General features: G+C 45.8%; 2 protein-coding genes across 4 annotated transcripts; both read left to right on the forward strand.

Annotated features, from left to right (window-relative positions):
* Positions 1 to 16,742: 16,742 nt before the first annotated feature.
* On the forward strand, positions 16,743 to 81,917 carry MAPRE3 (microtubule associated protein RP/EB family member 3). 2 transcript variants are annotated; one of them, XM_037813240.1, is made up of 7 exons: positions 16,743 to 16,761; positions 77,194 to 77,321; positions 78,017 to 78,162; positions 78,722 to 78,878; positions 80,279 to 80,433; positions 80,569 to 80,721; positions 80,980 to 81,917. In XM_037813240.1, the coding sequence occupies exons 1-7, from the start codon at positions 16,748 to 16,750 to the stop codon at positions 81,046 to 81,048; spliced, it is 822 nt and encodes a 273-aa protein (XP_037669168.1). In that variant the 5' UTR covers positions 16,743 to 16,747; the 3' UTR covers positions 81,049 to 81,917. The 2 variants fall into 2 exon arrangements, with proteins under 2 accessions (XP_037669168.1, XP_037669169.1); XM_037813241.1 differs by lacking the exon at positions 16,743 to 16,761 and adding an exon at positions 17,397 to 17,544 and having other exon boundaries at positions 78,722 to 78,923.
* A 2,900-nt stretch (positions 81,918 to 84,817) lies between these two features.
* On the forward strand, positions 84,818 to 93,842 carry TMEM214 (transmembrane protein 214). Of its 2 annotated transcripts, none has more exons than XM_037813192.1 (17): positions 84,818 to 84,977; positions 85,962 to 86,161; positions 86,706 to 86,856; positions 87,136 to 87,270; positions 87,531 to 87,613; positions 88,048 to 88,153; positions 88,248 to 88,329; positions 88,571 to 88,672; positions 89,062 to 89,203; positions 89,730 to 89,821; positions 90,105 to 90,153; positions 90,349 to 90,462; positions 90,667 to 90,784; positions 91,410 to 91,506; positions 91,695 to 91,863; positions 92,010 to 92,161; positions 92,368 to 93,842. In XM_037813192.1, the coding sequence occupies exons 1-17, from the start codon at positions 84,833 to 84,835 to the stop codon at positions 92,492 to 92,494; spliced, it is 2,064 nt and encodes a 687-aa protein (XP_037669120.1). In that variant the 5' UTR covers positions 84,818 to 84,832; the 3' UTR covers positions 92,495 to 93,842. The 2 variants fall into 2 exon arrangements, with proteins under 2 accessions (XP_037669120.1, XP_037669121.1); XM_037813193.1 differs by having other exon boundaries at positions 84,866 to 85,819.
* The last annotated feature ends 10,350 nt before the right edge of the window (positions 93,843 to 104,192 follow it).

Consider the following 104,192-nt stretch of genomic DNA (forward strand, 5'->3'; position numbering starts at 1 on the left):
GACCTCTCAACTCCATTTGAAATCTCTCAGCTACTGAAACTATTTCATCTCACTTTGCATCCCCCTTTTGGTCAAGAAGATATTCTCAGTCCCACGATGCCTGGTCCAGATTCATCCCCGGGAGTCATATCCTGCGTTGCCAGGGAGATTTACACCCCTGGGAGTCAAGTCCCACGTAGTGGGGAGGGCAGTCTGGGGCAAGGGGGAGGCTGTAAATATATTTTTTATTTTCTGCCCAAATTACCTTGGGATGTGTCACTATTTCACTCTAACCTATACTAACCTACCATATCTCTCTTTCTAGTCAAAGTTCCATGTAATTGTGGTGTTTGAACAAACCAACTGTAGAGTTACACTGTTTAGAAAATATAGGTCCTGCACCAAATAGACATCTCTTCCCTTGGTCTCACAAGGAAGGCGAAGTTTTAAAACACAGTTTTACCTTTACCCTTTGGCCCAGTTTGCCCTAGTCTTAACCAGATCTACTTCATTCATATCACTAATTGAAGTCTGGGCTCTTTTTCAGCTTTTTTTTAACAGTTGCTGTATGCACTAATACTGACATTCATATCTGCCGAGCTTTAGCTTGGAGCCTCAGGTGTCTCAGAGATACACATTGTTCCAGAGACCAATCAGGTTATACACTAAGGGATCAGCATCTCAAAGTTTAGAGACAGGCATTACAATTCAGGAATAGAGTTGACTGCTGTAAGAGCTTACAGTCTGGGGACCATTACAATAATCATTTCCACGTTAGGCTATGTTCTAAGATTCAATTCTGAGTTTACACATTGTAGTTAGTCCGTACTGGTGAGGCGTTATAGTGTTTGCCTTTTTTTCTGGCATACTTCACTCACATACTGTGGACAGGATCCATTCACCTCGTTGTGTGTCTCACAGCTTCACTCCTTCTCGTAGTTGCTCAGTATTCCATTGTATGCATACGCCACGGTTCACCATTCTGTTCCTCAGTCTATGGACCCTTAGGTCACCTCCACCCATTGCAAATCATGATCACTGTCCCCATGAACAACAGTTTGCAAATATCCATTCATGTCTCTGCCCTCAGATCTTCAAATGACATACCCCATAATGAGGCTGCAGGACCTTATGGTCCCCACATACTTAACTTTTTGTGGAACCACCACACTGAGCTTCAGAAAGACTACACCATTCTACCTGCTCATCAACAGTAGATAGGTGCATCCCTCTCACCATGTTTTCTCCAACACTTTTACTCCTATATATATTTTTTCCTACAATTTTATAGAGTTATATTCACATGCCATACATCTATCCACAGTGTACAATCAGTTGTTCATGGTGTCATCATAAGGTTGTACATTTATCACCACAATCAGCACTTGAACATATTGATTACTACAAGAAAAATTGTTTTCTTTTAGCAATAATAAAAAAGATGATAAAAAGAAAAATAACATGTCATACAATACAATATAATAGTAAGGACAGAAAATAACACCAATACCAAGAATCCCATATTCCTCCCCTATATCCCCCTCTCATATACACTTAGCATTGGCATATTGCCTTTGTTACATTTAATGGAGGTATATTACAATGTTACTGTGACCATAGACTCCAGTTTGCTTTAATTATGTTTTTTCCCGAATACCATCCCTCTTTCAACGCTCTACATGGTTGACATTCATTTGCTCTCCCACATGCAAAAACATTTTTATATTTGTATATTTAGTAACAGTCATTGGCCACTCCAGTTTTTGCCAAGTTATACAGTCCCAGTCTTTATCATCTATCTTCACCTCTGGTGTCATACATTCTCCTATCCCATCTCTTTCAGCTTTACTCACAGACATCTTTGTTTAGTGTACTTACAATACTGTGCTACCATCACACAGTATTATGCTATCTATTTCTGGATCTATACAATCAATCCTAAACATTCTGTAGTCCTTCAGCATCAAATGCCTGGTCTCTGCCCTCTTTCTATCTCCTGGTCGCCTGTGTTGTCAGCTTTTAACTCCTGAAGTTTGTTCATTAATGTCTGTTCATATTAGTGAGAGCATACAGAATCTGTCCTTTTGTTTCTGGCTAACTTCACTCAACATAATGTCCTCAAGGTTCATCCACATTAGTATACAATCCATGACTTTGTTCTGTCTTATAGCTGCATAGTATTCCATCGTGTGTATATACCACAGTTTGTTTATCCACTCATCCATTGATGGACATTTGGGCTGTTTCCATCTCTTGGCAATTGTGAATAATGCTGCAATAAACATCGGTTTACAAATGTCTGTTTGTGTCTTAAGTTTCAGTTCCTCTGAGTATATACCCAGCAATGGAATAGCTGGGTCATATGGCAAATCTATATTTAGCTTCCTGAGGAACCTCCTTACTGTCTTCCAGAGTGGTTGTACCATTCTTCATTCCCACCAACAATGAATAAGTGTGCCTCTTTCTCCACATCTTCTCCAGCACTTGTCATTTTCTGTTTTTTGGATAATGGCCATTCTGGTAGGTGTGAGATGATATCTCATTGTGGTTTTGATTTGCGTTTCCTTAATAGCCAGTGAAGTTGAGCATTTTTTCATATATTTTTGAGCCATTTGTATTTCCTCTTCAGAAGAATGTCTGTCCATGTCTTTTGCCCATTTTTTAATTGGATTGTTTGTCTTTCTGTTATTAAGATGTAGGATTCCTTTATATATTCCTATATGTATTTTATATTGTTGTTTCCCTGAATCTCTAAATAAAATTTAAACTTGAGGAAGATGGAACTATTCTATAGGTCTCCCCTCTCTGTTTCCTACTGGATTCCCCCATTCCCAGAGATTGCTTCAGCCAGTTTAAGAAGCACAGCCATGGGGATTAACACTTTGCATTAGTGTGGTATCTTTGTTATAATTAATGAAAGAATTATAATTGTAGTAGTAACTACAGTCCATACTTTATATCAGGGTGTAATTTTTTTCTCAACATACCACACTATTATTAACGCCTTGCATTAGTGTGGTACATTTGTTATAATTCATGAAAGAACATTTTTATAATTGCACTATTAATTATAGGCTATCATTTACAGTAGGGTTCACTGTGTTGTACAGTCCTATGCTTTATCCTTTAATTTTTATTCTAGTAACATATTCATGTCCTGAAATTTTCCCTTTTAGCCATAGTCACATACATAATTCAGTGCTGTTTGTTACACTAACAATGCTGTGCTACCATCACTACCATCCTTTTTCAAAACTTTAAAATCAAGCCAAATAGAAATGCTGTACAAATTAAGCATTAACTCCCCATTCCCTAACCCTAACCCAGCCCCTGGTAACCCATAGTCTAGATTTTAACTAGTTTGCTTACTCTAATTATTTCATTTCAATGAGATCACACGATATTTGTCCTTTTAGTCTGGCTTATTTCACTCAATATGTCTTCAAGTTTCATCCATGTTTTTGCATAGCCATAGGGATTTAAGCAGGGAGTTAGGTGATAAGATTCGCCTTCTAGAAAGAACATTCTAGCAGTGATGTTGAGGATGGATTGGAGGTGGGAGAGCCTGGAGGCAGGGAGATCAGGTGGGAGACCCAGACCAAAGACAGTGAAGGCAATGGAGATAAAGAAGGGGAGCAGATTTGAGAGATTTTTAAGAAATAGAATTGATAGTATTGGGAGACTGTCTTGGTTTAGGGCATTGGGGAGAAGAGGTGGGTTCGTATCACCCTGAGGTTTTTCTTGGGTAGTGATGTCATTAACAATAATAGGGAATATAGGAAGTGTTGGGTTTTCTTTGTGGGAGAAAGGATAAATATATTTAGTTGAAGCATACTGCATGAGAGGTGCCTATAGGACAAGAGAGTAGAAATGTCTAGAGGGCAGGTACATATAAAGGTCTGGCACTCGGGAGAAGTGACTGGGATGGAGACTGTCGGAAATAAAGTGGTACCTGTAAGGGAATAAACGCTTTCTCGGTTTTGGAGGAGAAAAGAATTTATTTACGATCTTGCAAGATGGGGCGTCCAGCCAAACACGCGGAAGGCTGGCGCCCAAGAAGAAGAGAATAGCGATGTTTAAATCTCCTACTCCTAATTCGCAAGTCCCTCCCCTGTTTCCCCATTGACTGGGTACTACAGAGGTTACAGCCTATCCGAGAACACTAACTAATTCATCTTTTGAGATTTTAATTTGTACAGCCAATCCCAGAGAGCCAACTAGCTCATTATTGAGATTTTGAACTGATTAGCCAATGCCCCCCCAAATTTTTATTTTTTTGCTGTGAGTTCCCGCCTCTGATACTACCTCATGTCTCTTTACATCAGGCAGATTCTCTCTTCTCTTTGTCTGGGGCTTGTTTAAACTGGTTTTGCCTCCATTTCCCTTATTCCATGCTGTCTCTATGTGAAAACGAAACTTATTCCTTTCTTACAGATTCCCTCCTCTTTTTTTTTAAACACTTTTAGTTTTCACATTTTAGATTCTCAAATTTGCTAAGAGCTTTTTTACATTCTTCATCATAGGGATCTTTCTTATTTTTGATTCTAGTGGTTTTGATGGCTTTTTGAACTAGCCTTTGAGCACACGGGATTATGTAGTACCTAGTTGTTATAAACATTTTGGCTGGAATGATAAGGAAAATTAAAATAGATGTTGCAATTCTTTTCCATTTCTCGAACCAATTTTCCAATCATTCTATGACTGGGTTGTTAATGTTAGAATTCTTTTCTAGTTTTTGAAATAAGGCTGTTAAGCCTTGTAGGGCTTTGATGATAGTTCCATTAGGTGCGGTATTATTGGGGATGAATGTGCGACAATTTCCCCCAACTATAGCACAGACGCCTCCTTTTTCAGCTAGCATTATGTCTAGGGCCATTCTGTTTTCCCATGCCATTTGGCTAGTGGCATCTAACTGTTCTGCTATTTCTTTAATGACATTCTTGGTATAGTTGATAAATTTTAGCTGATGATTGACATTTTTATTGATGGTGACCCACTAGAATAAGGATGATTTAAATTTTGCAGCTAATTGATTTTTAGCTTTAAACTCATTAGGAACTTTCTGGGGAACTTTTATACTATCTACAAACATTTTTTATTGAAGGAACTAGGTACACTTTGTACATTTTTCTTTTCTCCTTTGCCTTGGGTTGGTACTTTATTACTTTTAAATGCCAGGGTAAATGAGATAGCCAATTGAACCAGAGCACAGGTTCCTCCCCACCTTTCAGGTAGTGTTGGCCAGAGGATGCCCTTCCCACAGCACCACCAGAGGTCTGCTCGGGGTATAGTTAGGCTGGAGAAGTTGCCAGTACTATCCTTGCTCACATTCCACACCTGTGTACACAAAGCCATGGTACCAAGATCCTGGAGCCCTTCTTCCCATTTGGAGAGACAGGCAGAGTGGTTTCTAGGACCAAGGTGAGACGCTGGTATGGCTTTGACACTTCCCTCCTGGACTGGAGGGAAAAGGGAGGACAACGTACTACAACTTTCACCAGGAGTAGCATTTTGAAAGAGGAGTGTTATACATTTAAACTCCCTTTCATGCTTTTTCATCTTCAAGGGGAAGGGCATAATCTGAACAGTGGGTTGTTTGGTTGTACAAGCATAACAGTCACTTCTGTTTAGACTCTGGATGGTATGTTTGCCCCATTCTACCCAGGCATTTGTATTTCCATAACCTGTCTCTATTTCTGTGGTTTGCTTTAAGTCTTTGGTCTTAAGTATTTTAATGACCTTGGGGTCAATTTGTACTGGAGAGTTAAATTCCAGCCAAGTTTCCCTTAATGGTTTTTCCTCCAACCTGGGTAAGACCCATCCCTCATACTGTGTGGTCCACCAAGCAGTGTTTGAAGAATAACAAGGGTTAGGTGTCTCATAAATTATACTCTCAAATGTTCGCCCCCCAACAATCTTGCTTTCTATTTGAACAGTCTGCTTACATAAATGCTTATATTCCTCCCTTAGTTGTTGCTGATGTTTTAGATTTTTACAGCTCATTACTTGACAAACATCAAATTGTACAGTTTGAGACTTTAAGCCTTTGACTACACTTATAACCAGCTTAGCAGAACCTGTTACTCCTTGAATATAGAACATTATGATCAGCATAAGCAATTTCATCATTAAGCTATACACAGAGCACAATGCAAACATAGGGTTTAATCCAGCCCTTTCTCCCTTCTAATATGTTCCTTTAACTGTTGCCTATTTAAAGTGATCCTTAGGGGATCTGAGGTAGGAGTTACTTTCCAGGATTCAGGTTGAGTTGCTGGATACTTATCGTCTGGTTCAGGCACCGGTCCCTTCACTTGTGTGTAATGAGTCCAGCCTTTTTCTGCCATTCGGACTGCCGTCTCAGTTGTTAGCAAGACTTGATAGGGTCCTTTCCAGATCGGTTGAAGTTTGGATTCTTTTCACGACTGGATCAGAACCCAGCTGCCAGGCTGATGTCGATGGGCAGCAAATTCAAGAGGCGGGGTCTGAGCCAGCAGTCCACGGTGCCTGAGAGATGATAAAGTAGAAGACAAGGCCAGTATATAATTCTTAAGAAAAAGATCCTTTGTGTCTAGGGAGGGGAGCTCTCCAGTCCTCCTGGGGAAAGGCAAACCAAAAACCAAAGGCCTACACCTTGTAATTGCCTAAGTACTAAATTACACATGGCTTGCACCCCTCTAATGACTCTCCTAGTGTAAAACTGCTAATACCTGCTTTAGGTACAGACACAACTTACCAACATTTTAGGCTAGAACAATTAGACTAAAGGACAACAATAATTTACAATAACCTAAGATTAATGAACATAAAAAGGTTTACCACTTTTAAATGCTAACTTAAAATTCAGTTTTTAGTACACCTAGTTTAGTGATGCTTGAATATACGTGATTCACATATATGCATACCCTGAACATACACACAAGTTTTGCTGTTAGATGAGTAAAAACCCACTCTCCAGGGAGAGGAGGACAAGCCTTGGTGTGTAGTATTTGACAATATATGTGGTGTCTTTATTCCTTTTAGACTTAATGTTAAGATAGCAACCTGGCATTACCAAATGGAGACCTGGGAAGAGATATGAACCATTCACTGTTCTAAGTTTGTTTAATTCAGCTTTAGTGAACCTTTTACTTGCACTTTGAGTATGGACCTTTTGCTTTTGCCCAAAATATATCAGAAAAATTATTCTGCTTTTTACAAGAATACACAGTCTCATATATCTGGAATACAGACACATATAACTTATATACACACTCATAACCATATGAAACAGACATACATTCCCATTTACAAGTATGTATAGCCAATACACTACTGTTACACATACATAGAAAACTTTTACACAGTTTTTCTTACTTTTTTTCATTTTTCACACTATTGTGAAACTGCACACAATTGCCCAGCTTTAGAGTACACACAAACTAGTATACGCTATAAAGACACAAAGAAATAGCTTCAGTTTACTATAGATGAGTAAAAAAAAAAAAAAAAAAAAAAAAATTTTTGCCAAGTTTTAAATTACACACTGACAAACTTTAACAGTTTGAAAGACTCCTACGTAATTATATTACATGCTTTTATTACATACAAATACAACTATCCCACATTCCTGTGTAAACATACAACTTAAACTCTCATTAGATTCATGAAGTTTTAACTCTTAGAATGCATCCAAATACAGTCCTAAAAAATGTGCATTTAACTTTTTATATACCCTGATACACACATTAAGGGACTTTAAATGTAGCTTCCACATGCCTTAGACTTAATTACACAGCACACTAAAATATGTAAATGTATTTATTAATACCTGTTTAGCCCCACATAAGTATATGAATAGAGAATCACACAAACCCCATGCTACAAATTTCCTTCCTCCTTTTTTTTTTTTTTTAAACTGCTCCAATTACTTCTCTATCTCACTTTTGTCTGTTTCCTCCCTGGCTTGTTGACTCTCTGAATATTTCCTCTAATGGCTTATTCAGCCATTCATCGATTTTTGGATCTTCTCTGAATATTAGGCTAAAATTCCTTTATATAGCTGACTTTTTAAAGTCTGAGTTATTAACAGAATGACATTGTATTCTTGGGGCTTGAGGGAGTGGGAGTTCAACCCTTTTCAGAGGCTTTTGTGGCAGCCCTTTTCTTTTCAAAGTCTGGGGTGATGTTGGGGAGATTACTTTTTTGGCCCCACCCTTCTTAAACATCGGGGTGCCACCCAGACTCTGCCTCTTCGGGGTAAAGGCTCTACCTAACAGTGGGGTGGCAGCCAGGCTTTTCCCATTCCCCTGGGAATGTGCTCCACCTTCTGGGTCCTGAGGCGGCAAAACTTTTCTAGAGCATTGAGGCGGAAGGCCCACCCTCAACCCCCAGGGCAAACTCACCCTTTTCATGCATGTGGGCCACTCCACTCTCCCAGCCTGAGACCACTTGACTTTAAACCTCAACTTTCATCGTTTTTTGGGGATATGGGTACAGCCAATTTTATTTTAGGTGGATGCAGTCTCTCTCTTTCTCTCATAGCCGCCCTCTTTCCCATTTCCCTTTCTTCTCCCAAGAAAGGGATATTTACATAAACCAGATTTTAAGAATCAAGTTAATTGTTATTCAGCTAGCCTTGCTAGGCTTTTTATTAATGATTTTTACCTTCCTTTCTTTAAGAGCCTTTAGAAACAGAAACTTTTGGAAATCTCTCCATTTTTTTTTTTTTTTTTAATTTTTGGTGGGTTGTAATTACTGGAGCAGTCAGCATTAACTGGCTCTCCAATTGCCTGGGGGCATAGACTGCTTCCACCAAAACCTCAGGCTTTAATGGTTCCCGCCCCAGTGGGGGAGGGAAACCATAAGGTGGGGGAATGCTTATCCTAGGTTTTAGTTTCTTTTTTTTCTGCAGCCACCACATGGCACAGTTCAATTCTGCCTTGGAAAAAGGTTTATTTTTATTAACATGACACACGAGGTCAGCACAAAGCTAACTCTTATCTGTCTTATATTTTGGCCAGAATATATTTGGCAGCAAAATGCTTTTTTTTTTTTTTTTTTTTGTCTAAACATAACAATAATATTTGATCATTTTCTTTTACCCTTTCCCTTGGTCCAATTACTTTTAGCCCAATGTTTTAACATGTTTCCCAATGGATTATTTAGAGGAATGTTCCTCGGGGACCCTAAAGGTACCCCCTTCCCTTTATTCCCGGCCGGCTGACTGCCTCTATTCCCCATTTTGAGTCTTGCCTGAGCATCTTTCCCTTAGGATCAGCTCTAGGCTCATCAGAATGTCCCCATTCTGAGTCTTGTTTGGGCATCTTTCCCTCAGGATCAGCCCCAGACTTTCAGAATGCTTTAACCACCAAGGTAATATAATATTTCTTTCCTTACCTTGGTCCGTGCACGGAGTTGCCTGGTTAACCAGAGGCAGGCCTTTTCTTTTCCCCCTTTTCTCATCCACAACCGGCAGATCCAAGCATCTGGTCTCGGGCCCTTTAGCTGCCGGAGATGGGCCCCCAATGGCGGAGTCCGAGACCGCTCAATCAGCGGGGCGCGCCTTCCCTTTGTCCACCTCGGGGGTCCCCCTCCGAAGCTTTGGATCCCGGACGAGCCCCCAAGTTGTCGGAAATAAAGTGGTACCTGTAAGGGAATAAACGCTTTCTCGGTTTTGGAGGAGAAAAGAATTTATTTACGATCTTGCAAGATGGGGCGTCCAGCCAAACACGCGGAAGGCTGGCGCCCAAGAAGAAGAGAATAGCGATGTTTAAATCTCCTACTCCTAATTCGCAAGTCCCTCCCCTGTTTCCCCATTGACTGGGTACTACAGAGGTTACAGCCTATCCGAGAACACTAACTAATTCATCTTTTGAGATTTTAATTTGTACAGCCAATCCCAGAGAGCCAACTAGCTCATTATTGAGATTTTGAACTGATTAGCCAATGCCCCCCCAAATTTTTATTTTTTTGCTGTGAGTTCCCGCCTCTGATACTACCTCATGTCTCTTTACATCAGGCAGATTCTCTCTTCTCTTTGTCTGGGGCTTGTTTAAACTGGTTTTGCCTCCATTTCCCTTATTCCATGCTGTCTCTATGTGAAAACGAAACTTATTCCTTTCTTACAGAGACACACATCCAGGAGTCATGGAAGTAGATGAGACCACTCAGGGAGCTTGTATAGAAGGAGGAGAGAGGAAAGCGAGATGGGAACCCTGGGGACCAGCAGAGTTTAATGGCCAATTTAAGGAGAGGATCCAGCAAGGGAAATTGGAAAAGGGAATGGTTAAAAAGTTAGGAAGGGTTATGAAATATGGAGGATCTAAGATGGCAGCATAGAGAGGAGTGGAAGCTAAGTAGTCCCCCTGGAACAACTAAAAAAAAAACAGAAACAACTGGTAAATAATCTGGAATAACTGCAGGGGGACAAACATGACCGTCTACTCATCATACACTAACCTGAATCGGGAGGAATGCCCGAGATCACAGTATAAAATCTGTAAGAAAAAATTGCGGATCCAAATTGGGAGTCCCCTCCCCCACAGCCCGAGCTAATATAGCTCAGCTGAGCTCCAACTGGGGTTTTAATTAGTGAGTGTGAACTGCTCACTACAACGTACAAATCCCCAACAAGTAGACAGAGGCTTTGGGTGACGACTGACCTTGGGGAGCCGGAGGGTCGCCTCGGACTAGCTCTGTTCCTTTTTTGACTCAGTGGAGAAAGCCTCGGCCATTTTCAGTTCCCAGTTCTGTGACCCAGACGGGTGTGGCACAGGCAGAGAGAGACCATTGAAATGCTAATGACCTCCCCCTAGGGGGTCTATCTTCTCTAAGAGGAAAGGGGTGGTGCCCAGCTCTACTACCTGCCTTTCATTCAGAACTTACACCAGTCAAGAATTACAGGCCAACAGGTGCCACCTGCTGGGCAGTAAAGCACAGTGACCGGAGGCATCAGAGGGTGTACCAAGAAAAGACACACCCTCAGGGGAACTGGATGCTGAATATTTCTTCCTTCTGGGACCTTAGCCCATTTTAGTCTGGGGAAGCCTGATTGGGGTAACCAAGGAAACCATGCCTAGACAACAAAAAACTACAACCTACACCAAGAAAAATGAGGTTATGGCCCGGTCAGGGGAACAAACTTGCACTTCAACTGTGATGCAGGAATTGAAACAACTAATAATAAGTGAATTCAAAAAGTTTAGGGAAGATATGGCAAAAGAGATGAACTGTATAATGAAAACACAGGACGTACATAAGGTAGAAACTGAAAGTTCAAAAAACCAACTGGCGGAATCTATGGAAATGAAAGACACAACACAAGAGATGAAAGACACACTGGAAACATACAACAACAGATCTCAAGAGGCAGAAGAAAACACTCAGGAACTGGAGAACAAGGCACCTGAAAGCCTACACACAAAAGAACAGATAAAGAAACGAATGGAAAAATACGAGCAACATCTCTGGGAACTTAAAGACAAAAAGAACAGCAAGAATTTACGTGTCGTTGGTGTCCCAGAAAGAGAAGAGAAGGGAAAAGGGGCAGAAGCAATAATAGAGGAAATAATCAATGAAAATTTCCCATCTCTTATGAAAAACATAAAATTATGGATCCAAGAAGCGCAGTGTACCCCACACAGAATAGATCTGAATAGGCCTATGCCAAGACACTTAATAATCAGATTATCAAACATCAAAGATAAAGAGAGAATCCTGAAAGCAGTAAGAGAGAAATGATCTATCACATTCAAAGGAAGCTTGATAAGACTATGTGTGGATTTCCCAATAGAAACCATGGAGGCAAGAAGGAAGTGGGGTGATATATTTAAGATACTGAAAGAGAAAAACCACCAACCATGAATCCTATATCTGGCAAAACTATCCTTCAGATATGAGGGAAAGCTTAAAACATTCTCTGACAAACAGACAATGACCAAGTTTGTGAACAAGAAACCTGCTCTACAGGAAGCACTAAAGGAAGCCCTGTAGACAGAAAGGAAAAGACAGGAGTGAGAGGTTTGGAAAACAATTTTGGGAGATAGTAGCACAGCAATGTAAGTACACTGAACAAAGATGACTGTGAATATGGTTGAAAAAGGAAGGCTGGCCTCATGTGGGACACCAGAACAAAAGATGAACAATAAAGACGGACTGTGTAACTCAGGGAAACCTAGGATGCTCAATGATTGTAATAAAAGGTACAAATATGTTTTTACATGAGGTAGAACAAATGAATGTCAACATTGCAAGGTGTTAAAAATAGGGTAGGATTGGGGGGAAAATACAATCAATGCAAACTAGAGACTAGAATTAAGAGAAACATTGTATTATGCTTCCTTTAATGTAACAAAAGCAATATACCAAAGCTAAATGCATACGGGAGGTTTGGGAATAGGGGAAGGGTATGGGACTCCAGGCATTGGTGATGTTGTCTCTTTATTCTACTTCAGGTTAATCCTATCTTTCCTTTTGTAACCTTCTAGCTATCAAGTTTTTTGTTTGTTTGTTTGTTTGTTTCTCTTTCTCTTGCCTTTTTCTTTTGCCTCTCTGCCTTCTTTGACTCTTCCTCTGTCTTTGTGGAAGAAATGTCCTTATATAGAGAGTGGCGATGGTGCTCAATACATAAATACGTGACTATACGGGGAACCAACGATTGTTTACTTAGGATGGAATGTATAGTGTTTGAACAAAACCATCTTAAAAGAAATGGGTTGATGAAGAAACCTTGAGGGCACTATATTGAGTGAAATAAGACAGACACATAAAGGCAAATATTGCAGGGTCTCACCGATATGAACTAATTGTGATATGTAAACTCATAGACATGAAATATAAGTTACCAGGATAGAGAATGAGGCTAAAGAATGGGGAGCAGTTGCTTATTATGAGCAGTATGTTCAACTAGGGTGAACTTAAATATTTGAAAATGGACAGGGGTGATGGTAGCATGTAATGAGAATAACTAACAGTGCTAAAAGGTGTGTGAAGGTGGTGGAAAGGGTAAGCTCAGAGTCACGCATGTCACCAGAAGGAAAGTTGGAGGTTGAAAGATGGGACTGTATAAAACAGTGAATCTTGTGGTGGACGATGTCCGTGATTAACTATACAAATATTAGAAATCTCTCTCATGAACTAGAACAAATGTATGTCACTATAACTAGAAGTTAATAATAGAGAGGCATATAGGGAAAAAATATACACCTATTGCAAACTATATACTACAGTTAGTAGTATTTTAACATTCTTTCATCAACAGTAACAAATGTACTATACCAAAACTATGAATCAATAATGGGGGGGGCGTGGTTAGGGGTATGGGAGGATGTGAGTTTCCTTTTTTTTGTCTTTGTTTCTTTTCTGAAGTAGTGAAAATGTTCTAAAAATTGAAAAAAAATAATTGTGTTGATGGATGCACAGCTGTATGGAGGTGCCGTGGGCAATTGATTGTACACCTTGGATCTTTGGATAGTTGTATGGTATCTGAACAATCTCAATAAAAATAAATTAATTAATTAAAAAAAAAAGTTAGGAAGGATCCAGGACTTCTTGGAGAAATTGCTGATTCTAGGACTGGGACAGGGAAGGTACAAGATGAGCTGCAACATCTTGTGCCAGAAAGCAAGGCAATGCTCCAGGAATGATGGGGATATGTCAGAAGGACATAGGAGCCAGCTTGAAGTTTCTTCCACTGGCTGAGTCTGTGACAAATTGAGCATCAAGACAAATAATCATAGGAAAGGATTATAACCTATTGAATAAAATAAAAATCCATGTCCACACTGACATAAATAATTGGGTGTAGAACAAAGTCCTAATCAAGAAATTGGCAACATGTGCCCAGTGGATTTCAGAATCACTAGGAACCAGTGCTGCTGTGTGCCTTCTGCTTTCACCTTTTTGAAATGACAATATGCATAGGAATGCCTGTCCTACCAAGGCATGTGGGGTGCGTGGGAGGCAGAGGATTTGTCTGTCTACCACTCAGGTCTTCAGATCAAGAGGATGAATACTCAAGGAGCTATGCCCAAGCACCTGAGCCTGACGTACCTGATTTAGATGACAAGCTCCTGGACTTAGAGCTGATGCTGTAATGGAATGAGAAGGGCTTCTTGAGGGGAGAGAGAGAGTGTATTTTGCACTGAGTGAGATGTGAATTGTGATCAGAGGGCAGAGCATGGCAGATTAATTTTTGAAAGATAGTTTCAGTAATATCTCCCATCCACTTTGACATTCCTCACACTGAGAGGCAGGGTCTCTGTTCCCTCCCCCTTGAAATTGGGTAGACTTTTGTGATTTTTTTTTCAACCCACAGGGTGTCGCAGAAGTGATGTTATGTGACATCTGAGGCTTAGGTTATAAAAAGTAATGAAGCTTCTTTCTTGTCTACTATAATAGGCTCCCTCAAAAACTTCGACTACCACGTAAGCAGTCCAACTGCCCGAGGCCGCCATGTTGTGTGAGAGCTCTGAAACCACATGAAGAGAGAGGGCTTCTGGTCAACTCCCTGCTTGTTAAGTTCCAGCCTCCATGAGAAACCCTGAGCCAGAACCACCCAGCCAAGCCCTTCTTGAATTCCCATCCCACAGAAAGTGAGATAATGAAATGGTGGTTGTTTTAAGCCACGGAGTTGGAGTGCTTTGTTTTGTAGTAATAGATAACTAGAACATGGTAACACAGTAACATTTGAGAGAATCTGGGTGAAGGCTACACAGCAACTCCTTGTAGAATGATCCTCCACCCCATGTGTGATGGAGGGATGGGAGTATGGGGATTATAGCTCTCTTCTCAGGATTACTCAGGGCAGTCAGCAACACCCACGTCTACACCTGCAACCTTGGAGCTGAGCTGGAACTGGGTGGGCCTTCAGAACAGAGAGGCAAATAAACTGAGCCTCAAATCTCTCCTTTTGTCTTTGTAGCACCCAGATACCTGTAGATACAGCTAGAAACAGCTTCAGTTCTTCCAGTTCATGGCTAGGAAAAAGCATAACCTACATTTTCACTCTACTAACCACTGGTTTGTCCTGGGAATGATCTTTCCTGAGAGTTGCCCTGAATGGGAGGAGAGCATGTTGTCAGCATGTGTTGTGTCCTCTCTTCTCTTATTCATTCTGTTTGCCATATACTTCTATCTACTTTTCCCCTGAGGAAATAGGCTCAGTCAGGGTGGAATCTCTAGAAGTAGACAGAGAGACCTGGAGGAGACTGACAGGGCTATGAATTCTTACCTCTGAGTCACTCGAAGATACTGCAGCATCTCTGGCATGTCAACAAGCCCAGCAGAATCCAGAACAGGCCTTCAGGGATGTTCCCCAAGAGGGCTTGATGGGAGCTGGGTGTTAGGGATAATGGGATGGTGTTCCCGTTCGCTAATGCTGCCATTAAGCAAAATGCCAGAAATGGATTGGCTTTTATAAAGGGAGTTTATTTGGTTACAAATTTACAGTCTGAAGGCCATGAAAATGTCCAAATTAAGGTATCAACATGAGCATACCTTTATCAAAAGAAGGCCAATGGCGTCCAGAAAACCTCTGTTAGCTGGGAAGGCACATGGCTGGAATCTGCTGATTCCAGGTTGTGTTCCAGCTCCTCTCTGAGCTTCTGTGTGTTCTTCAAAATGTTGCTCTTGGGGCATTTTGTCCACTCTCAGCCTCTCTGGATCAAACACCAAGCTAGCATCTCCAAAGTGTCAACAAAAATCTGCTTACAGCAGCCATCTCCAAAATAACTCTCTCAGCTGCTCTGAGGTCCTTCTGTTTGTGAGTGATTAAATCAAGACCCACCCTGAATAGGAGGGGTCCATATTTCCATGGAAATAATTTAACCAAATGTTTCATCCACAGTTGATTGAGTCACATCTCCATGGAAACAATCAAAGGATTCCAACCTAATCAACAGTAATATGTCTGCCCCCACAAGATTGCATCAAAGAATATGGCATTTGGGGGGACATAATACATCCAAATCGGCACAGATGTTAAGGAACCCAGAGCTGACACTGAATATGGAGGGTGACAGGAGCCACAGAGGAGGTCAGTGCCAAGAGAGGAAATTTAATTTTGTGGAAACATGATAGTGTAGAAGGGAGACTGTCTAGAGATGAAGATTTAGGAAATAGAAAATGCCAGGGTCTCAATTAATAAGAGGATGGAGTTTGGGCATTAGGATGGGGAACCCAAGGGGTGGGAGAGTTATAATAGCAGTAGTACTTAAAGACCAAAGATGTGAAAAGATAAGAAGGAAAAATATCAACTGATACTCTGAGGAGGACAGGCCAGAGAAAGCAAGGAAGGATGAAACTTAGGACTCTACTATGTGTCACATCCATGCTAGATGTGAGAGAGCTGATGGGTAAGACGGAATTCCTGCCCTCAAAGAGCCTATAGTCTGAGTGGGGAGACAGACACATAAACAAAGGACAGTGCAGGTAGGGGTTTTAATAAAGGAGGTATGTACAAGGTAGGTACAGAAGTCACCCCAAGATATCTATGGGAGCCAGGGCCGAGGGAGGAGAGAACAAAGAGAACCAAGATTTGAAAGCGGATGAAATCACAGTGTGGGAGTGAGCACAGTGGAACCCTGGGCAGGGCATTGGAGGAGGAGGGCAGCAGGCATGGAGAGGAAGAAAACTGAAGAGGTCCATGAAAGCAGACTGGGAATAGGGAATGGAGAACAGTGGAAATGGGAGCACGAACGGCCATGTCAGAGAGGGAGCTGGTTCTGCGGAGGTGGAATCTCCACCAGTTAGCAGGCAAGATGAAGAAAGAAGAGGAGTTTACGCCCGCATGGGAGGGAGACGGTAAGGTAGCTAAAAACCCAGGTGATTGATTGTAGACGATTCTGTTGGCTCGATTTCGAAGTAAAGATGTAGACCATCTGGTGGGAGACGAAAGGGAATGTTGAACACAGGTAGAGGAAATTGTCCAGTAACAGACTGGGATGGGAAGCCATAAACCGAGAGGGAACAAAGCACATAGCCTAGCTTTCTCATCGTCGCTGAGAGAGAATGAATAATTCTCTACTTCTTCCTTCGCTGGAGTCATGAGAGAGAAGAATTCGTCGTCTGGCTGCTATAGAATTAGGTGTAAGCGATTGTTCCTTCTGTGATTAGAAAGGGTGGAGGAATTGTTATCCCGTTGCTAAGGAGGAAGGAAGGGGCTGTTCCCAGTTGCCATAGTGACAAGGTAAGAGCGTTCCCTGGGTACCGCGGTCCTTCTGCGAGGCGGCTCCCTCCCCTTGTTGCTGTGGCAACACAGAGGGACTGTTCTCGCCGCCCCCCACCTCCCGCCGCAGTTGCCAAGACGAGGTGGAGGTAGGGGCCGCCCTCCCCTCGCCGCCCGGTTGCCCGGGAGACGGCGGGTGCCCTGGCCCCGCCCCGCAAGGACTGACAGCGACGGCCGCAGCGCGCCTGCGCAGTGCTCTCTTCCCCCGCAGTCTCTGTGCGTTGAAGCCGGAGACCGCGGCGGCCTCTGCCAGGACCCTCCGCCCCGGAGCCGCCGGCCGGAGCCGCAGCCGCAGCCGCAGCGCCCCCGCCGCCTCCCCTCCCCGCCCCGCCGCCCCCGCCGGAGCAGCCTCGCGCACTGTGAGTCCGGGCCGAGGCCGCGGGCGCCCTGGGGCTGAGTCAGCGGGAGGCCCGGGCCCGGGCTGGGGGAGGGGAACCGGACTCCCCGCGCCCCTTCCGCCCCCCACCCCACCCGCGCGTCTCCCCGCCGCCGGCCCCCTCCCTCGGTCCCTCTTTCCCGGGCTCCCTGCGGCCCCCGCCGGCCGGGCCTCCCCGAGCCACTCCCCCTCCACTTCCCTCCTTCCCCCCCGACCCACCTCGGGGGTCTCTCCCCACCAGCTGCGGCGCTGCCGCCCCTCTGCCCTGGACTGATTTTCACCCCCAAACTACCTCTCGTCAGCCCGCGCCCCTTCTCCTTACCCCTCCTGGGCCTGACGCCTCCCGGCCTCTCTGGTTTTCCCCAGTGATAAGCCAATACGAGTGACAAGGGGAAGATCAGGGGAGACTGGGGTGGGGTGGGGAGGCGGGGAGGAGTGATGGGGGAGGAATTCTGCCTGCCCAAACTGGGGGCCCCAGGTTTCTTACACGCTCCTGCCCTGGCAGGTCGTGAGGAGCATGTCTGGACAGTTCTGACTGGCTGCCCAGAGCTCGTGGGGCTTTCAGAATAGATTTTGCTGAAAAGGGTTCAGCCCCATCGTGATCGGCTACTGTTTAATGAACACCCGCTGCTGGTGTCTGGCGGCTTCCTAGTAGGCTGGGGAGTGGAGGTGGTGGCAAGAGGGGAGAGAAGGTTGTGCCGGGTCAAGTTCCTGTGCTTCCGCCGTGTTGTTGTGAAAAAGCATCTTGCAGTATTCTTTAAAATCTTTTTAAAATTTTTTAATAGTACTACCGTGGTAGAACGTGAGGTTTGGAAACAGGCCTGATAGCAAGTACCTGCTGTTCGTATGTTGAGGAGAGGGGGTTGTGGCAAGAGTGATCTCTGATACCTGTAAATCCCGGTGGTCACCAAATGGGTAATGGGAAATTTTAACCTATGTGCAGAGTGGAGAGGAAGAATTGAGGTTTCTCGGCGGTGGGTCTGAGGTCTGACCCGCTGCCTCCTGCAGCTCTAAGTCTTATAGGGGTTATAGCATATTTGGACAATTCCTTGGATTATGTTTGCTACCCATGCACCTGCCTATCTTGTGTCCCTTGAACTTGAACTTGGGGAGGGACCCAAATTGTTTTACTTTTCCAAACAGAGCAGACACCGAACTGAAGTCAGAGCTGGCGCCCACAGCCAGAAGTTCTCTCTTAATAAACGTGCCTCAACTTGAAGGCTCCTAACTGCTGTGTGTGTACCTCATTGCCAATTTCTTTCTTTCTTTTTTTTTTTCTCTTTTTGGCTTTCAGATTTCAGTGTACTGTTAGAAAATAAGTGTAAATAGGAGCCAGTTCTATTGTGTAACAGGCTTTGGTTTTTTAATTCCAGGCAGCAAAAGGAGTAGGTGGTCTTCTAAAAATCATAGTGACAGAGCCAGTCGTTTGGAGCATCTGGGGTTGCAAACAATGAGAAATAACTATTTAGGTGCTTGACTTTGCTCAATCATGGCCTATTGGCAGCCTCTGCCGAGCCACTCCCCACTCCAATGCCCATCAGATTAGTTTACAGTAGCAAAGACGGCTGTCGCCCTAGTTTTAAACGTAGAGATGAAGTTCGGGAAGACTACAGCCCCCATCCAGCAGTGCAGTTTCTTCTGTTTCAAATGCCAGCCTGGGGTTTGGCGGGATGCACCTGCCTCGGGTGCGATGGGAACTGTGGGGCCTGAGAGTGACATTCCTTTTGAGTGGTCCTCTCTCTCTGTCACATAGCTCGCTGAAATACCCGAGCAGGGCAGGAGCAGACAGCTGTACTGGAGAGCTTCTCCTCCTGGGTTGAGTGTATTTTGGGAATTGGCGATATCACTGGGGTGTGGAGGGTTGTGAAGGAAGAAGCAAGAAAATGTGGCAGGGCTATGATGGCTCAGCAGGGTGTGAGCAAAATGTTCCCTTTCCAGTTTGCTGTGGGTTAGTACATTTTCAGAGCATCCTCTGACTTTTAAAAGGGTTGACTTGCGCTTTGAAATCCATGCCAGTGTTTTATGAGATAATGATGGAATGCCTTTAAACCACTCCTCTTGGCAAACAGGACTAATACCTGTCTTATGCATTGGCCGTCCAGCTGTGATTGAATGTAGTTGTTAAGATCAGGAAGAAGGACACGGCTTATACCTAAATCTGTATAAACAATGCCATGCTTTTCTAGGACTGTATCTCCTTGATTCTAAGACACACCAGCAACCCACCAACAGCTCTTAGGTAAAATAATTTCACACTACCAGATCAAACTATATATGTATGATTGTAAGGTGCCTCCCGATTTCAGAAGTGTTGAGACAGCCAGGAAGTGGAAAATCTGGACTTGAAGAAGGGATTTATGTGTCTTAGAACTGAGAAAGAATGGTATTTGTAATATTCCCACATGACGGTGACTTTACCAACCTATCCCGTGACGGAATCCATTGTGAGGACAGGTCTTGCCAGGTCCTTCTCTGAGCCAGCCTTCTTCAAGGGGTTATGTTTGCAACATGATTGCTTAGAGTTATGAGCTGTAGGTGGCCACTGAACAGAGGAAAGTTCCCATACGAGAATCCAACCCAAGACCTTAATATGGTAGTCTCCAGAATCTGAGTCAACCCACTGGTGGCAAACCTTTTATATGAGTTGTACCTCAATTTAGCCAAGTAACATCTTTCAGAAGCAGAACAGAAAACAGAATTTTCCTGAACCAGAATGCATCTGCCAGGTGTGCTTACAGACGACAGATTTGTAAAGATCCTGCAGCACGTGTGCTGTTCTGATCTGAGAAGGGAGGATTCACAGATTATATGGTTCAGTGTACTGATTTCCACATTTTGACACAAGACACCAAGAGTTAAGCAACCTGCCCGCAGTCATCCGACTAATGCAGAAAGTATGCGAAAACACTTTGTAAACTGTGACACCATGCAAATGATTGTTGGTGCTTATTAGTGGCTGAGTCAGGATTAGAACCCAGATTTCCAGGCTAGAGCAATTTCTACTACACCACATATTCCAGAGGGTTTTATTAGAAATAATTTAGTAGTCTTTAATTAACCCTGAAGACAAGGGCTCATTTTATCATCTGAGATGTTGCAGAGCCAGGTGAAATTTAGTCACACTGTCTAATTAAATATTTATTCTTGCTACCTTAAAAATAATAATTTTTCCTCACACATTCTGACTTCAAGTAGTCTTCTCTTTCTTTCTTTCTTTCCTTTTTTTTAATTTGCATGAACTAACAGAAAGCAAATGTGAATTTGGGTGTTTTAAGTCTTTTCAACTTCTTACCTGTGAGGCTGTTGCATTCTGGAAAGCAAGATGGAAAGGGCCAGAAGGGGGCCGAGAAGAGCAAGCACGTAGGACTGCTGCTGCATTCTTTCAGCTCTCAGAATGGAACCTCTAGAGACCTTGGGAGCCATAGGGGCTTCTAAACCCCTTCCTAGGGTAAGTGAGGAGGTCTGGCCTCCGGAAGCACAACAGACCTGAGTCCAAGTCCCAGGCTTGTCATTTCCTGAGGGTGTAGCCCTGGCAAGTGATGTCACCTGCGAGCGCCTGTTTCTTCATCTGTAAGCCTGGAATGGTAGCCATCTGCTTTACAGGGTTGCTGTGAGGCTGAAATGAAAGAAAGGATGTAGAGATAGCAATCATTATTTTATATTTACTAAAGTAGGAACTAAAAAGCAATGCTTTCAAAATGTTAGAGAGACTTAAGTCCTTCTTGGACTCTCTCTGCAGCAGCCCCCATCTGTCAGCAGCCCTCTCAGTGTGTTTGAGATGCCCGGAGAGGTTTTTCCTGTGAAGACCTGGCACTTGCAGTATTATTTCAACTCCCCAAATTGGAGTATCTGAAATGCCCTTTTGTCTCCCTGTGTTCAGCTGACCTGGCTATCTGAAAGACTGGTGGGGCGGCAACCCCCACCTCAAGGAGAGCACAGACTTGGTGTGATTGTGTGTGTTGTGGGGGCAGTTGGTCCTGCAGTTGCAGGGAGGCCAGTCTGGGGAGTGATATTATTTTTATGGAAAAGCGGCTGAACTCTTGCTTATGAGTGAAGCTCTCACAGCCTTCATTCACTTCCTCCACTCTTGGAGGCTTGGCTTTAATAAGTGATGCTGCTCAGATCAGTTTCTGCTTGTGTGAAATCCAGAGGGTGAGGGAAAGGAGCTCTGCATCTTAGGAGGGAAACCTCACTACGGAAAAGGTAAAGGGAGGTCATTTTGGATGGCAGTGAGTACAGACGGACTGTGGCGGAGATTCCCCAGCAGTTAAGGAGCCAGGGCAAGCCGTTCTGATGGGACGAAGGTCGAGTCACCCTCACTCCACAAATGAAACTAAATTCTTAGATAAACTTCATCAGGGGAAAAAATACCCATGTGGAGGCATCTAAAGTTTGAAAAGATAAACACAACAGTGTTTACCTCTGGGAAGTGGGATTTGGTGTGGGGGAAGGAGGAGGATACTCAAAGGGGAGCTTTTACTTTTTACTTTACCTGATTTGTATTTGTATCGTTATAAGAAGTGTGTATGCTTTGGTAATTTAATGAAGGCCAGTAGAGTTGGTGGTGGTGTTTTTTCAGTAACTCCGTTGGTATAGACAAAGCAGGTGCCTTTACTTCCAGCCTTCAACTCATGGGGCAGATAGGGTTAGACTGCTTCCATCAGGCCAATCAAGCCAGTTTCCACCAAACCAGGACCCTCCAAAGTGGCTTTCTACCTTCACTGACACTCTACCTCATTACCTCCTCCTGGTCTTTTCCTTCCCTTCTTGAGAATGGTCCCCTCCTTCATTTGGCCAGCTGAAGTCATTATTAATATTCTAATAAGCTAATTTAATTTTCAACTGTTGGCTAAAATGGCATCTGACTATACGACCTTTATGAAAAATCCACGTCTCTTACTCAGCATCAAGAGAGCTTGACGTTTAAAGGTTCTGCAGCTGAAATGCTGGTGCACTCTTTTATTTAGTTCAGGCCTAGCTGATAGAGCGTGCCTTTCATATAGTGATTTATTAACTGCTTCTATTAGGAGTTCGGATAAAATCATGAAGTATTGCTGAGCTTTTAATTTTGTCATGGGTTGGCCAGTTGTGTTTCCTAGCCAAATGTTTATGTTTATTATAGAATGATGACACACCTATCGCTTGGGCATGTGCTTTGGGTTGCTTGCCCTTTAGTTAAGATGGTTTATGCTGAGTAATTCACATTCCACAATCCAGTCTTCCATTTGGCAAAGAGAACAAATTTGTGAGATAGTTGGTCAAGGTTGGTGGTACATCCTGTGGCCAAAGATGGATTTTCCTCTCCGTAGAGTTCACCAGACAATGCTGACTGTCTTGGTTTCCCAGCTGCTAAAATAAATACCATACAAGTTGGCTTAAAGAACAGGAATTTATTGGCTCAAAGTTTTGAGTTTAGTAGAAGTCCAAAACTGAAGCATCAGCAAAGCAATTCTCTCTCCCTGAAGACTGGCGTTCTGGGGCTGGCTGCCAGCAATCCTTCATGCTTGGCTTTTCATCACACGGTAATGCACGTGGCAATGTCTTCTCCTTTCTCCTCCAGGTTCCACTGACATCCAGCTCCTTCCTGAGCATTATAAGTAGACCAGAAATTTCAGTTCTAGGAATATTCAGAAAGTCAGAGGTGTCTGTTTATTTGCATGATGATTTTTATTAATGCAATAGTATTAATAATATCAAATATTTAAAACAACCAGAAAAGACATGAGTTGGGGATTGAATAGGTTAATCTACCAGATAAAATATTGCATAAGCATTAACAATCTTATAGAAGAGTATATATTCATGTCAGAAACTTTTGATACATTCATTGAAAAAAATAGAATGCAAAATAGCGTGTAGAGGAGTGTACTATTCTTATAAAGAAAAATATCTGTAAGGAGATACTGGAAGAGCAAATGCCAAATCATAAATGATTATCTCTGTGTAATGGGCTTGTAAATGAAGGGCATTTTTTTAGTGCTTTCCAGTGTTTTCCAAGCTTTTCTGCATTAAGCAATTATAACTATTATAAATTTTTTTAACCAGTGACATAGCTAGATTCCATGTAGTAGAATACTCTCTAAGAAAATCACAAGGTATTGAATGTTGTATGATTATTTTGTTTCACTCTTGTCATGATTAATGATTAACATTTCTGACGGCTACTTCTTCTCTTCTTTGGGAGATAGACTGCCAGAAGTGTTTGTTTGTGGATATGTGACTTAAAAACAGCCTAGAAATTCTGAAGTTCATCCATCCAAATGAAGCAATCTCTCTTGACCCAAATAAGATGTTAAAAAATGTATGAAAAGAAAATGGGTCTTAAGTTAGTCTTCTTTACCTCTTAACTTTCACTTTTTAAATTTTCCAATGACTTTCCAGGTTTTACTAAAACCCATATTCCACTGGGCTCTGTTTTGAGGGGACTGTCTTTCTCCCATGTCTTTTCAAATTCTCTGGATTCCCAGTTCTCTGTGTTCCAGGGGCCTCGTGTGAGGCTTGCTCTCCTGCTTGGGTAGTTGTGTACCTCTCTGTCCTACCCATTTGAAGGGCTGTGCCCAGGCCTGCAGCAACCTCCTTCTTCCCCTCACCCCTGGGCGTATTCTGTTCACCAGCTCAGAGGTCTCTTTTTCTTCTGGGCTGGAGAAGGCTGGGTGCCCCCCAGTGGCTACCTGATGGGCAGAAGCCCTCTGCAGGGCCAGGCTGGGCAGCCTCTTCCTTGCCATGCCAGGTCCCAGGAGCGACCGGCCTGCAGCTGCCTCTTACTGCATCTTTCCCATCCACACACACATTACACGTTGCCTTGATGGACCAGTCCAGCGGACTGATAGCTGCCTTCTCGTGATGGAGTCTGCCCAATGCCAAGCACTGGGGAAGTGGTTCTTCTGGCCTCCTGCTGGGATCTGGGGCTTGGAGTTGAGGGACATACGGCCTGTTGCACAGCTCAGCCTGTGCTGCGGTAAATGTTTGCTCAACAGGATCTGCCTCTTCTTCCAGCTGATTGTAGACTACTCACACACTTGTCCCAGATGGGGTGGAAGCCTTCCCTGCCACTTGACCGCTAGTGAACAAGTCCTTGGGCCTGGCTGGCTGGAAGAATGCACTGCCGCTGGGAGAGCCTGTGGGGGAAGCATTCACCTTATCCTGAGGGCGTTGTTGTCCTGGCCACCTTCTCATTTAAATGGTGTTTCCTGACTGGTAAGAAATGAAATCTTAGCTGCTGCTGAGTCAGCAGACCATAGTTGGACTGAAGTGTATGTATTGCCATGTAAAAGGGGCAGGCCCTGGACCACTGGATGAAATTAAATATGCCTTCCTGTGTGAGGCGGGTTTCATTGAAGGCTTATCGCTGGAACTGTAATATAAACTATGTAGCCAGACTTCTCTGCAGCACCAGACTTTTGGCAGCCAGCCGCCAACCGCCCTCCATCCCATTCCCTGCAGATTATTGCCACTTATCAGGAACTCCGATTTATTCTCTGATTTGTTCTGATTTTAGATGAGTAGAGCTCACAGCTGAAAGTTCCCAGTTTTGGCATCCTATCAACACCTTTAAGTGACAGGACCTCTGCTAAGTACAAAGATGTGTAATGCTGGCCCCAAAATAGCAAGGTGCAGTGCTTTGAAATAGCTTCCAGATTTATAGGTTGTTCTTATAAATATGCATATTTGTCTTCACAGGCCTTGTTCTAAGTATACTCTGACAGTATTCTCCAAGCACTTTCTCTGTGTTTTATATTCGAAGCCCCTGTGGAACACGAAAGGAATGAGATTCAGTCCCTGTTTGAGGACACTGTAGTGTGGTTTGGAAGACAGACGTACACATGGAATGTTAGTGTCTAGGACACTACTGGACATCAGTAACACAGTTTTTGGTGCTTTACTGTGTAAGACCAAGTCTCTGCCCTGTAGGAACTCAGCTAACATTCTGACTAGGGAGTTGAACACAAAATTACCTAAGTCATTACCACATAAAGGGATAGGAACTCCAGCGGCGATTGGGAGAGGGTGCTTTGTAACCCAGAAGGAAGAGTCACCCAAGCCTGTGAGAGCCAGGGAAGGCTCCAGAGAGGGAGATACCTGGGAGCCAGGGCAGAGGGTGATAGGAACTCTCCAGGGGACTGGTGAGTCCGAGAGGAAATGGGAAGAAGAACAGTTTATTGCAGGTCTTTCAGGCTACAGAGTCTACGTTCAAAAGGATTCTGAGAGGAAACTAATCGTTGTGAGTTAGGGTAATCAGAAAAGACTTCACGAAAGAAGCAGAACTGGACCTTTCCCCGAGGTGAGCACCTAAGAGTGGACAGGACTCCAGAGGGGCCTCTTTGGGAGCCAAGGCACAACATCCACCGAAGGAGGGCAGTGGGGGCGAGTGTGATGGGGGCGGTAAGCAGGTCAGTCTTACCCAACCTGGGTGGGGGCTCTTTTTGAGTTTGGGAACATATTGGTGACCTTAACGAGAAATGAGGATCTTGAAGAGACTGGTTGGAGACAGGTTTGGTTTTAGACATGTACAAGCAGAGGTGACAACGGGAATATCCAAGGGGAGTGATCACACAGAACCAGAGCTGAGCATGAGGCTGGGAGTGGCACTATGGATGTAGGAGTTACCAACACAGAGCAGAGTGGCCTCCCCAAAAGGCATCTGTCTAGAGGTCTTGAATACCGAGTGCACAGACCAGAGCCCCAAGGAATAAGCCTTGACAACTGGGCATCGGTAGGAAAAGGGAAAGAGAGGTGTGGGAAAGGTTGAATGGTTCAGCGGCCAGGGAAAACAGGGCCTCCAGAAGAGAGCTGCAGTCCTGCTGATTTAACTAGAAGAAGGTCATGATGATTGCTAAGTGTCAGCTCAGTAAAAGACTGGAGAGAGAAGCCAGAGTGCATAGAGTTAAGGGGGGATCGGTTTTATATATGTGGAGAGAGAGAGAGCTAGAGTATAACTGTAGTCAGTATGCATTTTATGCATGTGTGTTTTTGGTGTGTTAAAATGTGTTCCATCTGCAGATCTCTCCATACCAACATATTCCATATTTGTCCCATTGCTTCTGTGGCATCCCATTATATTGATATGAAAATATGCTTGATCATCCATCTATTATTGGGTAATTGGGTTGCTGCCAACATTTTTCAAGTATAAATATCTCTCCTTGAACACTACTGTACAAGTTACTGTTTTTCTTTTGTGGGTTATTTCTTTGGGATATAGCCCATAAAGGGAATTACAGAGGCAGAGGGACAAACAGTTTTGTTTGTTTTGTTTAAATAGGCTTGTTGCACATTGTTCCCCACGGTGACCCAGCCAACTTACAGTTAAAACACGAGTTCTGAATTGACTTACAATGTTTTGTGATAACAAGGTCTGAGCATGTCTGATGGCAGAAGGGAAAAGGAGTTCTTTGAGGAAAATATTCCAAGTGCAAGGGAGAAGGGGAGCAGGGAGAAATGATCTTGAGGTCACCAAGGAAAGGTTAGTTTTGCCGAGTCTGGTAGGAGGAGAGGGTTTGGCTCTTTCTACCCCTTACTTGGAGGGTGAAGTCCTTGGAGATGACTGGGGTTCCTGCTCAGAAAAGACATTCCTGTCCTCACTAAAGCGGAGCCCAGGTCAGTGGCTGAGGTGCGGGGTGGGCGTGGGAGACGCCAGGGGAGGGCGGTGAGGGATTAACATCTCAAAGGTCTGAATGAACCACTGTGAGAAGTGAGCCTGGGCATATGTGAGAGATGAATAAAAGTCTTGTTGAGCAAGGGCGAGGGCCGGGCTGGCCACGACTTCATAGTGGGCAAAGCCTCTCAGACTCTCTGGCCTGGAGGAGCAGCAGGGAGTGGGGAGGTGCCCGGCTTGGGGCTTGCTTGGCACATTCAGGGCAGGGTTTCTGAGGCCGAATCTCAGATGGCAGAGAGGCGGCCGGCCTGGGGGCAGAGGTGGCAGCGCTGCAGGCCCGAGATGGGCACTGGTTGTCACGGAATGAGGGGCAGAGGAGTGACAGGGTCCAGTGAGTACAGAAGGCAGGTGTGGAATCAGGGAGAAGCTGTGAGAAGGTTATTGAAAGAGGAAGATTTTAACTTGAATTAAAAAATTGGAAGGGGTTGTTTACTTTTTGTTTTTAGCTTCATGTAATGTTTGGATTTTTTTATTACGTGGGCATGTATTACCAGTAATATTTGTTAAATTAAAAATTGTAATCTCAGGAGTAGAGCTGTGCTTTCAGGGTGTGGCTGGATTGCTTAGATGGGGGAGAAGTGAAGATGGGGGAGGACCGTGGGTTCTGGCTTAATAGTGTCAGAACGGTGAGGAGTCCCCACTTGTCAACCTCCTATACTCCCCGCTTGTCACTGGAGAGTGGCACTGAACCACCAGTCCTTATCCTTCCGCAAACCAGGAGTGTTTAAAAGCTGAGGAAGGAAAAAAAAACAACCCTGAGATGGCAGACATTGCCTAGGCTTGGTGGTCATATCTTAGCTGTGCTGTTACATGGGTCTGGCTCTTTCCAACTCTGACCAGATACCCTGCTGGGCCTTTCCTTTGGGGCCTCTGTGAGTAAAGGTTCTTCCTCCAGGAATTTGCAGCCCCTTGCCAGGAGCATAGTTGTGTGAGTGGAGCATGGGCTTTGCTTCAGTCCTCACTCATCCGCTCCTCTGGCTGTCTTGGTGCAGTGTAGAAACTGAACAACTGTATGTGTCAGCCCTGCATCTTCTCTTGACTGTTTTAATTGGCCTAAGGACCTTGCCACCTCTGGTCCCTCTCCTTCATACACCCTCCTAGATCACGTTGACCCTGTCCCTGACAGCCTTGGTTCTGTCCTTTATTTCACTTGCTGGATTCACATTACCTTCATGCGACACAACTGAAGCCAGTTGGGAGACATTCCTTGTGCATTTACACAGCCAACCACGCAAAGCAGTCTCAGGAGCTGATAGCAGGGAACCGAGCAAGATGGAAACGTGTAGAAAGCCAGATTCAGGAATCAACATGGGGAGATGGAAAAGCCGGAGCCACTGACCTTCGTTCTTCCCAGGGCCTTAAACTGAATCTAAACCTTGCCTGGACGTTTTGTAAATGCCGTTTCATTAAGGCCAGGCCCTAAGGAGTGTGGCTCCTGGCCAGTCCCTACCAGGAAGGAACAAGCAGCTTGCAGTGCAGGCTGGGGGCCGGGTGGGGTCGGAGCTAAGGTGTATTGTTTTGCATGTAGAATTAAATGGACTCGGTAAACACAGCCTCCTGCCTTTGTTCTTTCCTCTTTTCTCCTAGTCAGCCTAGGTGAGGATAATTAGCCCTGGGTACATAATTAGGTAAAGTGAAGAGGAAAACTACAACTGATAGACTGCTGGGTGTTAAAGAACCTTGAATTTGGAGTCAGGAGGTCTGGGCTTGGTGTTGTGTGACCTTGGATGAATCACATCTCCTCCTTGACCCCAGTTTCCTTTTCTGTAAATTGAGAGGTCTCTCCGAATGCTGTCCCCTCCGCCTGGAACATTCTTTCCTGGCTGCTTCTGCGTAACTCTCCTTAACTTGACCCGTCTTGGCCGAAATCTCACTCCCTGACCTCCACCCCAGCTCAAGCCCCCTGTTACGGGTTCTCAAGACGTGAAGCCCACCCCACTGGTGGGCTGGGAAATCAGTTTATCAGGTTGAAACCAGCATTATAAAATGTATAGACCGGAAGACATCAAAGTGCATTGCTCATAGGAAGAGTCAGAATTGTTTAATGGAACATTTGCTTTATTATGTATGTCTGTGTGTGTATGTGTTTGCATACATGCTGGGTTATAATATAAGACATATTTTTTGTTCAGAAAGTTTGAAAGCCATTGCTTTCAAAATATTCTAGTCCTTTTCCTCTGTATCATGTAATGTGATTATAATCCTATAGTTATTGGTATGATCATTTTATTACTGTTTATCCCTCTCACTGGATGATGAGCTGCGCAAGGCAGAGAGCAGAACTGGCTCATTCCCCCATATAAGACCTCGCCCATCGTTGGGGCTCAGGAAATAATTGCCAAATGAATGGATTTCTGAGGGAACTGCAGGTGATGTCATTCCCAAGTTATATGAAATTGGTCATGGGAGTGAGTAGACAGTGACTGCCAATGAGAAACTAAAAGACCCTAACATTTGTCTCTAATGGACAAGGGCCCGGAAAGAGCAGTTCTTTGACTTCTCCTCTCCAGGTCGGGAGAGGCACTGTCAGGTGGAGAAGAGGGGCTGCCAGCCTACTCGAAGGGCTTCCCTGGGGCAGAGTTAACTTCCCATGAAGCCAGAGACCGAGACAAGACCTTGCAAGGCCGAACCCCACACAGGCCAAACCTAACACAGGCCGTGTGCTTACAGAAGGAAAAGCCAGCCTGCTTCATGCAGCCTCCCCAGGGCTCAATCTCCTGTACCCTGGGCTGCAGGCATCGGCTCCGGAACATCATTTCCCCACAGTCCCCTTCACCCTGTGCCTGGCACGTTCAGAGGACGTGTCTGCAGGCCGAGGTGTTGCTCTGAACGCAGCAGTCTGAGGACAGGTAGAGACAGTGCCCCACACTTTCCGGATGCAACCAGCCTCCTAGCCCGGAGCCGCCCCAGGTCTCCTCTTGGAGGGCTTCGGAAACCAGTGGAAACACAGGCCTGTCCTTTGTCTTTACAGCTCAGCATTGGAACCCAGATGGTCCCCTCAGTGTCTAGCTCTTCTGTGGAAATTATGTAGCCTGCCTGGAGCAGACGACTCTTAGAGAGTGACTGGGACTAACTCGTTTCAGAGCTCCCACAACCGTGAGCTGAAGCCTCCTAATTTATCTATTTCAGCTTGTTTTCCTGGAATTGACAGCTCCTCTATCAGTCTCTCCAAAGACGCTGCCTGTCGCTTCCCTAAGAAGCTTTCCAAGGAGGCGAGCTGAGCAGCACGCCCTAGAGACTACCTGTCCCCTGGGTCCCCTCCCCTTTAGGGCAGGTGCCCTCAGCCAGTCACCAAGCCCTGAGTCACTCTTCCACACACTTGAGAATTTTCTCACCACTTCTCTCACCCTCACCCCAATAATGTTTGAATTTTTTTAAAGTTTATTCTCAAAATCACTATTACCATCCCCGTATTTTCAGAGAAACTTCTAAAAGCAATGTGTGTGTTTCACTAATGCCTTTAATGTAGAGTAGTCATCAAAAAAAACAATCTTTTTTTCTGATAACAAATATAATGGAAAATTGCCTTTTAAATTACGTGTTTTTAAATTAAAACATAGTAATTGAAAATTGCCTTTTAAATTAAATATTTTTAAATTAAAACATATAGAAATACATAAAGCAGAAAATGGAAGTCTGACATAATCCTATCCCCCAAAGAAAATCTGTCAAATATTCCTCTTTTTTTCCTATGTACATACTAATGTTATTGAAAAGAAAAAAAAAAAACAAAAAACATGGGATTTTAGTAGTTTTCATTTATAGAAAAAATGGAAAGGGGATAGAAAAGAGTAAATGAGAAAATTAAAACCACATGTGCTTCTACTAGTCAGACATTAGTGGCCCTAAGGGGTGGTTTGGGTAAGTGTTAGTACTGCTGCCCCCAAAACCCACTCCAAGGAAATATGCAATCCCAATAAAAGTGTGTGTTTGCTCTGCAAACGCAGCCTCAAGACCCTTCTCTAGCTCCCACTTCCCACCAAATTACCAACCCTAAGCCCCTCCATATAGAAAACCTGTCACCACCATTGCTTTTATCACTGTTAACCTATTACTATACATTTTCTTCCAGTCATACCTGTATCTAAATTAGAATCGTTTCCACTTACAGTTTCTCCCAGTAGTCATGTTCAAGTCCCAATGCAAGATAAGTGTGGAAAGCACTTCCTGTTGCCCCAGATAACATTACACTTAGTTTTGTTTTGTCCCAGTAGCACTATTTCCAAGACACTGGAATATCATGTCAGGGAAGTTTGTTTTGCATTCACCCTGCAAGATGTTTCCACTGTGCTAGTGAAGAAGCTGAAATGTAAGGGCAATGACTTGTTCAAGATCAAAATAAAACTGCCTTGGCTAGGCTTACCGCCAAGTCTCCAAATGTCTAAGGTCATTGGCCGAACTGCCCAAGTTTACGGAAACATCTGAAAAGGAGTAGAAAGGACATTCCTAGGTCTTGAATTCGTCCTTCTCCTTTAGCCTGGGTATCAGCTGCCTAGTACCCTTCAGACATGTGTTCTTGAAACCCTTTTCTTCGCTTTTGGGGTGGAAGACAAGGCAGGATGTCGGTCCTTCCCTCAAGTCAGACAGAATCCCACCTGGGCCATCCCTCACAGCTCCTGAGACATTTCACAATATTCTTGTTCTGGATTCTCTTTGGCGCATCTCACTTCTCCACGTGTAACTACGTAGCCAGAGCAAGTTCTCACAGCGCAGTGCAGCTCTGAGTGGTGTGGCAGAAGTGGGCGCTGGAGGCCCAGGCCGCCCCCCAGGTCTGATCCAGACAAGCATCACCCCCCACAGCCCAGGCCACAGGACACCGAGCGTTACTCAGGGCAGTCTCTGCAGGGTGAGGGAACAAAGAAGGACTCCAGCTTAAAGAGCCCACCTGAGGGCGAGATGACCAGCCTGTGCCCCAGTTTCCTGTGGCTGCTGTGACAAATTACCACTTAGTGGCTGAAAACAGCCCAGAACTGGAGGTGAGATGTCAAAGTCAGTTTCAGTGTTTCACGGGCTAAATGGTGGCTGCTACGTGTCCTTTCCCAATCCCCAGAACCTGACTACCTTATGTGGCAAAGGAGTGAATATTAACGTACATGACAACAGACGTGATTGAGCTAAGGGTCTTGCCAGGAGGAGCTTCTCCAGGATTATCCAGATAGACAGGCCCTAAATGGAGTCACATGTGTCCTTGCAAGAGTGAGACAGAGTTTAGAAACTGGAGTTTCAAGAACCAAGAGGAAGAGACAACGTGGCCACGGAGGCAGAAGCTTGGGTGATGTGGCTGCAAGTTGCCTCTGCAGCCACGAGAAGCTTCAAGAGGCAGGAACAGCTTCTCTCCTGCACCCTCCAGAGGGAGTGTGGCCGCCAGCGCCTGGAGTGTGGGCTCTGCCTGCAGAACCATGAGAGTAAATTTCTATCATTTTATGCCACCTAGTTTGTGATAGTTTATTACAGCAGCCACAGGAAGCTCACAGAGGGCTGAAATCACGGAGGCTGCAGAGCTGCGCCCCTTCCGGAGGCTCTAGAGGAGAACCCCTTTCCTCGCCTCGTGCAGCTTCTTGAGGAGGCCCACCCTCCTTGGCTCACATCCCTTTGTCGCTGGACCTCTCTGCTCTGACTCAGCCCTGCGGCCCCTCTCCAAAGAGCCCTCAGGTCATGTCGGGTCCATCTGGATAATCTGGGATGCCCTTCCTGTCACAAGCACTTCAGCTTACCCGCATCTGCTAAGTCCCTCTTGCCGGGTAGGGAAACGCATTTGCGGTTCTGGAAGTTCGGACATGGGCATCTTTGGAGGGTGGTGGTTGGCCTCCCACAGGTGTGTAAACCCAGAGGGTGTGGCTGGGTGGAAGAGGACCACATCCCAGAGTGTTCAGCTACCTGCTCTTCCTGGGACCTGGGGGGAGGCAGTTTCAGCATCAAAGGCAATGCTGCTTTGGGCGCAGGAGGAAACAAGCATGCATCACCCCCATGTGTTCTTTCAGGCCGAGAGTGGAGTAGGGCCCAGGCTGGCCCAGTGGAGAGATGGGGGCATGAGTGGGAGCCGGGCAAGGCAAGGTTCTCCCTGTAACCTTCCGAGGCGACGATGTGTTGGGAGACAAGTTTCTTCTACAGCGCTCACCCTTGTGCTTCTCGACAAAGGCAGCTGAGCCGAGGGGGCTCTGATTTGGCCTGGTGAGGGTGTTTCATGCAGCCATCAATAGCAGGCGGGGCCTGTGGACACACAGCCTACTGGAGATGGGCCAAAGGACGGGTCACAAGAAGGAGCATATGTGGGACTGGGATGAGAGGTAATGGGCACATTTGTTACAAGTTACGTGGGAGATGTTTTGGCTTCCATTTTGGAAGGTGAAAGTGTTTCATAGGAGATGCTGGTCAGAAATGAGAGTGAGAATCTGAAAAGCCACTGTTTGTAGCACATCATCTAGAGGTACAAACTCAGGAGGAAGCTGCCCAGTAAAGGGTGCTCTGGAAGCCTGATGGGATGAACTGTGGCGGTTTGACTCTATTTCAAGACCATCAAAAGCTGAGCTCCCAATTCTGCTCCTGCCTGTCTCTCTAGTTCTGGAAAGTAATGATTTCTTCTTCCAAGTAAATAAAACTTCCTACTTGGAAAGGATGAGAAAGCATTAATTATTAATGTTTATTTTCATATTTACAGATGAAAGGCAAGCTCACTTCAAAGAGGTAAAATTGGGACTGGGGAAGAGAATTGATTCTCAACATGAAAATTATCTTCTAGAAAACACTCATGCCTATTTGGAAAAAGTTTTTCAAGGTTGAATATAATGTTGGAGAATTTTTAAAGGAGATTTGGCAACGGGTGAATGGATCAGAGAAGAATCGGTTAGGACAGAAATATGTCTTTGTGTTCCTGAGCATCCAAACTCATTTCTAGGACAGGGCATTAGACAAAGGTGTCAGCCTGCAGCCACCTTCTGCGTGCTTGCGAAACGCTGTGAGAAGTTACGGTGAATGCCTTGGAACCTCGCCAAATAATTAATGGCTCAATTCTGCTTCATCTCTTCCTTTCATAACACAAGGGTCTGAAACTCCAGTTAATGAAGTTCGCTTGAAAAAAAAGCAGCTCTTTGGATACTTGCTCTAGTTTACTGCATAAAGTTCAAGGTAGGGGCACAGAGAGAACCCCTCGTCCTCTCTCTACATGACACGGCCACCACCTCCCCAGCGGGCAGCCCTGCAGATGGCCAGGTTCTCACCACCAGGCCCGTGTTCCACGGGGTCCGGGCAGCCGCAGCGATGTGGCATCAGTGTCTTTAGTGGGACCAAGTGGAGGGGGAGACGGACTCCTTGAAGATTTTTAGATACAAGATCCTTCCAAATCGTAGCATTGTGTAATGGCGGAAGCAGTATCTGTCCAAGTCTCTGGCATTCCTTCCAGCTGGCGTTCTCTCTCTCTCTTTTTTTTTTTTAATTCACTGTATATAATAGTCAAGAAAGAACCCTGTTTATGTTTAGCTGCTTTTTAAATTTTGGCAGAAAAAACCAATTAGCTAAGTGGTCATTAATAGTTGTGACCCTTCCTTGAAATTTTGTTTCATCATCAGTTACAGGAAGTCAGTGCATTTCTTTATTTTTGTTCCCTGAGTTGTTTTACCCCATCACAACAAGAAAGAAGAATGAAGTTTCTGGAGATGAGGGAAAACTGCAAGGTAAAAACTGCTTTTTCACAACTTGGCTTAATATTGATTAGTAGTGACTGGAGGTGCCCCAGAGCTGAAAAATAGGAAAAAGTTTTCCCTGTGTTCTCAGAAGGGCTTCCACATGTGGTCCTATGACCGACTCTCCAGGAAAGCCTGTGACAAACGCAAACTCCTGACCTCATCCCACCTCTTTCCCTCTCTGGGGGTGTGCCCAGGAATCTGCATTAGTAGTAGCCCAGCCAGCTGATTGTTATGGACCCTAAATTTTGAGAGCCTCGGCTCCAGAGGCCTTTCCTCTTTGAAGTACCTGGGGTCAATCCCAAGCTTGAAGGGCTTCATCCAAAACCAAAAATGATGCCTGCCACTCCTCAGCAGTAGGATCATCCTGTTCCTCTTTGTATGCCATTGGACCTAGGAGAGAGCTGCACACGCACAAACTCAGCATCATTAAATGCTGTGAAGTCCCAGCTTTATTAACCATTCCTGCCATCTTCCAGGCAGACAGCTTCACTGCCTCAACTTTTTCATAAATAGCCATGTAACTATAGATAGTGCCCTTGTCTCCCAAAGTGGTGCAGAAGCTAAGCCTTGCAATGCAACCGCCTTTGCCTCTTTCATTGTGTGATGGCATTCCAAAATTTACCCTAAGAAGAAAAGGCTGGGTGGAATTCCTGTGGCCGTTTTGCAGAACATAGAGGAACAGCCGCCAAGCTCAGTGGGCCTCGGGGTAGCCCCTCCTGGGTGGTGGTCAAGGAGGGAAATGACTTGTCTCTGTCGTGAGCTGGGCACTGCGCAGGATGCTTTCCATATGCTGCCTCAATCAATGAAGAAAGTGATCCAGAGTCTGTGAAATTCAGGAGAAAGGGCAATAATATCGTGAACAGAGTGAAAGTCAGGCTTGAATTCTGTTGTCAGCTCCAGCGTTGACTCATCCGGGGAGGAAAGTCAGCTCCCTGTGGCCTCTGTTTATCCTTCTGTAAAATGAGGTTATTGCCTGTTCTCATTCCCCAATCATGAGGTCAGTGTTGGGAATTCTTTTGAAGTTCTCAGATGAAAGATGATATGAAAGTACAAAGGGAAGAGATGGGGTTGGGGAGGGTGCTAGAAGACAAGATGGTTAAGTGAGAACAACATGTAAGAACTGTCAGGATTTCCTCCTCTGCTGCCATGGGGACCTTCCTGGCTTGTCTCCAGCAGAATGTTGTATACACAAACTGTCCTTTAAGGAGAGACAGCATAGTGGAGCAGTTAAGAGCAAGAACTTTGGTGTCACAGACTTACTGAATCAGAATCTCAGGGGGCAGGGGGAGCAAGGCAGCTGCAGTTTTAAGGAATCCCCAAGGTGATTCTGCTGCACCTTGGAGTTTGAGGAGCTCTGTCCTGGAGCACAGCCTCACCTCACCACTGATGCTGCCCCAGAGTGGCTGTGTTTCCACACCTCTCCTCCATGCACAGGCTGTCCCCACTCCCTGAACCCCCTTTCCCACCCAGCCCTCCTGTGAAGCCTCACGAGCACACCACTCGCTCTCCACAATTGTCTACCAATTGAATTCCAATTCGGTCTGCAAGGCCCGATCACATATTAACTTTGCCCAAAATTTTCCCTAACCTTTCCTATGCAGCCGTCAAAGAGGATGGGGTGAATACGTATCATAGAGAAGTAACCATGATCTTTTTAGAGGACAAAAAAAGTTACAGAATAACATTTATATTGTGATTCTATTTTTTCATTGAACAACTGTACAAATTGTGTATTTGGTTTGAAAATGCGTATAAAAAGTTCTGGAAGAATACATATACCTGTTAACAGGAAACTTCACTTTTTAATTTGATATATGTCTGGACTATTTGGATTTGAATATTGTTTTTGTAATTTTTCAGATGTAATGATAAAGTAGTTACCAAGAGAGCAATTGCTCAAATAATTACCGGGGAAGACTCGATTGCTAGTCTATCCCTGGTGTATCACATTGTCATTGCGTGTAGCCCTCTCCATCGTTGACTGTGAGCTCCTTCAGGGCAGGGCCTTGTCCTGGTTTGTCTGCCTTTCACCTGTTCCCAGCACTGTCCCTGACACTCAGGGAATGACAATGCGAATTTACTCAGTTTAGGAGATCTAGAACAGATTCTGGGGAAGCTCGGCTGGTCAGCCCCAGCGAGGGTCAGGTCTGCCGTTGAGGCACAGCCTCTTAGTTGTCACGTCTAGTCCTGGTAGGAGAAGAGCAGGAAAGAAGCGATGGTGGTGGTTGGACCATTACTGCCTACAGCCTTAATCACAAAAGGAAGAATTTGAGTAGCAAGAAGAGGCCTTCAGAGGTGGCAGTTGGCTACAACTGGTCTGTGGATCACTGTCATCCACTTGATTAAAAGTCACTACTCTCAGTTTTATGAATGCCTGCTCCAAAATACACCCTACATTTCTCAGAGTAAAACTCCCTGCGTGCTTCATAGAGCCCTATGGAAATAAATTCGTTCATTTTCACAGTTCCCTTAGTATCTGTTTTCTAGCTCTCTTCCCTCCAGAATCCAGCAGTTGTGAGACTGCCGGGGTCTCTCCAGAAGGCCCTGGCTTCCACGCGCAGTCTTATCTTTCTAGAGCAGGTTCTCAAACTGTGTGTTAGGCAAGATGTAAACAGTTGAGAAACACCTGCATTCTTTCCATTCCACTCAAATCATAGTGTATTCCTCGTCCCCTTTCCTTGTTGAAATAACTCACTGTCATATATCAGGTGAGACTGTCACCTTGACCTCCACAGTAGTCCACATATGTGAAAACTGCTTCCCTGGCCTTCACTCCCTCCACCATCCCGCACACACCCTTCATTTTTGCCAACTTCCTGTGAGAAATTGGGTATGTGTATATACTATTTTAATCTCATGATTTTAGGAAATCAGACACTGTTAATGCTCCTATAACTAAAGGAGAAGAATAAATGAACAGTGTCCATACTTGTTAGATTTACATCTAAAAGTCATAGCAATTCCTTTTGACATAAAGTGACTTTAAAGTCATATTTTAGTGGAAGCAGAAAACTCATTCTCAGTGAGTAATGTTCTCAGATAATTAAAAAAAAAAAAAAAAAAAAAAAAACTTTTAACAGACCTGTTCTAGAAAATGGGGTTGGATTGTTTGAGGAGAAAACAGGTCACTCGGCAAACATTAAACACCTGCTTTGACTCAGGCTTTGGGAATAAAAAGACAAATATGAGACACTGCACTTGCCCCTGAATTCATGCTTATAGTTTTAATACACCATGCTGTCATCATGGAAAAGTATATGAATCCTCTACAACTAGAATCAAATAAGGATTGATTTCATCTTGCTCATTTATATTCTTATTAAAACACTGTGTAGACCAGAACTGGGAAGATTGCTTCAAACCGTCCCGTTCCCTGTATGGAGTGTCAATTCTGCCTATTGTGTTGGCTCTCTTCTGAGAAATACAGGATTCTATTTTCTTTCCTATTACACAGGTTGTGCTTTCATACCCTTTTAATATTCTGCTACTTTGCCTAGAGGGACTAGCTTCAATTTAGTGGTAGGGATTGCACTGTTTCCACTTTTCCTTTCTTTGGAAATATCATGCATGTTGCAACTGGAAGACACTGACAAGGTCGAATGTTTGGGCTTACTAAAATAAATCCAGAAACTGATTTATTAGAGCTCCCTCTCAGCACTTTCCTCTCTGCCATCTGTTTTTTTTTCAGGCTGTTGGTGTCAAAATTACAAAGACTGCCCCACTGTATTACACCATTTTTTCTAGGCAGAACTTCAGGCCTTCTCCAGGACACAGAAAAAAGTTGTTCCCAGGGATGTAGAGCTTCCTCTTGAGTAGAAGGTCCTGGGGAGTTCAGAAGGATGTGGGCTCCCACCTCACATCTCCCTGGACACCCCAAGTGGAGATTGAGCTCTTGGGGTGAGTGGATGTACGTGCCTGCCCTGTGGGATGGACAGGTCGAGGACCAGCAAGGGAGCCCTCTGCCCCTTTGCAGCCTTACCAACGCTGCTGCTTGTGGGCAGTTCCGGTCCTTTATGCTACCACCAGAGGCCCACTAGTCAGATGCGGAAGTTCATGTCTGCAGGAAAGCCAGGATTCAGAGTGGGCTCCTGACCATGCTCTCCTGAGTACAGGCTGGTTGAGAACACGAACATTAAGGCATGTTTCCAGGATACCCCAGCTTTGGCTCAACCCCTACAGTTTGTGGGCGGGAGCTGTCCAACATTTCAGCACTCTTTCTCTTCTGCCCATTTGGAAAGAAATGTAAGGATGACGTGGCTGTTTTGACTGTTTCATTGTGTGCCGTGTTCCAAGGGAACTGACCCAGTTCAGGAGCTAGGCTTTCAGGCCTTTAAATCTGATGCCTTAATGATCAACAATCCTTAGGGCCAACAGGCCTTGAGAAAACTGACTTACATTTATTTGTTCTGACACACTTCTACCACAAAGTCAATTTAATATACCAAGGGATATACTTCTTCTCTATATCAAGGTACCTTAAAAATCAGAACAGTAATCACAGCTTGCTTTGTGAGCATGAAGTCAGAACAAATAGAGTTGGAAGAGATTAAGAAATAATGTATCATCCACACCATGGTCAAGTTTGATTAATTCTCTCCACTACACTAGAAAAGACACCCTTCTGGTGACCAGAATATCAGTGTCAGTTAAACATGTTGTTACTCCAGCAGACAACGTTAAAATTGTACTAACATAGATTTACTTTCCAGACTTCCTTTTTCCTAGGTTCCATAATAAGCACCCCCTTCTGTTTATAATTGCCTTTACAACCAGATTCTACATTGTGACATGTTATAGTTTTTCCAATTTTGTAGCTTATTTTACATTGATAAATTTTAAGTCTGGTGCTGCCTCATGACATCTAGGGAGACATGTTAGTCTTATTCACAATATCTCCAAACCACGCTATTCCTGATAGTTAATCCTGTTTGTAACATGTAGATACTTGTTAGCAATGGGCCAGGTAGTAAATATTTTAGGATTTGTGGGCCATATGGTCTCTGTCACAACTACTCACCTCTGCTATTGTGATGTACTGTGTACTATGGTGAAAGTAGCCACAGGTAGGTAAATGAATGGGCACAGCTGTTCTGATAAAACTTTATTTACAAAAAAAGGAGTGCTGGATCATAATTTGCTGACCCCTGCTTATTAGTCTTAATCAAAGTGGGGCTCTTTCTTGTCCTTGCCCAGCTTTTTCTTCAGTCCAGCTTTTTCTTCAGTCCTTTCTTATCCTAAATATTAATTTGATGCTTATAACTTAGTCTTCAGAAGTGGTTTTCATTCTCCCCTGAAAGGACCAGGAATTCGTAGAGAAATGGCTTGTTCCCAGACTGAGGCAAGGAAAGTCCAAGTTGAACCTGGAACATCTTATTATGCCAGAAAGTAAGGACTTTCTCAAAGAATGACAGGGATGTGTCCAGAAGAAATAGAGGCCATCTAGAAGGAGCACCCACTGGCCAATACTGGCATAATTTGAACATTAAATAAATTATAGTGATGTATTATAACCCATGGAATAAAATGAGAATCCATGAGTTTACACTGAAATAAAATAACTGAAAAAATAAATGGGGGAGGAAGGGACCCCCTTCCTTAATGACAGGGTTCTTGTCAGAATCCCTTGGGGAGCTTTTTCAAATACCTGAAGCCTCTTTTTGGGGAGGGGTGTGTGTGTGTATTTTGGGAAAGCTCCTCAACAGACACTAATGGGCCTTCTCTGCTTGAGGACCACTGATGTTCAAGCCACAGATGACAGTGGGAGGACAGCAGAGGGGAGTGCTGTGTCTTGAGACTGCTCCGCCCGTTCTTGCCAGCCCATCACCTCTATTCCTTATCAAGGTGTTTGGTCTCCTTGGAAACTGAAGAGTCCAGAAGAGGAGTTCTTGCATCTGTGGCCTTTGGCAGCCACGAGAAACAGATGAGACATTGGGACATAGGACTTTCCTTGAACTAGCAGAGATCACCCCTAAAATGTTTCCTTTTTAAGCCTTTCACATGAGAAACAGAAAAATACCTAGAGGAAAAGTATCCGTTAAGTGAAGAATTAGTTCTCACTTTCCTGGGAATCCTCGGGAGAGGCAAGTCAGGTGCATCAGCAAACACAGTCAAGCCACACAGTGAGCCTTTAAAATATTTTGTTTTATTTTGAACCAGTATAGCTATGGGGACCCCAGATATATAATACATGATATGTGGTCCCTGTCTTCAAGGCATTTACTGTCAGTTTGGGAAGATGCTTGAAAAAAAATTACAATATAAAGGATAAAAAAATGTTAAATGGCAAGATACATATATACTCAGTCATTAAAGGAATTATGTAAACTCATAAATTCCACTAAATATAGAGGAGTGAGGGGTTGCTGAAGCCTGGTAAGTTAGAGAAGACCCAGAAAAACAGAATCACGGCATCTCATAATTGGAAGGGAACTTAAGATGTCACCTAAAACTAAAAACACACCTAGTACAGCCTTCAACCTGGTTCTTGACCCCTCCGGGGTATCCCCACTGGGTGTCATCCAGCTTGAGAACTTGCTGTGACAGCATGGGGTTGCCATGCTGCCTTTAACAAGCACTGGTGGGTCAAATATATCTTTCTTTGATGGATCAATGTCTATCTCTTTGTACCTTCAACACTTCGGTCACATTTTACCCTTGTGGCCATAGAGAATGAGTCTAATCCTTACTCTTCCTGTGAATTAAAGTCATTTCTCATCTCGCTCTGAATTTTTCTTCTCTCTCTGAGCTAAACCCCCTGTTTCTCCAGCAGATCCTCACATGGCATGGATTTGAGTGTATTCACTATGTTCCTGTGGCTGTACCTCTCCTCTGGCATACTCCTGCCTGTGAATGCTCTTCTAAAAGTTTGCTGCCCAGAACCGAATCCATTTCACACGTCCCAGATGTGGTCTCATAAACTCAGAAGCAAGAACTGTCACCACCTTCCTCATTCTAGAAGAAGGACTTTGTAATCAGTTATCTGATTTCAAACCAGGTCTGTTCTTCCTGGCTGTGTTACCTTGGGCAAGTCACTTAAGCTCCCTGAGAACATACCGTGTGCTGGGCCTCGTGCTAAGCAGTAGGGATGCGGAGAGACTTGGTCTCAGCCCTCAAGAAGCTTATGTGAAGAGGAAGAAACAGATGTGTTAGGCACTCGCTGTGTTAGATTTACTCCCACACAGTATTACAGAAACACCTAGAAGAGTAACCTAATTCAACTCCACGGAAGGGGAAGGGCTTCGGGGAAAGCTTTCCAGGGGAGTTGACGTTTGAGATGAATCCGAGGCATTTTCCAGGTAAAGTTCAGGGGCAGGGAAGGAAAGGGCATTCCAGACAGGAAGGTATGAAGTATGAGCAAAGCTCTGAGGCGTAACTCAGCCTGGTAAGGTTCCTTATCTCTGGAACATGGAGTGGGGAGGGGAGTGAGGGGTGCTGAGAGGTGACGCGGGAAAGGCAAGTGGGTGCCAGTCACAGGGACTGACTGTATCCTGGAGGGCAATGGGAAGACATTGAATCAGGGATGCTTTGATGGCAGTCTTCAGAGAGGTGGGTGTGAGGTGTGTAAAGTGGGAGGTGGAGAAACCTCAGTCTCCCCACCTGTTAAATGGGGATAATCATACCTTCAACCTTCGTGATATTTTTTCAAGGATTACGTGAAATAAGTAAAATGCACATCAGGGACAGGCTCATGTTAAGGACTAGTCAGTTTCCTTTTCTTCCTCAGTCCCTGTTGTTTAGCCTTCGTCAGTCCCGTCACAAGGCCAACTTGCACTGAGCCCCTATCACATAAAAATCCTTGTCTTCTGCACACTGGGTTATGGTTAGGCCGTGTCTCTTCCTTCCAGTTGGTTCCTGAGATATGAATACAGAACCTCATATTTATTTTTTTGAATGGTTTAGCCTCTTACCATACCCTGCCATGGCAATCTGAGATCCTGATCCTGTCAGTCAGTGGCTTGTGGAAATGGGGGAGCATGAGCTTGGCCTTGAAAGGAGAATGGCATTCAGATACAAGCCAAGGCAGGGAGGTACTGGCGGGAGTAGAGGAGAGTCCGGGGAAAGGAGGGCCGCAGCCCGACCGAAGCTGGGGTGTGAGGGAAGAAGTCCAAGGAAAGGTTGGGGGAAAAGGAAGTGGAGTGAAATTGTCGATGCCGCCCGAGAAGTTTTGGACTTTATCCTGCAGAATCCATGTGGAGAGAGAGGGCCACTGGAGGGTTTTGAGTGGAGTGATTAAAGCAGTGTTTTCAGAAAGTTTATCCTGCAATGAGGGGCAAGAAATATTGAAAGAAAGACGAGAGGCAAGAGTGCTGTCCAGTCTCAAAATGACAATAATCTGGACATGGATGATGGCATGAGAATGGAAGGAGTGAGACAGCTATGGAAAAGTCAGTGACTTGATGACAACCTGGCCAAAGTAGGAGAGGATTCCATCTAAATGCACTTTTTTTTCTTTTTAATTTTTATTGGGATTGTTCAGATACCATACAATTATCCAAAGGTCCAAAGTGTACAATCACTTGCCCCTGGTACCCTCATACAGCTGTGCATCCATCACCGCACTTAATTTTTGTTCATTACTCCAGACAAGAAATAAAGTGAAAGATGAAAAAAGAAAAAAAAGAAAAAGAAAATGAAACTCGAATCCTCCCATATCCCTAACCAACCCCCCTCAATTGTTGACTCGTAGTGTTGGTATAGTACATTTGTTACTGTTTAAGAAAGAATGTTGAAATACTACTAACTGTAGTATATAGTTTGCAATAGGTATATATTTCTTCCCTATATGCCCCTCTATTATTAACTTCTAGTTGTATTGTCATACATTTGTTCTGGTTCATGGAAGAGTTTTCTAATATTTGTACAGTTAATCATGCACATTGCCCACCATAGGATTCAGTTTTATACATTCCCATCTTTTGACCTCCAGCTTTCCTTCTGGTGACATATATGACTCTGAGCTTCCTCTTTCCACCTCATTCACACACCGTTCGGCACTGTTAGTTATTCTCACATCTTGCTACCAACACCTCTGTTCGTTTCCAAACATTTAAGTTCATCCTGGTTGAACATTCTGCTCATACTAAGCAACCGCTCCCCATTCTTAAGCTTCTTCCTGTCTTTTGGTACCTTATGTTTCATGTCTATGAGTTTACATATTATAATTAGTTCTTATCAGTGAGACTCTGCAGTATTTGTCCTTATGTGTCTGGCTTATTTCACTCAGTATATTGCCCTTGAGGTTTTGTCATCAACCCATTTTTTTTTTTAAGATGGTTTTGTTCACACACCATACATTCCATCCTAAGTAAACAATCAATGGTTCTCTGTATGGTCACATATTTATGTGTTCACTACCTTCACCACTATCTATATAAGGGCATCTGCATTTCTTTCACAAGGCAGAAGGGAGAGTCAAAGAAGGTAGAGAGGCAAAGGAAAGAGATAAAAAAAAATGACAGCTAGGAAGTAGCAAAAGGAAAAGTAACCTTAAATCAAAGTAGAATAAAGTCAGACAACACCACCAATGTCAAGTGTCTAACATGCCTCCCCTATCCCCCCCTCTTATCTGCATTTACCGTGGTATATTGCCTTTGTTACATTAAAGGAAGCATAATACAATGATTCTGTTAGTTACAGTCTCTAGTTTACGTTGATTGCATCCCTCCTCCAATGCTTCCCCATTTTTAACACCTTGCAAGGTTGACATTTGCTTGTTCTCCCTCATAAAAGAACATGTTTGTACATTTTGTCACAATTGTTGAACACTCTAGATTTCACCAAGTTACACAGTCCCATTCTTTATCTTTCCTCCTTTCTTCTGGTGTCTCACATGCTCCCCACCTTCCTCTCTCAACCATATTCATAGTTATCTTTGTTCAGTGTACTTACATTGCTGTGCTGCCATCTCCCAAAATTGTGTTCCAAACCACACACTCCTGTCTTCTGTCACCCTGTAGTGCTCCCTTTAGTATTTTCTGTAGGGCAGGTGTCTTGTTCACAAAGTCTCTCATTGTCTGTTTGTCGGAAAATATTTTGAGCTCTCCCTCATATTTGAAGGACAGCTTTGCTGGATATAGGATTCTTGGTTGGCGGTTTTTCTCTTTCAGTATCTTAAATATATCACACCACTTCCTTCTTGCCTCCATGGTTTCTGCTGAGAGATCCACACATAGTCTTATTAAGCTTCCTTTGTATGTGATGGATTGCTTTTCTCTTGCTGCTTTCAGGATTCTCTCTTTGTCTTTGACATTTGATTATCTGATTATTAAGTGTCTTGGCGTAGGCCTATGCAGATCTATCCTGTTTGGAGTACGCTGCGCTTCTTGGATCTGTAATTTTATGTCTTTCATAAGAGATGGGAAATTTTCATTGATTATTTCCTCTATTATTGCCTCTGCCCCTTTTCCCTTCTCTTCTCCTTGTGGCACTCCAATGATACATACATTCTTGTACTTTGTTTCATCCTTAAGTTCCCAGAGACGTTGCTCATATTTTTTCATTCTTTTCTCCATCTGCTCCTTTGTGTGTAGGCTTTCAGGTGTTTTGTTCTCCAGTTCCTGAGTGTTTTCTTCTGCCTCTTGAGATCTGCTGTTGTATGTTTCCATTGTGTCTTTCATCTCTTGTGTTGTGCCTTTCATTTCCATAGATTCTACTAGTTGTTTTTTTGAACTTTTGATTTCTGCCGTATATATGCCCAGTGTTTCCTTTACAGCCTCTATCTCTTTTGCAATATCTTCTCTAAACTTTTTGATTTGATTTAACATTAGTTGTTTAAATTCCTGTATCTCAGTTGAAGTGTACGTTTGTTCCTTTCACTGGGCCGTAACTTTGTTTTTCTTAGTGTAGGTTGTAATTTTCTGTTGTCTAGGCATGGTTTCCTTGGTTATCCAAATCAGGTTTTCCCAGACCAGAACAGGCTCAGGTCCCAGAGGGAGGAAATATTCAGTATCTGGTTTCCCTGATGGTTTTTTTTAGAGGATTGATACACCTGTGCTTTTCTGCCCAGCAGGTGCACCTGTCAGCCTGTCACTGACTGGTGTAAGAGAGTGTGGCCTGTGGCTCTTCCCGCCCCAGGCTTTGGGGTCTGGTTCCGGAAAGGCAAGCAGTAGAGTTGGGTCCCTCCCTTTCCTCTTGGGAAGCTATGCCCCATCCAGAGAGGTCATCTGCATATCAATAAGTTCTTTGTTTCTCTGACTCTGCTGATCAAAGTGTTTTGATTTTAAAATGGCTGAGGCTGTCTTTACTGCAAAGCACTGCAGGCTGAAAACAGCTGAGGTTTTCTCCACAGAGAGAGAAAGGGGCAGAAAAGCTCCCAGGTTCACCCATCAGCCAGAGATAGCACCCAATCCTCTAAGCTCCCCGTCCTGAGACAGATATGTCCCCCGACTCTCCCAAGGTCAGTTGTCACCAAAAGCCTCTGTCTGCTTGTTGAGGATTCACTGTCTGTATTGAGCAGTTAACATTAAAACCCCAGTTGGGGCTGGGCTGAGAGAGTGCTGCTCTCTAGCACCGCGAGGCTTCCGTGAGGGAGGGGCTCTCAGCTCTTGGCTCTCAGCGTGGGTCCACGGTTTTACTTACAGATTTTATGCTGCAATCTCGAGCATTCCTCCCAATTCAGGTTGATGGATGAGAGTGGACAGTCATGTTTGTCTCCTCGCAGTTATTCCAGGTTATTTACAAGTTTTTTGGTCATTTATGAATTGTTCCAGGGGAGAACTAACAGTCTTCCACTCCTCTCTATGCCACCATCTTAGCTCCTCCTAAATGCACTTTTGATATAGCATTTCATAGATCCTTGCAGATTTTTTTTAGCGTTTCAGTGAATAATACAGATTTAAACTATAAATTAGGTCTACTCTTTTATCATAATATTTGTTTCTACATTTTTCTGATTAATATTTCCATTTAAATTCTGAATATATTTCTCAACATTTTTAAGCTGCAGTTTGGAAGAAAAACTGAGTTTTCCTATCCTGCTTATCTTTCTACCAATTCTCAGTTGTTGGTTCATTTCTTAAAACTAATGATTCCACAAGACCTTAATTCTTAAGATGCAAGTTAAACATTTTTTTCACTTATTTGGATGACTGATTTTGTACGTAAGTGTATGTGCTCGTGTCAGTGTTGTGCTATATCCAGGTAATAAAACAAACAAAAATATACTTCTGTAATATCAAGCAGACATTCCCCAGTGAGTGAGTTCTGTGAGATGCATGTAATAGAAGGTTCTTTGGGGATTTAGGATATGGTCCCTGCCTGGGAGCTCACCGCTGAGCAAGGGAGAGAGGCCCCGAATAGCAAGTACGATACAGGACCCTGCGAGATATGACTGAGTGTATGGACAGGGCTTTGGAGACCTGTTGTGTCCTTGTTATACGATGGCCAGATGAGGCGGGGGAAAGAAGTGGAAAAAGGGGTGAGGGATGAAGAGGAAGGAAATGAGTGAAAGATTTTACAGGGGAAGGGGAAAGAGTGATAAGAAAAGAGTTAAGTGCAAGAAAAATAACAACTTACCCTTTGTTACACTTTGTATAAAGTGCTTTCAAATAGGTTATCTCCTTCGATTCTGCCAAGAAGCTTAGGAGACAGCAAAAAATATGAGGAGGAGGAGATGGGAAGCAAGACCTACAGGGGATGTGCCAGGAAGAGCTCAGAGGCCTTGTGGCCTCCTGGGTCATCCCACAGGACAGCACCCTGCTGACAGAGGTGGAAACCTGGGGGACCTTTTAAAACCCCAGTGTAAACCATGGACTACGGTTAATAAGACAATTAAAAAAATGTGCGTTCATCAGTTGTAACAAGTGTACCACTTTGCATTGGCAAGGGATGAATAATAGGGGGTATAGGGAACCTGTGTTTGCGTGAGTGTTCTGCAAACCTACAACTTCTCTAATAAAAAAAAAAGAAGAAAGGTTGGGGTGGGGAGGGGGTACCAAAGAAGAAGGTAGGGAACGGCTAGTAAGTCTGAACTTCACGAAGACAAATAGCAACAGAAACCTTAAAGTGGTTATTTTGGCAACTCTTGTCAAGGGCTTCTTGCTGTTTGACCATAAGCTTTATTCTGTTACTTCTCTGCTCTGTTTTAGTTTTTGAAATATCTTTTTTCCCTCTCATATAAGTAATACATGTTCTTTTTAAAAAAAAAAACTTAGAAAATCCAGATAAATCCAAATAGGAAAATAAAAACCTCCTATAACCTAATCATCAGACAGAGCCAATTACAATTTTAGAGTATACCGTCACGTTGTTCTTCTGTCTATTGACAAATATTTGCTTTGTAATATCTCCCCCCCCACTTAACATATCATAAACACCTTTCCATGTCTTTATTAGTTGGGAATGTGTTTTGATATAATAACAGCAAATTAGACAAATAATGGGGGATATTTTTCTCATGTGACAAGAGGCTGGAAGGAGGGGGTCCACACCGGCAGAGCAGTTCAAGAGGTCATCAAGGACACCGCAGGTCCCCTGGCTGATCGGCTTGTTGCCTCGTGGTCTCAAGTCCTTAGTGTTTCCAGCCTCATTCGTTGGCGAGGCAGGCACAGAAGGTGTTGGGAATGGGTGTTGAATCTGCCGCCAACAGTGCCAGGGTCCTACATGTTCTTCTGCATGCTTTCTTTTTTAAGCAGCTATACAGTTTAAAAGCACCATGATTTAGTTAACACATCTTTATTGTTGGGCATTTCAGTTGTCTCCAGTCTTTCACTATGATAAATATGCATCAGTGAATATGTTTATATTTAAAGTTATGTACGGATCCAAAATTATGCTTTCTAACACAATTCCTAGAAGTAGCATCACTAGGTCAAAGAGTATATAAAATGTAAAAGCTTTTAATACTTTTTACCAGATTGCTCTCCAAAATGGTTGAACTAAATTACATGCTCACCAACAGTGTTTAAATGAGCCATTTCCCTGCACCCTCAACAACAGGATTGTGGGAAGATGGTGGAATATGAAGCTCCAGGAATCAGACCCTCCACCAGAATAACTACTAAACAGGCAGGAACTGCTGAATCAACAATTGCAAAACCCCAGACTCCAGTAGAGCACTGTGCAGCATCCAGGGAAAAGTGGGAGGAAGAGGCTGGTAAATTATGGTTCATACCAGTAAATTGCTCTCTTGGTTGGTGGTTGCCATCGCCCAGCCCCACTCTCATGGCAGGCAGCACTGGGGTCAGTCCCTGGAATAGCTTGCTGGTGCCACAAAGGGACATCACACCCACTACCCCAAGATCCATAGTGAGCACAGGCTGATTGTGGATCACAGCTTTTGATTAACAACTTCGCATCACTGGGGCCCAGCTCTGAGGGTGGTCATTGTTCCAGCCCACCCTGGACAAAGGCAATGGCCACAACTTAGAGACCGTGGGCTTCCTGGAATATGGAGGGCAGGTGAAGGGCTGCATTTCGTGGGCAGGTCCAGAAAGTGCAGCTTTGGGGAGCCAAGGAAGACACTCCTGGCACACTTCCTGGGTCTTCCTCATCCCCTTTCCAGGGCAGTTTGGAGATGACTGTGCTCCCTTTGTGGGATCCTGGTCTTGTTCCAGCTGGGAAAGACAGACTTGAGAAATTCCTGTCTTGCAGATCCCTCCTCCCCTCACCTCCTCCCCACCTCCCAGAATTTGCCCTCCAGGCAAAAAAACAGCTTGAGACAATGAAAGCTGCATAAGAAACAGTTGAGGCAGACAGCCTGCTTGCTTTAAGTCTGGGTGGAACACCTGGGAGAGGGAGAAGGTCTGTCTCCTGGCAGTACAGGGGGCAGTCAAACTCCTGCAAACAGGGAACTCATAAGCGACTAGCAAGCACAAGCCCAGGACAAGACACAGGCCCAGAAAAGACAGGGAGGGCCTGCGCTTTGCATTCGCCTTGGGCAGGCTTTTCTGATAGGAAGACTGATTCTCAAGAAAATCCCTGTCATATCACAAGCTGGTTACAACCTCCAAGAAATAGACAACCCAGGGAATAAATCCTGGAGTTAACATTTTAAAATATTAGAATGTACAGTGTGCAACAAAAGATTTTAAGACAATAAGGGAACAGAAAATGATGGCCCATCCAAAGGATGAGGATAAAAATCTAGAAAACATCAACAAAGAAGACCAGACTGTGGCATGCCAGACAAAAGATTTTTTTTTTAATTATTATCAATATTCTCAAGAAGATGAAGTAAAATACAGAGAAATAACTAAAGAATATCAGAAAAACAATGAATGAACAATATGAGAATCTCAGTAAAGAGACAGAAATTTTAGAAAGGAACCAAATAGAACTTCTGGAGTTGAAGTCCACAGCAACTGAAATGAAAAATTCTCAGAAGGATTTCAACAGCAGATCGGAGCTGGCATAAGAAAAAATCAGCAAACTTGAAGACAAGACACTTGAAATGAGCCAGGCTGAAGAGCAGGGAGAAAAAAGATCTCTGGGACATCATTATGAGTGCCAATATCTACATGATGGGAATCCCAGAAGAAGAAGAAAGAGAAAAGGGCAGAAGGAATAAGAAATAATACAGAAAACTTCCTAAACTTAGCAAAAGATGTGAATATGCACATCCAAGAAGCCCAGAGAATATCAAACAGGATTAACTTGAAGACAAATATACCCCATCACGTATTGATCAAATTGTCAAATGCAAAGGACAAGTAAAAAGTTCTGAAAGCCACAAGAGAAAAGCAATGTGTCGTGTACAAGGGAGTCTCGATTAGATTAAGTGCCGATTTCTCATCGGAAACCGTGGAAGGTGGGTTGAAATACTTAAAGCCTGAAAGAAAACAATTGCCAATGAGAATCGTATATTGAGTGAGACTTTCTTTCAAAAATAAGGGAGACAGGGGTGTAGGTCTTCCTGGCAATGTGGGACTGGAGTCCCAGGAATGAGCCTGGATCTGGCACTGTAAGATTGAGAAAGGCTTCTTGACCAAAAGGGGGAAAAGAAATGAAATAAAATAAAGTTTCAGTGGCTGAGAGATCTCAAATGGAGTAGAGAGGTCACTCTGGAGGTTACTCTTATGCATTTTATAGATATCTCTTTTTAGTTTTTAGTTTATTAGAGTAGCCAGAAGGAAATACCTAAAACTGTTGAACTGCAGTCCAGTATCCTTGATCCTTGAGGACAGTCAAATAACTTTATAGCTTATACAGTGTGACTGTGTAATTGTGAAAACCTTATGGCTCATACTCCCTTTAGCCAGTGTATGGACAAATAGTAAATGAATAATAGGGTGGAAGAGGGGTATGGGATGTTTTTGGGCATGTGTTCTTTTTTACTTTTATTTTTATTCTTATTTTTATTTTTTGGAGCAATGAAAATGTTCAAAAATATGATGACACTGTGAACAATTGTACACTGTGGATGATTAATGGTATGTGAATATATTTCAATAAAATTGCATTAAAAAAATAAGGGAGAGATAAAGACAATTCCAGGTAAACAAAAGCTGAGGGAGTTCATCACCACTAGATCTGCCCTACAAGCATTGCAGAAGGGAGTTCTTCAGATGAAAGGAAAGGACACTAGATTGATTTAAAGTGGCACAAAGAAATGAAGACCTCCAATAAATATAACCATTTGGGTACTTACAAATGCCAGTAATATTGTATTGTATTTTTTGGTATGTGACTCCACTTCCTACTTCTTACAGGTACTAAAATGAAAATGCATAAAAAGTAATGATAAATCTATGGTTTTGGACATAAAATGTACAGTTATAATTTGCAACAAGTACAACAAAAAATGAGGTGACAGAGTATAAGAACAGTGTATGTGCATGCTGTTGAAGTCAAATTAGTATCAAATAATATATGACTGTTATTTGTTTAGGATGTTAAATTTTAATCCCGTGGCACCAACAAGGAAAATATATGAAAAATATATCCAGATAGAAATGAGAAGGTACACAATATGGTACAATACAAAAAAAAAAAAACAGATAAACATGAAAGTAGGGATTAATGGGACAATTAAGGGACGAAAAGGGTATAAGACTTACAAAGATAAATAGCAGAATGGCAGAAGAAAAGTCCTGAATTATCAGTAGTGACTTTAAATGTATGTAGATTAAATTCTCCAGTCAAAAGGCAGAGATTGGCAGAATGGATTAAAAAAGCATTGCCCAATACTGACTGTGTTTTAAAACCTCAAATTCCATATGAGACCAAGGGAAGAGATGTTTAGTCAGTGCACAATCTATATTTCCTAAACAATTTAACTCATACAGTTTGTTCAAATACCATAATTAAATGGAACTTTTAATAGGAAGTGAGACCTGGTAGGTTTGCATAGGTTAGTGTGAAATAGTGACACATCCCAAAGTAATTTGGGTGAAGAATAAAAAAATATATACAGGGTCCCCCCGAGGAGCTGGGGGAAAATGCAGAAGTGTTGGGCTCTCTCACTTGGATTGTTGCTGATGTTCTCACAAACATTGAGGACTGATGTGTTTGATGTGTCGAACCCTCTATCATGGGACTTGTCCTTATGAGGCTCGTGAAAGGAGAGGCTAATCCTGCTTACAATTGTGCCAAGAGTCTCCCCCTAAGTACCTCTCTGTTGCTCAGATGTGGCCCTCTCTCTAGCTAAGCCAACTCTGTGGGTGAACTCACTGCCCTCCCTCCTACATGGGATCTGACTCCCAGGGGTATAAATCTTCCTGGCGACGTGGAATATGACTCCCGGGGATGAATCTGGCCCCAGCATTGTGGGATTGAGAATATCTTCTTGACCAAAAGGGGGATGCAAAATGAAATGAAACAAAGTTTCAGTGGCTGAGAGATTCCAAATGGAGTGGAGAGGTCACTCTGCTGGGCATTCGTATGCACTGTATAGATAACCCTTTTTATGTTTTAATGCATTGGAATAGCTATAAATAAATAAATATCTGAAACTATCAAACTACAACCCAGTAGCCTTTGACTCTTGAAGATGATTGTATAGCAATGCAGCTTAAAAGGGGTGACAGTGTGATTGTGAAAGCTTTGTGGACCTCAGTCCTTTTATCCAGTGTATGGATGGATGAGTAGAAAAATGGGGACAAAAAAAATAAATGAAAAATAGGATGGGGGGGGGTGATTTGGGTGTTCTTTTTTACTTTTATTTTTTATTCTTATTTTCACTTTTTCTGGTAAAAGGAAAAAGTTCAAAAAATAGATTGGGGTGATGAATGCACAACTGTATGATGGTACTGTGAATGAATGATTGTACACTTTGGATGATTGTATGGTATGTGAATATATGTCAATAAAATTGAATTTAAAAAAAAAAAGCATTGCCCAACTGTATGCTGGTTACAAGAGACTCACCTTAAATTCAAAGGCACAAGTGAAAGGATGGAAAAAGTATATACCATGCAAATAGTAACCAAAAAAGAGCTGGGGTAGCTATCCTAGTATCGGATAAAATGAACTTTAAGTCAAAAACAGTTACAAGGGACAAAGACTGTCATTATATACTGATAAAGGGGTCAATTTGATGAGATGTAGCAATTATAAATATATATGCACCTAACAGCAGAGTCCCAAAATATACGAAGCATATTACTGACGGATTTGAAGGGAGAAACTGACAGTTCTACATGAATAGTAAGAGACTTTAATTCACTTTTCAATAATGGATAGAACATTGTGCCGGTTTGAATGTATTGTGTCCCCCAAATGCCATTATCTTTGTAGTTTTGTGGGGCAGAAGTTTTGGTGATGGTTAGATTTGCTTGGAATGTGCCCCACCCAGCTGCGGGTGATGATTCCGATGGGCTGTTCCCATGGAGGCATGGCCCTGCCCATTCAGGGTGGGCCTTGATCAGTGGAGCTATATAAATGAGCTGACTCAAAGAGAGGGAACGAAGTGCAGCTGGGAGTGATGTTTTGAAGAGGAGCAAGCTTGCTGGAGAGGAACGTCCTGGGAGAAAGCCATTTTGAGGCCAGAGCTTTGGAGCAGACACCAGCTGCCTTCCTAGCTAGCAGAGGTTTTCCAGACACCATTGGCCATCCTCCGGTGAAGGTACCCGATTGTTGAGGTGTTACCTTGGACGTTTTGTGGCCTTAAGACTGTAACTGTGTAGCAAAATAAACCCCTGTTTTATAAAAGCCCATCCATCTCTGGTGTTTTGCATTCTGCAGCATTAGCAAACTAGAACAAACATCTAGTCAGAAGATCAGTAAGAAAATACAAGACTTGAATTGTACCCTCTAAATACACCACATGTTCCAGGTCCTCTTCCAAGACCTGTTTCCCTGAAAGTTCGTATTTTAAAGCTAGCTCCCACAAAAGGTCCCTGAGTATTGTTTTGATGGAGACAGGAATCAGGCATCTTCTCCTGACATGCAAGGAGTTTTAGAGTTCTGGATACCTGTTATGTTGTTTACCATCTAATAATGTCTCCTAATGGTTGAGTTCAGTTACCCATGAAACTAATGGATTCATTATAAGGAACTGGAATCAAGGGAAAGTGGCTCCCAAAGAAGAATGTTTACATGCCCAACAATCAATTTGATTTGGTTATATGCTTTCACTAGTTCGTGAGTAAATTGTAGCCTGATGTTGGACTCATCCTGTACTGGTTTGTATATATTATGTCCCCCAGAAAAAGCAGTGTTCTTTGACGCACTCTTGTAGGGGCAGACATATTAGTGTTGATTAAGTTGGAATGTTGGATTAGAAGTTGGAATGTTGGATTAGGTTGTTTCCATGGAGATGCGCCCCACCCAACTGTGGGTGATTACTCTGGATAGTTTCCATGGAGGTGTGGTCCCACCCATTCAGCATGGGCCTTGATTAGTTTACTAGAGCACTATATAAGCTCAGACAGAAGGAGCAAGCTTGCTACAGCCAAGAGGGACACTTTGAAGAATGCACAGAAGCTGAGAGAGTAGCTGCAGATGAGAGACAGTTTGAAGATGGCCGTTGAAAGCAGACTCTTGCTCCAGAGAAGCTAAGAGAGGACAGACACCCCAAGAGCAACTGAGAGTGACATTTTGAAGAGGAGCTGCAGCCTAGAGAGGAACGTCCTGGGAGAAAGCCATTTTGAAACCAGAACTTGTAGCAGACACCAGCCACGTGCCTTCCCAGCTAACAGAGGTTTTCCAGACACCATTGGCCATCCTCCAGTGAAGGTACCCGATTATTGATGCGTTACCTTGGACACTTTGTGGCCTTATGACTGTAACTGTGTAGCCAAATAAACTCCCTTTATAAAGGCCAATCCGTTTCTGGTGTTTTGCATTCCAGCAGCATTAGCAAACTAGAACAGCTTCTCTCCTGGTTTTGGTTTCAATGGCTGTCTCCAAAATGTCTCTGGGCATTTTCTCCAAGCGTCTGGGTCTGTGTCAGTTCTGACCTCTCTCGCTCTCCTTGAGCTCTCTAAGGACGCCAGTAAACTAATTAAGACCCACTTTGAATGGGCGGGATCACATCTCCATGGAAATAATCTAACCAAAGTTTCCACCCACAGTTGGGTGGCTCACATCTCTGTGAAAGCAACCTAATCAAAAGACCCCACCCACAATAGGTCTGCCCCCAGGAGTGGATTAAAAGAACATAGTCTTTTATGGGGTACATAACAGATTCAAACCAGCACAAAGATGAAAGTATGGCAGTCTGTAGTCTTGTTCCTGGATCGTGGGTGGAAATTGTCTACACTTCAGGCAGTCATCTACTTTAGTCTAAAGTTCTTGGGTGGAAGCTGACTCCTTCCAAAGACTGACTACTTCTGAGGGATCCTAAGCTTAAGGTCTCCATTAGGGACAATCTTCTAGTGATTTAAGCATGATTTATGCCTCTTTAATGGAGACGCATGAATCCAATGATGAATCCCTTGGAGTGTCAGTATTGCGTTAGTTGTTAACAATACCTAATAGGGTTATTTTGATTGGAATTTGAGAGCTGTCTTTCTCTCATGTTTCTTCCAGAATATCACGTCTCTAGTTTTAAGTAATATAAAGGTTGTTTAGAATTATGTTGAAGAAGACTGTTTGCACCTATTGATGATAAGACTGGGTGTATCACATGAGTCCCTTGAAGTATTTGGCCGTCTGCTTGCAGTCATGTGGAGTCTTGAATTGTAGGTGATGTTCCTAGTAGATGCATGGGCTGGCCATTATTAACCCATAGGAGGAGTCATTGTGCTCATTGTCGTTAAAGCCAGTAGCAATATCTTAGGCCTTGGAAACTTGAAAGTTTTGCTAATTTGTGTTTTCCTGTTCCAATCTTAAGATATGATCCATCAACAAACAGAATTAAATCTGGATTTTCTACAGGGGTTTCTAATAAATCTATTTGGAGCATAGATAGTTCATGAGCAGAGGTTAAACAGTCATGAGTTTCTCCTCCTTCAGGTGATAGAAGAAGGGTAGCAGGATTCAAAGTGTTACCGCAGTGAATAGAAATAGGTGAGAGGGAAGTAGTAGGATTTCATTGATGGTAAGCCTACTTGCTGAGAAATGTGTATTTTCAGTGAGCAACAAATATGGTGCAGCCTAAACGACCATCAAATTGAAAGGTGACCCTAAAACCAAGTGTGTAGAAGCCTCTGCTAATTTAGCTGTTGTGGCTATTGCCCTTAGCCAAGGTCGAGGACTTTGCCACACATCGAGAGAGACATGTGATCAGCTATTGGTGTCTGATGCTTCCCATAAAGTCAAGTCGTAACAGCAAGGGCTTGTTTGAATCTCTCATGGGCAAATAGGTGGAAAGGTTTATGACAATTAGGTAGGCCCAGAGTGGAAGATTGTTGAAGGACTGATTTTAACTCACAAAAAGCTCTTCATGTTTAGTTTCCCAGGAAATCTTAGGTTTGGATGCTGAGGACATGTCATGATCTGATGATTTCAGAAAAGTTCGAATCCCACTACCTGCAGTAGCCAGTGAGACCCAAGATTCTTAGTAATTGTCTCTTAGGAACAATTAGAAAAGTTTTGAGTGGCCTGTATAGTCTTCGGTGATTTTCCTCCTTGGGATAAGTCATGTCCTGGGTGATGAGCTTTCCTTTGACATAACTGTAACTTCTCTTTGAAAACTTTATGCCCTTTCTAAACAAAATATTTGATAGCTGGAATAAGTCTTAGCACTTACCTCATCTTTAGAACTTTCTTCTTATAGATATGCAACAAAAATAACAAGAACAAAGAGAAATAGTAGTGCTATCAGATTTTCACCAAGGATAAAAGTGTTTTCAAAGTCTGACTAGATAACCAAAGGATTCTTCAGAAGAGGGTTCCATAGTCCTAGGAGACAGAATAAACTCATCATTTGGGGAGATGAACAAAAAAAGCCAATTCAACCCAATACAAGACTTACCACCCCTGTGGTCAGAGAGCCTCCACGAGGCAGGCTCAAGGAGCCTCAGGAGAGCATGCTGTCTCCAAGTGGAGGGTCTTGGGCTGTGGTAGTGAGGTCTCAGCTGGATCTCGGTGGGGCCTCCAAGATTGTCAAATGCTGGCTTCCCAAGATAGCACCAGAACAGCCAGTTAATAAGACAAAGCTGAATTTATAGTATATCACGGTAAGGGATTCTGCTCCCTCAACAGGGTCTCGATAGCACCTCAAAGGAGGAAGAGCAAAGTCAGCATGTTCAGTGGGATGTTGACATCTCGTTTATGGTGCATCTTTCAGTGTGGGGACTTGATTAGGACTGAGTAGGGATCAAGAGCTAAGGATTGGTAGACATAAGGTGAGGATTTTGTGGCAAAAGGTTCCAAGAATCTTGGGGTATAAACTATTGTTTCTACTGAAGAGTTGATGACAGTAAAGTTATTTGCAACTTTTATCTTCCTGGGCAAGAGTTTCTTGGAATAGTAAAGTTATGCTGATGAAACAGGGGAATAGGAATGTCAGGTTAACATAGACTGGCCAAATTCAGTCTGCTACCTGTTTTTGCAAATGAAATTTTATTGACACACAGCCACACCCATTCATTTACCTGTTGTCTATGGCTCCTTTGGCGTTACAGTGGCAGAGTTGCAAACAGAGGCCATGTGACTCACAAAGTAAATAGTAAATAGGAAAATATTTACCGTCTGGCCCTTTGCAGAAAAAGTTGGCCGACCCCTGAGGTAGACAGTAAGCTGCTTCGGATAGATGGTTTCAGTGCCACCTCCCTGACTTCATCTCTTACCACTCTCCCCTTATTTACACTGGCCTTGCTGTTCTTGGAATGCACCAAACTCCTACCCCAGGGCATTTGTACTTCTGGTTCCTTCTCCCTGGATATGCTTCCCCCAGATATTCATTCTGCTCGCTCCCTCACTTCCATCGGGTCTTTACCTGTAGATGTCATGTTCCCAGTGAGGCCTTTCCTGACAGCCTGTTCAGAGTTGCAATTCCCCTGCCCTAGCCCAGAATACATAAAGAACTCCCTGCACTCAAAATTAAGAAAATATTCCTATTAGGAAATGAACAAAGCAGACACTTTACAAAGAGGATATACAGATAGTAAATAAGCACATTAAAAGATGTCCAACATCTTTAGTCATCAGGGAAACACAAATCAAAGCCACAATGAGACGCCACTACACACCTATTAGAGCGGCAAAAACAAAAATTCTGGACAATACTAAGGACTGACGAGACAGTGGAGCAACTGGATCACTCAGACGTTGCTGGTTTGGCAGTTTTTTTATAAAGTTACACACACACTTACTATATGACCCAGCAACTGCCCTCCTATGTCTTTATCCTAGAGAAATGGATACTTATATTCACACAAAAATCTGTACACAACTATTTATAGCAGCTATATATGAAATCACCCCAAACTGGAAACAACCTAGATGCCCTTCAGTGGGTAAATGGATAAACAGTGTTACATCACATGTACCCCACAAGTACCACAGGAGGAATATTACTCAACAATAAAAAACAAAACTATTGATCCTTGCAATGGCTTGGAAGGATCTCAAAGGCATCTTACTAAGGGAAAATCTCAAAAGATTATTTACTATATGGTTCTATTTATATAACATTCTCAAAGTGACAAAATGGTGGTGATGGAGAACAGATCTGTGGTTGCCACAGAGTTGGAGGGCTAGAGTTGGAGGGCAGGTGACTATGAAAGTCTCTTTGAGGAGCTGGAACAGTTCTGTATCCTGGTAGGGTTGTGGTTACTTGAATCTACACGTGATAAAATTTCATAGAACCATATGCCGCCACCACCACCACCCCTAAAACAAAGAAAAGGAAGGAACAGAAAGAGTGCACGTGAAAGCTGATGAAATCCCAATAAGATCTGCAGGTGAGTTGGCAGTGCTCTGTCGATGTCAGCCTCTGGCTGTGTTCGTTGTTGTGCAAGATGTTATTGGGGGAATCTGGACAAGGACACGTGGGAACCCTGTTCTGTTTCCAATCATGAGTCCGAAACTTTCAAAATTAGAAGTTTAACAAAAATTGGTGGGGGACACATTTCTGCAGCAGAAATTGAAGCAATTAGGAGCCTTCAGTATTTACATAGAAAACATAGAATAAAACCCTTGAAGGATTTTAAATTTAATGAAGTTTCTAAGCATTGTAATTAATCATTTGTTGAAATTTTCATTTGGAAATTATGCTTGGTTATTTTAGCTATAATATTGTTATAAATATTTTCTATTGTTATGAATATATTGTATACATGAAAAAAGAATCCCTTGGTGAGTTTCTCTCCAGGTAACATAACTCTTTACCCATGCATGCAGAGCTCCTAGGCACGTGGCTTCTGCCTACCTTTGCAAACACATCTCCTTCTGCCCCCCACATGCCTTCGGGGGTGAAGTATTTGCAATGCTCTCCTTCACCCATACGTTCTCTTCTCCTTCACCCATACATTCTCCTCTCCTCTCAACTCTTATTTGCTTCATGAGTTTCTCCTTCAAGACCCAACTCAAATGATGCTTCCTCCGGGAAGCCTTCCCTGACAAGGTGCAGATACGCTCCAGCAGTGAGCTGTTCCTGCCACTGGGGTGCTGTTGCAGCATGTTGCCCTGTAGTTATTTGTTCACTTGTCCAGCCCCCACCGTTGTCCATGAGCTCCTCCAGGGCCCAACCTGGGCCCCATCCCTGCCTGCCACATAGTTGGACTTCCATAAATGCAGATTAGCAAGCAAGAGAATCAAAAGCTCTGCAAAGTCCTTCATAATCAATTTGGTTGATTTTTCCCTGCTTCCGTCAGTGCAGTAATTTTAAACAAAACTGAAGATCAAAAGGAGGTCTGATTAACCACACTTAACCAGAGCAGTAAATTAATATTTGAAGAATTTTCCATTTAGCTTATTTAAGACTTTATTATATTTTAAACTTTTTCCCATTCTTTGTTATTCATGACACCCTATTGCAAAAGTAGCTGTAGAAAGATTGTGAGGTTGTGCTCATGAACCTCCTCGGACAGCAAAGATCTAAAACTTAAGAGCGGGATGTGGCTTCTGAAGGAGGGAGGGTAGGACGTGAAGACAAAGAGCATAAGCCTGTGTTTAACCCAAATTTCGCTTCAAGGTTTTACTGGTAGAAGCCAGGTGTATCTCCAAGGTTTTACTGATAGAAGCAAGCAGTCACTGGCTAGTCTGCCTGCAGTGCTGTAGCAGATGCAAATGGCCTCAGTGACAAACTGATCTCCCCCTTCAGCGTCCTCTTGGGCAAATGATCTGGGGCTCCTGAATTGTCAGCAGGTCGAGCTTCTGTCCCCACACTCCAGTGAAATGACTGAAGAGATTCATCATTTCTGATTGTACAATCTACTGACCATTTCTCCGTCTAAGGGCTAGTAGCTCCATTAAAAGGGCAGATGACCTCCTCGTTGAAACTGGTTCCTCCCTCGGCTCCAGAGACCTCACCTGCCTCTCCCCACCTGCTCTCCTGTGACTGCAGCCCTACCGTTCCTCCCAGATATAGTCGTGGGTTTATGCTCATTTTTAAAAATAAAAGTAACGTTCCACATGTTTCCCATGTCCAGATTCCCCATTTCTCTTTGCTGCTTTCTGCCATCTTCCTATCTTTAAAGGCCCAAATTGGGTGCCACCTCCCTCCAGACCTTCTAACTACCATGTCCCCGTTCTTCCTTTACATCCTCCTGGAGCACAGAATAGCCAAATGTCCTTTTTTTTTTTTTTTTTTTTAAATTTTGAAATAAATTCACAGTTATAGGAACAGTTGCAAAAACAATACTAACCCCATACAAAGAATTCTGTCATACCCTGACCCCCCTCCCCCGATAGCCCAATCCACCAGTCTTAACATGCTGTCACATCGCTATTTCTTTCCCTCCCTCCCTCCCTCCCTATCACCCATCATCTATTGCTCTGTCTTCTGAACATATGAGAGCTAGCTGCACACTCCTTGAACATGCACTGTAATTCACATATACACTTTCCATGAATAAGAACATTCTTTTATGCAATCCCATTAAGCGCAGCTAAGAAGTACAAAAGATTCAACAATGATACAAAGCTTACATTCTATATTTCCTTCACCTATGTCTCAACTGTGTCCCTTTGAGCCACCTGTCCTCCATCCTCCAGTCCCATCCAAGTTCATCCTTGGCATTCAATCATCTTCTATTTAGACTGTCTTTTTTTTTTTTTTAGTTGTGGAAACATATATACAGCCTAAATCTTCCCATTCCACCCCCTCCCTAGCCTTCCATTAGTAGGATTAATCACCTTTAGAATGTTGTAATGCTCTTTCCTATTATCCATTACTAGAAATTTCCCTTCACCTCAAACAGCAACTCCACCCTCATTTCTTAACTCCCCATTGCCCCTTCCCCCATTTCTCTTAACCCAAACTCTACATTTCATCTTTATGGTTATATTCTCTGATAATTTCTTTGTGTTTGCTGTGGAGGTTAAAATTAACCTCTTAAATCCATGTCAATCTTGTTTTTCTTTGATACCACCTTCACTTCAATAGGACACATAAACTATGTTCCTATACTCCTCCATTCCCCTACCTTTATATAGTTGTCTAAAATTACATATTTTACATTGAGTTCAAAACCACTGATTTGTCATTAGAGTTTGTATAATTTATATCATGTAGGAAGTAAATAGTGGAGTTACAGTTCAAAAATTATTGACTTCTATTTGTATTCCATTGTGGTTGGAGAATGTGCTTTGAGGATATTCAATTATTATTATTATTTTTTTTTTTTTTTTTTTTTTGATTTCTTGAGGCTTGTTTTATGTCCCAGCATATGGTCCCTTCTGGAGAAAGATCCGTGATCACTAGAGGAAAATGAGTGTCCTGGTGCTTTGGGATGTAAGGTACTATATATTTCTGTTAAAATTCTCTATATCTCTTTCTCCTTTCTGTTGTTTCTCTGTTGGTAGGGCTTCCTTTAGAATCTGAAGTAGGGCAGGTCTTTTATTGGCAAAGTCTCTCAGGATTTCTTTGTCTGTAAAAAATTTAAGCTCTCCCTCGAATTTGAAGGAGAGTTTTGCTGGATAAAGTATTCTTGGTTGGAAATTTTTCTCTCTCAGAATTTTAAATATGTCATGCCACTGCCTTCTCGCCTCCATGGTGGCCGCTGAGTAGTCACAACTTTGTCTTATGTTGTTTCCTTTGTATATGGTGAATTGCTTTTCTCTTGCTGCTTTCAGAACTTGCTCCTTCTCTTCAGTATTTGACACTCTGATCAGAATATGTCTCGGAGTGGGTTTATTTGGATTTATTCTATTTGGAGTTCGCTGGGCATTTATGCTTTTTGTATGTATATTGTGTAGAAGATTGGGGAAGTTTTCCCTAACAATTTCTTTGAATACTCTTTCTAGACCTTTACCCTTCTCTTCCCCTTCTGGGACACCAATGAGTCTTAGGTTTGGACGTTTTATTTTATCTATCGTTTCCCTGAGATCCGTTTTGATTTTTTCAATTTTTTTCTCCATTCTTTCTTTTGTTCTTTCATTTTCTGTTCTGTGGACTTCTAGGACACTGAGATGTTGTTCAGCTTCCTCTAGTCTTGTATTGTGAATATCCAGAGTCTTTTTAATTTGGCCAACAGTTTATTTCCATAAGATCTTCTATTTTTTTATTTACTCTTGCAATGTCTTCTTTATGCTCTTCTAGGGTCTTCTTTATGTAGCTTATATCCTGGGCCATGGTCTTCTTGATGTCCTTTAAATCCTTTGCCATGTTTTCGTTCCTCGATTGCATTTCTTTGATTAATTCTGTGAGGAACTTTGTTTCTTCTGATAACTTGATTTGTGTGTTTGGAGTTGGATTCTCCATATTGTCTGGTTTTATCATATGCATTGAGATTTTCTGTTGTTTTTGGCCTCTTGGCATTTGCTCTGCTCGACAGGGTTCTTTCAATTTGTAAAAAAAAAAAAAACCCTATCTAATTTTTCAGAAACATTGTTTGGTGACGTACACTTTCTCTAACTAACCAGCAGATGGCCTCTGTGAGTCACCTATACCTCTCAAGTCAGTTCTCTACCTTGTCCCCGCGGTATGTGGGGAAACGATTCTTGTGGGGTCCAGCTGGAGAACTCAGCCTGGGTGTGTTGCTGGAGTCATCCTCCCTGAATGCGGGGTGCTTGTACGGGTGGCCAGGGAGGAAGGACAGCCTCAATATTCAAATCCCCCCGGTTCCCGGAGATTCAAGGCTGCCGCAGGAGTCCAAGCCTTCATTTCATTTCAGCCCCAGCCCCTCTTTCTCACTGTCCCGCAAACCACCGGACTTGGCATAGTGTCCCTGGGATCTCCAAGCGGGTCACCCCACCCAGGCGCAATCCTCCAGGAGCTCAGCCGAGGGAATGCCATGCTACGTCACCAGTGCACGCCGTCCCTCAAGGGAAGCCCCGGGCCACCGGGACGAGCCGGCGCACTTTCTGCCTGATGCAAAAATGGCCAAATGGGGCGTCTCCACACCCCCCTCCTTGCACAGTTCCTCCTTCCCAGCTCCAGGACAACTGGCGGGGCTCTGGGCTGTGGGCATGGCCCCAGGCAGGAGTTTATCCAGCCTTCCCAGGAGTGAGCTGCTAGCGCGGGGTTTCATTTGGCTTCTGGCACTTCCCTCCTTTCCCCTGGCCCCAGGGATATCTGCAGCGGGCTATCTTCCAGGCCAGACACCGAGAGGCCAGCCCAGCCCCCTCTTGCTGTGTTTTACTGCGTGGTTCCCACGATTGCACCTGCAGCCGCTCCTGGGTTTTTCCCTTTTATTTATTTATTTATTTTTTTATTAAAAGAGCCCGTTGGTCTCCAGACGCCAAACCCTGGCTTCCCCAGATCGCTGCACGGCTGCGGGACTTCCAGCCAGCTTACTCACTCGTTTCAGAATGCAGACTCCCAGTTTCACCAAGTATACAGCCCCTGGGAACTAGCAGATCTCATCCAGCTGGCACATCGCTGTAACCGGTATTCTGGGTCACTCTCTGGTCCTTATCTAGTGTTTTCCACGGAGGTGTTCCTTAGCCCTGTCTCACCTAGCCGCCATCTTGGTTTCTCCCGAATGTCCTTTTGCTATTTAGTACTTCGTATGTTCTGGTTTGTGGAGTCCCCTGTGGTTTTGTGAATTACTCTTATTTCTTCAACCAAACAAAGGCCCCTTATGGACAGGATCCGTGCCTTGAAATGACCCTTGACCTCAGGGTGCCTCATGGATTGTTCAGCACATTGTGTCAGTGGTCGATACATACTTGCTGATTGAGATGAAGGCACTGTTGCAGTCACTTGGAAAGGGAAATATAAAAAAGGAAACCTGAAATTTCCTCTGCCTTCTCCTAATGCCCCAGGATCTAAATCAGAGCCAGTTGTCATGCACTAGAGCTGTGCAAAATCAAATCACTCCTCCTCCATGGTGGGGTGGGAGAGGGTGGGGTCTGGGTGCAGGTGGTCTGGCCTGGCTGCTGGTGGCACTCGAGCAAGTCACTTGAACCCTGAGCCTTCAAGTCTTCCTATGCAAACTGTGATAATACCCGAGGCTTTGGGGAGGCAAATGCTACAATCCACAGAGTGGCATCCATTGTGGGAATTCCAGGCACCACTGCAGGCCCGGAGAGAAGCTATCTGAAGTCAGGCAAGCTAACTGGCACCCTCCAGTGCACATCACACTGAGCAGGGCTGACTTTGTCTCTGTGGGTTTAGTCCTGCTAGGCATGCTGACAGGGAGGGCAGTGTCTTGGGGACGTGAAGGATGAGAGTCTACTGCAGAGAGTGCAGGGAATGAACTGGTTTGTTCTGGCCCTCTTCAGGGGAGACCCCTGGTGGAAAGGTTAGAGGATAAATGAGAAGCGTGTGCTCTGGCAAAAGGACAAGGAATTAAAACTAGAAGGGTTCTGGGAGGAGACTGAATGTGAGGGAGGAAGAAGGATGAGAGTAGAAAAGGGGCTGAGCCTGGGCCAGGGGGAGGTAGGCTCAACAGATGATCGAATCCAGGCATTTCTGAGAGCATCTCGGAGAAGGGCGCGAACATACCACTCAGCCCCAGACCACAGCCGTGAGCCAGGTAGTGTGAAGAAACATAGGCGTGAGGGAAGATCAAGTGACAAGGCTTGTATGCGCCCCAGGAGACCCAGCCTGAAGGGCCATTAAGCAAACATCGGGCCCACTGAGGCTGCTGGAAAAGTAAATGTTCTCTTCCCAGCAAGTCATGCCAGCCTGGACAGCCCCCGTTCCCCTCTGTCCCCAGGCTGGCTGCAGGTGGGCCAGCAGTGCACCCCCACAGCAGGCCAGGCTGCAAGCCTAGGGGGTGCTTCTTCCCTCCTCAAGCTTGGCCCAGGGCAGGTCCTGCCTGGGGAGACCTCCCACCAGGTCACCAGTGTCCACTCTCTGGCCCCAGCTGTCAGGAAATCTGGCAGCATCATATTATATTGTCTCTTTTACCGGCATCAAAGGAAGATATTTCAAAAATCACTTTCCGAGAGCCCCAGGACACCTTGCTGCTCTGGTTGTGTGCAGCCAGCATTATGTTCTCCCGTCTCCTGCTCTATCCTGCAGCACCTCTCAGGGTCACCGAACAAGAAATGGAGACCAGAAAACTACCCTTTCTGAGCTACTGACCACCCGAAGGCCCACGCCCTGGTGCCCTCTCCCATGCTTGCATTCATTCATTCATTCTGAGCTTGAACTAATTAAAGAAAGAAACAGCCAACCTAGATCCAAAAGCCACTTGCTTCCTTCTGCCTGAGGGTTATGAAGATCCGGTGACCAAGAACAGGAGCCAAGCCTGTCCTGGCTCTCTCCACTGTGGCTCTGATCCCTCCCTTCTCAGGACCCTCATCACTGTTGGAAAGAAGCCCTCAAGTCGAATATGCCCAGGATCCTTGGCTGCTCAGACCCCAGGGCAGGGTGGTGAGGAGCCTTTGGTTCTTACAGACAGTGTCTCTCATTATTCTGACGACACCCCAGACTCAATACGCTCATCGTTCTGACCCTTCACCCGGGAATACTGAGGCTCGGCTCCTCACGTATCCTGCCAGAGTCTCACAACAGCACATGGCAAAGCCTGCAATCAAGCCACGTCTTCCACCATAAAACCTCTTGAGCACACTCTTTCCTGGGAGTTGCCTTTGGTGGGTGGCTCTGTTGAAGTTTGTTAACTTAGAAAGTCAGTGTCTGAGGAACTTAAAGATCTCCAGGGAAGAACCTTTAGCAAGGTTTGCCTTTCTCTCTGCCCACCTAGGGGACCCTACTAAAATGGAGTCATTTGAGCAAGTGAAGAGGAGTTCTGTTTACTCCGCTCCTGGGTTCCCATTAACCCTTTGAGTCGTGGCCAGAGAAATGGTTCTGGCAGGCGCCCCCCAAGGATGCCTTCTTCTGGACGGCAGCTGCAAGGCGTGTGACCCCATGACCCAGGCCAGCCTGGGGGAGATCTCTTTAAGAGTCCACATTGATGTTCAGCAAGATGTGTCCAGGACTCTGGTGGCTGGAACCTCAGCAGGGTTCAGGGTCTTCAGGGAGAGCTAGATGACCCCAAAGTACTGTGAGAACAGAATCCTAGAGAAGCCCCAATCCCCTGCCTGGACCTCCAACTGTCCAGATCCCTGTCCTGGATCTGCTGGAGTGGGCACACACTGCTCCTCCAGCTAGCCCTGGAACTCTTCTACTTGCCCATTTGGACCTGTAACGCATTCAGCTTCGAGAGGCTGAGCCTTTCTGTAGGTCAGGCCCTCACTCGGCCATGAGAAGAAGGTGATTGGCTGGGTCTGCCAGGGCTTTATGACCCGCCGGCAGGGCTCCCCCAGCCCCCCAGAACCCTTCCTCCCTCCCTGCACATATTGCCTCCCTGCAACCCCAGAATCACCTGGATGTGTGACCTAACGGGGCAAGGGGTGGCAATTTTGCAGATTTTCCAAACAGGTGACTTCAGCCCCCCTGGGCCTGGGCAGGAAGGGGTAGCCGAGTGACAATGGGCATAGCCCCACGTCAGGAACAGAAGACGTTTTGGCAGACTCCACAGGGTTCTCTCTCCTCTGATCCCCCAGCATCGGTTCCAGTTTTCCTGCCTGGTAGGATGGCGTCTATAAAGGGGATATGGGATATCTAGAGTTGGGGAGGGGTCATGGCCAGAGGCCCAGCTTCAGGAAGCCCAGATGGCTGTCCCTGAGCAGAAAATGTAGAAAAAAGCACATTTCAGAGGTCTGTCTTGCTTGTGGACTGGCCATTCCACGGTCTCGGAGACCTGAGGCAGGATGTGTGCCGGGCACCCACTTCTCGAGTGCCCTTGGATTTGCCCTGTCTGCCCCAGTAATGCTGATAACCCTGACCAAATTCTCACTGTTGGCCAGGCTCTAGGCTCAGTGCTTTGTGTATGTGGCTCACTTTATCCTCATCCCAGCTCTGTGAGGGAGGGACTGTTACTATCCCCATTTTATGGATGTGGAAAATGAGGCCTAAAGTCGAGCAGCTAGGAAATGGTGAAGCCAGGATTTGAACCCAGGTGGTCTGGCTAGAGATCAGTATTCTCAACCCCACTGCCTTTTTGGAGCTTGCTGGAGGCAGGCCCACCACCCATTGCCGGACTGGAAGACCCAGTGTGTCTTTCAGAGCCATGCTGGGACAGGCGGTGTGACCCGGGGACTGCAGGGGTATCACCACTCCTTCCAGAGAACAGCCAGGGCAGGGCTGAGCTTGAGGGGACCCTGGGGAGGTAGAGAAGCCTGGAGGCCCGAGTTAGCTTCAAGACATATTTGTAGAAGTTAGTTTCTTTCCACTGAAGATTTAAAAAATAATAATAATAATCCATAGAACTGTGCAACACAAACAGTGAACCCTAAATTAAACTCTGGGCTATGGTTAATAGAACAATTATAAAAATGTGCTTTCATCAATTGTAACAAATGTCCATACCAATGCAGGGTGTTAATGATAGAGTGGTAGATGAGAATCATGCATGCTTGTTCTGTAAACCCACAGCTTCTCTAATAAAATAATAATAATAATAAGCTAAAGTATAACCTCTTGAGCTATTAAATATTAAAATTGGAGATTTCAGAGTTATGCAGACTTATTGGCCATCTTTCTGATTTAGGACTATAAGGGCTAGATCTAAGTGCAGTCAGTCCTGGTGTCTGGGAAGGAACCAGATATCCCTAGAAGCCCTTCTGACCATAGATGCTGTGCTTCTGTCTTGGTGACCATTTCTCCAGCCCTCAGCCTGCAGAACGACGCCCAGCTCTACCTCTCCTGATGCAAACCGTAATTTGTCCCGTCGCTGCTGACTACACCGTGAACCTTATTGGTCCTGGCATAGGAAATGATTTAGAAAAATCATGAGATTAAACCTGATAGCAAGAGTGCAGGCCCTACAGAGCAGGCTTTTCCCAAGGCCACCTCCTTGGCCTGATCCTTGAATGGGGTTTTTCCAGCTGACCTGGAGGGTGACGTGCCACAACCCAACCAGGGGCCGTTTCTCCTGACAGTCACCATGTGCCAAAGAAAATGGCAGAAACTCAGAGTGGGGTTTGTGGGCAGATGCTTCACATGCTTCTGTCCCCAAGAGCTGGTTTGGTGTGAGGTCAGGCCTGAGATAACCACCAGTCCAAAAGGCCATCAGATGCTGGGCCAGTTGATGATTTCAGCTTGTGGTTTTAGGGGTTAGCGAGTTGGTTTAGTTCAGTCTGGAATCTCAGAGCACACCCAGTGCTCCAGGCCACTCCAGCAAGTCGAGCTCTTGGGGGACACCTGGGTCGGAAATAAGCCCTCCACTCAACCCCCTTCCCGACAGCTCAAGCCATTGAACGAATCAGACTTCCTCTCTGAGGACTGGATCAAAGTTAGGGGCGCTCCCTTTTCTGCCTTTAGCTAAGGAGAGCGTGAGTTTGGGGGTGCGGGCAGCAGTTCCTGGAGTCTTTGCTCAGGACCCAGGTGCCACCTGCTGGCCATAGTTAGTACCAGTCACAGGGCCAAACCCAGGAGAGGAAAATGGGAAGGGCCTCCTGCCCTCCCTCCCATCACAGCAACCAGTAGGAAACTAGGAGGCTGACTTCTCAGTGACCTTCTAGCAAGTGTGGCAAAGAATCCCTGCACAGACCCCTGGCTGCCTTGGGTGAGTCCTCCTGGGTCAAAACAGACCCTAACCAGGGCAGAGAGTACCACCAGCTCAAAGTCCCCGACCAGTCCCCAGTGGAGACACGGCTCTGTTCCTAGTGTTAGTTGCCTACCTCCCACCACGTCCTCAAATTCCCTGTGAGGGCTGACAGCATGACTGATTGTCAGGCTCTGAGAGGAGCCATTTTTTCCAGCTTCCTTCTTATGGGCATCATTGCCACCTCTGGGACTCTAGATTCAGACTTATTAAAGGTGTGGGAAACAGCCTCCCACCAGGTACTGACAGGACTAGGAATTTCTGGCTAAGCTAAGGAGACCTGGGGCATTTCTCAGGTCCCTCCATAGCGCTTGGTGACTCTTGGAGTCCTGCCAGCAAGGTCTTCAGTTTTGTTCTGGAAGAGAAATGGGAGATGTTTCCTATGTACCTGAGAGGAAGACAGCTAATTCTGCCCCCACCCCCACCCCGGGAGGTGCAGAACACCACAGCCTCTGCTGCTGCAACACAGGTCAGCAAATGCCAGGTATGTGCATGCATCAGCTGGGGCATGTGGTCTCCTATCTAGCTGTGCACCACAGTCGCCTGGGGGATGCAGTAAACAGTGTTGCCTGGGCTCACTCCAGCCCGCTGAATCAGAATCTCCACAGTTGTTTTGAAAAATCTCCCCTGGAGAGCATGCCAACCCTTGGCAGATCCAGTTCCAAAAGAGTGAACCGGAACCATCAGCAGGCCCAGTCCTGTGGAGCCACGGGAAGGCTGCCTTCAGGCTGGAAGACCCTGAAGCCCAAATGAGTTCAGTAAAAACCTGGAGGACTAGTTTGGACTAGGGCCATCACCTCTGCTTTTCTCCAGTAATCAGACCTAGAACAGAACACACTCGAACAGAACAAAATTCCCAAAGTGGCTCAGGAACTCCCAGGGTCAACCTAAGCCACCCTACACCTCCCAGACCCACCCCAGACCAGCCAGACCCTCTGAGACTTAGCAGAGCAGACCCAGCACTGGCCCAGGCCCATAAGGACCCGGGAACCTGGAGACAGCACGACCCAAGGCCTCGTGGGTAGATGTCCGAGCTGTGGAGGGCTCCCTGCAGTGATTCTGGCCAGTTACCGGAATAGTGCCTGCCCTCTGCAGCCAGTTCCCAGCAGGCACCTCTGCAGGCTCCAAAAGCCTGGCAGAGTCTGACCACTCATCCTTTGGGGGCCGTTCAAATCCATCTCTCTCATTCCACGGGCTCTCTCTTTTCTGGTTTCCTGAATAACACCCACTGTTTTCACTAATCTTCTGGGCATTTGGTTATACTGTTGTCATCGTTTGTCTCCCCAGCAAGACTGAATTCCTTGAGACCATGCACAAATCTTTTCTGTTTCTCACAGTTCCTAACAAAATAAATGTTCATCAAAATAAAGTTAACTTTCCTTGGCCCTGCCTGGACTTGAGGTGAGTCCCTGGAAATTCAGAAACATCCTCCCAATTTCAGCCTCTGCATTTCCATCACGTTAGGCAAGTTTTGTTTACTGAGGATGGTCTGGAACCCTAAATGAATGAAACGTGGCCTGGCCATCAAACAGAGTTAGGAGGAAGGGACAGACACAGAAATGATGTCAATACCATGTGACAAATGCCATCCTTGAGGTATGCTCAGGTTGCTATAGAAACAATAGGAGGTGCAGAGGAGTTCAGAGAAAGCTTCCTGGAGAACATGAGTCCTAAAGGTCGAGCGGGGAGGGTCCAGGCCAGATGTGATGGAGGAATTCAGGCGGGGGAGAGGGTGTGAGCAGGCACCGCTCCATTGTTCAGCAAATATGCTGAATCCCTTGCCGGCGCCGGACCCTGGAAACACCACTCCTGGCTTCCTGGGGCTCACTGGCAAGGGGTGGAGAAGAGGTGTTCAAACCAGGGAAGGCCGAGTGGTGAGTGCAAGGGCAGGAAGAGAGGGCAGCAGGCTCAGAGCCATTGAGAGGAGGCTCAAGTGCAGTCAAAGTTCTGAAGATCTCCGAAATTGCCAGTTCCTGAGGCCTTGGAAGCTCCCAAGACAGCCATTAATTTGTGTTTCTCTTGGCTTTTTGGTCCTGCCTTCCCTTTCCCTGGGAAATGAGGGACACAGTCTATTTTTAAAATGAAGAAAGACTAGGAATAAATAAGAAGGTTTTCTCTTGATTTTTCTTCAAAAAAGTTCTTTTAAGTTAAAAGTACACATAATGAGTTTCGATTATATATACTTTGCCAGGGGGTGGGGATAAGCTGAGGGACAGAAACTGTTTCCTGGAAGAGTTGAGAAACTGTTTACTCAAGATGCTGCTTGAGTCTCCTCTCTAAGCATCGCTTCTCAAACTTCACTGCAAATTCCCTGGGTGTTTTTGTTTCCTTGCTGCCAATGCAAATACCATACAATCAGCTTAAACAACAGGAATTTATTGGCTCATAGTTTTGAGGCCAGGAGAGGTCCAAAATTGAGACATCAGCAAGCACCTCACAATTCTTCCAGTCTCTAGCTGTTACCCAAATCCAAAGCTGTTTCCTCTTTCCAGTACCAAAAACTGTATTAATCAGAGTTCAGCAGAGAAGCAGAACTGACACATATGTGTGTGTGTGTGTGTGTATGAATTTTAAGAGATTTATTATAGGAGTTGGTTCATGTGACCAAGGGGATTGGCAAGTCCAAATTCCATAGACTGCAAATTGGGAACTCCAGTGCAGGTTTCCATGAATTCCCCAGGAAGGAGAGCTAGAAATTTTCCCTTCTGATGGCTGAACTCACCAGTTCTCCCTTTAAGGCCTTCAACTGGTTCATGAGATATCTCGCATTGCTGAAGGCCATCTCCTTTATTGATTGTAGAAGTAATCAGCCATAGATGCAATCAAGTGACTAATTATTTAAATCCATGAAATCCCCTCACAATAACCATCAGGCCTGTGCTTGCTTGACCAAACAACTGGACACCATAACCTGGCCAAGTTGACCCATGAACTTTACTGTCACACTGGGCATCTTGTTAAAATGCAGATTGATTCAGTCGGTCTACAGTAGAGCCCAAGAATTTGAATTTCTAACAAGCTGGTGTCCATAAAGCAACAGTACGGCTGGTCCAGGGACACCCCCCCCCCCTTTGAGAGCCACTGAATGGGTAGATGTCAGGGTGGGGGCAGCATTCCAGATAGGGGGTGTACGGGGAGCTGCCCAAGGCTCCTAACAGTGGGAGCAAGGTGGGTGATGCAGCTGGAGAGGTTGGGCTCAAAACACAGAGGAGTTTGATGGGAGAGGAGGGTGGTCACAGTATCATGCAGATGCCCGCAGGGACAGGGAGCTGGGTTGGGTGTATTGTTCCCACCCAGAGACACTTTGAGTGTTAAACCTGGGGAACTAGTCTTCACTTCTAGAAAGAAATATTCACTCTCACAATTGTTGAAATACACAGTTCTCTGGGGCTACTGTTTCTTCATTTCTGAGAAAGAACTAGTTAGAGAAATCTTTCTCTCTTCTCAGTAGTGCAGAGAGTGATAGCAGCCACCGTGTGGCCTGAGTGTGAGGCTGACAAGGGAGGGGTCAGGAGAAGGGTGCCCGCTGGCCAGAGGGGCGTCTGCTGCTCAGCCCTGACTGTTCGTTGCCAGGAGGAACGTCAGCCCAGGCTTGCCCAAAGAAGCCAGAAATCCCAAATTGTTCACATGAAACATCCTTTCTTAGTTTTCCAAAGCTGCTATGACAAATAACACACAATGGGTTGGCTTAAACAATGTGAAATTATCATCTCACAGTTTCAGAGGCTAGAAGGCTTGCTCCTTCCCGGGGTCATTAGCCCTCTGGCTGGTCCATGATCCTCGGGTTTCTTGGCTTTCCTAACATATGGCAGTGTCCCCTCCTTTCTCTCCTGGGTTCCATCGACTTCCGGTTTCTAGCTCTTCCTTGTGGCTTTCCCTCCATAAGGTCTCCAGTAATATGATTAAGACCCATCCGGAGTCGATTGGTCACACCTTAACTAAAAATAGCATCTTCAAAAGGTCCTCTCTATAGTGACTTCACATCCACAGAAATGGGATTAAGATTAGTAACAAGTTTTTTTCTGGGGCACATAATTCAACCTGCCACACATCCCCACACTAAAATCTCAGACACGGATTCAAAAATGTTTCCAACACTGTGAGTACTGACCAGTTCAGGTCTGCAAGGCAAATTTGGCCAGTGGGTGGCTCATTTCTGACTGCTGGTTGAGGGGGCTTTAAGTAGGGAGGAGATGGTGTGGCCAGGCCTGCTTTTTGATAGATTCCCAATACAATGGCATCAGAGATGGATGGGAAGAAGGGGCTGGAGGCTGGGAGGCCTTTTAGGAGGCTCCTGCTTGCCTTGGCTAGAGAGAATGTCTGCGAAAACCCCAGTGTCTTCGGGAGAGGTGAAGAGCAGGGCTTGTTGAGGAGGTGGAGTTGCGGGCTGGGGTGAAGATGGGGAGAGAAGACTTTGAGGGTGACCCTGCAGGTTTGTGTATATTATATCCCCCAGAAAAAGCCATGTCCTTTGATGCAGTCTTGTGGAGGCAGACATATTAGTGTTGATTAAATTGGAACCTTTGGATTAGGTTGTTTCCATGGAGATGTGACCCACCAACTGTGAGTGACACCCTTGGTTAGGGTGTGACCTCTGATGGACACTTCCATGGAGCTGTGGCCCCGAACATTCAGCATGGGCATTGATTAATTCACTGGAGTCTTATAAAGGGGCTCACAAACAGAAGGACCTCAGAGCTGCAGCTGAGATACACATTTTGAAGAATGCCATTCTGAAACACAACCTAGGAGCAAGCAGACGCCAGCCATGTGCCTTCCGAGCTAACAGAGGTTTTCCAGATGCCATCGGTGTTCTTCAGTGAAGGTTCCCACTGTTGATGCCTTTGTTTGGACATTTTCATGGTCTTTAGACTGTAACTTTGTAACCAAATAAACCCCCTTTATAAAAGCCAATCCATTTCTGGTATTTTGCATAACGGTGGCATTAGCAAACCAGAACAGATTTCAGTACCAAGAGTGGGGTGTTGCTGTGTTTGCAAATACCAAACCTGTTGGAACAGCTTTTTAAATGCATAAGGGAAAGATTCTGGAAGAATCGTGAAGAGCTTGATAGAAAAGGCCTAGATTGCTTTGAAGAGACTGTAGAATTATGGACTCTAGAGATAGCTCTGATGAGGCCTTGAACAGCAATGATAAATATGTCGATGCAAACTGGAAGGAAGGTGATCCTTCTTTTAAAGTGGCAGAGAATTTGGCAAAGTTGATTCCTGGTGTTGGATGGAACGCAGAATTGAAAGGAACAACCTGGAATATTTAGCTGATGAGATCTCCAACCTAAATATAGAAGTAGCCTGGCTTCTCCTTGCAGCTTATAGTCAAATGCAAGATGAAAGAGATAAACTGAGAAATGAACTCTTGGGTACAAAGAAAACAAGAAATTGATGGTTTGAAAGATTCTAGGCTTCCAGAAAGTGAGACCCCAGCAGCTACAGCCTCACGTGAGGATTTAACCAAACGTGGAACCTGGCATCCATTTCAGTACAACTCAAGATTGAAGATGGAGTTAATCCAGAAAGGGTTTGTGGAAACTCCTGTTGTCTGACGGTTTTGACCCCTGTGTGCTTCGTGCCAAGCCAATGAGATTTTTGTGAAATCTATATAAATGAAACCACTGCTGGTCTGGACTGGAGGAGATGAAGAAGGAATAAATTGAAGGAAAAATTTCTTCAAAGACAGAACCGTGGAGGTTGAGATCTGGAGTCAAGAGGTCTCGGGCTGGGAGAGCAGAGTGGCCCATGCATGTGGAAAGGGTGAGTTTGCCCTGGAGGCAGAGTGCGGGCCTTCCAACTCGATGCTCGGGAAGAGCTCTGCCACCCTAGGCCTCACAGGGGGTGGAGCACATTCCCTGGGGACTGGGGAGAGCCTCGCCACCACCCCACTGTTCAGTAGAGGAGAGACTTTGCCCCGAAGAGGCAGAGTCCAGATGACACCCCGATGTTTGAGGAGGGTGGGGCCGAGAAGAAGGTGGTCTCCCCAACGTGTGGATATGTTGGAGCACTCACCCCAGTGTTTGGAGAGAAAAGGGCTGCCACATAGGCCCTTGGAAAGGGTTAGACTTCTGCTCTCTCAAGCCCTAAAGATAAAACGCTGTTCTCTAAATGACTCTCAGACTTTGCAATCCAATGAAGTTTGCCCTGTGGGTTTTAGGAATTGTTTTGGTTCCTTAAACCCTGTTTTCCTTACTGTTTCTCCTTATGGCGACGGGAATGTTTATCCTGTGAATGTCCCTCCTTTGTAATGGGAATGTTTATCCTGTGAATGTCCCTCCTTTGTATACTGGAGGCCGATAATTTGTTCTAAGTTTCACAGGTCCACAGTCAGAGGGGAATTTTGTCTTAGGACAGACCACACCTGTAACTGATTTTGATAGGATCTTATACTTATCAATTGTTACTGAAATGATTTAAGTTTCTGTGATATTGTAATGGGATGAATGTATTTTGTATATGGAAAGATCATATTTTTCTGGGAGTTGGGGGTGGAATGTACCGATTTGTATATATCATGTCCCCCAGAAAAAGCCATGTTCTTTGATGCATTCTTGTGGGGGCAGACATATTAGTGTTGATTAAATTGGAACTTTTGGATTACGTTGTTTCTATGGAGATGTGACCCACCAACTGTGAGTGACACCCTTGGTTAGGGTGTGACCTCTGATTGAATGTTTCCATGGAGGTGTGGCCCTGCCCATTCAGCATGGGCCTCGATTAATTCATTGGAACCTTATAAAGGGGCTCACAAACAGAAGGACCTCAGAGCTGCAGCTGAGATATACATTTTGGAGAACGCCGTTTTGAAATGCAACTTAGGAGTGAACAGACGCCAGCCATGTGCCTTCGGAGCTAACAGCAGTTTTCCAGATGCCATCGGTGTTCTTCCAGTGAAGGTTTCTACTGCTGATGCCTTTGTTCAGACTGTAACTTTGTAACCAAATAAACCCCCTTTATAAAAGCCAATCCTTTTCTGGTATTTTGCATAACGGCAGCATCAGCAGACCAGAACAGTGGGTAGGTGGCTGGTGGTGACATTCATGAGATAATGAATATAGGGAGAGAGGTGTGTTTTAAGGGAAGGTTCTGGACAGGCAGAGTTGAGGTGCCTGTGGGTCAGCCAGCAGGCCATAGGAATACGGGGTGAGGTCAGCTGCCTTTCTAAAACACAAATCTGGTCCCGTTACCATCCGCTTAAAATCCTCTCATGGCTTCCCATTGTCTAAACAGAATGTCCAGAACCCTCCTTGTGGTAAACAAAGCCCTTCGTGGTCTGTCCCTGCCAACCTCGTTGCGCCATGCGTCAACACAAAAACCTCCTCTCCAGGCCCGCCAAGCAACTTGGAGTTCCCGGAATAAGCCATGCTTTTGTTCATGCAGTTCCTGGTGTCTGCAGTGCCCTTTACATGTGTGGAAATTTCTCCTCCTTCCAGGCTCCTACACCTCTTCTCTGAAGCCTTTGCTGACCCCTCCAAGCTGAACAAATCCCTCCCCGCTTTGTGCCCTCCCTGCCCTTGGCACGTGCTTCCAGCACTCCCCATCGTTCCACACTGGAGGGGCTTATTTGCCCGCCTGGAAACTCCCTGAGGTCAGAGACCATGTCTTACTAGCATATGTAGAGCACAATACAGACACTTACTAAATGTTTAATGAACAAGTACCCTTTCTCCAAGAGGGTGAATTGTAAGCCTGGCCTGATGGAAAATGCTTCCCTTTTCCTGAGGGATCGTCCAGCTGTTTCTCTCCAAACAGCATGAGGCCCCTGGTGCTGACCTTCCCTTTCTTCTTGCTTTGCAGCTGGGGTATGGCCGTCAATGTGTACTCCACATCCGTGACCAGTGAGAATCTGAGTCGCCATGATATGCTTGCATGGGTCAATGACTCCCTGCACCTCAACTACACCAAGATAGAACAGCTCTGTTCAGGTAGGAGGCTGGGAGTGGGGGAGCGCACCGTGCCGGAGGAACGGAAAGGGGGAAGGAGGGAAGGCAAGGCGGTCACAGCGGGGACTGTAGCTTGAAATTAGGATTAAGGCAGGTTGCTGCAAGGCCTGAAATGAATCATCCTGCTTGGAGTTGAAGTAAGGAAATCTGGGTCTCCATGGAGGTAAAACAATAAAAACTGAAGAGCAGAAGAGGCACTGTGAAGGGGTGCCGGAGGGGAGGAGTAGCGGGGTACTGAGAGCCAGGAAAGGCAGTGAAGCCCAAGGTTAAAAGCCCAAGGTCCAGTCCAGCCACTCGGGGTCCACAGCTCAGCTCTCCTTGCCGTGGAACCCTGGGCCTGTGGCTCCACCTCTCCAATTCTGTTTTCCCACCCATAATACAGAGATGACTTCACCTCGCTTACTAGGATTGCTCTTAGTATTAAAATAAGTTACATAAAGGAAGTATTTAGTATACACATCAATAAAATAGCAATTGCTCTTATTCTTGGAAAGCTGGGGGGAGCCTAGCCGGGTCTGTCCTGAACCTAGGACTGGCTGCAGCCTCAGGACAGGGCGGGAGAAGAGGAGAGCAGGTTTTGGGGGAGTAGGGCACGAGAGGGCCTGGGAAAGGGAAAGAGAGCAGGCCAGGTGGAAGGCCAGTGGCCCGGCCCCTCAGTTGGCTGTGTGGACCCACAGGGGCTGCCTACTGCCAGTTCATGGACATGCTCTTCCCTGGCTGTGTGCACTTGAGGAAGGTGAAGTTCCAGGCCAAGCTAGAACACGAATATATCCACAACTTCAAGGTGCTGCAAGCAGCTTTCAAGAAGATGGGTGTTGACAAAGTAGGTGCCTGTGCTCAGGGCAGGGGACAGGCGGGGTGGGCTGAGGGGCTGTGTGTTCCTGGTGGGGGGCAGCCGGGGCCTCTGGGGCCCTTCCAGCACCTCTATCCCCTGACTCTCCAGAAGGAATGTTCCCCAGCTAAAGGCCCAGCGGAAAACCCCACAACACTCGCCATCTCATCTTGCCAACATTCCTTTCCCCTCTTCCTCTGGGACCCCACCCATCCCAGAAACGGAGGTTCTAGATACCGCTTCTATTAAAGAAAAGTCTCTTTGTTCAAGCTACTGCCTCAATGTCCCCAGGACTCTGGGTTCCAGCAGCCCCCGCCCCCTGCCATATACAGGCAGCTGACCCAGAGGATCCACACAGTTCTCCCTGGACCTGTAGGAGAGGGGTGGCTCTGGGTCCCTACCCATCTGCTCTGGTGCTACGGGAGGGGGCCGGGTGGTGGACTCTGCAGCCCCGGGTGCTGGCTTTCCTGAGAGCAGTGGCCTCTCACTGAGGAAGGCGGCCCTATGACAACAGGTGGTTAAAGTGCTCTGCTTGTGTGGTCTATTTCAGATAATTCCCGTAGAAAAATTAGTAAAAGGAAAATTCCAAGATAATTTTGAGTTTATTCAGTGGTTTAAGAAATTCTTCGATGCGAACTATGATGGAAAGGATTACAACCCTCTGCTGGCACGGCAGGGCCAGGACGTGGCACCACCTCCTAACCCAGGTGATCAGATCTTCAACAAATCCAAGAAACTCATTGGCACAGCAGGTAACGTGCCCTAGCTGGGGGAAGGCGTGGGGTGGGGGGCCGGGCCGGCAGGGCTCTACAGCCAGGAGTGCCCCCAGGGCCCCCCGGCCCGGCCCTGCCAGCCTGGAGGAGACTGTTATCACGGAGTTCAGATGACGCCGCCTGCTGCCCACCTAAACCAGGGGGAAGCATAGTAGGGGGTGAGAGGTTTCAAAAACTGCTACAAGAGGGGAACCACCAGCACCGGCCGTGGTGGCAGCTGGCGGTAGGACACCCAGGGTACTTCCTTTCGTAGCCTGAACTAAGTTGCTTGCCCCAGGACGGCGGGGCAGCCTGGAAGCGTGGTTCCCCTGTCCAGATGCATCCGGCCAAAGTCCTGGTGTCAGCATGACAGCCCCGCCATGCCCCTGCCCGCTAGAAGCCGGGGGCAGGAGTTTGCCAGGCTTGGTCGTACCTTCCTCCATTCCAAAGGCCCACAGCCCTAAGCCTCAAGAGAAGAGTCTCCTGAAATGAGGCTTTATCTGGGAAAGAAGCACCAGGGCCTTTGGGGGGTAGTGGGGTTGGGAGAGAAAGGGAAGGGAGCAGCCCCAGCCCACATCTGAACCCGTCATAGCAGAGCTAGCTCCTCTGTTTGCGCTGCTGCCCCGCCCGGGCCTGCCCCACTCACCTGCTTGCTTTGCGTTAGAAGCAGCCAGCTCTGTCTAGGGAGCTGTAGTAGCTGGTAAACAGATAGCCCCAGCATGCCGGCTGGCTGTGCCGGGGAGCAGTCCCAGGGCCCTGCCTCGGCCACTGCCGTTCAGATACCCACCAAGGCCAGCAGAGGGCAACAGAGCCTACCCCGAGACCAGGAGTGGGGCGGACGTGGGCCCGGCTCCTCCCCGTTTCTCCCGGCAGCCTCCTGCCCTGGGCAAAGGCCCCTCCATGTCTCCTCCATTCCTGAGACTCCAAGGCCACGTGCAGGGAGGGTGGCTTTGAGCTGGGGCTTATAATAGAAAAGACCCAGGGAGAGCCAGACTCAAGACCCTGCAGCTGCTGCTTCTCCTCAGGCTCTAGCCGTCAGGACAGGCAGGCCCCGAACCCTTCCATCCCTGCTTCCCCAGATTTGCTGTCCCAGTGTCCCTCATCTCACGCTCAGGCCAGCCCCCTCCCTTCTCGTTAGTCCCTCTGGTCCCCGCTCTCCCAGGCTTGCCGAGGAGGGCTGCGCTGCTGCTGCAGTGTCACGCGTGGCCAAGCTTGAGGCCTGGGTGTGGACGTCCCTCCTGGGGGGGCAGCTGCCTGCCGCATGGGCTTCCCCCGCAGCCATTGCCCCAGGCTGCCTCCTGCCGCGGGAGCCGCCGGCTCCTGTGGCCTCATCTGACTCTTTCTCCTCTGGGCAGTTCCTCAGAGGACGTCCCCCACAGGCCCCAAAAATATGCAGACCTCTGGCCGGCTGAGCAATGTGGCCCCACCCTGCATCCTCCGGAAGAATCCCCCGTCGGCCCGAAACGGCGGCCATGAGACCGATGCCCAAATCCTTGAACTCAACCAGCAGGTGAGGGGGGCAGGCACAGGTGGTGGCCTGCCCCAAAAGCCAGACCCCGGGGATGTCAGCTAAGACGAGAGGAGGGCAGGCAGGGGTCTCTGAGGCAGGGACCTCTGGCCCAAATGCCATTTTCTCCCCGAGCAGCTACTGGACTTGAAGCTGACAGTGGATGGGCTGGAAAAGGAGCGTGACTTCTACTTCAGCAAACTTCGTGATATTGAGCTCATCTGCCAGGAGCACGAAAGTGAAAACAGCCCTGTCATATCGGGCATCATCGGCATCCTGTATGCCACCGAGGTGAGCCCTCTGCCCACCTTCTCGGGCCCCCAGGCCCCCAGGCCCCTCCTCCACTCTGACTGCCCTTGCCACCAGGCACGGTAGGACCAGAAGGGGCCTTGGAGACAAGGGTGAAGTCTCCAGTCCCAGGACATGTCGAGCGTTAGCAGGGAAAGTAGGACAAGGGCTCGGGGTCCTGGCACCTGAGGTGCCAAGAGAACCCGATGTCCTCGGCCTGGTCTGCCAGGCTCACCACGCCCCCATCCCTTCCCCCCTCAGGAGGGATTTGCACCCCCAGAGGATGACGAGCTCGAGGAGCACCAACAGGACGACCAGGACGAGTACTGAGGGCGGCTCTAGCCCTGGCTGAACGCACGGCTTCCCGGGCCTCCCCTCCTGCCCCCCTCCCCCCCAATTACAATCCTTTCCTTCCAGCCAGTCGGCAGGCCTGGGTGCTTTGTCATTCGCAGCCTTGGGGAGCCCGGCAAGGGGGCCTGGGGGGATGGGGCAGGTGAGCAGGCAGAGGCCCGTCCTCCTGTGGCACCAGCCCAGCAGGCAGGACCCTTGCCCCCTCCCCAGCCCTATTTATTTCCGTTGTCTCTATGCTGTGTTGGCTAACACTTCCCAGGGTGCTGCTGCCCCTGCCGCCACCATCCCCCGATCCCCAGCCAGCCAGCTCCCCGACAGCCAGCAGCTGTATATTTGACAAAGTCATTGGTATATTTTTACTTACTGGATTTTCCTTGCACTTTACCTGTTCTTTTCCCAGGGCTGACAGCACGGGCTCCGGGGCAGAGCGCCTGGCTTGACTTTCTTTCCCCACTGCCCGGGGGCGGGGCAGGACTCCCCGATGATTCTTATTTATTTTGTCTTCTGACTTCCCAGTGGCTGAGGGAGGGCTGATGTCAGGGAGGTAGAGGGGGATGGAAGGGGGTGCTGTAGGCCCCGGTGGGCAGAGAGAGGGAAGGGAGCAGGCAAGGAATGGAGTTGCCCTCCTGGCACTGGGCTTGCCCACCCTAGGCCCCCTGCCCTGGCTCCGAGGTCCAGCACTGCCTCGAGGCCCCCAGCCACTCCCTCCTGCAGCTTGGATCACACCTCATGGACTCTGCCGGACCCCAGGGACGTCTGCTCCCCTCCGTTGCCTCCCCGCCCACTTGGGCCACCCAGCCTGCATATGTGTTGACTTTATTTAAATAAATGTGTGTGGTAAAAGTCCATTCCGCACCTCCCTCACAGCCTGGGTCTCAGCGCCTTTCACCTCCTGAGCTCTCCCTTCTCTGCTGAGGCGGTAGCTGCACCTCTGTCATCCTGGGCCAGCTGTCAACAGGCGGGTGGGAGGGCTCTCGGGGCAGGCCTGGTGGCCCCACCCCCAGCCCACAGGAGGAACCAGGCCTGGGTCCGGGGCCGTGAGGATGGGAAGCCCAGGAGAGTGGCTGTGGGATGCTCTGTTTCTTTCCCTTTGGGCCAGCCGGACTGCGTGTTGCCCCCTACTCCTTGTCAAATCTCACACACCAGCTGGGAACAGCAGCTCATGTGACAGAAAGAGCTGGGTGGGTTCCAAAGAGCCGGCCGTGCTGAGCGTTGACGTCCAGGAGGACAGCAAAAGAAAGTCTGAGCTGTTCTTTCTACAGAAGAAGCTCTAATGGGAACAGGGAGTCAGTAAGTCTTCTGTGTCATCCACATAGCCCCCCATTCCTGGTGTGTACCCAGGCCAGGGCCATAATAAGCAATATCCCATAAGCCCAACAGGGACCAAGAGCCCAGAATGACCTGGGGTACCGGGCCCATTTAAAAGTCTTGTATTTTGCAATGTAGAACATCAGCACTGGACAGAGCCTTGGCCAGTCTCGCCTCACTCCCGCCATTCACCAATGAAGGGACAGGTTTTGCTCAAGGTGCTAAAAACCGGGACTAGAACTCAGACCTCCTGAGGGTCAGCACCATTCCTTTAGGCCACAGAGGTGTGACTTCTAGAATGTTCCCCTGGTTTCTGACCAGCCTTGGTAGTTGTTTCCTCACTATCCCGAGATGCAGTTGGGTCAGTGTTTCCTCTGTGGCCCTGCCCCATGGCCCTCCTTCCGGGCCACCACCATTTCCCTAATGGCTCTAGATACACACCTTAAATAAGCAAATCCTATCTGTTCATTCCTGACTCACCTTGCCACCTCCTTTTGACTCCCTCCCCCACAGAGATACTTCTGGCCCATGTTGTAGCCTCCGTCTCCACCTAGCACAGCACCTGGCACAGACAAGGTGCTTAGGAAAGGTCTCTGGATAAGTAGTGAATGACTTGTATCCCCCAAATGTCAAATTACAACAGATGAGTTTCCAGATTGTTTCAATGAAAGATAGAAATGAAAGCTCCTCCCCATCCTTCTGTGTGTTTCCACCGTGAAGCAGCCCCCTCCTTTGCCTCCATGGAGAGCCAGTTCTGTAAGTCTTCCAAAAGCAGGGTCTTCCCTGTGACCATACATGTGACACAGAGGGGTCGAGCAAAGGGGGGATATTACTGTTGGCTCTCGGTACAGCTAAGCCAATGAACTGAAAATGAATTGATTAATGATCAGCTCAAATACGGAAAGTGGCAAAAGCGCTCCATCTCAGGGCCCCCTGAGGTTAAGTCAGCCACAGTTAGGCCTGGAAGGTCTGGAGGACAGACAGAAGGAAGCAGCAGAGTGGTCATCTCCTGCCTCCTGCTGTTCCCTTTTCCCAATCCATCCTCCACACAGCCCCATTTACCCTTCCGAAACAGTCAATCATGCCCCTTTCCTGGGGGCTTCCCAGGGTCTGGAGGATAAGGCCCAAACTCCTTGGCTTGGCAGGCAAGGTCCTTGGCATATGGGCTCAAACCCCTTTCCAACCTCATCTCCTCCAAAATCCGTTAAGCACTGTCTCCTTGAATCACTTCCAGTTTCCCAGCTTTGCCCTGGTATTTCCCATCTCTAAGCCTTTGCTTAATATGTCTGTACACTTGGGTGTTCCCTCCACCCACCCCCATCCCCGACCAATGAAAATCCTCCCATCCCACAGGACCCATCTCAAATGCCTTCTCCTTCAGAAAGCCTTCCTGTGGAACTCATCGCTCCCTCGGCTATTTGTCCCATAGGAATATGGACTCTTATTATGGGCAAAGTGTGAATCTCATTCTCAAAGGTGTACAAGAAATAGCACCTTTCCTCATTTGTAACAAATCACTTTCATTTAATCTCCCCTCACCCTGCCCTGCTGGGATGCTCCTTGGTTCTGGGGTCTCACCTCTTCCTGATAAATGTTGAGAAAGCCTGGTGGGAGGCCCTCCAGGGACAGGAACTTGTCTGAGCGGTTCCTCAGGTTGGAGCTCCCTACAGCTTCCCTGCCACCTCTGCAGCTCCGGGTTAACTCTGGCTGTGAGGGTGGGGTGGGGTGCCAGGGCCCTTTCTTTCTCAATATCTGGGAGAGGAGACCCCGCCTGGGTCCGAGACCCAGATCCTTCTCTGCCTCCTACCAAGGGGCCTCTCCGTTCTACACCGCCTGCCCTGCACACGCTCTGCCTCCTTCCTCAAGCCCCACCCTCCCCCTTGTTCTTTCATGATAGATTCTTGTAGCCCATTAAACCCAAAATCTTAATCACTAGCAACTGAAAACTAGCACTCGCCTAGAAGGTAGGAAACATTTAATCGTCAGACTCCCCCGAGGTAAGGAGAACTACGTCCATTCCATCCTTCTAGCAGTAAGGAAAGGAAAAACGGAAGTTAGATTTCCCCATGCGCGCAGTCGGAACATTTATCAGGCCCGACGGTGAGCTGCAGGTGTGTCAGTCTGTCTCCCCCCGCCTAGTCACAGAGGGGTAGAGGGCAGAGTGGCGTTGGGTAGCTACCCAGTCACATACTGCAGTGGGCTTCCCATAAAAGCTTCTTGTTTTTGACTGCCGCTCAACCCAGCATCCCCGGGCAGAGGATGGAGACTGGCTACCAAAGCGCGCCTGGCCCTCCCCACCCGGCAAACGTCAAAGACTACAAGACTACAAGTCCCAGACTGCCTTGCGGCCTGCGTCACGCGCCGCGACGCCCTCGGGGAGACGTGGCAGAGCGCGGCGCCTCTGCGCCACATCGGAAAGCCCAGAGGGGAGGCGGCGGCAGTAGTGGTTGGAGCCATGGCGGCCAAGGCGGCGAGTGGGGGGCGCTGGGAGGTAGTGAAGAGGGGGCGGCGGCCCGGGGCCAGCGGCCGCGGGAGAGGCGGCGGAGGGGACCGCCGGGCGCTCGGGGAAGCCAACGGAGTGTGGAAGTACGACCTGACCCGTGAGTACCAGCCCCGGCCCGCGGCCACTCTGTCGTCGGGACCCGCGTCTCTCTGGGGCAGTAGCGGGCAGCTACCGGAGCTCAGAGGCTCGAAACACCGCCAGGCTCTGGGCGAAGCGAGCGCTCGCCTGGGCCAGCGCTGCCTGCTCACTGAGCGCTCCCTGTCGGGGTCTCCTTTGAGCCTCACGGGAGGTGGACAGCTCAACGGGAGGTGGTGGTCCTCACCTCCCGGGTGAGGAAACAGGTGCGGTGAAGTTGAGGGCTCACCCGGAATCATATGTCAGAAGGGCCTCAGATCCGGGTTTTCAGCCCCTCTGTTCCCTGCACACAAACCCTACCAGCTGTTCGGGGCCCCAGGCTGGCCTCTGGGCAGGTGTCCCAGAACTGGGAAGGGGCATCCCCGTCCTTTACAAGGTGCCCCCTCTTTAAGCAGCCAGCAGGGATGGGCGCGTGAGGGGGGGAGGGCACCGTTGAAGGGAGACCCAGCAGAGGGAGAAATGGCCTGCCACTCACTTTCAGCACCCAGCAAGTAGTATTCTAAGTGGCACCTGTTTTCTCAGTCTCCTGGAGAAGTGGAGAAAGCTTGCCACTAGTTGATTGTAGAGTTGTCACGTTTGAACACACAAGAGGAATTGGGGTAGAACCAGGATGGAAGAATCCTGACTTGTGAGACTAGTAGCCATTCCTGAAAGAAGCCAGTCCTTTGTGTTTGATCCCTCTGCTCTTTCCCGTGTACTCTGATATGCCTAGTAAAGAAATGCCCCATCTCTGTGAAAAAGCCCCTGAACTCAAGAAGGGTGATAGCTGCAAGAACCAACCACAAGGGCTCCCTGCCCTGCTTGGTAAGCAGAGGGGCCTTCGAGGCCAGCTCCTTCCTCTGGATGAATAAGGTGACAGTGTGGGGAAGGGCCCACTGCTCCTGTCAAGCCCTTGGGACTCAAGGATCCCCCACCCCCACCCCCGCCTTCTCTGTCTTTACCCCAGCTCCAATCCAGACAACGAGCACCCTTTATGAGCTGGGCTTTGAGAGAATCAAGAAACGGCAGAATAAGGAGCAGGTCCCACCCCCTGCTGTGGAGCCTAAGAAAACAGGAAACAAGAAGCAACCTAAGAAGGTGGCGACCCTCCCCAACCAGAACCAGAGGCAGGGCCGTTTCCGCAGTCTAGAGGAGGCACTGAAAGCTGTGAGTGTGCTTAGACTTCAGGCCGGGAAAGAATGGAGGCTTGAGGTATAGAGAAGATGAAAGGAGGGGTGGGTACCTGTGGGATTTGGGACCCTACAGATGAGAGGAGGAGTCCAGGAAAGGATGGAACCCCAATCAAATAGAATGCTTGCACTTACTGTAGAAAGGAAATAGCAAGGAAGTTTATAGGGCTTCATAGATTGATGAGAGGAAAGTCTTGAAGCCCCAGAACCACCAGGGAGGGGATAGAAAAACGATTGTAGTTCTCTGCCCCAGGGAAGCAGTGATCTTTCCTTCCTTTTCCATCTTGTCCTCTGTTTCCCCATGAACCTGTGACAGGCCTGAGTATAGGGCCTTGAGGGCAGCAATCCCAGATGTCCCAGTCCAAGCTCTCTAAAATACTGGATGCAGCAAGATTGTGGCATTCTACATGCTTAAGTTTAAAAGCAGAAAGTCCTTTGTTCTTCCTGTCACCACCTAGTTCAACCATTTTCCCACCCCTATCCCTCACACAACTTACCTGGTGGGCGTGTGTCCCTAACAGCTGGATGTGACAGCTCTGCAGAAAGAACTGGACAAGAGCCAGAGTGTGTTCTCTGGGAACCCATCTGTGTGGTTGAAGGACCTGGCCAGCTATCTCAACTACAAGCTACAAGCTCCTCTGAGTGAACCTACATTAAGCCAGCATCCTCACGGTTAGTCTTTGCAACTCCTTCAAGCTCCTGAAAGTTCCAGAAAAATTTTGGAAGGGCTGTGTGTAAGCACATTAGTTGGTAACACAGCTGAATGCCCCACACTGTCCTGATTTATGTACCCAGAGGGTGATGTGAACTATTCTCATGTCACCATGGATGTGAAAGTTTCTGGGCATCTTGGGAATAGGGAGGATGCCATTGCAGAGACCTCTGCCTCCACTCTTGGAGCTGGCAGGAGCTTCTGGTCCCAGCACTCAAGTGAAGGCCATTGGGCCCCAGATTATCCCTACAGCCTGGTGAACCAAGAGCTGCGCGGGATCATCCGAGGGCTCCTGGCAAAGGCAGCAGGGTCTCTGGAGCTCTTTTTTGACCACTGTCTGTTCACCATGCTGCAAGAGCTGGATAAGACACCAGGTAAGGAGGCCAGGAGGGATAATCCACCCCATCTCGGGTGAGCACTCCTTCATTCCTGCTGCCAAAGTGGCTGGATGGTTCTGTTTCCAGCAGAGAGATGTGCTAATCTTGGTGCTCGGTTTGGAAAGTGAAGAGCAAGTTAGGACTTGCTGGGCCAGGGCTCATGGCTGCCAAAAGGGAGAGTTCAGTTTTGTAATCTGAGTAGCATAATCTGTAACACTGAGTAGTGTACATAGGCCTGAGAATGCATGTCTCTCCAGGGGAGTCACTGCATGGATACCGCATCTGTATCCAGGCCATTCTGCAAGACAAACCCAGGATTGCTACCACAAACCTTAGCAAGGTGAGCTCAGGGTGGTGGTGGGGATGCTAGGACTGGGCGGTTCGGCAGAATCCACACTTGGACCCAGTAGTGGGATGACAGAAGACGCTGTAAGACCAGTAATAGTAGGTAGCACTATTAGCACCCATTGTGGGTCTGCTTTATATATATATGAGGCAGCGACTACATCCTTCCCATGTTACAGCTGGGAAGATTGAGCCACAGAAGGATTCAGTAACTTTCCTGGGCTCGGTCAACTAGTAAGAGGCAGAGTGTAGGAGACTGCCACGGTCTGATGCCGGAGCCCCTGCCCTGAATCACTATGCACGGCACATGGTGCTCCACTCCCTCAGCATGCCCTGTCTCTCCCAGGGGCCCTCTCTTCCCGCCTGGCTGTGGGGGTGCTCCTGGTGCTCTGCCTTATCCCAACCTGCCTCCCCCACTGGTCTCCTCAGTTCCTGGAACTGCTGAGGTCCCACCAGAGCCGACCAGCAAAGTGTCTGACCATCATGTGGGCCCTGGGCCAAGTGGGTTTTGCCAACCTCACCGAGGGACTGAAAGGTAACAAGGAAGTGGGGAAGAAAGAGGGAGGGCCTCGCTTCAGTGAATCCAGGGGTCTGAGCCTGAGCCCCCTCCCTGCCCTTGCCCTCCGCAGTGTGGCTGGGGATCATGCTCCCTGTGCTGGGCATCAAGTCTCTGTCCCCCTTTGCCATTGCGTACCTGGACCGGCTACTCCTGTGAGTGATGGGGGCGGGGGGGGGTGCACAAGTGGCAGTTAACAGCAAGATGGGATGCTGTGACCTGGTCTCTTTAGAGGTGGGGAAGATTAGGATCAGCTCCTCCCAACTCTAAAGTGTGATGGTGAGGAAGGAAGGAGGGGAATCACTGAGGAGTGGGGTGGAGTGGGGTGCACATTTGCCTTTGTCTTGGCTGTTGGTCTCAGCTGGGGCCATGGCCTGTTTATTTCCTTCCCTGCAGGATGCACCCCAACCTCACCAAGGGCTTTGGCATGATTGGCCCCAAGGACTTCTTTCCACTTCTGGACTTTGCTTATATGCCCAACAACTCCCTGACACCCAGGTAGGGCAGCCCTGGGGCACACCTACAGGGAAGCATCCCAGCAGAGGGCCGGGCAAGGCCACATGTTCTCTGCCCCCTTTCCCTCAGGCACCTTAGATCTGACATTCTTAACCTGGGTGTTGAAGAGCGGGTGTCAAGGGATCAGAGAACCCCCTGAAATTCTATGGACTTGGAGTGTGATTGGCATATGGGTATTTTTCCAGGATTGGGTCTGTGGCCTTCCTCAGATATTCCAAGGGGTCCCTGAGTTTGAAAAAGTTCAGAGCCATGGCAAGGCCGTTAGTGATTCTCCCCCTTGGGCAGAGACATGGACTCTGAGGCAGGCAAAAAGGATGTCACATAGCACCACTTACAGCCTCGTCTGGCTCTCCTCCCCACCCCTACCGCAGCCCACAGGAGCAGCTGTGTCAGCTCTACCCCCGACTGAAGGTGCTGGCGTTTGGAGCGAAGCCAGAATCCACCCTGCATACCTACTTCCCCTCTTTCCTGTCCAGAGCCACCCCCAGCTGCCCCCCAGAGATGAAGAAAGAGGTGAGGAAATGGTTGGAGGCACCGTTTTCCTTTCCCAGAGGTTAGCTGCAGAGGGCCCTGCCTGCTGACAGAGGCCCCGTCTTCACAGAGCTTATTTACTGGGCAGTTCCTTGCTTGCCTTGACAGCCCCCTGCCCCACTCACTCGTGCTCTCCTTGGAAGAGCAGACCTGAAAGGACAGCACTTCCAGATCTGGATGGTTTCTGATGCTCTGTCTGTTGGAGACAAGTGATCTTCAAGCTCAAGCCCTAGCACAGCAGTCCCACCTCCCTCTTTACAGCCCCTCAGGGGCTTTCCAGGGTCTTGGTGCCACTTCCCCCTTAGGAGGGATGTGTTGCCTGGGTGGCCTCACTTGGGAGGGGCGATGACCTCTGACACTCTCCCCACAGGCAGCCTGGCACCCCCAGCTACCTTTCCCTTCTCCTGTCCCCCGACTCGAGTTGGGAGGGTTGAAGACCTGTGAGCACTACCCCCGCCAGCATCCCCACGCCCCCAACTGCCTCCCCCTTCTCCTGTCCCCCATGCAGCTCCTGAGCAGCCTCACTGAGTGCCTGACTGTGGACCCCCTGAGTGCCAGCGTCTGGAGGCAGCTTTACCCCAAGCACTTGTCACAGTCCAGGCAGGTGGGGTGGGGCAGCCCCCTCTGCTCCACACGGGGGTCCTTGGTCCACGCTCCCCAGCCTGAGTCACCCTGGCCCTGTCTTAAAAGCAGAACATTTATGCCCTTTCAGTGGGCTTATGCCTCTCAGGCTGAGTCAGAACATTGCTGGGGTGAATGCTCAGAAGCTGCTCCTTTGTTGGGTGAAGGGCCCTTCAGCCCAGAAGGACACGGCTCATTGAGGACAGGGCAGGGGAGGGGCCAGGTGAGCCACCTGATTGGAAGGTTTGTGCTTTCCCTACAGCCTGTTGCTGGAGCACTTGCTCACATCCCGGGAACAGATTTCCAAGAAGGTGAGGTGCAGGGAGGGCCTGGCAGGCTTAGCCTCATCTGGGTTCTGGGTTCAGACCCCTCAGCCACTGTCCCCACTTCCTCGAGAACGTGCTTCATTAGTGCGCTTGGCGTGGAAGATGAAGCCGGATGGAGGTTCAGGGCTCTCTCGGGAGCCAAATCTTATGATCTCAAGTCAGGCATTTCTTCTCCTATAGGTGTGGAAGACTTTGCAAGAAACCTTTCAGTCCTTCAGGCTTACCAACCAGGAGCTGCTCAGGAAGGGCCGCGGTAACAACCAGGCCGTCATCACCTGCGATGCTGCCTGCAAGGTGCTGGGCCCCAGCCCTCACACCGCGGCCTCGGCACACCCTGGGGTGGGACTCTATCACATTCCTGCCCCACCTGTCCCTGGAGCCCCAGCTCCCCCTGGGGTGATGCCAGGCCTTGACCATCTTCTTGAAGGCCTAGCTTGTGGCCTGTCTTAGGAAACAGCCTCTCTCCTGAACATTGTTGCCCACCTCTTCTCCCCTTAGAGTCTGTTGCAGCAGGCGCTGGGCTGTCGGTTGCCCTGGACACGGCTACTCTTGTTGGTGCTGGTGTTTGCCACAGGTTTCCTGTGCCACGACTTGCGATCACACAGCTCTCTCCAGGGTAAGCAGAGATTGGCAAGCAAGGAAGATAGCATAGGGGAGGCAGTGGAACACAGATCTGGGTGTAGCTGGTAGCAGCACCACCTCCTCACACACTGTCACATACCTTTGCCTTGATGAGTTCTCAACATTGCTGAAAAAATGCTTTTCAGACAGATGTTTCTGTCCACAGCTATGACATTACCGTTTCAGATTGGACCAGTACTTTATGGTATAGAAATGGTTGCATAGCCACGTCTCATGTGAGCAGGTGTTGTCTACTTTTAACTCCTAATGAAATAATGTTCAGAGAGATTTAGCAGTAGGGTGAAGATCACAGCTGTGAGTAGAAGAGCAGACCCTGGAGCCAAGGCCACCCGAGGCCTAAGCCCGGTCTCCCCCAGGCTGCCCCACTCCTGCTCACCAGGCCCAGCAGACGTGGGCTCACCTGCCCAGGCCTGCCTGCTCCCTCCGAGCATGCCCCAGGACAGACTTGAGCCTAGCTCTGTCGCCCTGTGCACGCACATTGTTCTTCTCCATCACCACCTACCCACCCCACCTGGGCCTGTTCTGGGGCCTATAGTGTCTCTCCCCCGAGACCCTATCCCCCCTCACATCCCAGCTCACTGGAGACCCCCTTTACTCAGCCTCTTTCTCTGGCCGGTTCCTTCGATCATCTGGCCTCTTACCTGCTGGCCAACAAGTATGCACCAAGCTCTACTCCTACAGCCTGCATGGCTACAGGTGAGCTCCTCCCCAGGGAGGTGGGGAGAGGAGAGGTGTGAAAGAAGAGGCTTTGCTGTTCAGGGGTGGTGACAGCAGCTGGGGCAGGCATTGGCAGTGGGAAGGGGTTGTTGTTTTCCTTTCCCAGGGCCTCACTTTCCGAAGCTAATGCCTGACCATGAGCCTCCCTTTCCCACCATCTTCTGCAGCTGGCTAGAGGAGACATTGCCGGCCTGGGGCTCCCTCCTGCTTACTGTGGTGAGGCCCAGCTTGCAGGTTGCCTGGAGCCACACCAATGCCACAGTCAGCTTCCTTTCTGCCCACTGTGCCTCTCACCTTGCCTGGTTCAGTGACAGCCTCGGCAGCCTCTCCCAGAGGGTAAGCCAGAGCCAGGGAGGTCACGGAAGTGCTGGTCTTGCCAACAGCAGAGTTCTTGGGAAGGTGTAGCCCCACATGGGCTGGGGCCTTAGAGCCAGGATGCGTTATCCTGGGCACTCTAATCCAGTCCATTTTCCATGGCCCAGCTACAGACCCAGCTCCCTGATGTCCTGAACCAGCTGCTCCATTCTCTGAGGGAGCTGCTGCTCCTTTTCTACCAGAACATTCTGCTGCCATCGTGGCACATGCTGCTTGAGGCCCTGGCCCGGGCCCAGGAGCACTGCCACAAGGCGTGCAGGTGAGACCCCGCACCCAGGGCTCTCTCAGGATTCCATTGGCCCCACTCCCTTCCCCCAGAGCCAGGTCTCCTCTATTCAGGCTCTGCCCTGCCTCCATTGTCCCCTTGACCACTCTGGGATAAGGGTTGTAGATCTAAGCTGCAGCTCTGTGCTTTGACACAGCTACACATATCCCAACCCCCATAACATTCTGCTTTCCTCCCAGAGGTGAGGTGACCTGGGACTGTGTGAAGACACAGCTCGGCGAGGCTGCCTGCTGGACCTGGCTCTGCCTGCAGGACATCACAGTGGCCTTCTTGGACTGGGCACTCACCATGCTATCTCAGCAATAGGCCCTGCCCCTGGCCAGGTGTTTCTGTCTCAAGCAGGCCATTTGATTCTGCTGGGCATGGGTTGCCACGTATATGGCAGCTCTGTCTGGGAGGATCTTTTTTACTTGGTGCCTGAGTTCAATCTGTCTGCTAGGGAAGTAGCCAGATGCCTCTGCCCCAATTCTTTCATCTTTGGTGGGGACTAAACCCAGGGGCATCTCAGCCTCCTACCCAGGATTCCACTGAACCCTTCTCGGCTCTCTTGCACACAGCGCCCAGCCTCTGTCCTTGGGCTGGTAGCCTCTCCTGTCTCCTCTCATCTCCTACTCTCTGCTTCCCTCCATCTCAACTCCTAAAGCCCCAAACTGCTCATCTCCAAGAAGCTGGACTCCAAGAGAATGGCTTCTGAATTCTTCTGGTGAATGATTTCTGCTCCAGACTTCAGTAGGCTCCTGTTCCCTTTCTGGTCACAGCTGTAGTCACAGAGGAAAAAGGAAAAGGACCTCCAGAAGATCCCAGAAGAATATAGTACGACAGTGGGCAACAGCTGCTTCACCCCTCCCCACAGCCTGGTTGTGGCTGTCAGTGGACACGCAGGGCTGGGCAGAAATGCCCTCACATCAGAATGCCCAAAGTCTACCCTTCTGGCCCTCACCGGCCCCTCCATTGTGATCCTTCCTCAATTCTCCAGTCCCCTTCAGTGCTGGGGGCCCTGCCTAAAGTTTCATCTCGTCCCCGAGCCCACCCTCACCACCCTTCTGGAGAGCAGAGCCCAGGTAGTTGTGGGCCTTGGAAGAGAGAACCGTCCAGCAGCCTGTCGAGACAGGGTTTGGCGTATGGCTCCTGGGTGTTGCCAGGTGGAATAAAGGACACGGATCTGACCTGTAGCTTTCTCTCTCATCCTCGTGTAGGGAGTCTCACAGCTGTGGGACAGAACAACAGAATGTTGGGACCCTGCCCCCCTGGGTTGTAGCCACTGGTTGTAACTGAGCTGCTGACAGGGAGAGCCCAAATCCATCATTCTAGAGTTTGGCCTGTTGGGAATTCCAGGCACATGTCCCCTTGTGCTCCCCTAATCATATTGTCTCTCTTGTTCTTGTGGTTCATGTCCCATTATTTGTCTTGATAGCTCAAGTATTTTATCCTTGAAAAAAAGCAGGAGGGTATTTCCTAGGGGAATTCTTGGCCAGTATCAGTGGGGAATCCTTTTTCTTGCCAGGCCCTTAACTTATTAATTGGTTTATTTTATAAGGGAGTGAGTGAAATATTTAGAACTCCAAGAGACAGACATGGAAAGGTTGTCGTCAAAGTCCCTTTTTAATTTTCAACTTGAGACTACAAGTCGGATAAAAGCTGTACAGTTTTTTCAGTACTGACTTCAAGTTTCTTATCTTGAATATTTCAAGATCTAAGTGGACTAGAGAAGTGCTGCCCACTCCAGCTCCCACAGGATGGTTTCCAGTTTCCTCCTAGACACCCAGGAGGAGGCAGGGATGATGTCCAGTTCCCACTGTTCTCACACGGGGTTCTGAGACACTTCCTCACTCCCAGTGGCAGGATAATCAAGTAGCAGGCAGAGGAAGATCTTGAGAAAGGTCATGAAAACCACAGCCTGACTTCTTGTTCCCTTTCCCTGTTAGGACATAAAGCCTCTGCTTCTTGGGAATTGAACAGCCCATGTTGGGCATGACCCCACTCTCCCAGTGGTCATTAACAAAGATGGTTTTTCTCAGAAAAAGGAACCCCATCTGGTGAAGGGCCAAGATCTAGGACTGCCCAGCAGGATTGCCCAAGGGTCCCAGAGTGGGTGCCATTTCTTCAGTTCTTAACAATCAGAAACAGACGGGTTTTCCCTTAAGAATAGTGGATCCAAATGTAAAACAAATGGTTTATAATGTAGAATGTAGGGGAACTAGCAATAGAGAGCAATTAAGGAAGGGGGAACAATAATCCAAGAACAGATAAGCTATTTAACGTTCTGGGGATGCCCAGAAATGACTATGGTCTGTTAATTTCTGATGGATATAGTAGAAGCAAGTTCACAGAAATGTTGCTATATTAGGTAACTTTCTTGGGGTAAAGTAGGAACATGTTGGAAGTTAAGCAGTTAGGTTAGTTGTCTTTTTCTTACTCCCTTGTTATGGTCTCTTTGAAATGTTCTTTTATTGTAAGTTTGTTTTCTTTTTAACTCTTTTTTTCATACAGTTGATTTAAAAAAGAAGGGAAAGTTAAAAAAAAAAAAAAAAAAGAAAAACAAGGAAAAAAAAAAGATGTAGTGCCCCCTTGAGGAGCCTGTGGAGAATGCAGGGGTATTCGCCTACCCCACCTCCATGGTTGCTAACATGACCACAGACATAGGGGACTGGTGGTTTGATGGGTTGAGCCCTCTACCACAGGTTTTACCCTTGGGAAGACGGTTGCTGCAAAGGAGAGGCTAGGCCTCCCTATGGTTGTGCCTAAGAGCCTCCTCCCGAATGCCTCTTTGTTGCTCAGATGTGGCCCTGTCTCTCTAGCTAAGCCAACTTGAAAGGTGAAATCACTGCTCTCCCCCTTACGTGGGATCAGACACCCAGGGGAGTGAATCTCCCTGGCAACGTGGAATACGACTCCTGGGAAGGAATGTAGACCTCGCATCGTGGGATGGAGAACATCTTCTTGACCAAAAGGGGGATATGAAAGGAAATGAAATAAGCTTCAGTGGCAGAGAGATTCCAAAAGGAGACGAGAGGTCACTCTGGTGGGCACTCTTACGCACACTTTAGACAACCCTTTTTAGGTTCTAAAGAATTGGGGTAGCTGGTGGTGGATACCTGAAACTATCAAACTACAACCCAGAACCCATGAATCTCGAAGACAGTTGTATAAAAATGTAGCTTATGAGGGGTGACAATGGGATTGGGAAAGCCATAAGGACCACACTCCACTTTGTCTAGTTTATGGATGGATGAGTAGAAAAATAGGGGAAGGAAACAAACAGACAAAGGTACCCAGTGTTCTTTATTACTTCAATTGCTCTTTTTCACTCTAATTATTATTCTTGTTATTTTTGTGTGTGTGCTAATGAAGGTGCCAGGGATTGATTTGGGTGATGAATGTACCACTATGTAATGGTACTGTAAACAATCGAAAGTACAATTTGTTTTGTATGACTGCGTGGTATGTGAATATATCTCAATAAAATGAAGATTAAAAAAAAAAAAAAAAGAATAGTGGATCCTCGTGACGCCTGTATTGGAAACAAGTTGAAGAAAGGGGCCTGGGGTGAGCCTAGGACAGCAACAACAAGTAAAACGACGCCATCCCGTCCTCTGGCAGCAAGTCCAGGGCTGCTGGGGCTAATTGCAATCTAGTGGCTCAGAGAGTGTCACAAGTGTTAACAGTTTCTAATCTGTGTGCTCTACCTTGTCGGGTTCGTTTAATTGCTGACAGTATAATCCTGGGATTCAACATATCTCTTCATGGATTTAGATTAATTGGGGTTTCCACAGCCTCTTGCAGGGACACTGACAATAACCTTAATTGGCTCATTCGATGGACACAAATGTTCGACCCAGTGTTGAAATTGTCCAGAATTTTTCCTCAGTCATAGCTGTCCAAAAATGATACGCCCTCCATTAAAACAAACTAGACACCCAGAAGTTTCATTTATGCAAACGGTCAACAAAGAGGAGTCCAAGCTGAGCCAGTAAATTGAACTAGTGTGGAATCACAGAGTACACTCCAATGGCACTGACAAGGGGGACGACAACCCTACTGCTGTTATTACTGGAAGAACAGAAGTGAACTCACACCTACAAGGGTCACGTCTGGCTGTTACAGCTGGAGTGCAATAGGTAACACGCCCGAAACTGAAGAGCAGTTTGCATATGCTTATCTCTTACTAACTTGTTATTACCAACTCCTGTATGGACCTGCAAATTGTATCACATGACTCATTTTGAAACACTTCTTTCTGCTTTCCTCAGCCATTAAGTTTCCATATTCCTCTGGAAATGAGAATTTGTACCCAGCCCATGGCTTCCGTCTTAGAGCGGGGCAGCTTGATGGGAAGTGGACTTAACTGTGAAGAGAGAATGTTGCCGGGCTCCAGCCTGCTGCCTGGCCAGCTGGTTCTCAAAGTGGCCCCACCCCTGGGATGGAGCGTAGCCCCCGGAGAGGCAGGCCCACCTGCCCTATTCCAGACTGACCTGGTTCCGCAGACGGTTTAAGGGTCAGACGACCTCTGAGCAACTTCACTAGGCCTTATCTCTCCTGAAGGCCTTTGGATGCAAGTGGACAATTACGGTGATCCTTCCTTCACTACGCATCCTTCGTGGTTCTGCTCCCGAGAAGGCTCGAAGGCACAAAGAGCCTTGCTTTTCCCTGTGTGGTTTTGCATTTACACTGGGCAGTTTCCTTGCCTCCAACTTGAAGAGGGAATTTGGGGGAAACTTCCACCATTCAGGGTATGAGGACTACTAACTGAATATCGAATATTCTGCCTGTTAATAAAAATATTTAATTCAAGCGTGCTTTTAAATGTGGCTCTGTAGATTCTTTTACTGTGTTAGCACACTGTTAATTAAATTTCTTTTAATACGCTGTCTTCTCCATTGTCTCCAGTAAAACAGATTTATCCTTTTCATAGTTCAGTTTATTCCCAAATAACCCAGCCATCACCCATAGATACTTTCCAGATACATGAGCAGGTGCTATTTACTAAAAGCCCACCTCACTAGGCAAGACTGGGAGATATCCAGTCTGTTCTAGACCGCTCCACAAGAGGTCACCACACCGATTTTAAGTTGTGTTGATTCCTACCAAAGAGAAAGGTTTAGGTTCCAGGTCCCAAGTGTGGAGAGCTGTGGGTGATTCCAATGAAATGAAATTGTAACCCTTTTTTTTTTCAATTCAATTTTATTGAGATATATTCACATACCTTACAGTCATCCACAGTGTACAATCAGTTGTTCACAGGATCATCATACAGTTGTGCATTCATCACCAAAATCAATTTTTGAACATTTTCATTATTCCAAAAATAAATAATTAAAAAATACAAGAAGAACACCCAAAACATTCTTTCCCCCTTCCCCCATATTATTCATTTAATTTTTGTCCCCAGTTTTCTACTCATCTGTCCATACACTGGGTAAAGGGAATGTGAGCCACAAGGTTTTCACAATCACACTGTCATGACGTGTAAGCTACATAGTTACACAATTGTCTTCAAGAATCAAGGCTACTGGGTTGCAGTTCAGCAGTTTCAGGTATTTCCTTCTAGATATTCCTATACACTAAAAACTAAAAAGGGGATATCTATATATCACATAAGACTAACCTCCAGAATGACTTCTTGACTCCATTTGAAATCTCTTGGCCACTGAAAACTTTATTTTGTTTCATTTCTCTTCCCCCTTTTTGGTCCAAGAAGGCTTTCTCAGGTTTTGAATTCCAATGTATCTATTTTTCTTTTGTTTCTCATCCCTCTGGTGTAATAGCTAAGAATCCATTGCCAAATCCAAGGTCATGAAGATTTACCCCTAAGCTTTATTCTAGGAGTTTTGTGGTTTTAGCTCTTTTATTGAGGTCATGGACCCATTTTGAGTTAATTTTTGTGTATTGTGTGAGGTAGCGGTCCGATTTCATTCTTTTCCATGTGGTTGTCCAGTTGTCCCAACACCATTTGTTGAAGAGACTATTCTTTCCCCACTGGACGGTCTTGGTACCTTTATCAAAATCAATTGTTCATACATGCTTAGGTTTATTAATGGACACTAATTCTATTCCGTTGGGCTATACAACTATACTCATGCCAATACCACAATGTTTCTTACTATAGCTTCGTGTAAGTTTTGAAATTAGGAAATACGAGTCCTACACACTTGTTCTTTTTCAAGATTGTTTTGGCTATTCAGGGCCCCTTGCAATTTCAAATGAATTTAAAGATTGGCTTTTCTATTTCTAAAAATCAAGCCATTGGAATTTTGATAGGAATTGCATTTAATTTGTAGATTACTTTGGGTAGTATTGCCACCTTAACAGTATTAAGTCTTCCAATCCATGAATATGTGATATCTTTCCATTTATTTGGGTCTTCCAAAATTTCTTTCAGCAATGTTTTGTAGTTTTCAGCGAACAAATTTTTAACCTCCTTGGTTAAATTTTTCCTGGGTATCTTATTCTTTTGCATGCCCTTGTAAATGGAAGTTTTTTCTTAATTTCCTTTTTGGATTGTTTATTGCTAGTATATAGAAACAGCTGATTTTTGGTGTTGATCTTTACCTCAACACCTTGCTAAATTCATTTATAGCCCTAGAGTTTGTGTGTGTGTATTCTTTGGGATTTTCTATATATAGGACCATGTCATCTGCAAATAGAGATAGTTTTACTCATTCTTTCCCAATTTGGATGCCTTTTATTTCTTTTTCTTACCTAATTTCTCTGGCTAGGATTTCTAGTACAAAATTGAATAGAAGTGATAAGAATGGACTTCCTTATCTCATTCCTGATCTTAGGGGAAAAGTTTCAGTTTTTCATCGAGTGTGATGTTAGCTACAGATTTTTCATAAATTCCCTTTATCATGTTGAGGAAGCTGCCTTCTAGTCCTAGTTTTCTGAGTGTTTTTATCATGAAAGGATTGTAGATTTTGTCAATAAAAATGCTTTTGCATCAATCTATATGGCTATATGATTTATTTGTCTTTCTATTAGTGTGGTGTATTACATGAATTTATTTTCTTATGTTGAACAACCTTACATTCCTGGGACAAACCCTGATAGGTCACGTTATATAATTCTTTTAATATGCTGTTGGATTTGGTTTGCTGGCATTTTGCTGTTTTTGCATCTATAATCTTAAGGGATATTAGTCTGTAGTTTTCTTTTCTTGTGACGTCTTTATCTGGCTTTGGTATCAAGGTGATATCGGCCTCATGGAGTGAGTTAGGAAGTGTTTATTCTTCTTCTGTCTCTTGGAAGACTTTGAGAAGGATTGGTGTTAATTCTTTAAATCTTTGGTACAATTCACCAGTGAAGCCATCTGGTCCTGGAATATTCTTTGTTGGGATGTTTTTTTACTGCTGTTTCAATTTCTTTACTGGTTATAGGTCTGTTCAGATTTCCTATTTCTTTTGTTGATCTCATAGACCCAACTTTAGGTTTCACTGATTCTCTCTATTGTTTTTCTACTCTCTATTCATTTATCTCCACTCTAATCTTTTTTATTTCCTTCCTAAAGCTTTGGGTTTAGTTTTCTCTCCTTTTGCTAGTTCCTTAAAATATAAACTTAGGTTATTGATGTGAGATTATTCTTTTTAAATAGGTATTTAATGCTACAAGTTTCCCATAAGTTTTGTATGTTGTATTTTCATTTTCATTCACCTCTACATAGTTTCTAATTTCCCTTGCAGTTTCTTATTTGACTCATTGATTGAACGTGTCGTTTAATTTTCACATATTTGTGAATTTTCCCTTTTTTCCTTCTGGTATTATTTTCTAGCTTCATTCTATCATGGTTAGAGAAGATGCTTGTATGATTTCAATCTTTTAAAGTATTAATATTTTAATACTTAGGTTTTCAGGCCTAACATATGGTCTATCTTGGAGATGTTCCATGCGTACATGAGAAGAATGTATATTCTATCATTGTTGGGTGATGTGTTCTATACACGTTTGTTAGGTCTAGTTGGTTTACATGTTGTTCAAGTCCTCTATTTCCTTATTGGTCTTCTGGCTAGATGTTCTAGTCATTATTGAAAGTGGTATATTGAAGTCTTTAAGATTTATTAAAGAACTGTATATTTCTTCCTTCAATTCTGTCAGTGTTTGCTTCATCTATTTTACAGCTCTATTGTTTGGTGAATATATGTTTATACTTGCTATATTTTTAATTGTATTGACCCTTTTATTCATATATAATGTCATAAAACACCATTTTTCATTAAAAGAAGAACTGACAAACCATGGTTATTTAGACGTGTATTTGACAGACATTTTCATAAAATAAATGAGCAAAATGAGGCTTTTACTAGGGAAACAACCGAGAGTATTTGTCACCGATAATAGAGTTTGACCTTTCAAATAATATTAGAATTTTGGAAAACTTGTGTTTGCCTCCATTACCTTGACAGCTTCCTAATATATTAAGACTTTTCTGGAGATCTCAGGGATGATATTAATGAACATTCTTAAAAAAAAAAATTTTATTGAGATATATCCATGCACCATACAATCCATCCAGAGTATACAATCAATGGTTCACAGAATCATCACATATTTGTGTATTCATCACCATGATCATTTTGAAACATTTGCATTACTCCAGAAAAGGAAATAAAAGGAAAAAGAAGACTCTAACATCTTATACCCCTTACCCCTCCCTCTTATTGTTCACTAGTATTGCACTCTACTCAATTTTACAATAGAGGTAGGTTAACTAAGACAGTGTAGTATTATCAGAGAAGGATATATAGATCAGTGGAACAGAACAAAACATCTAGAAGTAGATCCATACAAACATGGGCAACCAACTTTTTTTTTTTTTTTTTTTTTTTTGCTGTATAGTTAGTTATACAATCATTATCAAAGATCAAGGCTACTGGATTACAGTTCAATAACCTCAGGTATTTCCTTCTGGCTATTTTAAAACACTAGACACTAAAAAGAAATATCTATATAATCAGTCAGTATTCACAGTCATTTGTTAAATACAAATTTCTCATTTACACCTCCTCCCTCTCATTTGATCTTTCTCTCAGTCTTTAGGGACATCTGGACAATGACCATTTTAACTTCTTTTGCTGGAAAAGGGTGTTGACATTATAAGGTAGAGTCATGAAGCTGGTTGATGTTCTTGGAGAGACTGGTACCTCTGGGTTTCAGGGCTTATCTGGAATAGGACCAATCTGGAAACCTTAAGTTTCTGAAAAAATAAACTTACTAACAACTTCTTTATAGACTTAGAAAGAGCCCAGGGCACTCCCTAGGGTTTTCAGGAATATGGTTGGTAGAGGCTTGGCATACTGTGGTAGTTTGCAATATCTGGCTAAAGCTTGCATAAGATTAGCCTCCAGAATGACCTCTCGACTCTATTTGAAATCTCTTAGCCACTGAAACTTTATTTTGTTTCATGTCTTTTTCCCCTTTTGGTCCAGAAAGCATTTTCAATCCCACAATGCCAGGGCCAGGCTCACCCTGGAAGTCTTGTCCCACATTGCCAGGGAATGAGTATGCTTTTTGATAGTGAAACATTAAATATGTCAACATGTGGAAGATCTGCATAACTCAGTCAACCAATGTTTTTCAAATGACTAATACACAATGTTACAAAATTATGCACAGGTAAAAATCTATTTGAAGTAAGAATGGATTAATAGATTTTAATGTAAAAGATGTTGAAAAGTGAAATTCTGATGAAGTAACAAGTAAGAATGTCCACAATTATCTGGAAAGGCTGTTAAAATACTCCTCCCTTTTCCAACTACATATCTGTGTGAAACCAAATTTTCTTCTTATACGTCAACCAAAACAAATAACAACAAATTGAATATGGCAAAGACATAAATATCCAGCCTTATTGTATTAAGTTGGATGGTAAGGCAATTTGCAAAAATGTAAAACAATGCCACTCCCCTCAATATTTTTTTTGTTTTGGAAAATATGTTTGTTCATTAGAAACATTATGAGATTATTATTACTGCTATTAATTAACTACTTAATATTTAAACACTTTCTCATTTTTAATTTCTAATATGGTAAATTTTGGAGATACAATCCCCATAAACAAAGCTATTTGGGATTCTCAGTAATTTTTAAGAGTGTGGAGGGGTCCTGAGAACTGCTCTTCTAGCCAATGCAACAAGGCAGGAAAAAGAAATAAGTGTTGTAAAACAGTAAGTAAAATCAATTGCAGATGAAAGCATTTTATACTTAGTGATTCTTAAAAAAAAAAACAACTTTTGGAATAATAGGAGAGTTGGTAAATTAGTTGAATATGGAATACAAAAATAAAAGGTTCACTATTGTTCCAGTTTGCTAGAGCTGCTGTTATGCAAGATACCAGAAATGGATTGACTTTTATAAAGGGAGTTTATTTGGCTACAAACTTACAGTTCTAAGGCCATGAAAGTGTCCAACTAAGGCATGAACAAGAAGATACCTTCACTAAAGAAAGGCCTATGGCATCCGTAACACCTCCGTCAGCTAGGAAGGCATGTTGGCTGGTGTCTGCTGGTCCTTTGCTCCTGGGTTGCATTTCAAAATGGCTTTCTCCAAAATGTCCCTGGGCTTGTCTCTCTTAGCTTCTCTGGAGCAAACTCTGAGCTAGCATCTCTTAGCTAAGAATGCCAAACATTCTTCTGTCTGCATCTCCAAGCATCTCTAAGCATCAGCAAGCATCTGGGTCTTGGCTTAGCATATCCCCAGGCATTTTTTAAATCTCTCTGCTCTCTGTGTGAGCTCCCTTTAAATGACTCCAGTGACTTAATTAAGACCCACCCTGAATGGGCAAGGTCCATATCTCCATGGAGATAATTTAATCAGAGGTCTAGCCCACAGTTGATTGAGTCACATCTCCATGGAAACCCTATCAAAAGATTAATGTCCGCCCTCACAAGATTGAATTAAAGAATATGACTTTTGGGGGACGAAATATATCCAAACCAGCACACCTGTATTCTGGTGATAATCAGTTGGAGGGAGGAAAGATTCCATTCACAAAACAACAAAAAATATAAAATCCTCTCAATTACCATAGGTAGCACACATGACTTACAAAAATAAAAATACTGAGAGCTATTAAGATTAGAACATATTTGAATAAATAAATAACTTGCTCCTGGATTTAAAAATAATTATATCAAAATCTCTAGGGGTGGAACTCAGGCATTGGCATTTTTTCTAAAGCTTTCCGAGTTGATTCCAATGTGCAACCAATATTGAAAATAACCAATTTAGTTCTTTAATTCACACCACATAGCTAAACAAACTTCAAACAATTTTGAGGTCAATAGGAAAAAGTTAAAAAGAAGAAAATAGGTGAATTTTAACAGTCACATGGTGGAGAATTTTCTAAGTTTTAAAGCAATGGGAAAGAATTTAAATGACAAGAATGATAGCTGTCATTACCTAAAATTTTAAAAAGCATCACAAAATTAAATAAAAACAAACAAAAACCCAGAGGAAAATACTTGCAGCAAATATGTAAATATATATGTATGTGTCCTTAACATTAAGGAACTCTTACAAATCAATAAGAAAAACACCTAACATGATAATAGAAATATGGATAAAGGGCATAATTCAAGAAAGAAAGGCCTACCACAGAACTTGCCCTTGGGAAGACTGTTGCTGTAAAGGAGAGGCTAGGCCTCCCTATAATTGTGCCCAGGAGCCTCCTCCCGAATGTCTCTCTGTTGCTCAGATGTGGCCCTCTCTCTCTAGCTAAGCCAACTTGACAGGTGAAATCACTGCCCTCCCCCTACGTGGGATCAGACACCCAGGGGAGTGAATCTCCCTGGCAACGTAGAATATGACTCCCAGGGAGGAATGTAGACCCGGCATCGTGGGATGGAGAACATCTTCTTGACCAAAAGGGGGAAATGAAAGGAAATGAAATAAGCTTCAGTAGCAGAGAGATTCCAAAACGAGCCAAGAGGTCACTCTGGTGGGCACTCTTACGCACAATATAGACAACCCTTTTTAGGTTCTAATGAATTGGGGAAGCTGGTGGTGGATACTT

Source organism: Choloepus didactylus, chromosome 20 (assembly GCF_015220235.1).
Source record: "Choloepus didactylus isolate mChoDid1 chromosome 20, mChoDid1.pri, whole genome shotgun sequence".
Lineage (NCBI taxonomy): Eukaryota > Metazoa > Chordata > Mammalia > Pilosa > Megalonychidae > Choloepus > Choloepus didactylus.

What these genes read in the sequence shown, in the direction of transcription:
- MAPRE3 (XM_037813241.1), top strand. Translation starts at nt 77,201, where the DNA reads ATGGCCGTCAATGTGTACTCCACATCCGTGACCAGTGAGAATCTGAGT. An exon ending in AGAAGATGGGTGTTGACAAA is followed by an intron (nt 78,163 to 78,721) that starts GTAGGTGCCTGT and finishes GGTCTATTTCAG; the next exon opens with ATAATTCCCGTAGAAAAATT. An exon ending in TCCTTGAACTCAACCAGCAG is followed by an intron (nt 80,434 to 80,568) that starts GTGAGGGGGGCA and finishes CTCCCCGAGCAG; the next exon opens with CTACTGGACTTGAAGCTGAC.
- TMEM214 (XM_037813192.1), top strand. Translation starts at nt 84,833, where the DNA reads ATGGCGGCCAAGGCGGCGAGTGGGGGGCGCTGGGAGGTAGTGAAGAGG. An exon ending in CCCCAGAGATGAAGAAAGAG is followed by an intron (nt 89,204 to 89,729) that starts GTGAGGAAATGG and finishes TCCCCCATGCAG; the next exon opens with CTCCTGAGCAGCCTCACTGA. An exon ending in TCGGCAGCCTCTCCCAGAGG is followed by an intron (nt 91,864 to 92,009) that starts GTAAGCCAGAGC and finishes TCCATGGCCCAG; the next exon opens with CTACAGACCCAGCTCCCTGA.